At 40.2% G+C, this 144,179-nt stretch overlaps 1 protein-coding gene across 2 annotated transcripts; it reads left to right on the plus strand.

Annotated features, from left to right (window-relative positions):
* The first annotated feature begins 35,510 nt into the window (after window positions 1-35,510).
* Window positions 35,511-79,689, plus strand: LOC124269166. 2 transcript variants are annotated; one of them, XM_046704182.1, is made up of 4 exons: window positions 35,511-35,875; window positions 74,461-74,516; window positions 76,324-77,076; window positions 77,884-79,689. In XM_046704182.1, exons 2-4 carry the CDS (start codon window positions 74,494-74,496, stop codon window positions 78,302-78,304), a joined length of 1,197 nt encoding a protein of 398 aa, XP_046560138.1. In that variant the 5' UTR covers window positions 35,511-35,875; window positions 74,461-74,493; the 3' UTR covers window positions 78,305-79,689. The 2 variants fall into 2 exon arrangements, with proteins under 2 accessions (XP_046560138.1, XP_046560145.1); XM_046704189.1 differs by lacking the exons at window positions 74,461-74,516; window positions 76,324-77,076; window positions 77,884-79,689 and adding exons at window positions 46,938-47,552; window positions 47,999-48,529 and having other exon boundaries at window positions 35,606-35,875.
* The last annotated feature ends 64,490 nt before the right edge of the window (window positions 79,690-144,179 follow it).

Below are 144,179 nucleotides of genomic sequence, written 5' to 3' on the forward strand. Positions count from 1 at the left end.
TTGGTCCAAAGCTGTACAAACATTAGTCCAGAAAGCTACTAAAGCTGTGGTTTCCATTCATCAACTAAGTTATAAACTTCGTAATATTTCTCCAAAGGTTCTGTTTAATATGTTTGATTCACAAATCAAACCAATAATTCTGTATGGTTCAGAGATTTTGGGTGTCCACCAGTGGTTGTTTCTTGAACGCTTTCAAGCTAAATTTTGTAAATTTGTTTTGGGTGTTGGCTTCAAATCTACCAATGTTGCTGTATTGGGCGAATGCGGCCGTTATGTATTTACATAGATATATATGTCAGATGTATAAGACACTGGTTCAAACTTTTTAATATGTCTCAAAACAGGTACCCCAAACAGTGTTATAGTATGTTAGTAGGTTTAGATGCAGCTGGTAGGGAAACTTGGGTTTCTCATATTAAGCATCTATTGTATTCTCTAGGTTTTGGAATAGTTTGGCAATGCCAAGGTGTTGGTGATGTCGGTTGCTTCATAAATGAATTTACGCTTAGGGTTAAAGATTGTTATACACAAACATGGTATTCTGAGGTATCAAAATGTTCCAAACTAAATGTTTATGCAGAGTTCAAAGTGTCCCTCTTTCCCGAGCTATACCTAAGCACTTTACGTAAAGAATACGCACGCATGCTTACCTTGTTCAGAATTGGCGAACTCGATATAATGCAAAATACAGGTAGTTCAAATGCTATTGAAAATTAAATTCATTTTATTTTTGTTTGTCCAGTTTATCATGATATACGTCTTAAATATTTTCTTAATTTACACGTGGGCACTATCAGTCACAGAGAGACTCTTGTAAGAATGCTACAGCCCTCTGATGTCTTACTGTTAAAAAACCTGGCAAATTTTGTGAAAGACGCTGTCAGTCTACGATCGCCATATCTTTAAAATTTAGGAAATGCAGCACCAATTGTACATATTTGCATGTAATATGCTTTGAAAACCAAATTTCACGTTTTATAATGGTAACTGTAACATATGTTTCTACGATAAACACAAAACTGAAATTGAAACTTGATGACAATTTACTTGCAATCTGAGAGGAATACACTAAGACGTGAATATCAACAATGTCGGAAAGTATCATTTAATACGCCCCCAGTCAGATCGTCACATAAATCTCAAATATTAAAATATTGACTGTTGTGGTTGTATGGGCAACCACTGGCGACCACAACAGTATCTGCCACAAGCATAATATCTGCCATGCAGTCTCCGCCTCATCTTTTTCAGTATCGATTCCGTAGCTGCACCAACCGAATATGGTTGTCTTTGTTGGCGAGAGGTCACACGTGGACGACCGGGCCGATGCAAGTCGTGAACGCTGCCATGCTGAGGATCACGAAAAAGATCGCCAACAAGATGATCGTGCGTTTCGAATTTTAATTTGTCTGGCAAATAATCAGTTTTTGCTATTCCTGTTTACTGCATATATGTCCCGTAATCTTTGACTTTCAACCAACCACGACACTGCGGAAGCGTTACCTACGGCTAAGTAAAAGTGTTTTAAGAGCACCCGATACAGCTAAACTATCACTGTGCCTTGTTCACATCAAAACAACACGTGTTTGAGTATCACACTTCCACCACACACACACCAATACACGAATTGTCTGCCGTGCATGACTATGCACGTGTAAATTGTGAAACAATGCTTGAAGATGAAGAGATGTCTTCATGATTATGTATTGAAAGACGCCATGTTTATTTCAAACTAAATATATATTTTGTAGCTATTTCTTAAGCATTGGTTCTCTAGGGTGGGAGCTTATGATTTCAAATCTGTTTAAACCTTGTCAAAACAAATTGGGATTTTGCTGGTATATACTAGTATTCGCTTAAATATGAGCTCATAATTTCAACTCTTTTCATTTAAGATAGGAACTTGCATGTATTTCCCCCTTCACATCATCCCTCTAATGTGAGTCCATAGCTTTACTCTTCTTTTCCAACCGGTCACGGGCGAAACAATCTGGCCCATGTTCAAAACAGTTTTATTTTGTTTTCGGTAAGATTACAGAATACCAGATACCTTCCGCCATCTTTGAAAGCACGCGAGTTTACTTAGGGTTAGGGTAAGGTTTAGGGTTAGCGTTAGGTATAGGGTAAGGTTTAGGGTAAGGTTTAGGTATAGGGTAAGGTTTAGGGTAAGGTTTAGGTATAGGGAAAGGTTTAGGGTAAGGTTTAGGTATAGGGTAAGGTTTAGGTATAGGGTAAGGTTTAGGGATGGGCTGATGTAACACTCAACAACATGGCTGACAGGTATCCGGTATTCTGTAGGTGTACCTTGTTTTCAACAACATGGCTGACAGGTATCCGGTATTCTGTAGGTGTACCTTGTTTTCAACAATATGGCTGACAGGTATCCGGTATTCTGTAGGTGTACCTTGTTTTCTTACTCAGTTCAGTCACCCAAGCATTTTAATTTAATTCAGTTATTTCATTGTGGTATTAAAACATTCCGCCAAGAGACCACGAGCACAATTACAAATACTTCGTGTGTGTTTATCAAATGCGCCCTTTTGTTTACCATTTTCTCCACGAAACTCTAAACTTGAAAACCAAAATTTTAGGAGCTTCCTCAATTTGCATTTGCATTGTTAACTACTAGTAACCCAATACCCACTTCACAATGATCGTAAAGGTATTTTTGATCGGCAAGTGGTGCCCAATGCTAAGGAGTGAGTGAGTGATTTTAGTGAGTGGGGAGCAAGTCAATGGTTATTCTTAAAATAATATAAAAAGACCACATACATGTACAGCTGCTAACTATCTGTCTCAGGGAGTGAGTGAGTGATTTTAGTTTTACGCCGCACTCAGCAATATTCCACCTATATGGCAGTGGTCTGCAAATAATCGAGTCTGGACCAGACAATCCAGTGATCAACAGCATGAGCATCGATCTGCGCAATTGGGAACCGATGACATGTGTCAACCAAGTCAGTGAGCCTGACCACCGGATCCCGTTAGTCGCCTCTTACGACAAGCATAGTCGCCTTTTGTGGCAAGCATGGGTTGCTAAAGACCTATTCTACCCCGGATCGTCACGGGTCCCAATGCTAAGGATCGCGAAGGGATGTTTGATTGGAAAATGTATCGAAGTGTACAGGATAAATGTGGATGTAATCTAGCCTGACGCTGCTAACCATAATGATAAAAAGGGCACGCCATATCGATGAAGACAAAGAAGATGTTTTGTTAATGTGCCGCATAAATAAGTGCCTGAGTTGAAGCAAGGTCACTTGGTTGATACACGTCATCATATCCCAACCGTGTAAATGGATGCTCATGACATCAATCACTGGATTATTAACAAAGGATTGTCTGGTCCAGGCCCACCAGAAATGGGCTTCACACGTTATACCCATGTGGGGAATCGAATCTGGGCCTGAAGGCGTGACGAGCGAATGCTTTACCCACCGCCCCCTCGTTCTACGATAGTACAGGAAATAATAGGCCTAGTTCCAGCAATATCACTGTGGAGTACATCAATAATGGGCTTCACACAATGTATTGTACACATGTGTGGAATCGAATCCAGCTCTCCTGCAGGACGAGCTAACGGTTACTAGTAACTAAGTTAGTTAGTTTTACGTTTCTGTTCCAATGTATATCTGTAAGATTTTGTTCTTGTTCTCTTTGAATAATATATTTTACACGTCACCCACCTTAATGCTAAAATGCTGTCCAATAAGCAGTTCCATATTTAAACTTGTACCATATGCTTCCAGTTATTTTCAGGCGAACTATTACCTTGCCTTTGCGAGTGTTTATGCCGCCGCCACCAGTGGGCAGGATACGCTCTCCCAGCAGTGAGTGAGTGAGTTTAGTTTTACGCCGCATTCAGCAATATTCCAGCTATATGGCGTCCGTCTGTAAATAATCGAGTCTGGACCAGACAATCCAGGGATCAACAGCATGAACATGGATCTTCGCAATTGGGATACGATGACAGGTGTCAACCAAGTCAGCGAGCCTGACCTCCCGATCCCGTTAGTCGCCTTTTACGACAAGCATGGGTTACTGAAGATCAATTCTAACCCGGATCTTCACGGGTCCGCTCTCCCAGGAACACTCGGCATCTTGACTATTTCATAGTCCTCTCCTATAAACACTTTCTATCATACATTCGGGATCGTATAAATACTCTTTGGTACATCCCCGATAATCTCCAGGTTATGCGTTCCGATAAATCTCATCTAGTGGAGATTTTTCGGAATGTATACCTTGGAGATTATCGAGGATGTCTTTGGTATGGTTCTGGAAAGTACTTTGTCGCTTTCATTCATGCCCCTCCCTTAAAACACGTCAATATTCAGAGGTGAAACATGTACGTTAAAAGTACAAACAATTTAGATTCAAAGCATGTTCAGATTCTAAATGTGTTCAGAACATTTATTCACGGTGAATATGTTTGTCGTTTTGTCAAGATCTATAACCAGCATATCATGCTCTGCATTACTGCAAGTTAGTGAGTTTAGTTTTACACCGCTTTTAGCAATATTCCAGCAATATTAGGGCGGGGAACATCAGAAATGGGCTTCATACATTGTGCCCATGTGGGGAATCGAACCTAGGTCTTCGGCGTGTCGAGCGAACGCCTTAACCGCTAGGCTACCCCACTGCCCCGCTTTACTGCAAGTAAGTAAGTATTGTGCGAGTTTCGTTACCTTGTTCTACGACCGCACCCGCCAGAAGCCGCGGAAACCCTCTATACTATTCATCTGCAATGTTATAATATATAGAGAGAGCGTTTCTAAATATTTCTCACTGGTCAGCTGAAATAGTCCACGTGACAATGTGGAGGGGAGGGGGTGTCTTACACTGCCAGTTGCTGTTGTTCAGATATAGACAGCACACCCCTATATAATATTAGTTTAGGTTTTAGTCTGTGTCAGAGAATACACAGTCTTGCCAGCCATCAACATAAAGTACATGTAATAGTACATGTCGCAGATTGGTTTATTCACAACGCATAATTCTAATTATTCTCTTTCCTTTCCTAATTAATACAGTTGAGCAACATGCAACACTGACTAACATGTAATATAACAATGAAAATTTGCAATTTACATAATCATGGTTTTGCAATTATTTTATATTTTATATGAAATGATATTCATATAATTTGGTATTCATATTTTTATCCACAACCACAGACAGCTTATCAATATGTGCATCACAAAATTCATTTATTTTTCATATCAGCATAACAAATACAGACATAATTTACATTCGTACATTAACTACATAGGAAATAGAATCTACATATAGATATGACTTTATTACATGACGTGCTTAAATATGAAACTATGGGATCAAATATGAAGAAATGAGATCAGAATAATTCTCAGTTATTTTATCATCCAGATATCCGAAAATGCTTGTAGTTCCGGAATACTTGTAAATAAATGAAACTCTAACCAGGATATTTCCAAATACCCGATACCCACACAGTGGACAGCAGAGGGTTGTTTTGAGCAAGTTCCACTTGCACTTCAATGAGTGAGTGAGTTTAGTTTTACGCCGCTTTTAGCAATATTGCAGCAATATCACGGCGGGGAACACCAGCTTGCACTTGTGTGTTGGGCAGGACCAAAGACATATAGACATTAAGCAGTCAAGATATCAACCGTGTATCATCCATCTAAAACTCTTCCCGACTACCCCACACACATATAATACCTACCAGACCCGTGAAGATCCGGGTCAGAATTGGTCTTCTGTAACCCATGCTTGTCGTAAGAGGCGACTAACGGGATCGGGTGGTCAGGCTTGCTGAATTGGTTGACACATGTCATCGTATCCCCATTGCGTAGATAGATGCTCATGCTGTTGATCACTGGATTGTCTAGTCGAGATTCGATTATTTACAGACCGGCGCCATGTCCCTGGAATATTGCTGAGTGCGGCGTAAAACAAACAAACAACAGAGTTTTCAGACTCGTGTGAATATTTGTACCTTACAACCAATCAGATACTGGTATGTCGTTGCCGCGTCTGGTCTCAGGTTATCCAATTACCCTGTCTGGGCTCAAAGATGGTATTTCAGTGTCCAGGGTATACTGATGCCCTGTCTGGGCCCAGGATATCTCGTTGACCTTTCAGTGTCCAGGGTATACTGGTGCCCTGTTTGGGCACAAGGGTTGACCTTTCAGTGTCCAGGATATCTCTGTCTGTTTGGTATACAGGATAATCTCGTTGACCTTTCAGTGTCCAGGGTATACTGATGCTCTGTTTGGGCCCAGGATATCTCGTTGACCTTTCAGTGTCCAGGGTATACTGATGCCCTGTTTGGGTACAGAATATCTCGTTGACCTTTCAGTGTCCAGGGCATACTGGTGCTCTGTTTGGGCACAGGATATCTCGTTGACCTTTCGGTGTCCAGGGTATACTGATACCCTGTTTGGGCCAGGATATCTCGTTGAGGTCCATATCTCGTTGACCTGTCTGGTATATCTTGTTGACTGTTTGATGTCCTTTGTATCTTGATGCCCTGTCTGATAGGTGATCTTCAGTCACCCTTGCTTGCCGTAAGAGGCAACTAACAGGATCAGGTTGTCAGACTCGCTGATTTGGTTGACACATGTCAACCAAGCTCAACACTCTATCGAACTATAGTTGTCATTCAATGTCATGAAGTGTGACATGAACTGTTGTATTTAAATAATTCTAATTAAGTGTTACAGATTTACATAATTCACGGTACATCATACAGATAGAGACCCATATTTAACTCATATTACTGTATCCAAATATAGATCTTGTTTATCACGATTTAGGTTAAGTTCCCATAGTTTAGAAATTAAAAGAGGCCGTTACTATAACATTCCCCGGGAACAAAGAAACTGCAAATGTGTAACTTAAACGTAATTGAAAATGAATATCACTTCTTACTTATCTAGGGCGGTTGGATAGCCTAATGGTTAAAGCGTTGGCTCGTCATGCCGAAGACCTGGGTTCGAATCCCCACATGGGTACAATGTGTGAAGCCCATTTCTGGTGTCCCCCGCCGTGATGTTGCTGGAATATTGCAAACAGCGGCGTAAAACCAAACTCAGTCAGTCAGTCTTACTTATCTGTCCAGCCAAGAAATAAGACGTAAATATCTTTTGTTGCAATTCTATGTTTTCCCCAATATACTAAAATATAATTCGTTGTTATCATCAAAAAATGTAGACATTTCCTTGATTACTGCTAAATATTTGTTTAATGCATTCGAAAAGGGAAATCAATTTTGTCATATTAAGATTGTATATGTTGTACATGCTTTCATTGTTATCATTATGTTTCATGTCTGCACCGATGAGGTGTTTTTGTACTCATAGGCCCGTGGTCTCATAGTATTGGAAATAAAGATTTGAATTTGATAGAGGCTCTGTTTGGAGCTTGGAAAATGACCTTCACTAAGCATGACGCTTCCTCGGGAAGAAGAAAGAAGAAGAAGAAGAAGAAGAAGAAGAAGAAGAAGAAGAAGAAGAAGAAAGAAGAAGAAGAAGAAAGAAGAAGAAGAAGAAGAAGAAGAAGAAACAGAGTCTTTACCAGTGGCGCTATTCATCTAGAGCGGTTAAATACTGGAGGACTTGACCGATTCTGCTGCCACAATTAACTTTCGCATCAACCATACATAAAACTCCTAATGGTAATTGGAAATATTGTGTGGGAATATGTATTTCAAACACAGAATTGTAATAGTGCGTTGCATTTCACCATTACGTTATCTTCCAACAGATTTTATGACTGCTTCTCTCTCCCTCTCAGTCAGTCAGCTGCTGCCTGGGTGAAAATGATACCGATGAATCACAATCTAACTCCGAATCGGTTCATGATCAAAGTTGAAACATTCATTTCAACGCAGAATATAATGAAAATATCAGACCAACTCTGGGAAAAAGTTCCATAAGGTTTGTTTCCAAAATTAAAAAGTAACTTATCTAACTATCACCATTTTGTTTTGATTTTCCGTGTGAAGTTTTACGAGGGTAAAGCAACTGTAAATTGTTCCGGGAACAGCCTCACGTTAAACGTTATGCAACTTTTTCCCAGAGTTAGTCTGATGATGTTTTCATTATAGTCTGTTTGCAGTGAAAACGTACCGATGATTTTCACTGTAAACAAAAAAGTAAATCAAATTTAGTGAAATTAAGATTGCGAATTTTACCTTGCCAAATGAACATTTAAATCTCAGAATTTTATTCAACTTGGGATAAAAGTTATTTAACAAACGATCATAAATTCAAATCGCTATTATTGGTTTGTATTACAAAGGGGTATGCACTTTAAATGAAACACCGAGAACAAGTTGTGTTGGTTTAAGTTAACGCTCAGCACGTACCTGTATTTTGAGATTTAAATGTTCAATTGGCAAGGTAAAATTATGAGGATTCGCAATCTTAATTTCATTTATTCGATTTACCTTTTTGTTTAGAGTGAAATTCATCGGTATGTTTTCACTGCAAACAGACTATACATTCTGCGCTGAAATGAATGTTTGATCATGAACCGATTTGGAATTAGATTGTGATTCATCGGTATCATTTTGACCCAGACTATACCTTAAAATAAATCGGAAGTAAACAGGTAACACAGTAAATCTGAAATTTATATAGATAAGAAATATATTACCAGCTGTTGTGACTATCACCCAGGACACAGTGGACATTACACAGTCTACCAACCATCTCTCTCTCTCTCTCTCTCTCTCTCTCTCTCTCTCTCTCTCTCTCTCTCTCTCTCTCTCTCTCTCTCTCTCAAAAATGAATTATACTACCTTCTGTTGAACTTATTATTATCATTATCTTTTAATCATCAACCTATGTAAGTATAGATGTAAATTTGTAAACAGTAAATACATGTACACACCACAACTATTATTTACATGTAAATACATATATAAATATTCTTAAATAAACTATTCATACCGTATATTTCGATGCCATTTATTTCTTGACTTGATGACATATTTCACTGACTGTTACACTAGAGTGTATTGTTCATATACTACAATAGAACGTAATTTACATATATTACAATAGAACTATACAGTATATATTATTATCAATGACTTAGCATTCGAGACATTATCACCTTTTGGTAACATTAATCTGTTCAGCTTTCAAGTGGAAAAAATTCAATCCTACTCCAAAAATGTTAAAAAAACATTTTTGGAAAGATGTTGTTTCATGCTATGCATGTATCCATTCTAAAAATAGTGAAAGTGTTGAAACTTTTATGTGCTTGCCACTTCTTAATTTTGTACCTGTTATCTATATGGGATTGTTTGTTAGAATTTAATCACAACGAAACATATCTCCTTTATTTCAGATTTTGTAAATATACATGTATACCCAAACATTGGATCAAAGCCATCAAAGATACAAATAAAAAAATAGAAGCAATAAACACTCAGTGTAATATTCTCACACAAAGACCGCCTCCGTGATGTAGTGGTTAGAGCGTCCGCCCGGAGAGCAGAAGATCGCGGGTTCGATCCCCGACCGCGTCAAACCAAAAGACGTTAAAATATGGTACTTGTTGGTCCCTGCCTGGCGCTCGGCATTAATGGGTACAACAAGGACTGGTCGGCTCGGAGTCAGTATAATGTGTCTGAGTGGGATATTCATGCTTCACTGCGGCATGGTATCTCAGTGGGCTAGCACTATAAAACCAGCTTCATTCTTGGCTGGTACAAGCAGCTGCACATACACATACACATGCCTGCACGTCGTCATATGAACGAAATATTCTCAAGCACGACGTCAAACCCAATTTCACCTCATCTCACCTCTCACACAAATACTCAACTCAGGGCCCTTATTCTCGAAACGTTCGTAGCCCTGAGAATTCTTAACTTTGAACGTAGCCAATGTGTTCAGAATGGGCTTGAGAAGTTCGTAGGGCTACGAACGTTTCGAGAATAGCTAGCCAGGTGACTGTAAATTCAGGCACCTGTTCTGATTAACAATCTTTTTATCGTTATCAAGAAATATATTAACAAAACAAGATACGACTTTACTGAATCAAATATCAACCAATTTCTTATAAAATGGACTTCTCTGTTCCCTTGTGTGTAAAACCCTGTGGTGTGTCTATACCGCTATCTTTTTCTTTTCAAATTTCAAATTTTATGTGAATCAAACCTTTATATTAAATACTAAATATAATTTTCAATGATTTTGTTGAAACCTTTACTAATTTAGCCTCACGTGTACAAATACCCGTAGATTAAAGATGATTTTGGAGTTGCTTTATTCGATGCACTATTATAAGCTGGGGTAGCCCAGTGGATAACACGCTCGCTTGTCACACCAGACCCAGGTTAGATTACCCTCATGGGTGAAACCTGTGTCGGTAATATTGCCAAAGCGGCGTGAAACAATACTCGCTCATCAGGGGGCGGTGGGGTATCCAAGTGGATAAAGCGTTCGCTAGTCACGCCGAAGACCCGGGTTCGATTCCCCACAAGGGTACAATGTTTGAAGCCAATTTCTGGTGTCCCCCACCGTGATATTTCGGGAATATTGCTTCGGGGCGGTGGGGTAGCCTAATGGTTAAAGCGTTGGCTCGTCATGCCGAAGACCCGGGTTCGAATCCCCACATGGGTACAATGTGTGAAGCCCATTTCTGGTGTCCCCGCCGTGATGTTGCTGGAATATTGCTAAAAGCGGCGTAAAACCAAACTCAGTCAGTCAGTCGGGAATATTGCTTCAAGCGGCACAAAACTAAACCCACTCACGCAGATGATATCTAATGAAGCGTTCGTACAATCATCATTAACTGTGGCAAAAGAATGGATCACGCGCCGTCAGCAGAAAAGTTTATTTTTGATTTGTAACTGTCACTTGTGTTCACCGAGACTTTGAATCACAGATCTATGAGTGATGACAGTGTGTTGTTCAACTCATGCGCCACAGCTGCTTGATGAGGACTACATTAGACATTATTGAACTTTTTACAGCACTGTTATATTAAATGAAATACCTCTTAAAGTGGCATTTGGAAGCTGGTATGCTGAAGAGGAGCACTTGCAATGGATAGACAACTTCTTTATAGCATTGGATGCGACGTTTCGGGTAGATCCTAGCACCGTTATCAAGCAATGATGAATCGGCTTGATAACGGTGTTAGGATCTACACCGAAACGTTGCATCTTTTGCATTGGTTGTTTAACGCAATATTGAAATATTCCAACAGCATGATCTACGCAGCTGAGATATGATGACATCCGACCACCCGATCCCGTTAGTAATCTTTTAGGGCATCATTTTTTTTAGTGTTTCACGAAGCCACCAAATTCTGTACATGGTTCGGCCGGTCGGTATTTAAAAAAAATAAAATAAATGTAAAGACAAAATTATCTGAATAATGTCCTTGATTCTCATTTATTGTAATTCTTATTACAATTTCTCGCGTTGTTTTGACTTGTGGCAGCGACTGATTAAAAGATAAACATTCTAACCTACCGTCCAAAAGAAAGTATACCACTAGTTTCGAAATGCAATTCCAAAACAACAAAAATGATTTCAACAAAATATGTATATTTCATTAGGGTATTCTAATCTGCATTATTTGAACATAAACACAAGTCAGAAATAACAATGATAAAGAAATGAAAATGATACAAACACATGGGGGGTCCAAAAATGGATCATAACAAGAAAACTGAACAAACAGAAAGTTTGTCAAAATGCCAGGTACACAATTTAGAACCATGTACTGCCTCAGTAGCGAGTATGTCCTCCTTGGGCATTGACACAAGCAACAATACGTCGGCGCATGGATGACGTCAAGCGTCTAATGACGTTGCGTGGAATCTGTTTCCAGGTGTCATTTAGGCACTGTTCCAGCTGCCGCACGTTGACTGGGGTGAGGAGCTAAACGTTCTCTAATGCGCCTGTAAACACGTTGACGGCCATCAGCTGTGAATACGCAGAACCTGCTCTAATCCGAAAAGAGGACACGTGACCAGTCTCGGACTTGTCAACGTCGAACTAGTCTTGCCCACTGGAGCCTGTTACGCCGGTGTTGTTGTGTCAGTCTCGATGCATTCCATGCGAACTTTCCTGCAGCTGCAGCGTTGAATGAGGCGTCCTTTCATACAGCTGCAGGATGTGATCTCCCTGCAAGCTTTTGGGATAGGTGTCAGAGAGAGTAGCCGTGGCACTAACTGACCGTCTTGGTGAACCCACCCCATGTCAGCCACTGGAGGAAGATCTGGATATAGGCTGTGTGCTTGATTCCAGATACTTGCTTGGTAGTAGGAACGCATGATGTGGAACCTTGCTGCGTCAGAGGTCGGTGGCAGAGCCTCTTGTACACGGCCACGACAAAACAATTTAACTTGATTTGTTGCATGTATCGACCTCAGGCACGCCATATATTTTACAAATGAACTTCTCTGTTGATCTAGCAAGGTTTTCAGTGAAAGGACCCTTACCAAGTCCAGTGAGATCAGTATGGTGTTGCTGGAACACCTTCCATGCTGTTTTCTTACTGTGGCCACTGAACTGAGACACGCTATCACGTCCAGTGATGGCATGGACAGCAAGTAGTGTATCAACCTGATCCACAGACAGTAGTCTTCGAATTTCGTGTACTGGGAGATACTTTGGAGCTTTCGATGTCCCAGTTTTCATGAAGAGATGAGTGCATCTCATTTTGTCATAGTGTGCCAGAAGTAGCAGAAGCACGTCTGTGTCACGCACTGACATAACAATCGTCTTCATCTCAGTATGGATGCAATGCATATCAGTCGTGTGTCCGCTTTTTCATGATCAGCTCTCAGAGATGAGACTTCAAGCTCTGGATCAGACGACTTGACTGTAGTGGCCTCAGTGAATCCCCCTGCTACAACTACAGGTTTATCTGTTGGGCTGTGTTCAATGAGATGGTTTGACAGCAGTACAGCAAGATCTGCTCTATTTTCCTCCAGTGCAATGAATCTAGACCAGTCTGATGGGAGAGGAACTGAACCACACGCTATTTGACCACGTATCGGTCATAGGCGCTGCTTGCGTTTTGTCCTTGTCCCCGCTATATGGAATCAACATGTTACCTGGCACATGATTGTACCTGATGACGAATTGCAGCATACGTTTGAAAGCATACAAGCTGACATCCCAGAACCCATCACCTGGTGCTCTTGTGAAGCAAAGTAGTATGCTGACCATAGTCATGTAGTCCCACCAGAAGGCAGCATTAGGGTCATCAGCTGCAACACCTGCACTGACCCATAGGGTCATCAGCTGCAACAGTGACCCACCAGAAGGGCAGCATTGCAACACCTGCACTGACCATGGTCATGTAGTCATCAGCTGCAACACCTGCACTGACCATAGTCATGTAGTCCCACCAGAAGGCAGCATTAGGGTCATCAGCTGCAACACCTGCACTGACCATAGTCATGTAGTCCCACCAGAAGGCAGCATTAGGGTCATCAGCTGCAACACCTGCACTGACCATAGTCATGTAGTCCCACCAGAAGGCAGCATCAGCTGGGTCATCAGAAGGCAGCATTAGGGAGCTGCAACACCTGCACTGACCATAGTCATGTAGTCCCACCAGAAGGCAGCATTAGGGTCATCAGCTGCAACACCTGCACTGACCATAGTCATGTAGTCCCACCAGAAGGCAGCATTAGGGTCATCAGCTGCAACACCTGCACTGACCATAGTCATGTAGTCCCACCAGAAGGCAGCATTAGGGTCATCAGCTGCAACACCTGCACTGACCATAGTCATGTAGTCCCACCAGAAGGCCAGAAGGGTCAGCATTAGGGTCATCAGCTGCAACACACCTGCACTGAACACCTGCACTGAGAAGTAGTCCCACCAGAAGGCCATAGTCATCAGTACCTGTGACCATAGTCACCAGAAGGCAGCATTAGGGTCATCAGCTGCAACACCTGCACTGACCATAGTCATGTAGTCCCACCAGAAGGCAGCATTAGGGTCATCAGCTGCAACACCTGCACTGACCATAGTCATGTAGTCCCACCAGAAGGCAGCATTAGGGTCATCAGCTGCAACACCTGCACTGACCATAGTCATGTAGTCCCACCAGAAGGCAGCATTAGGGTCATCAGCTGCAACACCTGCACTGACCATAGTCATGTAGTCCCACCAGAAGGCAGCATTAGGGTCATCAGCTGCAACACCTGCACTGACCATAGTCATGTAGTCCCACCAGAAGGCAGCATTAGGGTCATCAGCTGCAACACCTGCACTGACCATAGTCATGTAGTCCCACCAGAAGGCAGCATTAGGGTCATCAGCTGCAAGACCTGCACTGACCATAGTCATGTAGTCCCACCAGAAGGCTGCAGGGTCTGACCATGACCATAGTCATGTAGTCCCACCAGAAGGCAGCATTAGGGTCATCAGCTGCAACACCTGCACTGACCATAGTCATGTAGTCCCACCAGAAGGCAGCATTAGGGTCATCAGCTGCAACACCTGCACTGACCATAGTCATGTAGTCCCACCAGAAGGCAGCATTAGGGTCATCAGCTGCAACACCTGCACTGACCATAGTCATGTAGTCCCACCAGAAGGCAGCATTAGGGTCATCAGCTGCAACACCTGCACTGACCATAGTCATGTAGTCCCACCAGAAGGCAGCATTAGGGTCATCAGCTGCAACACCTGCACTGACCTGCACTGACCAGAAGGCAGCATTAGGGTCATCAGCTGTCATCAGCACCTGCACTGACCATAGTCATGTAGTCCCACCAGAAGGCAGCATTAGGGTCATACTGGGTCATCAGGCAGCATTGCAACACCTGCACTGACCATAGTCATGTAGTCCCACCAGAAGGCAGCATTAGGGTCATCAGCTGCAACACCTGCACTGACCATAGTCATGTAGTCCCACCAGAAGGCAGCATTAGGGGTCACCTGCACTGCATGCAACACCATTAGGGTCATCAGCTGACCACTGACCGTCATGTAGTCCCACCAGAAGGCAGCATTAGGGTCATCAGCTGCAAGACCTGCACTGACCATAGTCATGTAGTCCTACCAGAAGGCAGCATTAGGGTCATCAGCTGCAACACCTGCACTGACCATAGTCATGCATTAGGGTCAGCTGCAGCACCCCACCAGAAGGCAGCATTAGGGTCATCAGCTGCAACACCTGCACTGACCATAGTCATGTAGTCCCACCAGAAGGCAGCATTAGGGTCATCACCTGCTGCAACACCTCCCACCAGAAGGCAGCATTAGGGTCATCAGCTGACCATAGTCATGTAGTCCCACAGCATTAGGGTCAAGGCAGCATAGTCAGGTAGTCAGGGTCAGCTGCAACACCTGCACTGACCATAGTCATGTAGTCCCACCAGAAGGCAGCATTAGGGTCATCAGCTGCAACACCTGCACTGACCATAGTCATGTAGTCCCACCAGAAGGCAGCATTAGGGTCATCAGCTGCAACACCTGCACTGACCATAGTCATGTAGTCCCACCAGAAGGCAGCATTAGGTCATCAGCTGCAGACCTGCACTGACCATAGTCTGCACTGACCACTGACCATAGTCATGTAGTCCCACCAGAAGGCAGCATTAGGGTCATCAGCTGCAACACCTGCACTGACCATAGTCATGTAGTCCCACCAGAAGGCAGCATTAGGGTCATCAGCTGCAACACCTGCACTGACCATAGTCATGTAGTCCCACCAGAAGGCAGCATTAGGGTCATCAGCTGCAACACCTGCACTGACCATAGTCATGTAGTCCCACCAGAAGGCAGCATTAGGGTCATCAGCTGCAGCACCTGCACTGACCATAGTCATGTAGTCCCACCAGAAGGCAGCATTAGGGTCATCAGCTGCAACACCTGCACTGACCATAGTCATGTAGTCCCACCAGAAGGCAGCATTAGGGTCATCAGCTGCAACACCTGCACTGACCATAGTCATGTAGTCCCACCAGAAGGCAGCATTAGGGTCATCAGCTGCAACACCTGCAGCTGCAACACCTGCATCATGTAGTCCCACCAGAAGGGCATTACCTGGTCATCAGCTGCAACACCTGTCCCACTGAATTCTTTCAATGGTCCCACCAGAAGGCAGCTAGGGTCAAGCTCTGACCATAGTCATGTAGTCAGTTTGTCAACCATGTCAGCAACCTGCATGACTGGTATCTCAGTGGTTTGTCAACCATGTCAGCAATATGACTGGTATCTATGGACGTAGACAGATCTGCGAGCTCAGTTGTCAGAGGTGCATCCACCTCGTCAATGTAGGCATGGTGTCGTGGGAGGAGTATTTTCCAAAGAGCTTGAAAAGTAAGTTTGTGCATTCGCATTGCACGTGCATATCCTTTTCCTCCCATGACATGCTGGGCAGCAGTGGTTCCCAATACATCACATTCTACCCATTGCTCGGCGAGACCGCACCCGCTCATATGTCGTCCTATTATGCTGAGAAAGTTCATGGCAATGTGAAGTCCTCCAAGGCAAGTATAACACGTTCTTATAGTCTTCTACAGACCACTTCAGTTCCAACAGCTTCAGATAAAGGGCCTCGTCCACAGTCAGAACAACATGCTGCTGTCCCATAGACTTGGCTACATGGATCACTCTTTTAACAACTGTGTTCAAGGTATCCAGTTCAGATGCAGGAGCCTGTATGATAGGTAGGTAGCCCACTGTAGTTTTCTCTTTGTTGACTCTGTTTGCCGTTTGATTGTAGAATGTCCAGGTAGGCATTGGTGTATGCAATGGCCTGGACATAATGAAGGCCATGGTGCCGTTCCACTCAGCCCTATGCCAATCGTAAACCCCTAAAATCCCAATCTTAGCGTGAACTTCAATAACCCATGCTTGTCGTAAGAGGCCACTAACGGGATCGGGTGGTCAGGCTCGCTGACTTGGTTGACACATGTCATCGGTTCTCAAATGCGCAGATCGATGCTCATGCTGTTGATCACTGTATTGTCTGGTTCAGACTCGATTATCTATAGCTAAGATACATAGCGTTCACTAACATGAACGCTCATGTTAGTGAACGCTATGCATCTTAGCTAGATTATTTACAGACCGCCGCCATATAGCTGGACTATTGCTGAGTGCGGCGTTGCTCATGACCAACTTAGGATAGCTAAAATCAATCGTAGAGAAACCAAAATAGTGGCTTTCCTATTCTATGTGAAAAATAAGAGCGAGCATTTCACCGTGAGCGTCCCCTAAAATCCCCCATGAAATGAATTTGTATATATCTGTATCAATGTAAACAAACACTGCGCTGAAGCCTTACAAATGTCAGGACAGTCTGACCACTGTCGTCATGGGAACACAACCGAGCGAGTCGGTGTAACACATTTGTACAACAATATTGCAACGTCATGGTTAAGAATAGGGACAGCCGTGAAGTGAACAATGTTCTGAAGCAAAAAGATACAAATATGTTTGATTTCACTGCGCATATTTGGTGGGGGATTCTAAAGGCAGGCCGCGTGTTATTCAAGACCACTGACAGATTCTACATACGCAGGGGCGGTTACAGCTTTTTGAGAAAGGGGGTTGCACACTATTGAGAAAAGGAGGGGTGCGCACTTCATTTTTACCCGAGTTTCAATGGTCATTTAACAAACTTTCAGCACAAAAGGGGGGTTGCGCACCCCTGCACCCTCTCTGGATCCGCCTATGATACGTTATAGCCTCCTCACGGCTTGTTTATTCTGATTGACAAGGTTCAGGCACATATTAAAAGCTCTGACACAATTGACATTTTTAAAGTTCAGACTTAAAACCTGTTCTCAGTATATTACTTATAATCTCGGCTGTAAATACTCTCGTGTAAATTATCTGTACATAGCGCTTTGAGCATGCCCCAGGATGTGGAATAGGCGTACTATAAATATGCATTTATTATTATTATATTATGCTTGATACCCAGCGTTCACACGCACTTGCACCTGAAACCAAGTTGCTCACTACCCTAATATTTTGCACTAGGTTTTTTCTCCACGTTTACACTTGGTTGGAAAAATACCCATGAAGGCCCGGGCTAGAATATTGAACTTCAATAACCCATGCTTGTCGTAAGAGGCCACTAACGGGATTGGGTGGTCAGGCTCGCTGTCTTGGTTGACACATGTCATCGGTTCCCAAATGCGCAGATCGATGCTCATGCTGTTGATCACTGTACTGTCTGGTCCAGACTCGATTATTTATAGCTAAGATACATAGCGTTCACTAACATGAACGCTCATGTTAGTGAACGCTATGCATCTTAGCTAGATTATTTACAGACCGCCGCCATATAGCTGGACTATTGCTGAGTGCGGCGTAAATCTAAACTCACTCACTCACTCACTCAGTTGGTTCGTAAACTACTTCCATCATTTGCTAGACTATGCAAAGGGAGATAACTCGTGCCTCGCATTCCTCTATCTCTCGCACGAAAGAGTCTCGATCTAAGCTTGGATCGGATCGTAAGATCGGGACCGGCTACGATCGGCCTAAGATCGGGTAGTGGAACGGGTGTAACTTTTAGCTAAGACGATTGTAAAATTGGCGTAACTTGCTAAGATTGATCTTACATAAGATCGGTTAGTGGAATGGCACCCATGTCAGTTGCGTGTGCCCTTTCTGCTGAGGGACAATCCTCAGGTGGCTGTATGAAGCGTTCCTTTTGGATAACACCACTACATGGACGCTCTGTGATCCCTCTGTTTGGTGCAGGTATGATGTCAGTCATCACCTCGGGTATATCGAAGGTTTCTGTCTTAGAAATGTCAAGGCCTCTGAGGAGATCATCTTCGGGTGGACCACGTTGCCAGGCAGCTACCTGAGTGGCATGGAATGTTCCTTTACCGCCCAGAGTGTACTCATTAATGTCGACGTTGTCTGTCGAGAAATGGACAAAGTGGTCCTTTGCTAGGTTTTGTGGCATAACAACCCCAGTGTCATCCATGGTCTCTAATGTCTTCTTGGCTAGTGCAGTGTCAAGTTTGATGACATCACGGTAACTCATGACATGACCTGCCTGGTAAAACATGTTCACTATCTCTCTCGGCGGTGTTGCTTGGTGAAAGGCACTGGCCAATCCTATGTGTTTTGGGGTCAAGAACGTGTCTCCATTAGCAGTCTACATAACATCTTGAGCAATACTGGTAATTCTAGCCTTTCGTCGGTCGTCATTTATGTCATCTTTCAGGTCGTGTTCCTCTAGTAGACGTTGACCACCAAGTAACAAGTTGAGAAACATGTACAAACTATCGGGTATGCCCTCTAATACTCTGTCTTCGCTGATGTCTATTCCTTTTTGGTTGGGATGAGATACCACGTCACCACGAATCCGCAGGTCCACATGGACCATGGTCAGAAATGTATCCTGATCCTCATGTATGAATGATGGAATGACTTTGTTAACATCCTTGGTATCAACTTTTGTCACCATTTCAGAAATAGGAATATGCTGGAATTTGAATGGCACCAACACAGTGTGAGGTTCGTTTCGAGCACGATCCTGCAATACAACAATATCATATATGCCCACAAGGTTAATTTGATATGTCCTGCAATGATGTACAAATTGTGTGCAGTTTGTTTGTCACTGCACATACATATATGCTCAATAGTGATAGTGGTATGTTGGCTAGTTTGTCTTTGAAAGTGTTCCTCAGCGTCATAAATGAAGATGGTATATCTATTTGGACATTGTTAGCTATTGTGTAGTATCTGTTCCATACATCTACGAGATCAAAGATATCATCATGTTTTGCTGATTGCTCAAGTTCTTGACAAAGCCAGAATAGGATCTTATCTGTGCTTTGTGGTGACACATCTCCCATCCGCTTGGTGTTACGTTCGAACAGGACAAGACAAGTCCGGTGATAAGCTCCGTCTGCAGCTGTAAGATCATTTATACAAGCCAGTGGAACTCTTAATGATTGTTCATACTCTGCTGCTTCCAGTATTCTGGTGCTGACTTTGGATTCTTTTAGGAGATGAAGTGATTCTTTTTTGTCTTTTTGAATTAAAGATACACTTCTTCCAATCAGTCGCAGATGTTTTGCTTCGAAGAACAACACTTGGTGAGGTTCCAGACGAACTTTGACTGCTTGCTTCTCTCAATGCAGCATTTTCTAGTCTTTCGACTTTTGATTTACTCATGTAACTAGATCGACAGTCCTTATGCCATAAGTTGGCTGAGGTGAGTCCATTTGGAATATTTCAGTGAGTCGATCAGTTACTTCTCGGAAATTGTCATTTTGTAATTTAGAACGAAGTTGTCTAATAGTATTGACTGACCGATGACCATCACAGCTGACTGTCATGAGCTTTTGCTTGTTCTCTTTCTGGCATACAATGCATAATTGTGTTTCCAGTGAAATTGGTCTTTTTCGAGTTTGGTTTGTGCTTTCGGTCATGTTTTCAGCCACTGGTAGATCAATTCAGACCTGCAATAAAAAAAGTGTTTTTCAAGATCGTTTGCAAAGTTATCACATACCAAGTTGTGAAAACCCAATATTCCAGGCCAGACTATCACTACTGAGCATATATGTATGTACAGTGACAAACAACCTGCACACAATTTGTACATCATTGCAGGACATATCAAATTAACCTTCTTATGGATGATATTATAAGTTGAACGACAAATTATTGGTTAGAAATGACAATGTTTTGCAAAAGATGTGCAAGTCAAGAATTTTCTACAATTTTAATCATGAAATTGAGTATTGCATTGCATTCACCAGATGTGAAAACATAACAAAGCATACTTTTTTTCAACTTTCTACCTTGATAAATAAAAGAGAAATATTAGTTTTGATGTTTCAATCTGGCGTTGGCGGCCCTCTTGGATTTCTGCATGTTGATGCATTATGGGGCATTTTGAGCTTGGCATACAGCATATTTAAATTCAGCACCCCTCAATACCCCTTAAAAGCTGGTATGCCAAAAAATTAACACGATTTGCCTTCAGGGTTAACAATTTGAGTAATTTGTCCTAGTCTAACTGTCTGCCCTGTCTGGCGGAGACACTGAAACAAACCTAGTGATGCATACCCGGGTGCAGCCAAGGTTCTCGCGATGAGGGCATGTGAGGCTCCTTGTTGGGCCATTCCTACGGCTCTCTCTCTCTCTGTACTGCGGTCAGGCGTGGCATTTTTCTTGTGTGCTTTTTCATTCCGTGACAATGCCTAGTGTCTTCAGCTGCTTTTATACAGTTTTTCTGCACGTGCATTTTGTGGAGCACGTGCATGTTACTCTTTCAGAAAATGAGCGTTTGAGCGAGACAGTTCGCGAGACGATACATTTGTCATTACACATAATTTGCTATTACCTTGTCACATATTTCTGTAACTTTTCCTGGATCTACGTTCAAAATTAAGATTTTAAACGTCAAATATATTTGGTATACTTTCTTTTGACAGTAGTATATATAACGAGGCGGTACGGTTTAGATTCGAGTCGGCGGCTTTATTTTTTTGGAGGGGTGGGGGGTGGGAGTCGTCCGGTCGGTCGGACAATGAGGACCACAGAAAATGCTGCCATCTTATCTTCGATAATGAATGTATGTGAAGTAAAGTTTCTAGTTTTTTAATTTTATTTGCAAATTTACAATCCATGTCTATTTTATGTAAATTTGTTGTATCCAATATCCAGCGACAACTACAATAAGTCCCCGCAATAATCAATGTTTAATGCCAGCCCCGAAGAATACACACGGTGTGCTCTAATGATCCGCCATTCACACACGCCTTTCTCAGACACGAACCTGGTAATTACACTCGTCGTTTGTATTCATCCCGGCCATGAACCTTCCATGATATGTCACAGTGAGCAGGTGACGTTCGATACTTGTGTCATTATCTATGCATTTCCGACTCCCACGCCGTTATATGGCCGGAATATTGATAAAAGCGGCGTAAAACCAAATTCACTCACTCATTATCTCTGTAACGGGCCAATGCACACTATTCAGGGGCGGATCCAGAGGCGGGCAGCGGGGTGCGCACCCCCCCTTCTCCCCGAAATATTTTTCCCTGAGCATTTCCCCCTAACCTTTGGGTTTCATGATCTGTGTGCACCCCTTTCTCCAAAATTCTGGATCTGCCCCTGACCCCATGAACAGGGCCTTACAAGTGTTGTTGTACACAAGTGATTTGGTGTAACTTGGGCGACCAATGGTAAGACTTCAGGTAATATAATTTGACTAGAAGCCATAAAATAAGGCTGGGGCCTTGCAAAATGAAATTTAAGGGAGGACAGTCCGGATCCTTCCCGACCAATTCTAACTAAGACCTTCACGGGTCCTTAACAAAGAAATGACGTATTTACGAAAACGGTTGAATTATCTGAGAGTACAAGGCTGACGAAAGAATACCGTGATATGAACAGCTTGAAGTCCCGTGAAGCCGAGTAAAGTGTCTCTGATTAAAATTATCCCTGTATTGTTGATGGCTGTTAAGGTGTCAAATGGTTAGTGACCTGCGCCCGCTGTTAGCCTACCTGTATGGTTGTTAGATTGTATACAGGGCGGTTCAGGATCTTTTCTGACATCCGTGGCCGTGGCCGCAATGTTTAACTTGAATGAATGAATGAATGAATGAATGTCTTTATTTGCTCCAGATAGGTCCGAAGATCCTCAAAACATCATGGTTATTTAATTATATAATTAAGTAACAGAATACTCAAGAAACACACACACACACACACACCACACCACACACAATATATATATATATATATATATATATATATATATATATATATATATATATATATATATATTGATATATGCAAATATATCCATGTTATCAACAGTCAGCTATTGTTTAGATTATTACCACAAGTGATTGAGAATATCTTTTAGTTTATACGAATACTTTGATAATTCTATAATAGTAAAAATGCCATGTTATTTCATCAATATCATTGTTACTGGCCCCACAAAAGAATTCCAGCATGTCATGCTCATCCAGTGGATATGCTAGAGTTTGTAAAGAAAGTAAAATCACGGCATTCTCACTATGGCCGCTAGACCTACACAAGTATAAAAGGTAATAATTAAAAGCTTAAAAGATAATTTCTAAAAAAAATAAAAAATAACAGACTGGCGTCCTTAGTTCCCTTATCTAGAGTTAAATCTTTAGAGGATAGAATTACTATACATCAATGAGCTTAGCATTCAGTATAGCCTTAGAGCAAGGCTAGATGACCGCCTGTCCACAAAGGAGAAACTGGTAGGCCGGAGCAGGTCAGGAGTAGCCTAGTGGTTACAGCGTTTGCTCGTCACGCCGATGACCCGGGTTCGATTCCCATTAGGTACAATGTGTGAAGCCCATTTCTGGTGTCCCCCCGTCGTGATATTGCTGGAAAATTGCATAATCTCCAGCCATCCGACAAATTTCCCGAGGCAGTTCGGGTCGAGCTACTCGGTGTTTTCGCAAGAGATTGACGACAATGGACGGGAAGTTTAACCTGACTTATAAACCTATAACGCAATGATCATTGTAAAACCTCGCAATACGAGGTACGAAGTTTTACAGTGGTCGTTGTTAACCCGTTGTTTTGAAATGACCATTATTTATGACTGATACAACTTTGTCTTGCTATGACTGATCGTGAAATATCTGATTATTGAAAACTGCCGGTTTTATCCACTACGCTACGAAGGATCGCTGTGAGGAATGAGATTGTTTGTCAGTATGTACCATGTGTTTCTCACAAGGCAGGTACTGCGGTCAGCGCACGTGCAGGACAAGGGTAGTGCGTGCAGAGCATGAATATTGCGCGTGCGGGGCAAGGTGTTGGCTGCCAGTCGCATCCCAGTTGACACCGGCTGTTCATCATTTGCGGAATGTTCCATCAATGTTGTTCTACTGTATGCGTTTAATTTTCAGAGCTTGTTTGAGTAATTTTTGTTGTCTTAGACGGTTTATAAGTTTGATAAAAGACTCCTCCTCGGTTTTGGTTGAGAATGTAAAACCTCAGGGGAAGGAAATCCCGAGGGCGCGTTAGCGCCCGAGAGATTTCCTGACAATGAGGTTTTACATTCTCAACCAAAACCGAGGAGGAGTCTTTTATCCTACACATAATGAATGCCCCAGGGGAACAAGATATTTGTTTAGCTGCATGAACACATCTGACATGGTAAACACTAACACTATAGTGACAGGTTTAAGCATGGTGTTTAACCGTGTGAGTAGTTCCATGTAATTATCCCGATGAAACTGTTGCCTATGCTTGAGGAAACACAGTAATGTGGTTGTGTAAATGTTTACATTCACAATTAAGTCGCTGTTCTGACAGCATTGTCGTTGACATTGTACACACGATTGTGAACTCTACTGTTTTGGCATCCTGTAATGCTATTTCAGATGTATGTAACTTTGAAGGAATATGCATGTAAAAACACGATATCTGATGTGTCGAACTACGGTTGTATCGAAGTGAAAGCTTACTCCTTTATTTATCGCTTTTGTGGAATCTCGGGTGACAAGACGTATTTACGCCCCTCAACCAGTGTTTGCAATATTATATCATATCATATCATATCGTATCGTATCGTATCGTATATCGAACCAGAAATTATTGAGAATTTTAGGAATATGTTTAATTGGATTTCTAGTATAAAGAACCTTGAGCAGCTATCAAGTGCTTGGTTTCATTCAAGAGAGACAACTCCGTTAATCCTTTTTCATTAGTTTGTGAAGAGTTATCCCCTTGTTTACTTGCTAGCAGACGACATTTTCAGTAATCTTCAGTATGGATGATTTAGAGAAGGGGAAGTTGATTTGAGAGTATTATAACAAGGACATCAGATCAGCTAAAGTGATTTCAAGTAGAAGTGGCATCCCTTTGTCTACTGTTTATCGTGTTTTGAAAAATATTGCAAATGGATATGGCATTGAGCACCAGGGAGGCGAAGGTAGGCCCAGAAAATTGACTGTCGGTGACAGGAGGCGGCTTGGTATTCTTGTTTCTAAAAACAAGCGAAGGAGTTTAGAAAACTTAAGGCTGGATATGATTGATAGAGGAACTGTGGCTGTCTGTAAGGAGACAATTAGAACTGAACTGCATGCAATGGGTTGGCAGAAAAGTCGAGGAATTCCATCACCGATCATGAAACCTGAACAAAAGGAGCGAAGGTTGAACTGGTGTTTACAGCATAGAAATTTTAACTGGGACAATGTGATTTTCTCAGATGAAAGTTCAGTGTGGCTGTTTCCTAATACACTGAAATTCTGGACCAAACAAACTGAAAAACCTTTGTATCAGCGCTCAATGTACAGTCCGAAATATAACGTGTGGGGTGGCATATCTGTGTTAGGAGCAACGCCCCTCTGTGTATTTGAAGGGAATATGAACAGTGAGCGGTACACAGATATTCTCGAGGGACATTTACTTCCATCTGCTCACGTGTTCTATGCACATTTTTGGATTTTCAAGCAGGACAACGACCCCAAACATCGTTCAAAGCATTCACAGGCCTGGTTTCGGACCCAAAATATGACATTATTAGATTGGCCAAGCTATAGCCCTGACCTAAATCCAATAGAAAATGTTTGGGGACTTATGAAGGAAAGTGTCAATAAGAAAAATCTGTCAAATATTGCTGAAATGAAAGAAGAGGTGGTCCGATATTGGGACAGCATGGACCACGACTTTCCAACTTCTTTGATCAGTAGTATGCCCCGCCGCATTTAAGCCTGCATTGCTGCCCATGGTGACTTGACAAAATACTAACTGTTCACCTGTCTTTGAATCTGGAGTTATGTTCTGCTAATATTCACATTTAATACGTGAGTAATGAGTGAATTTTTTAAAAGAAAATTACAATCTTAAATTCTCACTAATTTCTGGTTGTACTGTAATATAGCATTAAGTAGCATATGTAATAGCACATAATTCACAAATGTAAATCACCAAGCACATAATACAGTTGTGCAGTTGATACTTATACTACAGTTCATACCAGTCTAATATGGTGTCCAATACCAGTCAGAAACTCTGGCAATGAGCAGGAAATCAGGAATTTAATTAAATAATAATAGCGCTGACCATATTAATAGACCATCTTAATAAACGCCATGTTCATTGACATGCCACAATGAGTACCTGCCCAACAAAATCAAACATAAGAGGAAGTGACCAATTTAAGCCAGTTCTCTGAAACAACATTCAGCAGACTTCATTCCATTGTTCAAATAACAACGTCGTCACTGAGGAGCCTGTGACAACTATCAGCAGTGGGAGGAATTGCTTAGAAAACATCACGTTATCACCTGTCAACTCAAAATAAACACAGAGGGTGTTTTTTCCTATGGGTGGAAATTTGCAAGGGCTTTTTGTCCTGGGGGCATTTAGCCTAGGGTTTTTTGTCCGGGGGCTTTTTATCCCAGTGGGCTTATTGTCTGCCCACCCCTGAATGACATCTGTGACGTGACGCCCTTTTTTTTTCAGGTCACGAAATTTAATACCGGCAACTTAAGACAGCATAACGAATGTATTACGCCGAAACATTTGGTATCTGGTATCTTTATTTGAGATATGCTTCAAGACAATGTTGTTATTCTGCATTGAACGTTTGAACTGGTACCCCCGAAAATTCAAGATGGCTGTTGCTGACGAAGCCTTGTTCCAAGGCTGTACTGAATGCTGAGCCCATGGAGGTATAGTAATTCTATCCTTCGAAGAGGCAAGTCTAGATAGCAGACAGTACAAGGACGCCAGTCCGTTATTTATTATTATTTTAGAAATTATCATTTAAACTATGAATTTTTCCCTTAGAGACTTATGCAAGTTTATTGCTGGCAGTATACAGTCTTGTAAGGTCAACCATCTTGGATATTGTTGACGAAATGGGAGCTCATAGGTAGTTAGTGGTTCTGTTTTCTGATTGGCCAAGCTCACATTGAGGCATATTGTAGAGATTTTATGAAGGTTTTATAACACTGGTGACGTGGACGTAATTTCTGACACGGATTGTAGTTGAACCTGGCAATAAAGCAGATGTCAACATCACACGATCCCAAGGCAATAAAGTGGTTTTAAAGTTCGCTCAGTGTTTGCAATCACGCTGTTGTAAAGATACTTACCTAATCAACCTATAACCAAAAAACAGATGTTGCATAACAGCGATGTTTGAAGAAAGGGGTCAGGGGTGTGTGGCTTGTAATATTGGTGCTTGGAAGGTCGTTCGTTTTCGTTTTGCCCGATAGCTTAGGCAGGGTGCCATACGTCATTAACTCACTCCATGAAGAGATCGAATAAGAAAGGCTATATTTGTGAAAATTATCGTGATAAAATGAGATGTTTCTGATTATTTACTGTTCAAGTTATGCGAGCATCCGATCACCATCTTTGTTTTCAGTTTCATCTCAGTGATCATTAACATATCATCAGAGCAAGTGATGTATTGATGTATTGCTCAGCTATCTATCTGTCCAAGGCAATCGTGGTATGTTTTACATTTGTTAGATCCACTAGCATCTGGGCTACCACTTGTATTTACACATAATGCTTTTATTAATCAAAGAACTCATGTCTCTCAACAAACGCACATTATTTGTTTACATCATGGAATATACCGAACGGATGGATATAACGAACTGTTTTTGTAATGGCCACTTGCAGTATATTTAGTTGAAATGAGTATAGCGAGCTACGGCTGTAACGAACAGATATTAGTGGTCTCTTTGAGTTCGTTACAACCGTAGTTCACTTTGTGCAAGGTTTGATGGAATAATCAGATACGTCACTGGTATGATATAACGAACTGTATTTGTAATGGCCACTTGCAGTATATTTAGTTGAAATGAGTATAGCGAGCTACGGCTGTAACGAACAGATATTAGTGGTCTCAACCGAGTTCGTTACAACCGTAGTTCACTGTATTTGTAATGGCAAGGTTTGATGGAATAATCAGATACGTCACTGGTATGATACAACGAACTGTATTTGTAATGGCCACTTGCAGTATATTTAGTTGAAATGAGTATAGCGAGCTACGGCTACGGCTGTAACGAACAGATATTAGTGGTCTCTTTGAGTTCGTTACAACCGTAGTTCACTTTGTGCAAGGTTTGATGGAATAATCAAATACGTCACTGGTATGATATAACGAACTGTATTTGTAATGGCCACTTGCAGTATATTTAGTTGAAATGAGTATAGCGAGCTACGGCTGTAACGAACAGATATTAGTGGTCTCTTTGAGTTCGTTACAACCGTAGTTCACTTTGTGCAAGGTTTGATGGAATAATCAGATACGTCACTGGTATGATACAACGAACTGTTTTTGTAATGGCCACTTGGAGTATATTTAGTTGAAATGAGTATAGCGAGCTACGGCTGTAACGAACAGATATTAGTGGTCTCTTTGAGTTCGTTACAACCGTAGTTCACTTTGTGCAAGGTTTGATGGAATAATCAGATACGTCACTGGTATGATATAACGAACTGTATTTGTAATGGCCACTTGCAGTATATTTAGTTGAAATGAGTATAGCGAGCTACGGCTGTAACGAACAGATATTAGTGGTCTCTTTGAGTTCATTACAACCGTAGTTCACTTTGTGCAAGGTTTGATGGAATAATCAGATACGTCACTGGTATGATACAACGAACTGTTTTTGTAACGGCCACTTGCAGGATATTAAGTTGAAATAAGTATAACGAGCTACGGCTGTAACAAACTGTGGTCTCTTTGAGTTTGATATAACCGTACTTTACTGCATTAACCAAGTTTTAATGGGATAAACAGATACGCCAATGATATGATTCATGAAATACATCACCATCGGATAACCCTTTTTTGTTCACTGCATTATTAGACACTATCAAATATGGGTGTATACTTTCTTTTGTACTTCAGTATATTTGTATTTTTGATTTTCCATTACTCTTTCGTTTTCTATTTCCAATTTTACCAGACGAAACTTATATCCGAACGAGCTAATAAAAAAATAACACCACCAGCCATTAATGGGATCAGTACTAATTGGATCACAAGGAATGATGTAATGATCGAGTCATTATCGCCCGAGGCGCGATCGCAAACCATTAATGGCAAGTTGTATAACATAACTCATGTGAGCGGTATTAATTGAATTGCTGGAGGTGAATAGCTTTCTCAACCAATTGCAATTGCCCAGGGCGTAAAACATGTATGAACATGTCTACGATACCAGCACATGATCTCGATGCGACTCAGTGCGACTTCTAGATGAAATACAGTGAAACAAATAGAGTTAAATTTTTCAGCTGTTATTGCCATGAAGGTATATTTGCGGACTTGGATTCATCACTGTTTGATAAGGACATTCATTTGATACAGTTGGAATGGTAAAATGGTCTATTAAGAGACCATCTTTTATCATGGAAAGGATTTAGATATAAGTACATTTAGATATCATTCACAATGTATGATGGGATAGAGACAATATCCATTAAGTCAAAATAATTAAAGTAGGTAACCACTTTAGCAATCTGTTCAATTTTAGGATTCTAAGAATAAACTGCCGCTCGATGTCATGATCCGTGTCTAAACGTGACGTCATCTTGAAGCCCGATTCAAGCCCGGGATTGGGTGGTCAGGCTCCCTGACTTTGTGGACACACGTCATCGTATCCCAATTGCGTAGATGCTGCTCATGCTGTTGATCACTGGATTGTCTGGTCCAAACTCGATTATTGACAGACTGCCGTCATATAGCTGGGACATCGCTGAGTGCGGAATAGTAGGCCAAACCTAACTGCTGGCACACCATTAACTATGTAATCTTCCATAGAGACCAGGTAGCCTCCCTGAAGTCGACAGGCTACCCCCACGCTAATGACGTCACGAGGGGAATCCCCCTTCGCCTCCTTGCATGTGTGAAAATAGGTCACGATAGCGTCCTTTATAGCCTGGGTCGACGCCATGATGAAAAAGTCGTCCGGTTGGCATTCATATGCGTTGGTCCAATTACACAACCGGACGACTTTTTCATCATGGCGTCGACCCAGGCTATAAAGGACGCTATCGTGACCTATTTTCACACATGCAAGGAGGCGAAGGGGGATTCCCCTCGTGACGTCATTAGCGTGGGGGTAGCCTCTCGACTTCAGGGAGGCTACCTGGTCTCTATGGAAGATTACATAGTTAATGGTGTGCCAGCAGTTAGGTTTGGCCTACTACTGTGCGGCGTAAAACTAAACTCACTCACTCACTCCATCCAACCACTTACCCGACCATTCCATCCATCCATCCATCCATTCAACCCATCCCATCCATCCATCCACGTATTGGATAATATGGGAGATATTCATATGCTGCTTGGTTGATGTTAATCTTGAAGATCTGTAGATTGTCCAATTAAGGTCATAATATATATTTGCATTAGCATATACATTGTTACTCTGACTTATTATATATCCCTTTTATTTAGTGTATAGAATATTGTCACTGTTTCTATATGCAACGTTTGCGCAATAAAATATCTTGTATCTTGTGCAACGCACACTTTTTGGTTGATGAAATTGTTCTGCAATGACGATCGATGAAGATGTTTCCGATCTCTGTAAAAATGTAATTAAAAGCTTTATTCAAATAATGCATTCGTAAATATATTTAAAGTATTACTTAAGTTTGGCAGTTCCACGAATGGGATTATATTAAATCACCGATGTAGTTCTGACACAAATATGTGTTAGTTTAGATTCATTAGCGTTGTTTACATTGCGGAGCAAAACTGGTGTCATTCCAAGGTCAGATTCGGAGCACCTGCCACTTACTTGTCAATTTCACTCACGTTATGAATAACCACGTGACCTGTATTATCGCGACCAAAGGTAGCACTATAATGACTGGCGACAAAGCGACTTGCGCAAGTGGTTTCGCGTTTTGTCCGGCAATCGGATGTCAGACCGCCGTTGGCTTTATCATTCATTTCTCCGTGAAACAACAATTCGTGCCGTTATATGAGGTATCACGACTGTGGTGTCCTTATTAGATAGACGTGCCAACCGGTGAAGGTTCATGTTAGAATTAACCTTTAGTAACCCATGCTTGTCGTTTGAAGCGACTAACGGGATCTTGTGGTCAGGCTCGCTGGCTTGGTTGATGCATGTCATCGGTTCCCAACTGTGTAGATCAATGCTGTGTCAATCACATGACGCTGTCATATAGCTGGAAGAATGCCAAGTGCGGCGTGAAGCAGCAGGCAAACATCATCAATGAATGTACATTGGTACATATCGGTACTGTAGCCTTGCTTCAAGACTGTACTGAATGCTGAGCCCATGGATGTATAGCAACTCTCCCAATTGCGTAGATTGATGCTCATGCTGTTGATCACTGGATTGTCTGGTCCAGACTCGATTATTTTCAGACCGCATTCATATAGCTGGAATATTGCTGAGTGCGGCGTAAAACTAAACTCACTCACTATAGTAATTCTATCCTGTAAAGAGGCAAGTCTAGATAAGCGGTCAGTCTGTTATTCATACTTTTCTAGAAATTTTCATTTAAACTATTAATTATTAGCTCAGGGACTTGTCCAAGTCTAGTACCTGTGGTAAATCTGGTGTACAAGTACAGGCATGTGTTACAGGCACACTGAGACAGATGACCCGTGAAGATCCGGGTTAGAATTGATCTTCAGTAACCCATGCTTGTCGTAAGAGGCGACTAACGGGATCGGTGGTCAGGCTCTCTGACTTGGCTGACACGTGTCATCGGTTCCCAATTGCTCAGATCGATGCTCATGCTGTTGATCACTGTCTGGTCGAGACTCGATTATTTACAGACCGCCGCCATATAGCTGGAATATTGCTGCATGTGACGTTAAACAAACAAACAAACAGAATGTGATGCTCATCGAATAACCGTTCCTTGTTATTCAGTGTTATTGTATATGCAATAAATATTAGTTTCCAGATATTTCAATTCTGAAACTTTCGGCAACACCCAGTCGAGATATAATATTGAGTGAGTTAGTTTTACGCTGCTTTCAGCAGTATTCCAGCGAGACGGTGGACACCAGAAATGGGCTTCACGCATTGTACCCATGTGGGGAATCGAACTCGGGTCTTCGGCGTGACGAACGAACGCTTAAACCCTTCGCTACTCAATCGCCCCCTCAAAATACATTAACAACCACATTCGTTTGTTTCCTCAACCATAGGTAAGGTTCCTAGGCACTTAAACAGCCTGTTGTGTTTACCAGGTCAGATGTGTTCATGCAGCAAAATATATATCTTGGTATCCATCCCGTCCATTGTCGTCACGCTCGTGCGAACTTTTGCTTACTGCTCTCACGGATTACTCGACCCGAACTGCCTCGGATAAATATGTCGTAGGGCTGGATATCATCTGTTCCAGTGAGTGAGAGAGGTAAGTGTTACGCCGCTTTTAGCAATTTCCCAGCAAGATCACTTCGGGGGACACCAGAAATGGGCTCCACACATTGTATCCATGTGGGGAATCGAACCCGGGTCTTCGGCGTGACGAGCGAACGCTTTAACCATTAGGCTACCCCACCGCCCTTCAAAATTTAGTAACAAGCACACCACTGCTAAAGTGCGTGACTGAGGATTGTTTTACGCCGTTTTTGGCAATATTCCAGCAATATCACTTCGGGGGACACCAGAAATGGGCTTCACACATTGTACCCATGTGAGGAATCGAACCCTGGTCTTCGGCGTGACGAGCGAATGCTTTAACCACTAGGCTACCCCACCGTCCTGCAAAATATAGTAACCAGCATACCACTGCTAAGGCTTAACAGAACACGGTAATGCAAATACTGGTTTACAATAAATAACACTACCGCCTTACATACGGAATGTTTTTGCATGAAACTAAAATATTCTCCTTCCGGGCTATACTTTCTGAGAATGGATGTATTATAAACTGAATTGTGACTTTTCCTATTTTCAAATGTTTTTATTTCTAACTTTCCCATATAATGATGTGTCTATTGATTGTACTGGTAACTTAATCAACTAAAATATGTAAACATGAACTTACTGTTTGTCGTCACTGGTTTTCAGTGTATGCTACTGTGAGTATAAATTCATCAGTTTATTCAAATATAGGTTCCGTAAAATATTTTTGATTTATTTGTAATTTGTAGGGTTGCAGGATCTAAGAAGGAAAGTTCTGGATATTACCCAGCCACAATATGAAATAACTGTCCTTAAATTACATTTGTGACGTCATTCCATTGTCTGCTAGCTCCATTATGTTTCAGGAATGGAGCGATGTGTACTAGATTCAAATGTAAGACTTTGATAGTTCGTACTCTTTGCATACATTTGGCTTATACTTTGAATGTCAAAACAGCCATGGGATCAAGAGCGTTCTCTGCTGCAGCCCCTATCTCTGGAACATTCTACCACTCACTCTAAAAGAAATAGAATCTGATGATGCTTTCAAAACTGCCCTCAAAACTCATCTGATCAAACTCTCTTTTCCATAGACATTGTCTACAATCTTTTCTCTTCATAGCGCCATTGAGCAATATCTTTTTGGAAATAGGCGCTCTATAAATCAATTATTATTATTATTATTATTATGTATGACGACGTACCATCAGACAGTAATGATGGAGAGTCTGACTCCCCATTGCAGTTCTTCGGCATGATGTATCATACTGATGTCTTGCCAGACTAATTTACACCCGATCATCCTGGTCATTGGTGTTCCTCAGTCTGACAGGACTTGGACGACACTTTAATTCACCAAAGGCCACATGATTCCTCTTAAGTGAACTAACAGACATGTGGTTAATGTACAAGTTATCACCAATGTTGCGACATGAGAGACCTGCATTGTGCAAGCCAATAGCTTGCCATCTTGTACTTTCTGATCGTCTGCATCTTACCTTGTCAAAAAGTTACTTTTTACTACTGCCGTCTTTTAAATCATTTCAGGAAACTGTAGCGGGACCTCCGGGGCCATCGCATCATGTGAAAATGGGACACATAGGAAAAGAGCAGTTTGAGACCTTTAAAAAGGAAAGTTTGTGGACAGACAAAGCCGAGTAACAGCACGTGACAGGGGTAGAGAAGAAGAGCTAGAAACAATGAGATGAGGTGAAATTGGGTTTTACGTCGTGCTTGAGAATATTTCGCTCATATGACGACGTGCATGCGTGTGTGTGTATATGTGCGGTTGCTGGTACTAGCCCAGACTGAAGCTGGTTTTATAGTGCTAGCCCACTGAGATACCATGCCGCAGTGAAGCATGAATACCCCACTCAGACACATTATACTGACTCCGAGCCGACCAGTCCTTGTTGTACCCATTAATGCCGAGCGCCAGGCAGGGACCAACAAGTACCATATTTTAACGTCTATTGGTATGACGCGGTCGGGGATCGAACCAGCGACCTTCCGCTCTCCGGGCGGACGCTCTAACCACTACACCACGGAGGCGGTCTAGAAACAATGAAGAGTGGCGTAGAACTCTTATCAGAGTGTACATTAAGCGTCAGTCAAATTTAGATGATTCTGATCAGCATGAAAAGCAGACACCATCCCCTCCCCCAAAAACGTGACCTGTTGGCATATATATAGAAGCATGTATTATAGCAATATCAGAAGAGCCAAATGTTACCACTTTAATTATTGACGGAGCTGTCACTGTTACTAGAGATTTATCGGAACGTATACCCTGGAGATTATCGAGGATGACTATTTTATAGGTAAACGTTAATTCAAAGTGAACGAGAATACCAAGGAAAGCGGCTCTATAATCATCAGGTGACCAGGACGTTATTGGGTACAGCTTTAAACGCTCACAGAGACGAGTTTGCTCCAGTTAATGAATACCTCAAATCTATTAATCTTTCTGGTTTAAGAATATTGCGTCACATACCAAACTTTTCCATTCAGTTTTGTATAATAAGGAAATATTCCAGTTCTGATAAGGTCGAATGGCGTTTTAAGTTTATATTTATAAGCAGTTGATATCACTGTGGCAATATTATGATATATATTGATATTATGAACTTTTTTGTAACGTTAGTTTCATAGTAGGGTTTGTAGGGAAGAGTTACATTAGACTCTAAGGTAATAGTAACTGTTTAAATGATACTTTCTAAAACGTATAAATAGAATTAACACATTGTCCCTCTAACAGACTAGTGCTCTGTCCGCTTCTTTAAGGATATAATTACAATACATCCATGGGCTTAGCATTCAGTACAGCCTTGGATCAAGGCTAGGAAGAGTAGTACCCTCAATTTTTAGTACGATTCCAGTTTGTGTCCACATAGCCTTGTCCCTAAGGTAATCATTAATAGTTTGAATGATAATTTCTAAAACAATATCAACAACAGACTGGGGTCCGTCCGCTTTTCTAGATTTGCCTTTAAAGGGTAGAATTACTATACATGCATGGGCTTAACACTACAGCCTTAGAGCAAGGCTAGTGTCCATTGTCCCCGATTCGCTTTAGTTGTTAAATGTATGGGGTCAAAACCTTCAATGATGCTATCCGATTTCAGGTGAGTATTCTCCATTTCAATGCTATATTTTGCGCGGATGCAGATCGGCAGCACACACGCAGTCTAACAGACTGGTTAAAGAGGAGACGCCATACCTTTGTGTCTGGTCACGGTGAACATACCTCTCACCCTATTGGATGTTCGTGTGACGTCGCAGCCGGTGGCGACACGAAACGGGTAGTTGTTGTGTTTACCACTACGTTTCAGAACGAGTGAGTGTGGCCATTACATCGAGCCGTCCGGGACGAACCGGCAGTAGAATACACCTGTGTGTTTGAATCAATTCACGGAGTATCATTGTGTTGTGGGATTTACAAGCCAAGCTTTCACTGTCACGAACACCATTCGTTGGGATGAGGATCATATGAGCCACTGTTGAGGAACCGGCGTTAATACCCGTGGAAACATATAGGTAATGAGTTATTTATTCTTATATTGTTTTACATTCTACAGAATCTCACACTGTGATTGCCCCCTCGCGATATATACCATCTACTTTTCTTCTGGGAAGGAATACAGAGCGCGTTTTTTTATGGTAGCAATACGCGCCGGGTTGTGAAATTCACCTCTCACACAGACATCTGTAGACTGTAGAAGCATTAGGTTTCTGAAAGGGTAAGGGCCGGGTAGAAGGGTGCGGGGCGTGCCCCACGCTCTTCAGGGTCTTCTTCGTAAACACCCTCAGTCGAGAGTACAACATTTACTGACACCTAAGAGTCATAAATAACACGCGAGTAGGCCCACAAACAGGACTCCGGTGATAATGTTGTATTCAAATTACAGGTATGAATTCGATCGAGATGGTAGGCCCGTCTTGTTTAGAATCATTCGAGAAGGGTTGTAACAATTTAAGATACAGATTGCCCTGGAATTTGATTGTATGCTATTCATAAACACGAAAGTAATTTGTCTCTCTGTATTGGAAGACAGTGCTGAAGGAGACCGGTTAGATTCGAATAGGGGTTGACTCTAATGTGCCGCGTGCTGGGAGTCAGCTAGAGTTGTACAAGTCTCTAAGGTAATAATTAATAGTTTAAATGATAATTTCTTAGAAATATAAATATCCCTCTAACAGACTGGTGTCAAGGTAATAATCAATAGTGTAAAATAATTTCTTAAAAATATAAATATCCCTCTAACAGACTGGCGTCGAACGATTAATAGTTCAAATGATAATTTCTTAAAAATATAAATATCCCTCATATATATATATGTGTGTGTGTGTGTGTGTGTGTGTGTGTGTGTGTGTGTGTGTGCTAGGGATGCCAATCTGTTATATAGATACCGATTGACGTCCTTAGTCCTGTCCACTTATCTAAACTTGCCTCTTTAAAGGATAGAATTACTATACGTCCATGAGCTTAGCCTTCAGTGCAGCCTTGGAGCAAGGCTAGGAATCACTGTGAAGAGCCAGTGACCGCGATCCTGGGGAGGGTTGGGCTACCTAGACTGGCGGCAAGTCTCCATCACTGTATCCTTTATTCCCAGGCTGTGGCTGAAACAACTCCACTGGCCCTTATCTCACCAGTTATCTACAGGAATCTCACACCCACTTCTTGTTTGAAAAGAAATAATTTTGCAGTGTTCTTAACATAATTTAGTAATCATCGAGTGTTTGTCATAGACTTGTATACGTGTCTAAGGTATTAATTAATAGTTTTTTATTGATAAAATGTGTAAATAAAAGGATAACATTGTCCCTGTAAGATACTGGCGTCCTCAGAGACTTGTGAAATCCGGATTTACACTGGGACACATTTCTTGATATGGTTGTAACAATAGTGGCCATTGCTGGAACTTACTTCTTTCTACCTTTTGAATGTAGTAATCCATTTGCGCCTTTTCCCAAAATGCACCCTTGTCATGATAAGGCTGTTGCCTATATTATTATGTAGTAATGTACAGCAACCTACTTGTAAGATATACTATTTACACTTTGCTAAGGATCAAATCATGGATTCAACAGAAAACTATTGATGTGGGGTCAGATTTGGGTCAAATATCTAAGTGAGTTTAGCTTTACGCCGCACTCAGCAATATTCCCGCAATATGGAGGCGGTCTGTAAATAATCAAATCTGGACCAGGCAATACAGTGATCAACAGCATGAGCATCGATCTGCGCAATTGGGAACCGATAACATGTGTCAACCGAGTCAGCGAGCCTGACCACCCGACCCCGTTAGTCGCCTCTTACAACACGCAGATCATTTTGGAAAGTACGATTACACTTCTAACTGAGACTATTGTAGCGACCCTTTTCATTACAGTTCAGCCTCGTGAAATAATTTACCATAGATTTTATGCACTTAGGGTGTGCAGTCAGGCGGTCTGTGGAAATGAATGAAATCTTCGGTTTTTTCTTGGTTTTCAACTACTAAACACGTGTGAAAACGACTCATTGTTAAATACACTGACACCATGGCAAATAGTACCTTGGTACCCCAAAGAAACAATGCCGTGATAATGTAAAGATAGCAAAATAGATGAGGAAGAACACACTACTATTTCCAACCCGTATTTTAAAGTATTTTGATGCGAAAAATGCCAGTCTCCCAAATGTGCCACCCAAACTTCAAGCTATTTCTATAGTGACGCTTTGCATAGAGAAACCCCTACCTTGTGGGTACCCATTTACCTTTGAAGTGGGAGCAGGGAGTGACTCATTTTACTCTGTTAGATAACCAAATTGAAAAGGGAGAAGGTAATATTATTTCCAACCCGTACGTTACAGTATTTGAATGCGAAAAATGCCAGGCTTCCCAATGACCCACCCAACTTCATATGAACATTGTATAGTTATTTCTATAGAGAGGCTATTAATAGACCTTTGAACAGCGGGTAGGGGGCTACTTTGTATGCTGTATGAGATAGCCAAATGGATAACAAATGTCCTTCCCAGGCTTCATAAGGCTATTTCTATAGGGACACCACCCAAATAGGTTTTGTCAATACGGGTGATAGGGAGCGACTCTTGATATGTGAAGTCCGGAGATAAAGGTAATAAGGAAGGATTTGGAAAATGTATTTGAATTTTGATCTACATCTGTCATCACTCACTCGCGCTCACACACATACGTACACACACACCCGCTATTAGTTTGTCGTACAGACCCTGAAAAAATATACCCAATGTGGCCCATGCAAGTCTAGAATGTGTAGCAAGTCTAGCTTTGCACTGTTTCAGGAAAATGAAGAAAGTCTCTGGGCTCCTTTATTGTATTTTAGTTTTATTTTAAAGCTTTTGTTTCTGTGAAATATGTTCATTTCAGAGACTAGTTGTTAGTCTTATCCGTTATATGAGAATGTATTTGTTCCTTTCAGTAATCACTAGTTTAGGATATTTTTCCCCTAACTACTTCGTTAACTCGTTTATAACTTGATTATGAATTTACTTTGCCTCTCGCTGTCAATATACATTGCCTGGCAACAACTGGAGTGTATTAGGGATGTAGTTTCACGTTACAGCTGTACTCATTATGTTTTGGATGTGTTGACAGGACAATCAGAGGCACAGATAAGCTGCAGATCTGCATAAAGTACGCAAATATTTATTTGAAAACTCAATTCCTATTAAGTCTATTGCGTACAAGTACGCTTGAAGCTTTGTAAATGCTCAATAAATTTGTGATCTTACATGCGTACAAAAAAATAGATAAAATAACTGAGGTATATTGAGAGGTTCTATTTCAGCACATTAACTTGGTTTAGTCTTTCCTATCGTTTCTCGCATTACAGATCAAATACAGTGTATATACATAACAAACACGTAAACCAACATTTGAACTTTATTATTTTTTAACAGTAAATGGAAAATGGCAAAATACCCAATTGAGTTTGAGTGAGGTGGTTACAATTTACTTGGTTACTCAAAGGAAAATTAGGATACCCAATTGAGATGAACACAGGCGAGTACATAACTCAAAGACCCAAAAAGTTATATATAGCTCTGGCCGTTAGTCTAGGCGTCCGAATGGCCCACGCGGTTGGGGCTTAAAAGAAGAATATTTGGGGTGGGGGTGGGGGTGGGGTGGGTGTGAACGTGTTGGAGGAGTTGAGAGTACGTAGAGGCGAGCGTAGACTTGCACACGTCTCTAAGGTAATACTTAATAGATTAAATGATAAATTAAAACAAATATAAATAACAGACAGGGGCCCTGTCCGCTTGCCTTGCCTTGCATTTTTAAAAGATAGAATTACGGGAATTACTACGCATGCATGGGCTTAGCACTCATTGTATCCTTAGAGCAAGGCTAGGGGGAGCGTTAAGAGCTTAATTTCAGTTTTTTTGCGTAGATGATCTGTAATGCTTGTTTCATGCTTTTTAGGGCAGTTTAATTGTCGCTTAGTTTATTGTGGAAAACATACTGTTTAAACTATCTGTTTCAGAATAACCTACAATTGAGCAATAAAATATAAACGCATCAGAGAAATCAAAAGCAAACACGCATAAATATGCTGAAACTGCAAAGTTAAGCAACTGTACTTACATATAGGTGGATAGATGGTGTGTTAACATTCGAACCTAAATATAAGAATGGACAAAAAGGGACCAGCCAAGGAGAGAGTCAAAATTAGGAATCTTGATAGAAACAGTTCAACAGATTAGTTTTCAGAAGTCTCATTTTGACTGGAACTGATTCAGAAAGACTAGTATTGCGTTCCATTTTATGGCGGCTGTAGCACAGAAAGATCTGTGTCCATAACATTTTAAATTTCTTGCTAGGGATAATAGCCCTCAGTTGCCTGTTTAGCTGTAACCCCCGCCGTGATATAGCTGGAATATTGTTAAATGCGGCGTAAAACTGAACTCACTCACTCACTTTAGCTGTAAACTAATTCAGATAGGTTATGACTCTGGTTAGCTTCCTTGAAGAGCGAACAGAGCATGGGTAGAGTGAGTGAGTTTAGTTTTACGCCACACTCAGCAATATTCCATCTATATGGCGACGGTCTGTAAATAATCGAGTCTGGACCAGACAACCCAGTGATTAACAGCATGAGCATCGATCTGCGCAATTGGGAACCGGTGACATCTGTGAACCAAGTCAGCGAGCCTGACCACTCGATCCCGTTAGTCGCCTCTTACGGCAAGCATGGGTTACTGAAGATCAGTATTCCAGCAATGTCACGGCGGGGGACACCAGAAATGGGTTTCACACATTGTACCCATGTTGGGTCTTTGGCGAGGCTAGCAGACGATTTAACCACTAAACTACCCCACCGCCCCATTTTGAAGGAAGAGGTGTTATATTTATAATTAATTATATTCACAGACCCGTTTCATGTAATTATGTATTTCTCCATAATACTGTATTTAAATGGAAGGTATGTTTCTCCTTATTGATCACCAGGCAGGGTATCAATACGACTGCATATAATATATATTATGCATGTAACAGATGTATGTGATTGCATAGTCGAATGCATTTAGCATGAAGACTTATTATAAATGTAACCAGATCTTGTGGTTACTATTTCACCCTTCACAGAATATGATCAATAAGTACTGGGACTATGTATATGTGTATATATATATAATGCGTGGCGTGTATAGCTGACATCAGCAAATTTTAGTAGTCATACTACGTTCACGGCATCACAGTTCATTCATGTAAGTAACCTTACACGTGTATCTGTTTCATGTTTCAAGTCTCACTCAGCAATATTCCAGTCAATAATCCAGTGATGGACATCATGAGCATCAATGACGCAGCTGGGATACGATGACGTGTCAGCCAAGTCAGCGAGCCTGAGCACCCGATCCCCTTAGTCGCTCCTTACGACAAGCGGGGGATGGAGTAGCCTTGTGGTTAAAGCGTTGGCTCGTCACGCCGAAGACCCGGGTTCGAATCCCCACATGGGTACATTGTGTGAAGCCCATTTCTGGTGTCCCCCGCCGTGATGTTGCTGGAATATTGCTAAAAGCGGCGTAAAACCAAAAAACTCACTCGCTCACTCTGGTGTCCCTCGCCGTGATATTGCTTTAATACCGCTAAAAGCGGCATTTATACCTAAATCACTCACTTACTCTTACGACAAGCATGTGCTGCTAAGACCAATTCTAACCCGGATCTTCAGGGATGCCTTGAAACTGTACGTCCTTTGGGGACTGTACATCCGTTTCTATTTATATCCTCATTTATCATTTAAATTTCGCGTTTACTGTTTTCCTGTTTACATCCGGTTGATTTTAAGGTAGCAGTTGACTGACAAACGGGCGTGTTAACTATGGCAAAAACATATGACTAAAAATTCGACAATTTGGCTTTGAGACGCAAAGCGTCTTTCACGAAAGTGGACAGACGTCCAATGGAACCGCCCGATGATCATGAACGATTTTATACCATGGAATTCATGACACAACCTGCATTCGGTTGACCTAGTAGAGCGTACCTCATATGTATTTATTATTCAGAGTTGGTTGTCATGGTCACGTTCAGTGGAATGTTTGCACCCGAATATTCTGTCACGCAGGTAGAACCTCGTTATCCTTGCTCAACAGAGCTGTGTTAATATGTCAAACATCGATTTCTTGCAGATCGTCGCAGTCTTTACTGCCTTTGTGTTAAGATAATTAACATGGTGATACTATTTATATCTCCGCTAAAGCAATGGGAGGGAACTGATGAATGGTAAATGGATAGGCGCGGGTTATTCTAGTCTGTCTCACAGTCCCTGAACCACATTATTTTCCCTACTGCCAAGCCCTCTCTGTAGTGCTAAAGCCATACATAAAGCAAGTCTCTCTAGTCTCCTTGAGCCTCAATCTAAATGGGCTTGTTTGTTACTATCAAAATTATATATATTCAGAGACTAAGCATTAGTCTAATGGTAGAGATAAGGGGCTACATATGCAAACCAGTCTTACCCATTAACCCTTCAATATCGTTTAAATTTTCTGTCCAACTGCGTTCATTGATTTCCTCAGGTTCTGAATCTATGGTCTCCCTGGGGCTCCTTTTCAATTTAAATGGGATTGTTTGTTACTATCAAAATTATATATATTCAGAGACTAAGCATTAGTCTAGGGTTATTCCTGAATGAACACAAACTGGAATTCAAGTCAATTGAACCAGTCGACTAAAGTTCAGTCTGTGATAATATGTTATTTGATAGAAACAATAATCCCTTTTGAATAGAAAAGTAGCCCTAGTGAGATAGGACATTTAGAACCTGGGGAAATCTGGATTTGCTTCATTTAGGGCTTTAGAGACAGCATGGGGTTGGGTTAGACTAAGGCTTAGTCTCTGAATATATATAATTCTGATGGTAACAAACAAGCCCATTTATATTGAAAAGGAGCCCTAGGGAGACCAGAGATTCAGAACCTGAAGAAATCTAGACTTGCTTTATTTAGGGCTTTAGCACTGCAGAGAGGGCTTGGCAGTAGTGAAATTAATGTGGTTCAGGGACTGTGAGACAGACTAGGCTTGGGTGTGTTCAGCTTGTTCAGCTTGACCTGATCCAGTGAATACTAATGTATTGCATTACCGTGTCACAGCTGGTTGGGTCTATTATTGTGAAGGGGTGCACCTTTGTCAGTTGATTGTCAACATGTCAAACAGCCGAGACAAGGTCGCCGTTTTACATCTCAGGGTCGAGATATCGTCAGCAATATCCTAACTTTCTTTAAAAATGAAGTTACAAACATACTGCAGTTGAGTGACAGCGACAGTGAAACGGATTGAGAAAGTAACTGACGTCTGTACGTTGTAAAGTTAGTAAACCAAACTAAATAGCATATGACTGTATAAACAATCCAGGGTCTGTTAACATCTGCAAGAAAACTAACTCACTTTGGGGGTCGGGTTACAAAGTAAACATATCTAACTACCATGGCTGGCTGGACCAACATCCTCACCAGTTGTCTGGAATCTTGGCTCACATTTTCATCTGTCAACTCTTAATTAACAAGCACATTGGGTGACATGAAGCTATAGTGGAGGCCTTGTGCACAGTTTCTGGTCTTGAAGAGACAAATCAAGCAAAATCTTGGGGAAAGGTTCCTCCTGAATGTAATGTTGTGAAAAGTATTGTTTCATTGTCTGACTTGGGTCCACACATAGCAGCCCAATTGTTAATGCGGTTAAGGATTTAAATGTAATTACAACAAATGTTATTTTTCTTATTCCTGATATAGGATTATTGTGTGAAACTCGGGTTTGTTTTCAGTATCTCTTTTTATCTAATTGCTCAACAGTAAACATATGGCAGGGACCTAGCACTCATGAAGAATGAGTGAGTGAGTTTGGGTTTACATCGCATTCAGCAATATTCCATATGTGGCGGCGGTCTGTAAATAAGTCGAGTCTGGACCAGACAATCCAGTGGTCAACAGCATGAGCATCTACGCAATTGGGATGCGATGACATGTGTCAACCAAGTCAGCAAGCCCGACCACCCGACCCTGTTAGTCGCCTTCTCGTGAAGAACCAAATTCAAAAGGCACAGCATCTCGGAATTAAATCTGTTTACCTTCGTGATGTGATTGTGGCATGCAAGGTGAAATCTAGTGAGGATGATCTAGTATCTAGAAATACCCAGAACATCTTCAAGCGTAAGACAGACGCTGGCCTTTTCACTTCCATTGAACTGTTTGTTTAAAAAAGGTGGTTATCTATATCCTCTTCACATATTATACAAATAAGTTCAAATTCATAAATAATTTTGTTGGTGTTCCAGACAGATCTTGCACCTTGGTCATCTAGTGTCCAAGTGACATGTGGGCTGGAAGTTTCCCAACAGTAAAATGTTAGGCAGTAGGGGCACTTGACCGGCCCACATGAGGTGATGACAGCATGGAGATAGGACAGGGCTTAACAGAAGGGCCAATAAATATGCCTGTCACTTATACCATTATCTGATGGTTGTATGATGTGACTTCTAATTGGTAATGATCCCAGCAGGTGTAGCCCCAATGCAGATGTTCTTAGTCTCTGAATCTCTGGTCTCCCTAGGGTTCCTTTTCAATATAAATGGGCTTGTTTGTTACTATCAAAATTATATATTCAGAGACTAAGCCTTAGTCTAGGGTTGGGTGTGTTCAGCTTGTTCAGCTTGACCTGATGAATTGCATAACCGTGCCACAGATGGTTGGGTCTATTATTGTGAAGGGGTGCACCTTTGTCAGTTGATTGTCAACATGTCCAAACAGCCGAGACAAGGTCGCCGTTTTACATATCAGGGTCCAGATATCGTCAGCAATATCCTAACTTTCGTTAAAAACGAAGCTACAAACATATTGCAGTTGAACATGAAATAGAAAAAGTGACAATTGAACTGGTTTTTGAGAGTGACAGCGACAGTGAAACGGATTGAGAAAGTAACTGAAGTCTGTACGTTGTAAAGTTAGTAAACCAAACTAAATAGCATATGACCGTATAAACAATTCAGTTAAAACATGAAATGATTGTTTTTTCAGAAGTGTTGTATTCCGGGGCAAGTTCTGTAACGAATCCATGCATGCATGTTTTGCACGAACGCAACATCAATAACATTCTTTGCTCCCCTATTCAATGAAGTTAACTCGACCTGCCGTTTATGTCATTTGATCTCCCGGGGCATGCATACGTAGAGTAGCTCAGGTCAAGCTGAACGAGATGTATGTGGCTATTGCGGGTGGGGTGGGGTGGGGTGGTGTGTGTGTGTGTGTGTGTGTGTGTGTGTGTTTGTAGGTGAAGGTGGTAGCGACAGGTCACGATAAGGTTTTGGAGCGGAGATCTCGGCGGTGGCTGAATGAAGTACGGGTTTATCTACCCGACGAATGATTATGTGATATGGCTTGTTTGCCCAGGGTACAGATCACTCGTGGGGCTTCCTTGTCAACCAAAACTTCTCACGTGATTTAACTCGCCATGAAGGATTTTCGTTCATATATCAACGTGTTACCTTGGATACAATATTTGTAATATTGCTAATTTCCTTCCAATTTGACTCATAAGACCGTATCTCTTTCAAATCGCATTTGTCTCAAAATGGACAAACTGGTTACCTAGCAACACCTCTTACCTATATTATACATTGCTGGCAGACATATTGTCTTACAAAGTATCATGCATTCATTTATTATTAGCACATTCTGAAACCTGCCATATTTATGGCGCGTGTTCGGTGGGTCATGCCGTAAACCATCGAGAATTCAATTGAATGAGTGAGTGAGTTTAGTTTTACGCCGCACTCAGCAATATTCAATCTATATGGCGACTGTCTGTAAATAATCGAGTCTGGACCAGGCAATCCAGTTATCAACAGCATGAGCATCGATCTGCGCAATTGGGAACCGGTGACATGTGTGAACCAAGTTAGCGAGCCTGACCCCACGATCCCGTTCGTCGCCTCTTACGACAAGTATGGGTTACTGAAGATCAATTCAAACCCGGATCTTCACGGGTCTTCAATTGAATGGAATATTCATGATTTGTTTTAAACCGGAGTGTTTTTTCTTTAATTTGTGTGTAACTTATCAAAGTAGGACATGCAAAATTGAATATATCTAAGCCAAGCATGATAACTGTCAACACTCATATTTATTTACACTGGCAGTATTGTGGTCACTAGTCATTGGCACGATAAATAAAACTGTCAAAATGGTTACAGAATAAATATTGTTTCATTGAATATTATTCATAATATTTCCGCTGCTCACTTATTTTTGTGTCCATTACCTAATATTCGTATTCGCTACCCAATTCGCTGTCCAACAGCGAGAGACTCACATTATGAAGCTAAGATGCTGAAAGATCTGTTTTCCCGCGTCAGCGTGCATCTCATTTTGAACTACTTATGGGAAATTGATCTGTATCATAAGTTGTAACTATGTAATGTGAATGACGGATTGCTTGTTTTAGTATTTGGTGCTATGACATATTCTGTTTGTAAATGATACTGTAATGAATATATATTTTATCAGGAAACTCATTTGGACTTTGTACTTAAAATGTTTATGGAATGCAGACTTGGTCTCGTCGCTATATGGCTGGAATAATGCCGATGTGACGTAAAACCCAACTCAACTCAACCCAGTAGTCGTGATATGTATCATATTCACAATGATACTTCAGTTGTTTATTTATTTTTGTATTTATTACCTAGTATTCGTATTCGTCACGCAATAGTCTTGATATGTACCATATTCACCTCAGAGCGGATACGTCTGTACCATGTCCTCACAACATGCACGACCTCGTTTGCGACCTCGGTGTTATTTATATCCTAGCTGTAGTTACAGCTAGTGAGTTGGTTTATTGCGCAGGATATTTACCACCCCCAAACCCCCAAATCCTTCTTCTATGACCATTTCAAACTAAATGTCACTAAATGATAAAATATTTTAATCTTACATTTGTCCCCATGCGTACTGAATGACAAATCACTGAACTGAACGGTCTTCATTACTCCTCGATGTATCATTTCAACCTTATTGAGAACATAACCTCATTTGTGGTTTGACACGAAGCCATTCTTAATTTTCCAGGTGATATTATAGTCAGCAAAAACACCCATAACGACTTCAACCCTTCAATATGATACCAGTGGTAACGCTTGCGATCACTGTTGCCATGGTGATCATAAGTCTCGTGACGAACGCTGTTGCACTAGGACAGCTACGAGTGAAGACGTTTCCGATAAAAAACCAGTGCATTCTACCCGGCATCTGTCGGGTGAAAGGACATACACCAGAAGTCTTTGAATACACTCAGAAGGATACCTTCCTGAAACAGCTCAACGACACATCACCCATCAATACAAATATCACAAATATAGTCCATGTCACGTGGTTCAATGGACCTAAAGAGCTGATGTTTCATCATTTTGTGTCATTGTTGTCCATCCGTAAAGTTCTAAAGCCCAAACGCCTGCTGTTCTGGTACACCGTGAAGCCAGAGGGCTTATACTGGAACCAGACCGTGGAACGCCTTCCGGAGCTGACACCTGTCCACAGGACCCTCCCGACTACCATCCTGGGGTCTCCTCTCAATGTCTCTCAGCAGCAGGCTGACGCCGCCAAACTCGAGGCCGTCATGGAATACGGTGGCATCTACATTGACCTCAACGTCATCGTTGTCAAGCCGTTCACACCATTGTTCAAGTGAGTTGTGTTTGATATTTCAACTAAGTGCGTCAGGATATGATTCTCCTATTCACGAACTTCTGGTGTTCCCGATCAGATATTGATTGCTTTTGTCTGCAATTTCCGATAGAGGTGTGAACAGCATGTACAAATAGAGGACATGGCAATTGATCATGTTATTTAAAAAATACAGGACCATAATATCGACCTGAAGTGGATAATTTCTTTATCCTTTATTATCGCCTGTTCTACTGGTTGCATCTTTACCCTTTTGGGGGACACCCGGTGTCATGGCTGATTTTCATTGATCCTATTCATATAGTTTTCACCACTTTTTGCGTTTCGCGCACAGTGGACCTTGCATTGTCGGACATCGACTCTGCTTAGTTTCTGGTGTTAGCATCTTAAATTCCATGTTAAATAAAAGCGATTCTGTCAATGACTAACTGCTATACCACTTCCAGGTACAACGTAACTATGGGATACGAAGCACCTGGCAAGCTTAGCACAAGCATTATAGTCGCTAAACCCTGGGCTGAATTTCTCAAACTCTGGTACAGAGGAATTGCAACATCGAACGGTAACAGTAAACAGGACACGAAGGTGCCTCTCAACCAGCCCGAGACTCTTCTCCATATTGAATCCACCTCATTGACTCTGCCGAACACGGATGAATCCATGTATGGCCCGGGACCTTTTGACTGGGAGAAGTCCAACTTTGTCGTTCCTACTTGGATAGGAACATCAAAGAGGCAAAGTCTTGGGACAAAACTCAATGCCACGGAGATTCGGATGTGGAAATGCGTTGCTGGGGAGGTCTTCAGGTACATCTACTTTGGAGACAAGAACCTGATACAGCCTGTGTACTGATGCTGCTGAATCCTTGGTTCTTTTGATGAGGATGTAATCATGTGAACTTTTGCGGGCAATCTTTATACTCCAAAGTGTGTTTATACGCTGCCATCAGCGGACTTTCCAGTGTCTCCGTCCAATCTTAAAGTACTGTCGGAAATGCTAGAAAAATGCTTTTTAGCCTTAATATCTTTATAAAGGTGATAAATGTACTATGTTGTCAATATATCAACTCGCCAATTGTCTACCTAATTTTATATTTCAATCGATTTAACATTCCCATGCATTTCAAGGGCAGTTTACAGAAGAGAATTTGGTACCAAAACAGCAACTTAAGATTTATTCAGAGTTTAACAACAGAAATCTGAAATAGTCTTTACATTTATGCTAATAATACAGGTGGTGAAAAAATATGAATTAACGTTTTTCCTAAACAAATAAATGTTGAATGTTTGTGTTACTTTACTTAATTGTCGTTTTCTTTATTGAAGAAATATTGATATAAATGTTAAGTCTTGAATAATAAGTTTCCCGTCATGCATGCACATCTTTTTCACAGCGTCCACTATGGCCAACGATTTGCAGTCGATTGTTGCAAAGGTTTATAGGTTTTTTCTGCTTAAAAAAGACAGAGGTAAACCTTTCATTAGTGTAGAGAGGGTTTATTACAGAACTTGTAGAGCTGTTGGCATGTCTTACCAACAAGTTTACAATATTGTAAACAAATCAGACAAGACAGGGACCGTCTCATATGCAAAACCGGGACGTAAAACCATCCTTGACAACTTTGACAAGGGAGTGCTTAGACGGGCGGTCTACAAACTTTATGAAAAGAAAAATATATATAATATATCTTTGGCCAACTAGATTAAACTGACCGAACTACATACATATTTTTTCAATGAACTATACTGTTGACATGCAAAACATTTATTAAAACGTTGCACATTTCTACAATCAATCGATAAGATAACACAAGTGATAGGATTCTTTCCAATGTACAGTAATTCGTATGTTTATTTCAAAACAAATACACATACACAAATGATCCCTTACATAACCAATACGTATACTATACGTACACATATTCAACATTTTGCAGAAAACATCTATTGATATGACCCCTTGCCCGAGCGTGTGCTCAGGTGTCAATTTCACCTGTCGATACCGTGCATGCTGATGACGTAACACAGGCAGTTAATGTTTGTTTCAAATAACGTCCAACTACCCCTTATTTTTCTAAGTTTTTTGGTATTTTCATCAGTAAAAACACAGTTTAGAGCATGTCTCAAAATTTATTCCCTCGGTCTACATTAGGTAGATGTTTCTTGAAGTGTTATTTGTTATTTAAGTAACTGTAACACCTCTGAATTTTAAATATTAGTCAAAAAGCATTTTTCTAGCATTTCCGACAGTACTATATAAGTTCCACTAGCTACAAAGTAACCTCGTTGATCTGTTTCCTTGATTAGACGCCTAACTGTCTAAAGAACGACACGTTCAATATCTATCTCCTTTTTGAGTGGTCCCACAAGCTACAGAGTAACCCTCTAGATCTATGTTCGCGATTAGACGCCTCACTGTCTACAAAATAACACGTTCAATCTCTATCTCCTATTTTTGAGGTCCCTCTGTCTACAAAGTAACCCTGTAGATCTATGTCTGTGGCTAGGAGCCCCACTGTCTACAAAATAACACGTTCAATCTCTACGTCCTATCTTAGAGGTCCCTCTGCCTACAACGTAACTATGTAGATCTATGTCTGTGCTTAGGGGCCCTACTGTCTTCAAAATAACACGTTCAATCTCTACGTTCTATTTTAGAGGTCCCTCTGCCTGCAAAATAACCAACTGAAAATCAACCGAGCCTTACCGGTTACATGTTACATAAATGACAAATATTATGCCATAGAGTTCGTTAGAAACGTTATATTTCACGTTATATATAAGTAGGCATTGAGCAACACTACATTATATGCCAATATATTATTTTGGCGGTCAACTGGTGATCCAAACAATTCTGATAATTCATGCTCATTATTACATGACATATTTCAAAAGTGTGACAAAAATGATCGTGTGAAATTTCTATTTCGAACAATTTATGCTCATACAACACGTGTAATTATAGTTGATGTACCATTTTTAACCACTCACCAGATGAATTTTATTCATGACAGCACTTGTGTTTGTAATTTATCATTCTATTAATGTTTACATATATTGTTATTAATTCCATGGGTGTATAGCACTTTATGTGGCTGTCATGTGTTTCAGTGTTCTTTTATGACACATATGTCCTCTGCCTGCATATATTTTCACGGTAAGGGCATTCTAAGTAGGAGTGAGTGAGTGAGTGAGTTTAGTTTTACGCCGCTTTTAGCAATATTCCAGCAATATCACGGCGGGGGACACCAGAAAATGAACGCAACACATTGTGCCCATGTGGGGAATCGAACCCGGGTTTTCGGCGTGACGAGCGAACGCCTTAGCCACTAGGCTACTCCACCGCCCCTCTAAGTAGGAAATCAGTTGCCCAATCCATTTGACTTTTAAGGGTAATAAAATATATTATATAATAATCAAACAAAATGACAAAAACAACCAAGGAAATAAACAAAACATCCATCACATGTATTTTGGTCTTATAGCTGCAGTAACAATTGCCGTATTGGCTATCTCCAGCATTCTTTTCCCTAGAACAGGAAGCTGAAAAGGGATCAAAATATCAGAGGCATCTATTGTCTTGAGGATAATTCCGCTTCAGTGATTTGCCCACCGAGAACAATAGGTGGTGGGTACATGAGAAGACCCCGATTGTTTAAACATAATTCAAGTGGTTTATTCAGTACTCTGGCCTCATGGTCTATTGTACAACAACACGACAGAATACAACTGAGTCACGTGTGGGACCTGATATTAAATACATTTTTAAGATATAATGCAACAGATTTAATAACGTTCATATTTGTACTATTTAACAAATTTATCACACTATGAATAGCAATGACAGAATGGTTTGGCAAAAATCTAGTCCTTAGACATGAATATTTACTACAAACAAGTAATACATGAAGCTCATCTTCCCTACCACAATAACAATGTGGACAAATTGTATCTAAGTGACTTACACCATTCTCACACCTTTTCCTGTTTATAGCAAAATCGTGGAGTGATATTCTCATTTTACAGAAAGCTCTTTAAACATAATTTCCATTTCTGAAGCAGGATAAATCAATAAAGCAAACTTGCTTCAGTTAATACCTCTCCACGTAATACGTTCACAACGGACAGATTGTAGACATTCTATAGGTTCGTGCTGAACGTTGTGTACAATAGCACAGATGAAATGTAGGAAGGCTGAAGCCAATATTTTGAAGTCAGTGGTGCTTGTGGAAAAACAAAATATATTATGTTACATTTGGGATTACATTTTCTCCGTGGAAGCCGCGGTGGCTGAGTGGGTTAGTTGGCTGACTTTGTGTACTGTCAATAGGGTGCCTGATCACTTTCTAAATGGCATTGTGTCTCCACACAATAGTGCAGTGATACTTTTTTATATGAATAGCTCAAATCTCTTGCTTTTGACAATGAAGTGGACTGACTGCAGAATGTCCATGTTAGTAGATTTACTGACTGAACCATTGCCATCAAGTACACAATCTTTCTGATTATATTTGCATCTGTTTATTTTTGATGGGAAAATAAAATATATCATTCACTCGATATTTAGTACTTGGTGTTGAATCTTACGAAAATAACGTCAGATAATTATTAATTACGTTTCCATGTGAAAATTATGTTGTTTATAAGAAAAAGAGTAACGCTTACGAAAGATATTCCTTTTCAAACACGGTCAGCCACTTGACTTTACCTGATTCACTGTAAGAGAAGTTCTTCAGGTTTTGATCGTCCACCTGTTCTTCTCTGCTTGTTACGGTATTTAGGGTGAAATTCAATACATGCAGGGATACTCTACAACAGGGATATGTCACTCGCTTGCTTTCTTTACCATTTGTACAAACTAACGTGTGCGTCGTCATGCTCCAACGCACACAGTGACTTAATTGGTTCGTTCCCAGCGCAACTTCGGCTGCGTTTAACAGTACTTCAGCCAGTGTACTGTATCAGTCGGAATTTTACAATGAATGAATGAATGAATGAATGAATGAATTAAGAGCAAGAATTATATGTGAATGAATGAAAGAAATAAAGAAAAAGAACAAAAGAAAGAAATACATATGTGAATGAATGAAAGAATAAATGATACACCATGGCCATCACTCCCCAAACATGTTAAAGAACGCAAAACTATCGGTAGAACACATGTGTTAACATCAGCTGTCCTTTTTTTTAAAAATCTACTTTGAGACATTTTTTTACATTAGTAACTAATTCAGATGTCTTATTGCATGTGTGGAATGGCATGGGCATTGACAGAATGTTAACTGACACTGTCACAGACCCCTCAAAAACAGAAAGTTTAGAACTATCACATATAGTCTCCCTGATACATGTAACACCGATTTCGGCCGCTCGACACTTGTTTTACAGGGAACAAGATCATGCGTGGATGAATGCTCATGGGGCCGAAAGTAGTGATATCCTTACGCAGGATGCATTTACTGGTGTGTGTTCACAGCAACCTCACCAGCCTCTCCCTAATGCCTGAATGGATCAATTTTGTTTTTCCCTTCAGAATTTACATCCGAAGATTTACAACATCCCTGATGCAACCCATGTTATATTTGGGATTACACTTTCTCAGTGAAGTACCGATTCTAGACTTTTTGTTGGGTTGAGTCCCATACGGGATTCGAACCCACACCCTCAGAGTCAGGCACCTATTACTGGGAAAGTGTAATCCCAAATATAACAATTGTTATATTTGACCATGTTCTGAGTGACATTGTGTATTAAAATGCCAGATGTCACTCCGAGTAAATACTTGATGCTAGTATGTACATAAATATAAGTATGAGCCCTTGTAACACAAACTGTATGGATATATATTCTATATCACCTATGCACAAATGCCAGCTATTCCTGCACATCAGATGGGGTAGTTACATTTTTCAGGTGATAGAGATATTGACAGAATAATAACGATGCCCTTTCTCATGTAATTTTGCTTACAATTCCAGATAGTGTTTGAGCTGAATCAATAAATAGTGCAAGCATACCATTTTCGCGCAATTTGAACATAACTTTCAACGTCCAGTTTGTCAATGAGGGTGGATAAAAACGCGTTTCATTCATGTTTATGATACTCACACTGTAAAAGGACCCCGTGAAGATCGGGGTTAGAACTGATCTTCAGTAACCCATGCTTGTCGTAAGAGGCGACTAACGGCTGCGGGTGCTCAGGCTCGCTGGTCTGGATGACACAGGTCATCGTAGGCCGTTCGAAAAGGTATGAAACGTTGTTTGTCACCGGAACTAATAAGGTCTCGCGTGCTGTGACCTACTTACGGGCCTTATAAACCAAGTTACCACCAAGTTACCATCATCAATTTTGTACACATGTACCTGGTAGGGGAGTTTGACTTACTTTATACACAAACTTTAGGGGGTTCATTCACATTGTAATACTTTGCCATACAAATCATCAATCTCTCCACACCTCCCATCCCCACCCCCCGATGACATGAGTTTGTGCACAGTCTCCCGAGGAGTAGAGGGCTGTATCTGTTAGTACATCTATGTATCATGTTAGTAACCACATTACTAGACTGGCTCTGGTTGAATCAGTTGATGATTTATGGTCTAAGCCTTGAGTGACGCTGGCAAATTGCCGTTGAGCATTCTCTAACTGAATGATATCTTTAGCCCGGATGCCGTTAAGCAGTTCACACGCTTGGAAGCTTGAAGAGAGAATCATTCAATGCCACACTGTAACACCCACACAATGGAAGGTCCCTAGAATTCTTAGATTTGCTATGTTTTATTGTCCATCCTTTGAATGACTCTGGCAAAGACACACACAATGGAAGGTCCCTAGATATCCAAGATTTGATATGTTTTATTGTCCATGCTTTGAATGACTCTGGCAAAGACACACACAATGGGAAGGGAGCAGTTCAGCAGGTTCCAGGTTAAGCACATTGTACACAGTCTTCACACGATCAACATAAATCACTGGATCAGGCAACTATATATAATGACAACGTTCTGTATAACACGGGTCACGGTATCTACAGCCAGGGTGCCTGTTATTGGCGTCCACCCTTTTGGACTGAGATATATGGCCTGTTCATTGTTTGCGCCGTTAAAATATGACCACTTCTCTACACGCAATACATTGATATTGTCGTAGTCACGACTTCTGGTGTGTCGTGGGTCAGGAATGAACTGAACAAACATTTCTTTGTGTCTTGAGCAGATTTGTTCACAGTGACGCTATTTATACCCAGGGGCGGATACAGCTTTTGAGAAGGGGTGGGGGGGTGTGTGGTGTTGCACACTATTGAGAAAAGGAGGGGCGCACACTTCATTTTCACCCGAGTTTCAGTGGTCATTTAACAAACTTTCAGCACAAGAGGGGGGGGGGGGGGGCGCACCCTGCACCCCCCTCTGGATCCGCCTATGATACCTCGGTACACTTGAGGGGAGGGGAGGTAGCCAACTAAGTCAGCGAGCCTCACCACCCGACCCTGTTAGTCGCATTTTACGACAAGCATGGGTTACTGAAGAACAATATTCTAACCCGGACCTTCGCGGATATTTATACCACTGATGCTCTCAGAGTTCGTGATATATGACCGCACGTTCAACGGTCTCTTCTTAAAACAAATCTTACAAATGCTGCCAATCTACATTGTTGACTATCTGAACTTGAAATAACCTCGCAGCTTTGAAAGACTTGATCATGCAGAAATGACTAAACATTTATGAAACAGTTTTCTCAGAGTGCGTGTTATCATTGTGTATACTTCTCTCTCCGGACATATAGTCTTAACGATTAGTACATAAAGCTGATCAATATTTACAGATAAGATAAGATAAGATAATATTTTATTTAAGTGTCACATGGTATATATTGCTAAAAAAGTGTCACACAGATAAAACAGCTAAGAAGTATACCATCCGGCTATATGGCCTACGAGACACTATCACAGATAAAATCGTACATAACAGTAAAACACATGTATGCATATGCAGCTTTGAAGTATAGGGAATTTTCTAACTCTATGACACCGGCACCATGGCAACCCACCCCAAATCCAGCCCGCACGCCCCGTCCCACCCCATGCTTACAACTGAACATCCGAACAGCATATGTCAAATATGTAAAGATTACAAATTTAAAGCAGATTTTCTATGCATTAATGCAAAATAGATATTCATTGACAGGTTCTGTAATTCAATAGCATTTTCATTTGTTAATAATATAGTCATTTTTATTTAATTTGGATGGGAATAACAGTAGGATGTTTAATATTTCTTTTTAAGGTTTTCATAGGCAGCATTAGCGTTACAGAGGTTGCACATTTTATAATTACGAGGGATATTAATATAACGCCCAGTTTCAACAAACAAATCTTGCGATGAGCAGCGAAAACGGGATAAAGCTACACGGAATTTCTTTACAGTGATTTTTGATACATAATATTCTTGGCATATTTCAGATTTTCACAGACATTTAGAGGATAGATAGATTGATTCAAGCCATGTTTGTTGATAGATGTCTCTCATTCTTTGGGTCAGTGACAAATAGAATACACATGTACTTATATATGTAAATGTAAATGAAAAATAAATGTTACATGATAAATGTTCATGTTGTACCTGAATTCTAGGCAAATATATCAGAATTAGTAGAACTCTACCTAAATACAATCTGAACATGAATGTTTGTCAAAGTGATCTTGTGAAATTATTTAAAGTTTCAAAGTTATCCTATGACAACCTTACATATGAAAATAGTAAACGTGATGGTTGTTATAAATGGGAAATATTATTTGATGATTGTCTGACCATACATGTTTGTCAAAGCGATCTTGTGAACTTATTTGTGCTTTCAAACTCACCCCCCTCCCCAAAACATAACACACAGCAGCTTTTATCGCCACTCCCCTGTAGCCTTGCTCAAAGGCTGTACTGAATGCTGAGCCCACGGATGTATAGTAATTCTAGCCTTCGAAGAGGCAAGTGTAGATAAGCGGATATTACCCAGTCTGTTATTTATTTTCCTTTTTAAAAAATTATCATTTAAACTATTATTTTCTACTTTAGAGACTTGTGGAGGTCCACCTCCGCTACTACTATGAAATATGTGAGTCATGCTGTCAGGTGAGTTTACTGATAGCCAGGTACAGCACGATCTAGGGCAGTGGGTGCAGGTCATATTCCCTAAGTGTTTTGTCATATTCAGGTGTAATCATGGAGAACTGTGGACACTTCGAGCTCACATGTATCAACACGCCCAACCACACTGGGAGGATTCATGTCTGCCCTGCTTGTACTCGTCTATTTTGTCTAGAGTAGAGTGTTAATGATGCAATTCCTCATTTCCGCTGTCAGATTTACGGGTCAGTGACACCGTCTTCACGTTTGAACTGTTAACTTGTTTTGGTCCTTTTGTATGGCGTGTTGGGTGCAATTCCTTACCACTACGCAATACCCCGACACGGTAAACTCGTTTGACTGGAAATATGCAACCACACGATGCATAGGTAAATAAATGCGTGGGCCTCGTGCAGAATAGAATTACTTGTGATATTCTATCCCCTTCCCACCCCACCCAACTCCAGAATACCATCAGTGAGCTACATATTCTTGGGAGTAAAAACACGTCTAATCGAATGCTTAGTCTCTGAATATATATAATTTTGATAGTAACAAACAAGCCCATTTAAATTGAGGCTCAAGGAGACTAGAGAGACTTGCTTTATTTAGGGCTTTAGCACTACAGAGAGGGCTTGGCAGTAGGGAAAATAATGTGGTTCAGGGACTGTGAGACAGACTACTCTACCATGTCCCAGATTAGTACAAGGAGTGTTTTATGGGGCAGGGGATGGGGATTGGGGTTACATGGGTGAGCTGGGTAGGAGGTTGGGTGGTGGGGTGGTGGGTGGGTGGTGGGGTAAGTGGTATGGAAAAGGTGCCTGTCATTGCCTGTCATGCTATTCTACGTATGTGGGTTCGGTTCATCGTGATGGGCTTTGATTTATGTACAGTGACCTCTGGCGGGACCGCCCTGCATGACAAAGCGTCTGCGAAACGCCTTAACAAAGGATTTCGGCTGTGTTGTACCCTCAGTATTTTTCTGACCCTTTCATGTACAATGTGGAGAAGGGTTCACTCGAACTTGGCTTTGTCACCGGACACCATGAACGATCCAGCGCCAAATATGTGAGAACTGGTCTTCAGCAACCCATGCTTGCCGTAATAGGCGACTAACGGGATCGGGTAGTCAGGCTCGCTGACTTGGTTGACACATGCCATCGTATCACAGTTGCGTAGATCGATGCTCATGCTGTTGATCACTGGGTTGTCTAGTCGAGATTCGATTATTTACAGACCGGCGCCATGTCCCTGGAATATTGCTGAGTGCGGCGTAAAACAACAAATCAACCAACCAATCCCATCGCATGGTACCTTACTCGTTCTCCTGTTGCCTGATGAACTGTTGGCAGAAATTTGACTCTGATTTCGGTGAGAGAGGATTAATCGATCCTGTTCTCTTTGACCGTGGGTATCCTAACTTTATTAAGCACCCCCTGCATTTTTGCAATGATGGGTTTTCAACATGTACATAAAACGTCTCGTGAAAATTGCTAAAGGTGGTGTTACACAAGAAAGATACAAATCAATCGCTCGACTGTCTTGTCCAGACTTGACTATTTGCAGGCCGCCGCCATGTAGCTTAACAATTGCTGAGTGTGTCGGTAAACAACAAAGAAACAAATACTTTGATCTTGTCATTGATAATTTAAAAGGACATCAAGTTTATTGATTATCTGAACGCATCGTAACAAGAGTAAACCTGCCGATGAGGGCCTCCGTTCACAAAGCACCAAGGTGGTCGTAAGTCACTAAGGTAAACAATGTTAAAGAATTGGAGTTAAGGTTAACCGTAGTAAAGATTGCTTCGAGAAAGGAGCCACGGGTATTTATATAGCCCTCTGTAGTGACCACCTACAGACCCGGGGCTCCTTTCACGAAGCAGCCTTTACTGAGGTTAACCTTAACTCCCATTCTTTAACATCGCACTAAGGTTACCTTAGTGACTTACGATCGCCTTAGTGCTTTGTGAAAGGAGGCAAAGAATACAACTGCAGTTATCTAACGTGACCAGAATGAGACGCGGCAAGTTTTGTCGTTACTATATGCAATACTCCTTCTCTCATTAATGGCTTGTTATCACGTCATAACTTGAGCACACATGTAGCTATTTCCATTGATTAGTCACCTGGTCTAGAAGCCAGACCCCCAAAATGGTGAAAATGTGGTGCAGTTCTGGCGACCAAACGGGATGTGATTTTTCATAATCAAGATGATTTAGCTTTGATTTAAAGCCGGTTGTCATCAGCTACCGCGCGTGACTACCGTACAGAGGCCCTTTTAAGGTGCAACATGTCATGTCAGTTATGGCAATATTTTAACCTATTACTGGGTGGTTTAATTTAATAACTTTGGTTTGGTTTGACCGATTTTCATAAAAATAGTAGTTTTGGAAAGCTCAGATCATGATTTAAAATTGTGGACAATAATATAACATATATGTTCATCGCAAAAATATTTTGGTAAGATCAAAGGTCAGTTTTAATAGAAATATGCATAACAGCGCTCACAGAGGCTATGGCACCTGTATAATATCATGTGCCGTCCAACCTCGTCAACAGTTCCGGACACACCATTGTGTGTTGAACTTTACAAATCAAAGGTAATTGTTTTCAAAATTATGTTTTTCTAATTCAGCTATATCATTTGAAGATCATATATACCTTTGGTTTGCAGTGTATGCATGAAAAAACATTACAAGGAAACAAAAGTTGGTACTTTGTATTGAGATCAGCAAAATATTATATAATGTCTGTTCAACAGTAACAGCTCCATGCTTTACATAGTCAACGATACCAAATATGTCGAAGATACTGTTGGACTATCTCTAAAATCACACAACATAACAGAAAGCTCTTAAATGTAAAATTCTATTATTCCAGATGTCTTTCTTTGCTCATCAAAGAATGATGAGTCAGCCATGTCATCATAACACAAGCAACATTTCCTTCATATCAATTCGTGTCTATTGTTCCTAATAGTCATAGTGTTTTCCTAGTTGACATGTTAGCCAATGCCAACAATGTCAAGATCACGGGAACATAATTCAAGTCCACATCCACATGCCGAAGTACACAACAGGTTCAACCTCTTTGACACCTTCCTGTACATTGACTTTTACATGCACAGTTATGAAGTTGAAGAAGGTCCACGGAAACCATTTAGTCTTAACTTATTTGCAACTTTATCAATTTTACAAATTTAAGTTAATTTTTCCAAAATTATGTTTTTATAATTCAGCTATATCATTTGAAGATCATACATATCTTTGGTTGGCACTGTATGCATGAAACACAACAATTCAACTGATGTCAGAAGTGTCAATATTGTTTATATATGTGTCACTTCACGCTCCAGCTGCAATGACATGCTGTGAAACCCTTAAAGTTGATGAATAATAATATGACATCCTAATGAAAGGTTTACAAGTGACATTATGGTGTTCCATTTTTTCTGTTTACAATGTGAAATATTACGACTTTGGTTTTCTTTATTTATTTTACACCGGCAAAAGATATGACACACTGATCAGAAAGGCGTTATGGTATCTTACCACCAAATATACACACCCGTCATATACCTCTGAAATACACAGTATTCCCAATACATTCCTTTTGATTGTAATATAGGTGATGTAATTTCCGACTCTTTTCTAAGTTTACTTTGGTTCGAAATATGAATATTTCCTTAGGTGGGAAAACATTTGTAAATTTGCAAGTTTTCAAATGTTTTCATGGCTTAAAACCTTGTGCATCATTCCGGATATCAAGGGTATGTATTTGAACACTTTTTATATGCTCATGTTACCAGTACTAAAACAAAATGGTCACAGAAAATCTGGGTTCATATTGTGTTATTCACATTGAGGTTTGATAGTTGTTTAGGCTATGCAATATGTTATTACTCTCTCCTGGTTTATTGGGAGTTCACTGACAACAACATTACAGTTTGCAACATGTTTCTCATCCATGCATTATACAGCGCAGTTCTTGATTCATTCAATCAAAAACAAAACATCTGTAAAAATACTTGTGATCGGAACCTGCTTAAAACTGCATTGCTCACAGGTACTTTCCAGTGTTGTTTTACCTTTCAAAGTTCTTTTAGGTAAGCTTGTTTTCAAATGTATTGATTTAGTATTTCAAGGATCGCTGCAGGTTATCTGGATGTCTGGACGTATCAACGCATTAACGCCTTGAACATATACCTCCCATCTTTCCTCTATTTCCACTACCCCATGGATAATTGAAGAAAATAATGATCCCGATTAAGAGATCGCACAAGCAATCGTACATACAATGTACTTGGATTAACCTTTCCATATTCCATAAAATATCAAGCAAATATTCATTAACATAAATACACAACGTTTCTCGGCTACTAAGAAGCAGCCTAGAAACGTTGTGTTGTAAATAATAAAGAAGTTGTAAATCCATGCCATACGTTGTTATGTTATCTTCCAACTTCTAAATGCCCATCAAGCATCTACATGTTGATCAGTTTACAGTGCAAACATTATGAAAATTTACCCATGAATAAATATAGTGATTACGATGTAGTTGTGTGGCATTTCACCAATCAGGACACACACAAACACACACGCACGCACGCACACACACACACACACACACACATTACAGGATCCTGGCACGTTATACCAAGCGGAAGCCTCTGAAAATAGGAAATTTTGATAGCAATATATAACTCCGTATATACTGAATTAGCCCCAGTGAGTTCGGAGATTCAGAACTAGACTGGCTTCAATTTGGACTATCGCATTACAGAAGGGGTTGGGCCGAAAATTTGGAGTATGAGACAGACTACTGGCATGTGTAAGGTCCCAGCGATACAGAGCGAATGTGGTTCTTACAAGGAGGGAAACGCATTTAAAAACCTTAATCCTAGTAATATTAGCATACGTATTTCGGAAACTAAATATATAGATCTGGGCAAGCAGGAGATGTCCTTCATTTGAAACACACTCTGCTGATCACAGCTGGTGGCTTCGTTATATCTGTTGGAACAATGCAGTTGACTACAGCTGACTTGGTAATGTTCATCTAGGTGAGGTCTGTCAATATGTTAGAACTGACGTTGTACTGTCGACCTTCATTAGCTGATGAAGATAGTGATTCACGTGAGCCAATTCCATGATGCGATAACTATTGTCAGTTCATTCACTCTCTGCTTGAAGGACAACGTAGTCATGCGACATACTGAAATCGGGAATGGAACGACAGTTGGTCTTTTAGTATCCATCTAGACGAGGTCACTCAATACTGTCAATATGTATACACAATTCAAGGTTTTCCGCGAAAAATATAATTCTAAAGCGTCTGTCAACGTATATACCAACTTCTGTGCGTGTACCGAATAGCTGATATTAATTAAATGCAGCTTGACAATTGGCTCTCTGAGGTACGACTTATCTAGAGACCAGAAAAGATATTGGCGACATACATTCTGTTGTCAGTAATAGCATTTGGAATGATCTACAATAGATATCATGATACTGACTACGCATTTATTCATTAACCATTCTGACAGGTTCACAAATATGTTAATTGGGTCAAAATTGATTTTCAGCAACCCATGTTGTAAGAGCGAACTAATGTGATCGGGTGGTCGTTCTCACCTACTTGTTTGATGCATGCCATCGGATCCCACTTGTGAAGATCGATGCTTATAGTGTCATGACCATGCTATGTGTAACTCTTTTGTGTATATCATTACATATTACTAAAACCGAGGTATGCATATTTTTATGAACTTTACAGTAGAAGCAAGATGTTTATATGAATATTGTGTAGGAATTTCTTTTTGAGTTGTCCACAAAACTAGGCACTTACTATTTTGTATTAAAAGCAGTACGGTTCTTTCGTAATAGATCTTCATCAAATATTCCTCTGTTCCTCTGTGATAAGGTTGCAAATAAGTTAAGACTAAATGGTTTCAGTGGACCTTCTTCAACTTCATAACTGTGCATGTAAACGCCAATGTACAGGAAGGTGTAACTGCAAGAGGTTGAACCTGTTGTGTGCTTCGGCATGTGGATGTGGACATGAAACATGTTCCCGTGATCTTGACAATGTTGACATTGACTAACATGTCAACTGGGAATACTCTATGACTATTAAGAACAATAAATACGAATTGATATGAAGGTAATGTTGCTTGTGTTATGATGACATGACTGTGTGTATATTTGGTGGTAAGATACCATAACGCCTTTCTGATGAGTGTGTTATATCTTTTACAATGTATCAATGATTGCCGGTGTAAAATAAATAAATAAAATCAAAGTCGTAATATTTCACATTGTTAACAGAAAAAATGGAACACCATGATGTCAATTGTAAACCTTCCATTAGGATGTCGTATTATTATCCATCAGCTTTAAGGGTTTCACAGCATGTCAGTGCAATACTGACACTTATCAAAACATATTTCCTTCTGACATCAGCTGAATTGTTGTTTCTGTTAGAATGTCAATAAACGCAAATTTGTATGATAGTTCAACAATATCTTCGACATATTTAGTATTGTTGATACTTTGTAAAGCATGGAACTGAAATTATCTTATGTTTTGCTGATCTAAATACAAAGTACCAACCTTTATTCCCTTGTAATGATTTTCATGAATACAATGCAAACCAAAGGTATATATGATCTTCAAATGATATAGCTGAATCAGAAACACATAATTTTGGAAAAATTACCTTTAATTTGTAAAGTTCAACTCACATTTTCTCATCAAATGCCCTTTCTATTAAAACTGACCTTTGACCTTACCAAAATATTTTTGCGATGAGCATATATGTCATATTATTGTCCACAATTTTAAATCATGGTCTGAGCATTCCAAAACTATTTTTGTTATGAAAATCGGTCAAACCAAACCAGAGTTATTAAACTAAACCATCCAGTTATCGGTTAAAATATTGCCATAACTGACATGACATGTTGCACCCTAAAAGGGCCCCTACACGGTAGTCACGCACGGTAGCTGATGACAACCGGCTTTAAATCAAAGCCAAATCATTCCTGATTGTGAAAAATCACATTCCATTCGGTCGCCAGAACTGCACCACATTTTCACCATTTTGGGGGTCTGGCTTCTAGACCAACCGGGATGTTTCCTGGATCGACTTCAAGTAGCAAGGACTGTAGTAGTCTACTGTCCGCGTATCTAGGCTTGCCTCTTCGAAGGATACAATTAATATACATCCATGGGCTCAGCGTTCAGTACAGCCTTGTAGCAAGGCCAGGGCCTCCTTTCACAAAGCACTAAGGTGATCGTAAGTCATTAAGGTAACCTGGGTTACTAAAGACCAATTAAAAAATAATAGTTTAAATGATAATTTCTAAACAATATGAATAACAGACTGGCGTCCTTTGACTTGCACAAGTCTCTAAGGTAGAAGTTAATAGTTTAAATGAACACTTCTAAATAAATATGAATAACAGACTGGGTTCCTGTCCGCTTGTCTGAACTTGCCTGTTTGAAAGATAGAATTATTATACATTCGTGGACTCAGTAATATTCCAGCTATATGGCGGTTGTCTGTAAATAATCGAGTCTGAACCAGACAATCTAGTAATCAACAGCATGAGCATCAATCTACGCAGTTGGGATACGATGACATGTGTCAACTAAGTCAGCGAGCCTGACCACCCGATCCCGTTCGTCGCCTCTTACGACAAGCATGGGTTGCTGAAGATCAATTCTAACCCGGATCTTCCCGGGTAGGTACAACTTACTCTCAACTAACTGACTGACCATTTAGGAAACAGTTTCACTGACTGTATAAGTCACTTGGATATAATGAGATACAATTACAGCGAATACGAGTTCTAACGTTTTGTACAAATTCATGACTTATAGTGAAAAAACAGATTTAAATTCCAATGTGATAGATAGGGTTGTATTTTGACAAATGGATTGTATTGCAATGTATTTGGATAGAGGTAGCCGTATTGCAATATGTACATATTGGGAGCTAAGGTACACACAGATTCTACTTAATACACAGTAAGGCGCTGAAAAAATGTTTCTATTCTGAAAAAGCAGTCTTGGTCCGATAGTTCGGAATTCAATTTTCTTTTTCAAACAGTTTATAGCATGTAAAGTAAACCAACGATTTGCAAAGGAAATGTCAGTGGTGAATGAAAATCTGTGTAGATTTTAATTATAACTTAAAGGTCACATGCAACGTAAAACACAACTTTGCAGATTCTGATACCTTTCGGTATGGACTTACCGAAACAAATCATCAGAAATGCAAATTCAACTTATAAAGTTGATAAATAGCGCGATGAAAAATCCCGCGCGAAATCGTAGTTCAAACGATTCATAACTTTCCCCCAGCGCTTGGAGGGGAATTGAAGTGGTTTCAACTGCTGGGCTGCGCTCATAGCACATGCGCAGTGAAATAGGTTCGCGGAGCTTGGAAGCGGGTTGTCCGGTGAATATTCGGTGAAGGCTTTGGTGTGAGCTATTTTTCTACTGTTTTGTTGATATTTCACAGGCGCGAGGTTTTTATATGTTATTACAATAGATTACCGATTTAACTGTTTATATAATTTCATTTGTCTATTTTTACCACACGTTCTTCTTACCGAGTCACTTTCTCAGTTCGATACTTAAAAGCAATGTCATTATTTAGCGTTGACAGAATTTCTAACTGTGATATAGATATGTCGTTGTCACAGACAAAAGTCAATGTCTGTTTTATTGGCACCGATGTGTCTGCCTGCCTGTCTGCTAATGACAATATTCAATCACTGACCACATGCAATTTGAACTTAACACCTATCAGGCTATGCACCATAAACAAAACGCATTGATTTATGGCCCGAGTTCGGTCTCCGTCACATTATTTAATTACACAGACAGGCAGGTGTGATACTTTTACACATGACATGTTATGATGTCTGTTGATTGCAAAATGTTATACACAAAAAAATGAGCATTTACATGTATTTACAAAACCCAACATTCTATATATACACACACAATGAGCCGTGAGGGCATCTGCAAATGAACCAGCCGTTACACTTGAGTGCACACCCACCCGCTCTGACTGGGTTCGGAATCCCGGCTGCTTCGTTTCTTTGGAAGTAAACCCAAGTACAAAATATTGCACTTTTGATTTGCGATTGTATGCTTATAAGTTTGTTTTTATGTTTTTTCATAACCAGCAATGTATATTATATGTCATGAATAAGTGATAATTGTGTTTTAATTATGTTTGATTTTTGGTTGCATGTGACCGTTAACACCTATCAGGCTATACACCATAAACAAAACGCATTGATTTATGGCCCGAGTTCGGTCTCTGTCACATTATTTAATTACACAGACAGGCAGGTGTGATACTTTTACACATGACATGTTATGATGTTTGTTGATTGTAAAATGTTATACACAAAAAATGAGCATGTATTTACAAAACCCAACATCTCTATATATACACACACAATTAGCCGTGAGGGCATCTGCAAATGAACCAGCCGTTACACTTGAGTGCGCACCCACCCGCTCTGACTGGGTTCGTTATCCCCGCTGCTTCGTTTCTTGGGAAGTAAACCCAAGTACAAAATATTGCACTTTTGATTTGTGATTGTACGCTTATAATTTTGTTTATATGTTTTTTCATAACCAGCAATGTATATTATATGTCATGAATAAGTGATAATTGTGTTTTAATTATGTTTGATTTTTTGGTCGCATGTGACCTTTAAACCGTAGGGATAGTTACAAAACTTCCCTGTACTTCACGTACAGTTTGAAATGCGTATTGCAGTATAATACCCTGCAGTCCAAATATTAGATATAGACTCTTTACGAATACCTGTTGATGAGCGCATGTCTGTGTACATGGAGCTGGAATTTGTCATCGCCTGTCACCTCCACTTGAACTGGTAGAAGAACCTGGTTGTATATTTAAACTCCACATATATATGTAAACTCCACACATCCCTGTAACATGTCCAAACAATCGTCTCTTCGTGAGACCTCTTTGCCTGACATTTTAATCATTATCGATTCGACTAATTTACACGGAATCACTTGTGTACAACTCCACAAGCTGGTGACGGATGTCATCCAGTCGGTTGTTGGTTCTTGGCCCATCTGAGTTGTGGTGGTTCCATTGCGTTCCACTGCGATATATGTTCACCTAGTTCACCTTATCAAAACATCGAGAGTAGATTATCCGTAACCCTAGTTACGCTTAATCAGAAACTAACCATCAAAGGAAACCGCAGGTCGGCGTCCTGAGACTAGTGGAAAATCGAAAGGTCGGCGTTCTGAGACGACACCCAACTCCAATTGTATGGTCCTGTTCATGGTGTGCATTGGCCCGTTACAGAGATAACCTTTACACAAGCATTGGATGTCACCTGCTCACTGAGACATATCATGGAGGGTTCAAGGCCGGGATGAATACAAACGACGAGTATATTTACCAGGTTCGTGTCTGAGAAAGGCGTTTGTGAATGGCGGATAATGATCGTGTGTATTCTTCGGGGCTGGCTGATTATTGCGGTATAGTGGGGACTTATTGTAGTTGTCGCTGGATATTGGATACAACGAATTTAAAGAAAATGTACATGGATTGTAAATGTACAAATAGCCCCATACACTAGAAACCTTGTTTCATATGCTGTCTACCGCGAAGAACTGGGTTATAATCGGCCATGTCACGTCAGACTGGTGATCTAAGTAAATGTAACTTGGTTTACAAGACAGCCCTTCAGTGAATGGTACTGTACCGTCTCATATAATAGGTAGTAAATTAGTAATTTACAATCAATAAATATAACGCGTAGGGTTAATAGTTCATAACAGACTTCGGGTCGCCCGTAAGGCAGAATTGTGACCCTCGAATAATGATATAAAGGCAATAAAGACTAAAAGTGAGATAAAACCGCAAGGTTTTATTTCAAAATGAAAAGCAAACAAAACAAGCATTGTCACCAAGGTGACATAATCCCCCGCCGCAAATTATCAAATCAAACTTATAAAGTAATGAAAGTTTAAGATGAAGTTAAATGTCAACAAAAACATGACTAATCAACCATTCTTGATATCTGGCTCTTTAGTTGTTCAAACACACACATATTTTCAAGACTGACTTTGACCTTGACATGAATGTCATAGTGTATGAAATATGCAAAACTAGAACTAAAGAAATTGCTTATTGAAAAACATTCCAGAGAAGTCTTAAAAGTCTATGAAGAAAATCCAGTGAACCCTTTCCTAAAATATCTTGCTGACAATTCAGGTTAACATGCTGAAATCTTCAAAGTGTCGTCGTGACCCTAAAGATTATGTGAAGGTCACCAAAATTGACTGGGCCCTGGGCCTTCCCTAGATGAAGCTTGGTGTCAAATATGAAGACAATCCAGTGAATATTGTTTGCGATATCTTGCTGACTATCTTAACATGCAATTTAACATGCTGAAATCTTCAAAGTGTCTCTGTGACCTTGAAAATAAAGTGAAGGTCACCAAAATCGACTGGGCCCCGCGCCTTCCCTAGAAAGCTTGTTATTGAATATGAAGAAACTCCAGTGAATGGTCCTTGAAGTATCTCGCTGACAAGCATAACATATAGGTTAAATGCTGAAATCTTCAAAGTGTCTCTGTGACCTTGAAAATTAAGTGAAGGTCACCAAAATCGACTGGGCCCTGCGCCTTCCCTAGAAAGCTTGTTATTGAATATGAAGAAAATCCAGTGAACGGTTCTTGATATAGCTTAACATGCAGGTAAAATGTTAAAGTCCCCTTGTGACCTTGAAATGAAGGTCAAGGTCACCAAACCTGAGTTGGACCTTTCTTATACTGTGATGAAACTAGGTACCAAATATGAAAAGAATCTAGTGAACGGTTCTTAAGATATTCCAATTCGTACGTACGTACGGACAGATGGACGGAGCCTAATACTATATCCCCCGCTTCGCGCTAAACGCGCAGCGGGGGGTAACAATATATTCATACATGTCAAGACACAAAAGCACTATATCATAAAACCAAGATAAAAACAACAAAGTGAACAAAATTGATCGCAACAAATTGAGTGAGTGAGTGAGTTTAGTTGTACGCCGCACTCAGCAATATTCCGGCTATATGGCGGCGGTCTGCAAATAATCGTGTCTGGGCCAGTCAATCCAATGATTAACATCATGAGCATCGATCTACGCAAATAAGATACGATGACATGTGTCAACCAATTCAACGAGCCTGACCACCCGATCCCCTTAGTCGCCTCTTACGACATGCATGGGTTACTGAAAATCAATTCTAACCCGGATCTTCACGGGTCACATCAACCCCGTCCTCCTTTTGTCCTGAAAGGTTATTAAATGACCATTGCGAAAACGGGTGAAACGATTTTCTTGGGTATTTCACCGTATACACAAACGGCGTGCACCAAAACATGCTGAATTGATGACACCTGTCAGCGTGGTAATCGCCATTCTTTCGGAGACACTCACCACATAAAATGACTGTATTACCCAAATGTACTAACGTTAGGAAATATACGTTTCATCCTGCGGCCATATGAACAACGTTTGAAATCTACGTATCATCTGGCTGTCAGATTTACACACATTTAAAGGGGTGGTAAAATAAAATTATGTATTTCACAAATGTGTAAATTTGGCCATTGTTTTCATGTGATTTCTAGCATGTGTAACATATGTAAATGCTGTGATTGTAGGACATGCATTTCAATACCCTTGAAATCTCGTATGACCAGGGTTAGGTTTGTCATATATTAAGTACACGCGTAAATGGTTGGTAATGGGTAAATAAAGTGCTACAAGATTGACACTACTTTAACATGTATTTCAATGGTTCTGTAATATAACTGTCACATCGGGTTCGTTAGCGCGTACGACCATGATGCACTGAGATCATTAGAAACACATGGCGGTGTGATACCTATGACTGAGCACCACTATTAACGTGAGTGCCTTTCTTGCCATACACATGATATCTGTTTAAAAGGTTCCAATATCGGGTCTGGGGTGTTCTAAATTGTATTACTTGTACCCAATCCTTTTCTCATGAATAAAATATGGTTAAAACAAAGCCTGACGGAATAAACAGTAACTGTACACCTATTTTGATTCCATCTCTTGGGTAGATTATAGCTCACGCACGCACGCACGCACTCACTCACTCACTCACAGTTTGTGTGTCCGGAGGTGACTGGTCAATCCGATCCGGGCACGGAAGTACCGTCCACAGGTTGGACATCTGTAGTCCCCGTCTTGGGTTTTGAAAATACTTCTTGCTTTGAAAATGTCCATCGACGCTTTCTCGAATATTTAGTATCACTCAGGAAAAGTACACCTAACTTTATGTTATATGGCGAGTTTGGTAGATTCCCACTTGTAAATGTTACCAAAAGCAGAACGGTATGTTTTGGGGCTAAACTTTTAACCGGAAAATCATCAAAATTATGCCTCTTAATATATAAATTAATATTCAACGATTATATATTTGGCAAGTGTGAACATAAATGGATAATCTGTCTTGAGAGAATTTTCGACAATCTTGGACTGAGTTTTATCTGGAAATCCCAAAATTTTAAGAGTATATTTTGGCTTAAAACTGTTATCAAAAGTAAATTAAAAGATATTTATCAGCAAACATGGATGTCAACAATTGAAACCTCCTCCAAAGCAACCACTTATGGCATTATCAAAAATCCATCTCTCAACTTTGAACCATACCTAAATTTTCTGCATTACAATAACTTGTTAAAAATTCGAACTTCAAATCATTTTCTTCCAATCGAGACAGGTAGATGGCGACGAATCCAAGTAAATGATAGAAAGTGTATTATGTGTAACCTAAATGATATTGGTGACGAATTTCATTATTTATTTATATGTCCCAAATTAGAATTAGAAAGAGAAAAATGTATCCAGAAGTATTATTATATGAGACCAAATATGTATAAAATGAATATCCTATTTAACACCAAGAAACTAGGAACTTTAAGAAAACTCTCAATATTTTGTAAAATAATTATGGCTTTATTTAAGAAATAATTTCAATAACTTAATATGTAACTAGCTCGATGTACATTGCACCTATCACACCGTTTGTATATACTTTTCATGTTGTATATAGATGTAAATATCATTTATGTACCTCTTATGCTGCAGTTTGCAGCCTGAGTGAATAACAGTTCAGGGTGCCGTTGTATAAAGCGATCTTAGCGCTAAGGTGACCGTAACTCCCATACTTTAACATAGGACAGTTCAGTTCAGTTACTGTAGCTGAAGTGCTTGCAGTCCTAGCTTTTCGTGCAGCACGCTTTTCTTGTGCAGATTGGGTACGTGACTCTTCTGAGATGGTACATCCAGTCTTGAGTGTTCTACGCCAGAGCGGTCGGTCTAGGGCAATTATTTCCCAGTTCCACCAGTCTGTGTTCAAGGACTTTAGCAATGCCTTCAAGCTGTCTTGAAACCGTCTTCTCTGACCTCCAACTGTTCTCTTGCCAGATGCTAATTCCCCATAGATGAGTTGCTTCGTAATTCTGGTGTCAGACATCCGATACACATGGCCAGCCAGAGTGTGGATAGAGGGGAGAATGGCTCTCTCTAGTACTTCCGTATCGGGGATCTTCTCTTGCGATATTGAGATATTGAGAATATTTCTGAGGCGTTTGGTGCGAAACGTAGAGCAGAGTGGCGAGGACCACCGCTTTGTACACTTTGAGTGATTTAAACAATATTTATTCATTATTAAATGAACGGATTGGTAAACAGGCTATAAGCCTATAAAAATACCTCTCCGAATACAATGCGATGGGAAACATTTTATATACATTCCTCATTACAGACAAGAGAATACACCATTTGAGGAGTAAAAGACTTAATGAAAAAGACAGTAGTATAATTAATCAATTAGGTAAAAAATCGTTTTGTTAAGGTAAAATTGTCATGTACAGATTTTACAATATTTTCATTGATTTCGTCAGAATATGAGTAACTTCCACATAGTACAGATTGAATATTAACACCATTTATGTAATAGAAACACATCGATCGAATTGTATTAAAATTTGGACAGATAAATAGAAAATGAATGGCATCTTCATAATGATGGCCACAAGTGCAAGTAGACGTATTTTGAAGAAAACGGTCAAATTTATGTGTACACTTTGAGTTTAGTTGTGGCCGAGATACCTCTTCTATCCCATACAGTAGGACGCAGCCTCCCAAATGCAGCGCTGGCCTTTGCTATGGGTTTGTTGACGTCATCGTCAATATCCACACAACGTGATAGGGAACTGCCAAGATATGTGAAGCTGTCGACTGCAGGTAGTATTGTGCCCTTGACCTCGATATTTGCTTCAGTATATGGAACACCTGGAGGAGGCTGGTCATTGACTTCGGTCTTCTTGGTACTTATTGTGAGGCCGAAGTTGTCGCAAGCAGTTGAAAAAACCCAAAACGATTGTGCGTTAAAATGCTCACACTGATGAACAGATGCAACCAAGCATGGACAAATCTTCAACTACTCACTCACTCACTCATCGAAGACTGCATACATAAACTGGGCTGACATCACCAGTCTTGCCAACAATTAAACGGACTCAAACGCAAACTCACCGAAGCCATTCACATCAAACGCCAAAATACCACCATAAATGGCATTTCACTCCCCCCGCTTATGGTGCACCCCTCCACCAAGCGGAATCAACTGAATAAACATCTCAATTCTAAAATACCCCTTTCATTTGTACATCAGGCATCTAAGCCTTTCCCTTTGTCAACTCGCTGGCTTTATCAGCTTACTGCCAAGCCATTGTTGTTAATTATGTTGTTTTCTTTGTTACACTCAGTATATATACTTCACCTCCACTTCACGTTACCTTGCTGCTCGATGACGTTACAAGAATCTGCATCGACACGTCGTACTCACCAAATATAGACGTTGTCACCCATAAAGTCTGTCTACATTGTACTTAATGAGACCGAGCGCCTGCAGAGATTAAGGAAATATAATGACAAGCAACCCACTGATTTGGCTAGTGTTTCTATAATCATTTCAATAGGTGCCACTTTATCTCATGTGCCACACGTGAAACCGTACATTTCCGTGATGATTTCTGCATCTCGAAATTTATTGGAAGTGTTTTATGTCTCACGAGTGAAATACGGACTAAAACAGTACATGCATTGCTTCTGTTGAAATAACAATAATTATTTTCATTGACTGCGAATGTTTCACTGTAGGAACTGGGAGCATTCATTGTAATACACTAGTAGTTTTACTGTTCTCCGTCAACAGGCTTTCTTTTTCTAAGTTTATTGATCAATGATATAATTATTAATTGTTCTCGTCCCGATATGGCTGAAATATTGCCGATGTGAAGGTAAATATTAACTCACTCACTCACAACATGTGGTGTCAGAATAATGAGCTGCTTATTAACCGTTTCAGATGTGTCAATATTCTGTCCTACTTTGTGACAATACTGCCTTTCCTTTGTTCAATCTTGGCAGGCGGTAGTTTAATGTTATTTTTAGCATGTCCTTACCACATATTGAGTTGCGCAGTTCTTGACAAAAAGCCGGCTGTCACACGCAACAACTGATCATTCTCGACACAAATGCAATATAAACATTTTTGGTCACATATGTTGGCTTTTCTATGTGGCATTGCAATTACAAAATTTACAAATTCGTTTAATAAGCGGTGTTTTGGGGCGGTTAAATCTCCCGCAGTTCTCTTTCTAATGGCAATGAGCCGAAACGAAACTTACTTAATATACTGCGCTGACCTCTGTTTATCAATAAACTGACATAGGGTTCTACTGATAAAGAATCTTTAAACAGTCTGTATGTACGTACATTATTACCATTTACCTGACCCGTATCGTTCCAGAGCCCGTACAACCAATCAGAATGGTCTAAGGATAACAGACATATTTTAGACAAGTTAAACGTGTTGGGACATATCATATTTACAGCCTATCAGATTCGCTGGCTCTTTTCAGTGCGGCTTCACACATTGCCCCCATGTTGGGAATCGAACGAACCCGGGTTTTCGGTGTGACGATCGGGTGCCAGGTTATTTTCTTTTAAATACAATTTATACAAAGTAAAATAATCGGTATCGAAGAACATTCGTAGGAAAGCGAATAAACCACGCTTACCATGATTTAGAATCACGATTCACAAATGTAATGTTTGCGTACCTATGTCACTCACAGTTATGAGGGTATATTTAGACTATCTAACATATCATTCCCCATCTATACTACAACAAACAACGTCATTGAACCCCAACCCCACCCACCCACCCCAACCCAAAACAAACAACCCCCAAACCCCAAACAAACAAACAAAACCAACAACAAACAAACAAAAACAAACAAAAACAAAAACAACCGAAAACCAAAACCTCAAACAAACCAAAAACCAAAAAAATTTAAAAAAACCAAAAAATAACTAAATTAAAAATAACTGGATAAAAATAGATTGGAAATAAAATAAAATAAACACAAATATATTAAAAAAAATATATTAAAAAATCTAATCAAAAATAAAAAAGTAACAGAGAATATGAATTAAAAAAGAAAACAAAACACACACACACAAAACAAAAACAAAACAAAAAATAACAATAAAGAAATAACAACTAAAGTAACAACGTGAAAACAACAACAACAACAAAAACACCGCAGGTCGATTCCAATCGTGTTGGGAGACAGAAGCCAATTCACCAATTGATTAATCGATTTTGTTTCTTTGCAGTGCAGGCTCACGCCCTTGATCCAAATCATCAGAATGGCAACAGAGGCTCCTCATAGGTGAGTAATGGCAACTGTTTGTCTGAGACTGAATGTTTAACCTGTCAGAGCTCCAGAACATGCCACTAATATCTTAGTACATTTCCAGTGTAGAGATTAGTTTTTGTATAAAAATCGTGGGCAGCCGTTTTAGGGGAGAATTTATATAAGTTAAGAATGGTCAAGAATAAACACACCCATATTTCAACAGCCATACAACATTCTCTAAATTCTTGAAACAAATTGAGATTTCCGAATTTTATTCGGAATTTTAAAATATAAATACCCCCTCTTGAAGATTTTCCTGTGTTTCATCCAAATATGTTGTATTACATACGTGTGAAGATGTGTTCAGTGAGTGGAATACCCGTGAAGGGCCGGGTTAGAATATTGGCCTTCAGTAACCCATGCTTGTCGTAAGAGGCGACTAACGGGATCGGGTGGTCAGGCTTGCTGACTTGGTTGACACATGTCATCGTATCTCAATTGCGTAGATCGATGCTCATACTGTTGATCACTGGATTGTCTAGTCCAGCCACGATTATTTACAGACCGCCGCCATATAGCTGGCATATTGCTGATTGCGGCGTAAAACTAAACTCACTCACTCACTTCATACCGATCCCGAAGTTACAGTGTGACTGGGGCAGTGGGGTGACCTAGTGATTATATTGTCCGCTCGTCACCCCGAAGACCCGGGTTCGATTCCCCAAATGGGTACAATGTGTGAAGCCCATTTCTGGTGTCCCCCCGCCGTCATATTGCTGGAATATTGCTAGAAGAGGCGTAAAACTCACTCACACACTACAATGTGATTTTATTATTCTCGTGTCATGATTTTTTGTCGTGTATTGTATTTTAATGTATCTTGTGTATTATATTAAATGTTTATCAACGATATAACCACACTTTCCTATTAAAAATATATGGTATTAACTTACGTTATTCTTTTCTACACGTCATATACCCACTGACTAAAAATGTGGGTTAGAACAAGCCTTCAATAGCCAATACTTGTTGTAAGAAGTGACACTGATGCTCGTGATATCAATCACTGGATTGTCTGGACCAAACTCGATTCCTTAAAGACCTTTGTCTGTTGCTATTGGCGGCGTTAAGGAACAAACGCAGACTATTTTTTTTTTATAAGTTAAGTGTTGTTAGGTAGCAAAGTAGTTTACGAGCTCGCTCTCCTCGCGAAGCTAACTGTAATTGTGTTCTAATGCCACACTCCGTAATATTTCAGCCTTAAAAAATGTAGTAATCGAGAAAGGATCGAGGCGCCTGGGCTCAATTCTACCCAGTAATCCCCATAGGGTTCAGAGGGTTCACACAAGCACTGGCTGCTTAGGAACAACTCAATCCACTAATACTCACAGGGTTCCGCTATTCACAAGCTCCTTGGGATCAACTCTATGACTTTCATAGCTATTTTGCCCTCTAGGCCAAACAGGAGGATAGTCAAAACTGGGTATTCTTTGGCGTTTATTTACCTGGCATCGATTGTTCATGGGCTGCCATTATATTTTTTCTTGCTGTTTAACCCCGCACTAAGCAATATTCCTCCTATATGGCGGCGGTCTGTAAATAATAGTCTGGACCAGACAATCCAGTGATCAACATCGTGAGTTTCTATGCTTGTATACGATGACATGTGTCAACCAAGTCAGCGAGCCTGACCACCCAATCCCGTTAGTCGCCTCTTACGACAAGCATGGGTTACTGAAGACCAATTCTAACCCGGATCTTCACGGATGCGCCATGATATTGCCGCAAAACCAAACACTCAAAACATTCAATCACCACCTGATTTGTTTCTCGTCTTCAGGATATTCTTCCAGTGCGTGTACAACTGTGCTTGCAAACAAAAATTCCTGTTTGTGCTGATGATGTTTACAGTCGTTATCATCGTGATCAACCTGACATCATTGAAATATACACCTCTAATGGTGTACCAACGGGTATTTAGTTCCAAAACGATGAACAGCAGCGCTGATGGATCCCCTGTGGAACAAGATAACCCCCCTGCTGAACAAGATAACCCCCCTGTGGAACAAGATAACCCCCGTGGTGAACAACCAACATTTTATAGCCCTAAATGTATATATCCGGGTATATGTCGCGTGCCAACTAAAAATAAAACTGTGTATTTCAATTATACTCGGAGTCCGACATTTTACGAAAAACTCAACGAAACTGTAGACTTTAATAGGTCAACAACTCATAAGGAATCCGTGGTCCCTAATATTGTTCATGTAACGTGGTACGGTGGCCCCAAGAGAAACACCTTTCTTTTTCACCATTTAATATCCTTGTTGTCAGTCCGTACTGTCCTCAAACCAACACGCATCCTGTTTTGGTGTGACCTCATTCCGGAAGGAACATATTACGAGCAGACAATGGAACGAGTCCCTGAGATTGTTCACGTGGTACGGAATCCTCCAACCGAAATCATGGGACGCACCATCAAAGTTCCTGAACACCAGTCAGATATTGTCAGACTGGAAGCCATCTTGGAGTACGGAGGAATATACGTTGATCTCGATGTGATTGCCGTTAAGTCATTCAAGCCCCTGTTTCAGTAAGTATTTGAATATTGTAATCCGACAAGAGTGAGTGAGTGAGTTTAGTTTTATGCCGCACTCAGCAATATTCCAGCTATATGGCGGCGGTCTGTAAAGAATCGAATCTGGACCAGACAGTCCAGTGATGAACAGCATGAGCATCGATCTGCGCAATTGGGAACCGATGACATGTGTCAACCCAGTCAGCGAGCCTGACCACCCGATCCCGTTAGTCGCCTCTTACGACAAGGGTTACTGAAGGTTCATTCTAACCTGGACCTTCGCGGGTCTAATCCGACAAGAAATGGGTGTGGATAATCTTCGCTGTGTCCCTTATCACTTTACTGTATCATTGCCATACTATATAATAAGATCATACCCATTCTCTTTGCACGGAGCGGTGGGTAGTCTAGTGGTTAAAGTGTTCTCTGGTCACGCCAGTGTCCCGGGTTCGATTCCCTACATGTGCAGCGTGTGAATATCATTTCTGGTGTTCCCCGTCGCCATATTGCTTGGCTACTCCCCGCCCAGGTTTGTTCATAAACGAGTAACAGTTCAACGTCCAGGATTTGGGCCTGGCGGTTTATTACTGACATTTTCGTCCATTGCTTCAAAATAAGCATTTTGGTTTTGTTTGAGCAATTCCACTATTGCTTTTTTAAAACAGTTTTTTTCCGTTGGCAACTAAATATCCCAAATGATGCTTTTGACAGAAAACATGATTCTTTCAAATTTTAAAATTTAAAATAAAAATTAATAACAAAAATTGTTAAATTAAAAAAATTCAAATCTCTTTCACTTTGAAGTTGTTCTTTTCCTGACAGCTTCGACGTGACAATGGGGTACGAGACTCCCGACGGCCTCTGTAACGGCATCATGGTGGCGAGGCCGTGGGCTGACTTCATGAAGATTTGGTATAAGGAGTACAAGACATTTGATGACAAGGTCTGGGGTTACCATTCCGTCCAACTCCCGGCCAAGCTCGCACACAAGTACCCCAACCTAATCCACACAGAGGCCACCTCCATGAACCACCCAAATCCGGGAGAGAGCTTTGCGCTTCAGTATGGGGCAAAACCTTTTGACTGGCAGAATAAAAACTATGCAGTACATACCTGGATCCGAACGCAGTTGATTGCCCATAAATTGAACGCATTGTCAATAAGGACGTGGGATTGTGCAGCAGGAGAAATGTTTCGATATTTCTACTTTGGAGACAAGGCCCTTATACCACCCATTGATTAGTGCGAGTCTCAAGACAACAGTAGAGTCAAACATTATGTTTTACAGGTTTTAGTGAGTGAATTTAGTTTTAAGCCGCACTCAGCAATATTCCAGCTATATGGCAGCGGTCCGTAAATAATCGAGTCTGGACTAGACAATCCAGTGATCAACATCAGGAACATCAGCCAAGTCAGCAAGCCTGACCACCCGATCCCGTCAGTCGCCTCTTACCCAAGCATGGGTTACTGAAGATCAGTTGTAACTCGGATCTTCACGGGTTTTTTTCAAGATTTTAATAGATGAATGAAGCAAAGGGGGTTCGGGTGATCCTGGTGGGTTGGTTTTTCGTTATTCGTTTGACGTTATTCACTCTATACCCATCAGATCTATCAAATATAAGGTAACATAATATGTGTCTGTATCCAAACAACTGTTTAGTTATTTAGCTCTTATGGTATGTTATATTTGTTATCCTATATTTGATCGAATTGATGGACATAAACGGAATAACGAACCAGGTACAGGTAAACGTTTCGTTTTATGCCTGTAAAAGGAACATAGGTTTCAGTGTGCATGACCACAACACTGTAGATGTTTCGTGTGCAGCCTTTGCATAACGAACCTGCTGCTGGCATGCTATTCGACATTTGAAAAAACCGAATAACGGACACGAACCCGCTGCTAACTTCACTCAGGCATGTTAGGATTATCAGCTCCGGTACCATTCACCCCAGACAGCGAATGGGAGGTATCCAAAGAATCACTGTCATGTCAAACCCACATAGAACCTTTTGAAGAATATGTAGACTTTCAGTCCTGCAGCTGTTTGTCTTACCCAGAATCTCCCGGTGGGGTGCCAGGGCATGTTCCTGATCTGCCCAAGATATCAGAGGGTAGCAAACTAAGGGCACCGAGAACAGTGGACCCTTAAAAGCATATTTGTCATGGCGCCCTGTGCGTGTTCGGGCTCGCACTATAGGTGGACCTCGTGATAGTTATAATGTTATATACTCTGCAAGAACGTCAAACGCAAAAGTGGTTTTCCAATGTATACCTAATGTATTATACAAATATTCAACAGATTTACAATACGTTGTTCATTTGTGGCACAAGCTATTGTCATTCACCGAGGTTTATCATGACACACATGAAACAATCGAATGTCAAGCGGAAGGTCATGTTCTCGATGTCTTGCCTGGCTCCCATGGGAGTCCAGAAGTGTCTGGCATCGTCACCCCATGGGACAATCACATTACAAATTGTGGCCTGGGGAATGTTCACCGTCTCTTCCTGCAGGGCGTGTGCCAACTGTTGGAGGCTCTATTACTGTTGGTCTCACGTGACCACGGTCAGAAATGTTCCGGAGACCTGGGGGGCCATGGCAGAACTTGGATGTTGTGGCTCCTGAAAAGGCCGTAGTCAGTCTTGCCGTGTGAGGTCGGGCGTTGTCGTGTTGAAAAATGGCGCTTGTTTGTCATACGTATAATGGTAAAAAGGCGTGGCCGAAGAGTTGCATCTGTGTAACGTGCCAATCAATTGCCCTGGACGTGTACAAAGTCTACCGGTATGGGTGGTGGAGCCCATATCATTACACTACCGCCACCAAACCTGTCCACTTCCTGTTTGCAGTTTCAAAGCGTAACGTTCACCACGACGTCTGTAAACATGGCGTCTTCCGTCTGAGGGGAAGAGCGCACTGAGCCAAACATGTCTCCATCGCTGTTGTTGCCATCTTCTGTGTCCTTGACACCACGGACGTCGCAGTTGACCAGTCAGATTGACGCCTCCAGCTAGTCGTCTCGGGATATTCCCTGCGGCGCGCTGACGGTTCCCTACTATGTTGGCGCTATTCTACTGACACATTGAATCCCGGTACATGCAGATATGAGAAATTTATATTTGGAATTTGTGCCAGCAAAATTCTGTCAGATTTTTTACATTTCATAGTTTGCGTTTCTTATTTTGCAGAGTATATTATTTCGTATACTTGTGTGTTCATAAACGTATAACTCTGGATGTGAACAGGTAAATATATATATGTGTGTGTGTGTGTGCGCGCGCATGTATACATGTATCCTTGCTTTGCATGTATGTGCAGGCATGCATGTGTGGTGTATGAAGGTGATTTTGACTGTATATATGTACACATTGAGGGTATTTTAAATATATTTATTTATTATTTTCAGTTAATATATCGTAGATTTAGTGTTTTGTGTTTGCTTTCACATGGTTAATTCCCCAAGGGTACAAAACGATGCCTTCGTTCGCCATTATTGTTCTCTATTTACATTAACGACCTGGCGGTCAGTATTAAAATATGTAATAGTATATACTTGTGGGTGATGTCAATGATATAAATATTGGCATTATGTTGTATGCGGGTGATATTGTATTATATACTCCCCATCAAACGTTTAGACTCACTAGTGTAAATGTTGCCACCTACTTAAGTCAACTCTTCTAAACTAGATTTTGCAAAATTTTCCATACTGTTTAAAGGTACTGTTTACACATGAACTGATGTATTGTAAAACGTTCGCAACGTTGAAAAGATTATTGTCATGGGTTATAAAAAATGATGAAACTGAGTGAAAATTGACGAATTTGTAACAATAGTTTCCACCACAACACAGCTGTTCACATGCACGATATTTGCACATGCTGTTTAGCATGATCCTCGTGCAATTCATCTGCATAAAGTTTACAGTTGGTTCCCCAAAGTTAGTGTAGAAATTCATCTTCGATGTAACCACACCTATATGCATAACATATAGTGAGTGCTTTGAGTGTGTCTAAACTTTTGATGGGTAGTATATTATACATGTGTATATCATATTTGTATAGCGCCAATATCCAGCTCAGCTCAGCTGCTCAAAGGCGCTTCGTTTTCCCCTCTATCATTGGGTGTCAATCTCATTGTATTTTTCAATCTCAACTCCCTGGGGATCATCCAACATTATTGGCTCCCTCGGAGTATAAACTGCAAATTAAGTTGAACGTTTTTAATGAATGGTATGTATAATGCAAATGATGTAGATAGGAGAGAACTTGCCCTTTTGTTTGAAATCATTCGAGATTGATATCCACTTTTTAACTGACTGTGTCGGCGGTGGAGTAGCCTAGTGGTTAAAGCGTTCGCTCGTCACACCGAAGACCCGGGTTCGATTCCCCACATGGGTACAATGTATGAAACCCATTTCTGGTGTCCCCCGCCGTGATATTGCTGGAATGTTGCTAAAGGCGGCTTAAATTCACACCCACGCACTCATTAACCCGTGAGTTTCGTGTCGACGTATGTGTGTATATTTGCATGTGTGTGCATGATTGTGTAAGTAATTGGGTGTGTGTATTTGTGTGTGTCTGTGTGAAGGTCTCTCTCTGTGCAGGTGCACGAGCGTGTGTTAACGAATTGCGTGACTCAACGCCAGGCACTGAGCATCTCCAAATGTATTTCATTCTTAAGTTTCATTAAATGTTTATTCTACATAAATGGTTTTATGTTTTGTGTCTATACATATCCTAGAAATATATATAAAGAGTCGACAACGCAATTTACACAGACAATGACTCTCTCTCTCTCCCTCTCTGTCTGTCTCTTTCGCTCTGTCTTTCTCTCTCCTCTCCACACTCACTCTCCCCCTCTCCCTCCCCTCTCTCTCTGTCTCTCTGTCTCTCTCGCTCTGTCTGTCTCTCTCCTCTCCTCTCCTCTCTCTCTCCCCCTCTCTCTCTCTCTCTCTCTGTCTCTCTGTCTCTCTCGCTCTGTCTGTCTCTCTCCTCCTCTCCACACTCACTCTCCCCCTCTCTCTCCCCCTCTCTCTCCCCTCTCTGTCTGTCTCTCTGTCTGTCTCTCTCTCTCTGTCTTTCTCTCTCCTCCTCTCCCACACTCACTCTCTCCCCCTCTCTCTTTCTCTCTGTCTCTCTCGCTCTGTCTTTCTCTCTCTTCCTCTCGCACACTCTCTCTCCCTCTCTTAGATTCGTAATAGAGATTTATCCACCTTAAAGGTCACATGCAACCAAAAAATCAAACATAATTAATACACAATTATCACTTATTCATGACATATAATATACATTGCTGGTTATGAAAAAACATATAAACAAAATTATAAGCGTACAATCACAAATCAAAAAGTGCAATATTTTGTACTTGGGTTTACTTCCCAAAAAACGAAGCAGCGGGGATACCGAACCCAGTCAGAGCGGGTGGGTGTGCAATCAAGTGTAACGGCTGGTTCATTTGCAGATGCCCTCATGGCTCATTGTGTGTGTATATAGAGAGATGTTGGGTTTTGTAAATACATGCTCATTTTTTTGTGTATAACATTTTGCAATCAACAGACATCATAACATGTCATGTGTACAAGTATCACACCTGCCTGTCTGTGTAATTACATAATGTGACAGAAACCGAACTCGGGCCATAAATCAATGCAGTTGTGTATTGAATATTGTCATTAGCAGACAGGCAGGCAGACACACAGGTGTCAATAAAACAAGACATTGAGTTTTGTCTGTGACAACGACATATCTATATCACAGTTAGAAATTGTGTCAACGCTAAATAATGACATTGCTTTTAAGTATCGAACTGAGAAAGTGACTCGATAAGAAGAACGTGTGGTGAAATAGACAAATAAAATTATATAAACAGTTAATTTACTGTCATGACATATAAAAAGCTCGCGCCTGTGAGATATCAACAAAACATTAGAAAAATAGCTCACACCAAAGCCTTCACCGGGTACTCACCGGACAACCCGCTTCCAAGTTGCGCGAACCTATTTCACTGCTCACGTGCTTTGAGCGCAGCCCAGTTTTTGGAACCACTTGAATTCCCCCCCAAACATTGGGGGAAAATGAGTGAATCGTTTGAACTACGATTTCGCGCGTTTTTTTTCATCGCGCTGTTTTTCACTTTTATAAGTTGAATTTGAATTTTTGATGATTTGTTTCGGTAAGTCCATACCGAAAGTTTAGGTTTACGCTGCGCTCAGCAATATTCGAGCTATATGGCGGCGGTCTGTATACAATCGAGTCTGGACAAGACAATCCAGTGATCAACAGCATGAGCATCGATCTGCGCAATTGGGAACCGATGACATGTGTCAACCCACTCAGCGAGCCTGACCACCCGATCCCGTTAGTTGCCTCTTACGACAAGCATGGGTTACTGAAGATCAATATTCTAACCCTGATCTTCTCTGGTTAGAGAAATAAAGACAAATACACAGAGGGATGTACAGAGACAGGGATAGTCTGTCCCTGAGCCTCATTAGTTTCCCTACTGCTTAGCTCTTGGTGCAATACTAAAGCCCTACCCGTGAAGGTCCGGGTTAGAATATTGAAAAAAAAACACACTAAAAAAACACACAAAACAACAACAACAAAACAAAAACGGTTTGTGTGGTCTCTGGGAATGTTCCAGCTGTATCCGCTTGTTATTGTTATATATGTGTTGTGCTGATGTGTCGAAAGGTCTGTAGTACACAATCTGGGGTGTGTTACACGTTCATGACATTGTTACAGTTATTATTGGAATACACATAGAGATAAATTTCTAATAATATCGTTACAATCATCTATCATTAATATAGACGTTTGTTACCCAAGTCAAAACATTGGTTACACAACAGTCTCTTTTCCTGTTGACTGGGTTCCGTCCTATTGCCTAACTTAGTACAATAACCAGTCCAGAATTTTTAGACCAATTCGTATAACTGGATACATAAATATTAATCAGTATTATTTGATTCATCTAAGCACTTGTATATTGCAACACTAAGTTCCTTATAATCCTTGCAAACATGTCGTGCAGCGTGCTCTGTCGTACAACGAGCACTGGAACAGAAACCTGGAAATCGTGGAAATCTCAAAACGAGGCTCTGCCGCTGGAAAGGTTTGGAGGTCTAGTACGGACTTGATAATATATCAATCACATTGTGCATTACAGAACTACATTAAATAAGCTAAAAAAATACAAAACAAGTGTAACCAGTGAGCCAGGTATATTGTGAATTATTTTATGCCCTCATCAAACTGGGGCAGTCTGTGACGTCTTAGTTAAGGCCATGCTGCCTACACCTCGCCATAAAATATAGAAATACGATGTTATTAAAGTGTAAATTATAATTCATTTGTAAAGACCATTTTCTTATGAAACAAGAAATTGGAATTCAGTGTAACCATAGTTGTTTGTGATGTCTATTTTCACTTTCATACGAAACATACAAGTTGGAAGTGATACTAACGTCATATTACAATATCCATGTTCCGTTATTGTGCACGGATATCTGCCCGTTTCTATTGAAGTCATAAATCCAACCAAAGAGAACGATTTAGACGTCTCCTGTACAGGTTGCAGGGCATCTCTATACCATTATTTCCCAAGCGTCCTTGACAAATATCGGTACTTACATAGCTATAGTATGAGACCGAACAATAAAACCGTATTCCCATAGTGAGATCTCGCAAACGCGCAAAAGCAGCATTCAGTGCGTGGAGTTGCTCCAATCGGTATAGAGACAGGGAGGTACAGTAATCTACCAGTAAGCGAAAGAGTATGTTTTTATTGTAAAACTAGAGTCGAGAATGAGTGCCACGTTATTCTACATTGTCCACTGTATGAGAGTATGCGTCGGGGTTTATTTGAAAAGTGCAATTCTTTATGGCAAGACTTTAATAATGCAGACTGTGATAAGTTAGGTTTTATCCTTTCAAACATGATTGTGCTGTTTTTAGTGCTAAAGTATGCAAACTTATTTTAGATAAACGTAAAAGTATTTTACATGAAAATTGCTCTTAATTGTATTTATGTATATTTTAATTATCACTTTGTTTTATATAAGTCTCTCATAACTCCAAAGGAGTGGCTCAAGGTATTTTTGTATATACAGTATATATAGCTTTTAATTAGAAGTGAATTAGGCGTGAAGGGGCCTTTTTTCTGGCAATCGCTTGGAATCGCCCCGTTGAAGGACAGGTTGTGTAATGAACAAAATAAGACATTTTCAACAAAATAAATGCTTTATTTCAGGAGCCAGTATGCTTGTCTTTGTAGCAAGTAGCATACATACATAAGTCAAAAAAAGTACAGTTTATACTGTGAGCAAGTACAATTATTTGATTTTTCTCAAGCGAATTATTGATCTCCCCTAATGTATGACAATCGACTCGCTCCAATTCAAGCCGTGAACTCGCTAAGTTTAGTCGCCTCTAACTTTATTTACGGAAATAATTGTTGATAACCACCCTACTATTCCCAATTTGGAAAAGACCTGACATGCCACGTTTTTTCGTGGGATACATGGACAGAGGAAGTGGAAGGACTGGGCGTTACGGCCGGGACGGCAGCGGTCACGTCAGGTTAGCGCGTGTGGGCCGACGTGTGTTGTCGACGTCATGTCCGCTAGATCTGGAGCCAGTTTGAATATACTGCCGCTTATGCGCTGCTGACGGTTTTCCAGCTTCGTAGTTTCTTCACTGGGATTAGGGTCAAGAAATTCTTCTTCAAACCATTCGCTTTTTACTTCAAAAACACCAAAGATGCTGCCGAGGAAGAAATTGCCGATGTCCGACATGTTTGTTTACATGTTTGTTTGTCCCTTTATATATTATGAACAGATTAGGAATAAATGTAATTTTATGTATAACTACCAATCACATGATCTCACGATCCGTGCCACCAAAATAAAGAAGTTGACATCCATAAATTCTTGCCTTTAGATGTAAATTATCGACCCAGCACCAGACAATCCAATGATCACGAGCATCATCTACGCAAGAAATTACTATACATCCATGGTCTCAACATTCAGTACAGCCTTGTAGCAAGACCAGGTCCTAGATTTTCGAAGCTCTCTTAGCGCTAAAATAGTCGTAAGTTAACGTTAATGTATGGCACTTACGACTATCTTAGCTCTAAGAGAGCTTCGAAAATCTAGGCCAAGAACTGTAGGTACAACCTGCCTTATTGTCCTTGTGTGTTGTTTTACGCTGCAATCAGCAATATTCCAGTTATATGGCGACAGTCTGTAAATAATCGGGTCTGAACCAGACAATCTAGTGATCAACAGCATGAGCATCGATCTACGCAGTGGGGATACGATGACATGTGTCAACCAAGTCAGCAAGCCTGACCAGCCGATCCCGTTACTCGCCTCTTACGACAAGCATGGGTTACTGAAGACCAGTTCTAACCCGGATCTTCACGGGTATCAGACAAGGGCGTAGCTACCGTTATAAAAACAAGCCTGAGCTTACACATGATTGTTGCTAAAAAGGTTGGACAAGCCCTCAATATTATCTAAATATAGCTTTGCAACCTATCGGACTTACAAGAAAAAATTGGCATGCTACGTGCCTGGATCAACTAACCGAATTTTATTTAGGTGCATCAAAGAAGCCACTAAAGATGCACACAATTAACTGAAAAATGACTAATGTGAAAGATACAGGTAGAGGGCGAGTGTTGCTAGATACCTCAGATTGTGCCCTTTTGTAAGGTGTTTTAGAAGAGTTATATTTTAAGTTAGTCGTTTATGATATTTTAAGACACATCTATGTTTCTAACACTGGTTTAAGCAACACTTGTTTAATCTAGGGCTGGGCGGAACGGAAAATAGTATGGTTGGGGTATTGTGAGACAGACTAGCCCGGTTTTGGTGGGTGACCGAGATAAGAATACTGTGGTGTTGGTCATGAGGGTTAATGTTTGCTTTACACTGCTGTTATCTTTCTCGGTACTTTACCCCCGAAAGATAACAGCACTCCGAAGGTCGACCTGGTAACATTGATAAGGGACAGACTTAGTCAAGGGGCTGAGTTTCGGACATAAGGTGCCTTTGAACAAGAATAAAGAGGTGATTGAAAGCGTGATACAACAAGGGCGGTTACAACTTTTTGAGAGGGGAAAGGGGGTGGGTGGGGAGGAGGGGGCTGTGTGTGTGTAGAGGAGTGGGTGTTTGTGTGGGTGCACACTTCATTTTCACGATGATATAAAGGGTCGACAACTCAATTTACACAGACAGTGACCACCATGGATGTCACGATACAGGTGTCTCACGATACAGGTTTCTCACGAAACAGGTGTCTCACGATACAGGTGTCTCACGATACAGGTGTCTCACGATACAGGTGTCACACGATACAGGTGTCTCACGATACAGGTGTCTCACGATACAGGTGTTTCACGATACAGGTGTCACACGATACAAGTGTCTCACGATACAGGTGTCTCACGATACAATACGTATCTCCATACTGAAGCCATGATACGAAACGTATCTCGATACTGAGGCCATGATACCTAGTTATTAGTCTAAAACGTAATCTCGATAAAACATACTCTTATATTACATATTGCAATAAATAGCAGTATGATGGCTGGTGCAACGAAACGTATCTCGATACTGAAGCCATGTTAACATCTCTTAAATCGAGCCCTGTTCAGAGGCCATGATACGAAACGTATCTCGATACTGAAGCCATGATACGAAACGTATCTCCATACTGAAGCCATGATACGATACGTATCTCGATACTGAAGCCATGATACGAAACGTATCTCGATACTGAAGCCATGATACGAAACGTATCTCGATACTGAAGCCATGATACGAAACGTATCTCGATACTGAAGCCATGATACGAAACGTATCTCGATACTGAAGCCATGATACGAAACGTATCTCGATACTGAAGCCATGATACGAAACGTATCTCGATACTGAAGCCAAGATACGAAACGTATCTCGATACTGAAGCCAAGATACGAAACGTATCTCGATACTGAAGCCAAGATACGAAACGTATCTCGATACTGAAGCCAAGATACGAAACGTATCTCGATACTGAAGCCATGATACGATACGTATCTCGATACTGAGGCCATGATACGATACGTATCTCGATACTGAGGCCATGATACGAAACGTATCTCGATACTGAAGCCAAGATACGAAACGTATCTCAATACTACATTTTGATATTTTGCGCGTAACAAGGTGGCAACCTTATACCATAGCTAACCAGTCACCAAATATTTTGGAAGAGATTTCAAGAGAAGGGAAAACTGAACATCAGCCAAGTATCCATCAACCACTCACCAAGTCTAGTCACATTTGATGTTCCTAATAACAAAATAACAAGAGACAAATGTGTTAAGTTCACTTTAATAATGTCCTGTTTATATTTAACAATTTTTTATTATGAAATATTGATCCAACAGCAAAGTAATAATCGATATTTGTCAAAATCTAAATCGGTACCAAAAGAAATGAATCGTGTATCGTATCGTGCTAAATATGCCGGCGATGGACCTGTACTAATGACCACCACTTCTACACATAAGCTGATTCTTTTCTGTGGTACATCGATAGCTTGCGTTCGACACGACGTCATCAGACAATGCCAACGACATTACAGTTGTTCGTTCATATCAATAGCTGTCGCAATACCTGAGAGGAAAAGAGTGAGTGAGTAAATGAGTGAGGTTTTACGCCGATTTTAGCAATATCCCATGTATATCACCAGACATGGACTTCACACATTGTACCCATATGGGGAATCGAACGGTCTTCTGCGTGACGAGGGAACGCTTTAATCACATGGCTATACCACCGCCCAGTGCCACCGTGGCATTATCACACCAAAAGTACCGAACGCATGACATAGCTAAACCTGTATATCACATTCGTACTTCTCTCTCGTACGTCTCTCACTTAGACGTTGTTGTTGGACCTCTCTGCAGCCTTTCGACACAATCGATCACTATAGACTCTTGTCCAGGCTCACACAACAGTACGGACTTGAAGTCATGCCCTTCAATGGGTGACGTCTTATCTGTCTGACCGACAGCAATCTGTTGTCGTTGGCACTGAGAGATCAAATGGCACTGTAATCACATTTTGGGTGCAACAGGGATCAGTCCTTGGTCCAGTCCTGTTTGGTGTTGTATACTGGATATGTCGGAAGGATTACTACAGACCACACAGTTTCTCACCATGCCTACGCTGATGACACCCAGCTCCTGAAAGCATTTCATCTGTCAGATCTCTCCACGTCTCTTCAGTGCATCGCTGACTGTACGCAGGACATCAAGTGCTGGATGACAGGAAACATGCTTAAACTTAATGACACAAACACAGAAGCAATCCTCATTGGTACAAAGCAACAACTTAGCAAGGTCAAAACCGACTTCCTTACAGTCGCAGACGCTGACGTCAGATTCTCTGATGTTGTTAAGGATTTGGGTGTCCACATCCACTCTGCCTTGACTCTGGATGCTCATGTTAACCGTCTGAGCAGGACCTGCTACTTTCGCCTAAGATCCATTGGTAACATTCGGCAATACCTGACAACTGCTGCAACTCAAGCCCTTGTTCGAGCTCTTGTTACATCTAGGCTTGACTACTGTAACAGTCTCCTTTCAGGCCTTAGTTCTAAACTCCTTGATAAGCTTCAGAAGATCCAAAACACTTCCGCCCGCATCATCAGCAAGACTTCTAAACGTTCCCATATAACACCGGTGTTGAAAGAACTGCATTGGCTACCAGTTAGGGCCAGAATTGACTTTAAGATCCTCTGTCTGACATACAAGTGCCTCCATGGTTTGGCTCCCTCCTACTTGTCTGAACTCCTACATCCGTATGTCCCCGCACGCAACTTGCGCTCAAACACACAAAATCGACTGGTCATCCCATCCTACAAACTGAAATCCTTTGGACACCGATCATGCTCTTACTCTGCACCTGTACTTTGGAACTCTCTCACATGTGCCCTTAAAAGCTCTGACACAATTGACATTTTTAAGTCCAGACTTCAAACCCACCTTTTCTCAGTGTATTATGTATAACTTCATCTGTAAATACTCCAGTGTAAATATTCTGTAGCGCTTTGAGCATGCCTTAGGGTGTGGAAGGGGCGCATTATAAATATGCATTTATTATTTTTATTATTATAATTATTGTTGTCATACACTAATACAAAACAGAATAAAAACCCAGATCCAGTAGAAATTACGACTTTGCCACCGATGGTAAAGTCCACATCCAGTAGAAACTACGACTTTGCCATCGATGTTAAATCCACATCCAGTAGTAACTGCGACTTTGCCATCGATGGTAAAATCCACATCCAGTAGTAACTACGACTTGGCAATCGATGGTAAAATCCACATCCAGTAGTAACTACGACTTTGCCGCCGATGGTAAAATCCACATCAAGAATAACTACGACTTTGCCGCTGAGGGTAAAACCAGTTCTTTTGGAAAAACGGAACCGTCTCTGATAATGAATAATGGATAATGGGAAGCAAATACAAACACTGAAACACGCAAATACATTTCACATTCCCAATGCTATAACATGCACGGCTTCTGTTTTTCACGACTAAGGCACTCTATTTGTATGAGGTTTTATGTTACCGATATGGTCCTATCATATGCTGTCGGACATCGTACGTGTTTCGATAGTCGTAACAGTCACCGCTATAACGAGGTGCATCACACAAGCACTGTGGCTTGTTGTGGCTTGTTATAATAAATGCACATTTATAAAAATAATAAAAATAAATGCATATTTATAATGCGCCTATTCCACACCCTAAGGCATGCTGAAAGAATTTTTACCCTGGAGTATTTACGGTTGAAATTATCCATTGCGGCGTAAAGCTATACTCACTCACTACCAAACTGAAATTATATGGTATTCGCGGTAAACTTTTAAAGTGGTTTGAAAGTTATCTAGAAAATACATTTTAAATTTACAGTAGAAATTATAAGTAATATGCAGAGAAAAGATGGGTTTTAAGTCTGGATTTAAATGTCATTTTCTTTAAATATATTTTTTGTAGTGTTCCCAATGTGATGAGTACAAAAACATGACGAATACAAGCATGTAGAGGAATATGTGCACATAGCAGCTATTGGGCTCAATAGCGATATAGTACACTAAGTACATTTAATATCAATATCAGTGATATGTTTTTGTTTAATAGACATTCAGGGTTAAATTCAGGGATGAGAGGAAACCATTTGGCTAAAAAGATTTCAACATTATTATTTCTTCTGGAGATGAATGATTCAGTGGTAAATATGTCTTTCAATATCCTTAAGTAATTATAAACTTTTGGAATTGTTTGTTTCAAAGAGCAAGTGTAAATATATCTCTTAGCAGATAAGATTATGTGGTTCAGTAATGGGTTCTTACCTAAAAAGCCAAACCAGATCAAAGATTTTGTCACATTAAGTGTTTGGATACGTTTCGTAATCCACTGATCAAGTTTCTTCCAGAAAGTTTTCGTTTCATCACATTCCCAATATACATGGCATAAAGTTTCAACAGAATCATTACACAAAGAACATAATGTATTGTCCACAAGATTCATTCTAAAACGTTCTTTTTTGGTATAAACAATTCCGTGCAGAAATTTATATTGAAAATCTAACAGTTTCACATCTCTTAAATTCTTTCTACAAATAGTAAAAATCAAATGCCAATCAAAATCAATACAGTCAAATAATGTTTCCCATTTTTGGCACATATTCAGATAACAGTTTATCATAGAATAATCACGAACCTTTTCTTGGGCATATGAAATCCTTTTGGAGTGAATTTATTGTAAGGTCATTAGTGTTTATGTATCTATATTCCTTTAAAGTCTTTTTCCAAGGTTCAGGTAAAATATATATAACATATCCAAGATCTAAGTGAGTACCTTTTATATTAAATTAAAGCTTCAATTGAGCATAGGATATAAAATGATGTTCACCGCAAAGATCTTTGATCGTCAAGATTCCACTTTTAGCCCAGTGACTAATGATGTGATTTGAGTTTTTGCAATTGTTATTCAGACATAAAGGTTGGGATAAGATTTCATTAATGTTCTCTGGATCTATAGTATTTTTGATAAATATAATTTCCATGCCTTTAATACGTCTTTCCAATAAGGATTATCACCTACAACTATATTCTGAAAATTTGCTCCGTATTTTAGCATATCCTTAAAAAAAGGAAAATTGCATGGGTTACCAGGATTTGTTTTATAAGCAGTTTGAGTGTAGATAATTTCATGGCGTTAACAAGGTTTTAATATCAATCATCCGTGCCCCCCCTCCCCCCATTTTGTAATCTTTTTTTAAAGTGCTCCATTTGATTTTGTCATTTTTGTCATTACAGATGAATTTTTTTTAAAAATCCTCTCTCAAGCGCGGTGATAAAATCCTCTGGAGGGTTAGGTAAAGTGTTAAAAATATGAACTAATTTTGAAAGAGCCAAGGTCTTAATAACAGTAATTTTCCCATTCAGCGCCAAATGTCTTTTTCTCCAAGTTGCCAGTAATCTATTAATTTCTTCCAGTCTTTCCTTTGCGTTAAAAACCCATAAATAATTCAAATCCGGAGTAAATTTAATTCCTAATACTTCAAATTGTTTTCTTTGCAATTGTATATTCAAATCCTGACATAGTATATCCCTGCTACCCGCTTTTGAGTCAATCCAGATAGCTTTAGTCTTATCTATGTTTATCTTTAGTCCTGACATATTGTAAAATGTAATAAGAGTGTCTATAGCAGAATACAAGTTTTCATCTGAGCCATCAAAAATAATTAAGTGTCTTCTGCATATTGACCTAATTTGTATTCTTCATCATCAATTACAATACCCTTTATAGTTTCATGTTGCCTTATCATACATCCTAGGATTTCAGCAACAAAAGAAATAGATATGGAGATATGGGATCCCCTTGCCTACAACCCCGTTGATTTGGGAAGAAATCAGAGAGATGCCCATTCTGAATAACACATGAAGTTGTGTCATATGTTAAGACATTAATCCAACGTATAATCTTTGGACCAAAACCAAATTTTATTAGGACAGAATTGATAAACTTGGAAACTGTGTCAAATGCTTTTTCGAAATCGATCAAAATTAATAAACCTGACATGTCTCTTTTCTTAGTTTCAAACATAATGTCATATAATAGTCTTGTGTTTTCACTTAATGTTCTGCCAGGTATAAATCCACTCTGGTTGTTATTAATCAGGGAACCAAGGGTACTTTTTAACCGATTTGAAATAAACTGATGTGCAAAAGAAAGTACACAGGTTGTGTTTCTTCCAATAAGATAAAAATAACAAAACCTTTTGATGAAATGGAAAATGTATGTTGAAGCACACTGCAATACACGTGTTTTATCAGCAAAATGACATTATAACAATAAACAGCGATGTAGTGATGACCACTGCAGACGGTTCCTACGATGCTGGAAGGTCAAGGCCATTCCACGCAGCGGTCGGTAGGCCCATACATGCCAGCAGGACGAAGTCGTCTTGTCACTGTGAATCGGCTTACGCGATGACCCAATGATGTGGCTGCTGATGACGTCACCGTCAACATCCAGTTGCGTAGTTGAATAACCCGCAGATAGCGATCCTCTTGGGGTGTTGTGACTCTGGAACGTCCACTTCTGGGTCGATCACATGTCTGGCCTGTCGTACTGAAACGGTTAAACAGCCGAATTATGGTTTGTCTTGTGAAACCCAATGTCCTTGCAATATCACTGTTGAAAGCACCCATTTGTGTCATTCGTTTGGCCCGTTCTCGTTGCGCCGACGTCAATCTTGGCATTTCCTCGTGAGATTTCTGTCAAGTGATTGTTCAGTCTTCACGACAAACAGGTTTTATACTCTCTGTCAGAAAAGTGCTGGTGCATGGGACAATAATCACAATTTTGCAAAAATTCGTGCAAAACACGTACAAATGTTTTTGGTTGTATTTTGGCAAATGAAACATGATGGTTGCGTTCTATACAATCAATGTTTTTCAATAACTTTATTAGTTAGAACGCATATTTGGGATTGCAACAACAATTACACCTGTGTACTTTCTTTTGCACGTCAGTTTATATGCACTTAATAATTTATACAGAGCATTTAATAATGAAATTGGTCTCCAGTTCGTCAATTAGGTCCAATTTTTATTAGCTTTAGGTATACAAGTGATAACTCCTCTCTTCATGGTAAGAGACATCTTATTTTTTTTTGATACATCTTTGATAAATCTGCAAATCCAGACCTTTAGTTCTTTCCAGAAGAATTTAAAGAAATCAATTGGAAATCCATCTATACCGGGGCTCTTGTTATTTTTCATACTTTTTATTGCCAATGATATTTCATTTATGTCTAATTCTTTTTCCAATTTGTCTCTCTGTTGGTGACTCAAGGTTGGAGTTATCACATTTTTTAAACAGGCATCAGTCCCATAGTTCTCAGCTGAAGAATACAGTTTTTTTAATAGAACTCTTTAAGTTCATTTCAGATTGCATCGCTGTCAGTAATTTCGTCATTCTTATCTGTAATAATTTTAATAATTGATTTGCTGACATAATTCCTATTTTCTAAGTGACAGAAATATTTGGTTGTTTTTCCCCCTTCTTCATACCATATAATTCTGTTTCTGAGTTGAAGTCCTCGTATCTCTTCTTCCTCAATTTGTTGTAGTTCTGATTTTAATCTAGAAAGTTCACATAGTAAGGCGTCATCTACGTTTTGAAAATCTTTTCTAATAGTATCTTCACAGTCTGTTATTTTAGTTTCTAAATCATTTGATTGTCCTTTGTTTGTTTTTTAAGATAAGATGAAAAATATATTGATTTACCTCGAACATTCATCAGAAATATTTCTAAGAATAAGCTGTCATCTATCTTGAGTTTGATATCTGAGTCATTCACATTCTCAACATAAGAGTCAATATCTGAGTATTCTTGGTCGTCTCCTTTAAGGTTGATCTGACCAAATCAGCATAATCGGGATTTAAGAGTACAGAAGTATTGAATTTCCAGTAACCCCTCCCTCTTTTTTGATTAATAGTGTTTGAGAAAGTAAAACTAATAGCTGAATGGTCTGTTTTATAGCCAGGCATGATGTCAGAATCAAGTGAAAGATTAAACATGTCCTGCGAAATTAAAAAAGAGTCCAATCTTGCTTGCTGTCTAGGGTTATTTTCCACCATGTATATTTCGTTAAATCAGGATTTAGTTCCCGCCAGATATCAATAAGATCTAAGGATTCAATTTTGTCTAAAACTATATCTCTGGCCTTGGGGTTGTTAATATTTTTGTAATTTTCCAAATCATTGGAAGGATCCAGAACGAGATTCCAGTCACCAACAATAGCTACGGATTCATTATCAAAATTACAGATGTTTTCAAATAATTTTAAATAAAAATTGGGATCATCAATATTAGGTCCATATAAATTGGTGAGGGTAAATCGTTTATCATCTACGGTTACATCTGCAATAATATAATTACCGTTTTCATCCTCTAGTGTTCTATTTATAGTGAGATGGATGTCATTATTGAAGAGTATAGCTACTCCTCTAGAGTTAGATCTAAATGTAAAAATGTCAATTGTGCCAGAGCTTTTAATGACACAAGGGAAAGAGTTGTAAAGATAAAACTGTCCTTTATCAGTTAGTGACATATTTTACAGCTCCCCGTGTGATCAGAGATAAAATAATGTTTCAAATTGCAGGCGCACCCAGACGCTCCCTTGAAGGTGCTGCCAGGCGATTGACCTCAAACTACTGGTTGTGATAAACTGATCTTGGGCTGATTATGGTGATAAATCTTGCTTTCGTGGCCTGTCGTGGATGTTGAATATGAAGTTGTACCAGTCAGTTTCATTGCATCCATTGCGGCGTAAAACTATACTCACTCACTACAAACTGAAATTATATCGTATTCGGGGTAAGCTTTTAAGGTGGTTTGAAAGTTATCTAGAAAATACAATATAAAGCGCCGTTATTAAATATTTTAGCTCTCACATAAAACCAGTCGTGTATGGTGCACCACAAGGAATTGTTTTAAGCCCGCTTTTGTTTAATGTTTATAACAACGATAGAGTTGAAGGGTTAGATAGTAACCTTAGCTTAAGTGCTGATGACATATGTAGTCATATCAATATATGTAGACCACCTCACTGCAGCTGGACCTCTTCATAGTGGTCGGGGCGGTGGGTTGTTAGCCTGGTGGTTAAAGCGTTCGCTCGTCATGCTGAAGATGTCTTTTGTACCATTATCAATTTCTTTGTTGAAAACCCATTAATTTTCCCCATTCTCATGCTTGTGTACATTTGTATGTAATTATGATCATGTTGTTTATGCATTTATTTGATATACGTGTATTTACGTTCACTTAGATGTAAGACGAATTCCTTCACGGGCAATAAAGAATTATCTTATCTTATACACACACTAGGAAGGGAAATATATGTACATGTATTATTAAATCTAAACTATTTAGAACGAGGGGAACAAAGAATTAAAACTACTTGCAGCAAATTGTAATAAAATTGACGTAATTTGTAATAAGAACGTACATTGTAATAAAAATTGACGTAAATTGTAGTACGCAAATTGTAATAAAAATTGACGAAAATTGTTATCAGTTAGTTGCGGTAAAATGTAATAAATATTTACGTAAATTGTAATGACAGTTTTAATCAATCCTAAATACGCGTGTGTTAGCTTTTCGTTGCATTTCTTATATCAAATACGCTTGTTAGGGCGATAACTCAAGAAAGAAATAATGGATTTTGTTCAAATTTGGTACCAAGGTGTCGTGGCGAGATTCACCGACACCATTTAAATCTGAGGGTTTTGCCAATATAAAAATTGTTAGCGCGATAACGCGAGAAAGAATTGACAAACTTTGCTCAAAAGTGGTGACAAGGTGCGTTGAAAGGATGTGCGGACACCAGATGAATTGGGCCACCTTCAGATTGATTAAATACTTATGGAAAATATAATAACCATAGTAGTATCAAGGGTGCTCTTAGCTAAATGACGAAAAATTATATTCGTCCTGGTATGTAATTGATTTAAAATCTCCAACTGTTCCTGTATCATGTTTTTGGTTTTGTTGTTTTTTGTTTTGTTGTTGTTGTTGTTTTGTTTGTTTGTTTTTTTTTGGGGGGGGGGGGCAAATATCTGTTGTGGATTTGATATGTAAACATATAGAGAGGGGGGTTCTAACGGGCATATCTTTCACACTTACATGCATGTATGTAGAGTTGGGGGTGGGAGGTGTTCTATGGGCATATCTAACACACTTACATGCATGTAGAGTTTGGGGTAGGAGGTGTTCTAACGGGCATATCTAACACACTTACATGCATGTAGAGCTGGGGTTGGGAGGTGTTCTAACGGGCATATCTACGTTTGGCGTTCAAAAAGTAGTCAGCCTCACCTAGAATATGAAACAAATGCAGCTGTTTTTATGTTTCAATTTTCTCCATATTATCTGTCAACCTGAGGAAAATCTGTTTTCCTATGTTCCAGCTTCACGATCCCCATTTGCTTTGACCATTTATCTTGGTACTCCAAAAAACCCATCGCAAAATCTGCAATAAATGCATCACAGACTTAAGGAAACAAAGTGTGCAATTAAGTGAGTGAATTAAAATTTTGCATCACATAGGCAATATTTCAGCAATATATATCTTAGATATGTACTAAGAATAAATATATATACTTTTTATAACCTGTCAGCGAAGGAGAGTATAACGACTAGATTATCACACATGAATACAAACTATTTTGAGTTCAGTGTAAAATGCTAAATCATTTCAAAACAACACAATATAAAATCAGGCTATAGAAGGCAACTGAATATAGATCACCATGCTTGGGACCATGGGTACTTACGTTAGTTTTGCTACCTGATGGTCGACATACCTATCAGGATTTATATCTTCCCCTCAGCTGTTGGCGAATTTTGAACAATTTAGCCATAAATTAAAACTACTGATGACTGAACCACACTTATTGTTATATCAGCTACATATTTAAAAAAGGGTTCATTTAAAGGAAATATATATCTGCTCTCTTTGACCGTAATATAGTAATATTTAAGTTACACCATGTATATCAAAAGTATATAACTGGCCAAGGTTCATGTTCAAGCTCGTGCTTTGAACTCTGCCCCTTTGTTTGCTTATGAACAGTAAATGTACTGTTAATCTCAATCTGGATACTTGTCACCCACGTCCTCATATCTTAGACGTGGACTGTGTGAGACAAGCAGTGGAGGTAAACCTTGTTTGTTGTCAATAGCCTTGACATTTTGTGGCTAGTTCCAAGGCGACAAGATTTTCTGGAGGGTGGAAGGTGTCATACTGATTTTGTGTCTGACACTGCTGCTGAGAGATTCTACACCGTAGCAGCGTTCGAAATACCCGCCTGCCCGACCGTCCGGTACAGGTTATGTTCAACACGGACTGCCATTTTCTCAAATCCACCTGCCCGACGGTCGGGTTAAAATTTAGACATGTATATGAAGATAATCATCACACATCAGGATAATAAATCATTAATTCACTCGTAAAAATAGAGTAAATAAGACAATTATTATTTTTTGTGGGCAGGTAGGTTTTGATCAAGTCTGGCAAGTTTTACATCTAACCTGCTCTGTGGTCTGGCTGCAATTTTTGAGAGTTTCAAACCCTGACGATAGGCCCTGTTATCACTTAGGGTCAAGGACGAAGTTTGTTGCTGGGACTGGGTGAGCTCGACCTTGTTAACAGATGCATATTAGATATAAATTGACTGCATTTCTAAGCAGAACTATTGTGGCGAACCTTTACGTTCATGAGTTCACAAAAAATGCGACACAAACATTACACAAATTGTATGTCTGATGTTTTCGACTTACATAATCTAGCTCACATGATAAATAACACGATGTGTTGAGAGGTAATATGGTAATTGTGTAGGTACAAATGTATGTTTACGATATTAAACATGTTTTTAATGACATACTGCAAAGATAATTTGATACGGCGATGTTTTAAGGATTTCTCATCAGCCTCGACATATAGACTGTTTATTGGAGAAGGACGAAAATATCCAAGACAAATTCTCAGAGCTTGATGGTGGATCGCATCTAAAACGTTAGGTTGCTTTTGCAGGCTCCACCATAGATAATGGAGCCATAATCCAGTTTAGAGCGTATAAATGCTCGGTAGAGTTTGAGGAGGAGTTTCTGATGACCTTACTTTGTATCAGCGATAACTTTTAGCAAATCAAGGGCCTTCAGGCATTTATTTTTTACACATTTGATATGAGGTTGAAAGGTCAAGTTCTCATAAAAAATTAAACCCAAGATTTTCGCTTCTTTTATAATAATAATAATAATAAATGTGAACTTATAATGCGCCTTTTCCATGCACAAGGCCCATGCTCAAAGCGCTAACAAAGTGAGTGGATAATAATACATATATACAATAAGGGACTAGTTGCTAGTCATAATGCAGTGAAAACAGATGAGTCTTGAGAAGTCGTTTGAAGGAATAAAAGTCAACTGCTGATTTAATGGTGATAGGGAGAGAGTTCAGAGTAGAGGGGCAGAGCAGACAAAGGATTTCCTTCCAAAAGTTTGCAGTTTGAACTGAGGCACAGAGAGTAGGTTCAGATTCTGAGAACGGAGCTGTCTTTCTGGAGTGTATGCGGGGGTAAGGAGTTCCTTCAGGTATTCTGGGCCTATGCCATTGAGGCATTTGTAGACAAAACACAATATTTTAAAGTCAATTCTTGATTTAACAGGCAGCCAGTGGAGGTTTTCATGACAGGTGTTATGTGTGAGCGCTTTGAAGTTCTGCTTATGATTCGGGAGGCTGTATTTTGGACATTTTGCAATTTTGATAGCAGCTTCTGAGAAATACCAAAAGGAGGCTATTGCAGTAATCAATTCTTGATATAACAAGTCCCTGGACCAGACCGTGTGCTGCATCACGACTGATGAGATGGCGTATTCTGCCAATGGCTCGTAGATGAAAGAAGCATATTCTGCAGAGTTGATTTACATGAGTGTCCATCGCCAGGTGTGAGTCAAGTGTAACTCCAAGGTCTTTAACAGAGTCGACAGCTTGTATCTCTGCATCTGCTACCAGAACAGTTTTGGTGGTAATTTGTTTTGCATTTGCCTGGATCAATAACCATCACCTCAGTTTTGTCATCATTTAACTTTAGCAAGTTGTTTGTCATCCATGACTTAACATCTTTAGTACAGTCTGTTATTTTATGAAGACCAGTGTGAAAGTCCTTGGGAGTTAAGTTTTCTGAAGTTGAGTGTCATCTGCAAACGAATGATGGGAAATGCCATGTTTGTCAATTACGTCTGCAACATCGGTCGTGTATGCTATGAAAGAAGCGGACCGAGTACCGATCCCTGGGGTACACCACAGTGGACCAAGGAGGTTTGTGATTTGATATTGTCTAACAGGACAGTCTGACTTCTGCTTTCGAGATAAGATTGTAACCAGATGAGGGGTACCCCATGGATTCAAATTGGCCCTTGAGTCTTTCCAGAAGGAGTTGGTGGTCGATTGTATCGAAGGCAGCAGAGAGGTCAAGCAAGATAAGAGTAGCTAGTTTGCCTTCATCAACAGCTGTAAGTAAGTCGTTGGAGACTCTGAGGAGGGCTGACTCGGTGCTATGATTTGATCTGTAAGCGGACTGGAATTTATCCAAAAGTGAAAAGGCAGAGAAATGATCCCTGAGTCGAATATTGACTGCTCTCTCAAGTATCTTTGATATAAACTTCAGGTTAGAGACTGGTCGAAAGTTTTTAAGCAAGTTTGGATCTAGGTTTTACCACTTTAATAGGTGTGTTATCAAAATATAAGTCTGGGTCTCTGTGAGGTTTATATGTGATTTATATTTGAGGTGTTTGATTTTGAAAATTTAAATCCATTTTCCAAACACCATTTATTAATCTTGTTTAAACAAAGCTGCAGTTGTACATGTATTTCAATAGGGTGCATATTTTGTCCACGACAAGAAATGTTAAAATCATCCACAAATAACGATCCATCAATTGAATCATATAAAACCTTTGCTAAACTGTTAATGTTTATATTAAACAATGTGACAGACAAAATACTGCCTTGTGGGACACCCTGATCCTGACTATAATGAACAGACAGGGTAGAACCAACTCGTACTTGAAATTGCCTCTCATTTAAAGATTTGAATATAAATTGAGGCAAACGGCCTCTCAATCCAAAGTCATGTAAATCTTTTAAAATACCGTATTTCCATATTGTGTCGTATGCTTTTCTAAATCGAAAAAGATTGACACTGCATGTTGTTTATTAATTACAGCGTTTTTGACAAATGATTACAAACGCACTAAGTGATCAATGGTACTTCTGTTTTTACGAAAACCACATTGAATGTCAGTTATTAGGTTCAAAATGTGCCAGATACATTTTGTATATTTGAGATTGGTAGAAGTCCGCTGGAATCAAACTTAGATATTAAAGTGCACAAAAAAGCAATTTGAAACTGCAATCGCTTGTTCAAGTGACACCCCCTTTGTGTTTACTGAAAGAGCTTGTTTTGGAGACACAACCTACCCACGTTTCAGATGACTTAATCACAAGGATATAACTTCATACATGATGCCAAAGGTTCAAACTAAATACTGAATTGTCATCTGGACACGAAGGTTTTGAAAGATTAAACTGGTGGGAGGGGGTGGGGTGGTGGGGGGTGTTGTGTGTGTGTTGTCCTTTAAAGATCAGTTTCCGTCTTAATATGAATCAAGCAATCCAAATCTTTGAATGTTGATTATGACGGGAAGTCATCCAATACTATACTGAACATATTTCATATGATATTATCCGAAGGCATACCATTATCCAGGGGGTACCAACTGACAGATGGTTTTGCATGTTCTGCAAAGTTTTAAGAAATATTATAAACCAATGTGTTGTGATGACTAATATCTCATTAATCACATTACCCACATACGTGAAATTTTGGATATGACTTTGCATTTCAACGCCCCTTGTAACATACTCAGAGAAAAAAGGCATTGCGATCTCTGAATACTTCTGACCAATTGAGACACAAATAGGAAAGGAATAAAGTAAATAATGCGAAAAGAACAGCCAAGGAAAACTTTTATTCTAATTTTGATAACTATTTATCACCTCAGTCTACTCAATCAGGTGGTTATTGGAAGATCTTTTCTCCCTTGATTCAGGCAAAAGGTAGGGGCGTGCCGAAGAAGGTTTTCCATCAAATGTCATTAGAGCCACCTCCACTCAAAGCTTCGAGATCCTATCATATTTTGATTATTGTTTTGGATGTTGTTAACGTTATATATTGGTAGGGCCTCATAAAAGGAATAGGGCCTGTAAGTCTCGCGAGGCACTACTTCCGGTACTAAGCTGCCTCCCGGCTCCCTTTGCGCGCGCCAACTTGCGATATGTGAGACGGGGCCCAGCTTACTTCCGGTACCAGATTTCCGGTGACAAGCGTATATTCAAGAACCAGTTTTGGTTCCAAACATGACTTTACTGGACCGGACCAAGTGTGCAAGCATGCTTGACTGTCACAGCTGTTGACAGTCGTAACAGGTGGCTAATTTAAGGATGGTTAGATCGGAAATGTGTTATTCCTGCAAGGATGATCGGTTCCTTACTGTCAAATGACAACCATGAAACCATCTGAAAAGTTATGAAACGTTGTTCGTCACCGGAAGTACTAAGGTCTTGCGAAGTGCCATGACCTACTTACGGGCCCTATTCTAAAACACAACGGGCTGATGGTTTGGTGCCACTTTGGTGGAGTGCGTATGAGGCTCTCCTGACCTCAGCGCCCTTCTGTATAAACCCTATCGTCTTATATGGCGCTGAACACACACCACATGGGCATGCTCTAAATGCATACAACATAATGGGAATTATTACCTTGGATAACTACCTGTGAGTTACCCATTTTCTGTTGGGTGAACAGAGGCATTTGTTCAACAAACTCACTTGCCTAAGGTGAGAAAACATGTGTCACCTGTGCGGTAAATCTTCTTGCCGTCCCCCAACTTTAAACAATGTATATATGAAATAGTACCAAGCTAGTGTTTGTGTGTGCATGTAATAATCCAGTATATTAAACATATATGTATCCTTGCTCCGCTATCTCAAGCGTAGAGCAATCTGTACTGGAAAAGAACACATATTTGTGTGAGTGAGTGAGTGAGTGAGTGAGTGAGTGAGTGAGTGAGTGAGTGAGTGAGTGAGTGAGTGAGTGAGTGAGTGAGTGAGTGAGTGAGTGAGTGAGTGAGTGAGTGAGCGTGCGTGTGTGTAATATAGTATACATATTATGATTTGACTAGAAGCCATAAAATAACGATTAGGGTTAGGGTTTATGATTAGGTTAGGGCCTTGCCAAATGAAATTTAAGGGGGAGATATGTGCGTAAGCCTTTCCGAAACACTCTCTTTACTGGGACAGACATAATGATCTTTGAAGAACACACTCACAGGCACACATGAACGCATTGAGTACGTAAATAAGCACCCGTGAAGATCCGGTTTAAAATCGGTCATCTGCAACCCATGCTTGTCGTAAGAAGCGACCAACGGGATCGGGTGGTCAGGCTCGCTGACTTGGTTGACACATGTCATCGTGTCCCCGTTCGTGAGATCGATGCTCATGCTGTTGATCACTGGATGGTTTGGTCTTGTCTGGATTATTTACAGACCGTATAGCTGGAATATTGCTGAGGGTGACGTTAAACGACAGACAAAACTTTTATAAACGTTGGCTGATAATATGATGATGAATAATATGAATAATATGATGAGAATTCAAATTCCCAAAGTAGTTATACACATGAGTAATAAGTCATTTGGAATGAACCCAGGCCTGGAGGTGAAGCGAAGCGAAGTGAAATGGGAATTAACGTCGTACTTAAGAATATTTGGCTCATATGACGACGTGCATGCGTGTGTATAGAGACTACTTGTACTAGCTCTGACTTAAGCTGGTTGTATAGTGCTAGATCACTGAGATACCATGCCGCAGTTAAGCATGGAAATAAAAGCGACATAATGCGAATAAAAGCGACATACAGACGATCATATTTTTTATATTTTCTGGGCAACACCTGCACTCTTTCTCTATGATTTTAAAAATCATATGGTATTCGGGGTATGCTTTTAAAGTGGTTTGAAGGTTATGAAAAAGATTTCAAAGGGTGGTTATTCAGGTTTATAGCTAGAAAATACAATATAAAGTGCGGTTATTAAATATTTTAGCTCTCACATAAAACCAGTCGTGTCTGGTGTACCACAAGGAAGTGTTTTAGGCCCGCTGTTGTTTAATGTTTATAACGACGATACAGTTGAAGGCATACATAGTAACTTTAGTTTAAGTGCTGATGACACATGTAGTCATATCCAATTATGTGGTTATTAAAGATCATCTCACTGCAGCTGGATCTCTTCATAATGATCGGAATGATGATAGGGTAGTCTTGTGGTTAAAGCGTTCCGAAGACCCTGGTTCGATTCCCCACATGGGTACAATGTGTGAAGCCCATTTATAGTGTCACCCTCCGTGATATTGCTGAAATATTGCGAAAAGCTATGAAGCGTTTGAATGAATTGAAGGTGTTTTCGGTTGAAGTGTAAGTGCCTCTGATTTGTCGACTTTAAAATCACGTTATTGCGCATTGTAAAGTCGAACAAATCTATGTTATCAACAAGGTCATTTATGTATTATACAAAAACAATAATGGTGCCACCTATCCTGGCATCGATCTACTCAATTGGGATACTATGACATGTGTCAACCAACTCAGCGAACCTGACCACCCGATCCCATTCGCCTGGGTGTCCTCCCGGTTTGCCGGTAACCCCCCATTACCCCTACATACCACTACCCCTACAGCTTATAACAACATAGTTTACGGTCTGTTGCACTGTTAATCCCCTGCCTGTTACCTATTCCATACAATGGACTAATCCACTTAAGAGACATAACAACACATAGCTAAAAGATTGAGAAAATGATTTTAATGAAGGTTGTCATCATTTAGATTTTAATAAGGATTAACAATAATTTGTCATCATAATTTGAAGAGTCTGGAGTAGGTCGTGGTCTGGCGGTCGGGAAGTAAGGCGAAGATGTGGGGATATGTTGTGGTTCCACGTCTCGCATGTATGTTGTAGACTTGATTCCACAGTGCAGGGCAGGCAGTAAATGTTCCATCCATGTAGATGTCCTCGGCAAACTGCAAGACATGAAGACTCTCCTGGGTGCCAAATGCCAGGATTTTGTCATCATCGTCGTCAGCAAACAGGTGGAATGGTCGACCATCTGCTGTCTGCGTCCAGAGATCTTGAAGGTCGACTTCTGATCTCGTCTGTGGTAAAACAGGAATCGTCTTCTGGCGGTGGCGGTGGCGGTACAGGGCGCTGCTTATGGATGGAAAGGATGGCATCGTGCGTGTCTCATCATCGGTCAGGTTGGTGAGCTCGTCGTTGTAGATGGTGCGCATCGGTGTTGAAACGGACCTTCTGACTATCCTCTGGTGGGTGATTATGTTCTGTCGTATTCCTTACAACATTGCCAACAGTTGTGACTCTTCCTTTGCATGTTGACTGAACACACTTCCAGTGTACACAAGACTGTCGAGAGACATTCTTGTGAAGATAACCATCAAGTAGGACTTGGGTGCTACCTCTCCGTGACATAACAAACTCAACATTACGCAGACCAGCCATGTTGATGCCATGTTAGCTATATTATAGTTTGTTGTCAACAGCTATATACTATACTATACTATACTATATCAATTTACTTTCTCATCTCACCTTCTCATTTCCCTCCACTTCTCAATATTACTGTGTATATTTCATCATGACACTAAAACAACTTAATTTCAACATTTAACAACTTACACATTATCCAATTTGTAAAATTATTCTACTCACTAAAGGTTTATCTTTCATCATTAAACTAAAACAACTTTTAGCTAACCCTAATTTCCTTGACACAAAACACTAAACAACAGATTAATCCCTCCCTTGATCCCATCTGTATACTCTGTGCACTAATCTCTCCCTTGATCCCATCTGTATACTCTATGCAATAATCCCTCCCTTGATTTCATCTGTATACTCTATGCACTAATCCCTCCCTTGATCTCATCTGTATACTCTATGCAATAATCCCTCCCTTGATCTCATCTGTATACTCTATGCACTAATCCCTCCCTTGATCTCATCTGTATACTCTATGCACTAATCCCTCCCTTGATCTCATCTGCATACTCTATGCACTAATCCCTACCTTGATCTCATCTGTATACTCTATGCACTAATCCCTCCCTTGATCTCATCTGTATACTCTATGCACTAATCCCTCCCTTGATCTCATCTGTATACTCTATGCACTAATCCCCTTGATCTCATCTGTATACTCTATGCACTAATCCCTCCCTTGATCTCATCTGTATACTCTATGCACTTATCTCTTTTTGGGTCAGTCCATTATGCCAGACAGGTAAATGCCAGTTTGCCAGTTTCTAATTCCTTGCAAGTTACCGAATATCGGATTACAATTAACGACCCTAATTGGCTTAATCAAGCTGGCCATGCATGAAATCGTTGCCTCTTACGACAAGCATGGGTTACTGAAGACAAATTCTAAGATCTTCACGTGTAGAGTGAGTGAGTGAGTAAGTGATCGAGAGGGCGAGTGAGTTGGGTTTTATTCCTCCGTAAAAATTACTGTAGTGAGATCAACTTTTGATAACGAAATACAGATTTAGCTGACAATGCCTGTCGCCTTGATCACAATTTTCTACTTCTAGCAGATAACTGTTGATTGACTCAAGAGCTGGATCAACAGTTGCTGACTGACAATTGTTGACAACTGCATTATGAGGTCAGGTTCTGAGAGTTAACAGACAACTGTCAACAACAAAATACGCTTGACTCAAGAGCTTATTAAACAGTTCCACGTTGAAATCCGCTATCACCTATACATGTCTGACTACAGATTCATTTAATCTGATAAAACTGTAATATATATGCGTCGTCTCGATTACTAAGCACGAAACTTTATGATTCGGGAAGAAGAGTGAGTTTTAGTTTTACGCCGCTTTTAGCAATATTCCATCAATATCCAGAAAATGGGCTTCACACATTGTAACCGTGTTGGAAATCGAACCTGGGTCTTAGGCGTGACGAACGAAAGCTTTAACCACTGGGCTAGCCCATCGCCCCTCGGGAAGAAGAACCGAGGCACTCAATTCAGGAAGTAGGCAATCAGGATATACAGAAAACAACGTTTATGACGAACACGCTACATGTCGAACTGACGGATATAACGAAGTGTTTTGTTCCGGACACATGTTGCATGGTTTAGTGGAAAAGTACTTAACGAACTGCGTTATAACAAACTGAAATTAGTGGACCCTTTGAGTTGGTTATAACCGCAGCTGACTGTATAGCAAACTCTCGTTTTATTGGTCACAGCGTGCAACACAATCTTCTACAATAGCAATTATACTACTAGTTCGGGAGAAATAGACTACTTTTCGGGGAACAGTGTGATAGTGTAGTTATTTTACAGTCCTTTGATGATTGGCTATGTAGCAACTTTATTTTTATGCACAACATTCCTCGTCACTATATGACTGAAATATTGCCTAGGTGACGGTTATTTTCACTCACTCACTCTGGGAACAGTAGCTTTTCAGATTAACGGATCAATAATCGTTTGTTGTGGACTACAATTACTAGAGTTACCTTTGTATCTCATGTCTCAATTTTTCAAGGGTTTTCCCTCTGACAAACATTCCAAACATAACAAACACTGTTTCACGTCGTGGGAAATCCTGCTCCTAACCTTGATATCACGTACTCTCGCGATATCTCACAGAATGTCTCGTGACCTTGCATTATTCATATAAGTCAGCATGGCATTTAGCTAGATGGTTGTAAATAATGGATACAACACTATTATCATGATAACGATCAAGTTATGAAACGCAGAACTGAAAACTATGCAAAATCATTTGTCCCGACTGCAACAAGCTTATGGAACAACTCACCATCAGACCTGACGAATGCGGGTTCCATAGGATTTTTTAAACGACGAGTAACAACGATGATTGTACACAGCGTTTTGATTGGACTAGGGGGCGGTGGGGTAATCCAGTGGTTAAAGCGTTCGCTCTTGACGCCGAAGACCTGGGTTTGATTCCCAACATGGGTTCAATGTGTGAAGCCCAATTTTGGTGTCCTTCGCCGTGATATTGCTGTATTATTGCTAAAAGCGTCGTAAAACCATACTCACTCACTCCCTCACTCTGGATAAAGGTTCCAGAATATGTCACTTTTTTCACTATCGACTCAGACAAGGATGTAACAACTTTTAGTGCGATAGACCCTTCTTGTTCCAACGTTTTGGTGACAATGGTATCTCATATATGCCAAAGGTGCATATCTATCTATCTACCATAACATTTGAAATCATACAATTTCGTAATAATTTCTGCATTTTGAATTTTAATGCTAAGGTTTCATTTCTAACGTTTGAAATAAGGATAGAAATAGTAAACTGCCCAAATTATTCCAAATGATATGTGCACATATGGTACTGTAATTGATTTGGTTTTATGTAAATGCATGCATTTCTATAACATTTCCAATACATTTCTTTTAATTGCAATAGATGCAGAAATAGGTGGACTCTCCACGAGTACCATCATGGCAGATCGTCCGATCAGACGTCGATTCCACGCAGGTACACATGCAGGAACCTCTAGCGTGGTGCAGGCTCCGAGAAAGCCACAATTTGAGGAGGACATGGTTCGCTGGAAGTGAACGACACTATCTTCTACACCTCCCCGACATACGTTGTCGGGTATGGAGACGTCGTAACCAGCAGATGATCTATACAGTTGAACCCTTTGGTGTTGGCATTGACGCTGGCACTCCATTAGGATTCATTTCTTGAGAGGCAGTGGCAGGAATTGCAGAGAATCAAGATGATAGATTTCAACCGTTGATTGCCAGTATGAGGAGAAGACTGGTAGACGTCATCCTTGCGAGGGGTGACTACACAAGGTACTGACTGGTCGCCAGTGGTGACTCATACAATCACAACAATCATTTTTTAAGAAACTGTGTGACAATCAGATTGGACTATACTTTTGTTGATATTCACGTTTTCGTGTATTCCTCTCAGATTGCAAGACTTACCATATTACCTTGTTGATATTCACGTTTTCGTGTATTCCTCTCAGATTGCAAGACTTACCATATTACCTTGTTGATATTCACGTTTCGTGTATTCCTCTCAGATTGCAAGACTTACCATATTACCTTGTTGATATTCACGTTTTGTGTATTCCTCTCAGATTGCAAGACTTACCATGTTACCAATTTCAGTTTTCTTTTTGTTTTAATCAGAGTAAAATGTGTTACAGTTACCATTTTAATAAAGGGAATATGATTTTCAAAGCATACACAATAGCATTCGTACTTATCATATCCAAATACTGTGTGGGGCATGACTAATGCTCATCTGTAGACGTGTTACAGCTGCTGGTTAAGTCCCCAAGTATTCATCACATGGCTGTGTAGGGGTGAGGTATTCAGATAAAAAAAGTCATACAAGCCCTGAAAAATACATAATAGTCTTTGAATTGGTTGCATATTACATAAAGTTCTACACATGCATCACAATTAGTTTGTTACAAAAAGAGATTGGTTCTGTGGTCCAGCAGTTACACGTGTAAATTATACAACGTTCTAAATTGTCACTGCACCAAGGGAGATAATGACCACATGAAAATATATGCACAACTTTGGTTGGTAACTTTACTTGTAAACAATAAAAAAACCGTAACACAATTTTATATCTAATAATTATAAAATAGTTCTGTACAAATAAACCAAACCCAAAAGTCACTGCTACATATGTTCTCATGACATGAATAGATACTGGGTGAAAGCTCTCTTGGCTCTAAGATAGTCGTAAGTTCCATACATTTACATTAACCTACAACTATCTTAGCGCTAAGGGGCCGTGGGGTAGCCTAGTAGTTAAAGCGTTCGCTCGTCACGCCGAAGACCCGGGTTCGATTCCCCACATGGGTACAATGTGTGAAGCCCATTTCTGGTGTCCCCCGCCGTGATATTGCTGGAATTTTGCTAAAAAGCGGCGTAAAACCATACTCACTCACTCACTCTTAGCGCTAAGAGACCTACGAAAATCTTAGCCCAGGGTCCCGTTCCTCAAAGCGATAGTAACCCTAAGACGTTTGTAACTTCCATACTTAACATAGACTTACGACAGTCGTAGCACTACGATCGCTTTGAGGAAAGAGGCCCAGTTGTAATAATTTCTTATCCGTCTATTTTTACCTGGAAACAAACACAGACATATAAAAAATAGAACAACTTCTTGTACATAACTGGGGGCACGTTGGGCGAGGTGTCTAAGGCGCCAGGCTAGTAATGCAGCGAGCTTGAGGTGCCGGGATCGAGCCCACCTGTGACTGGGTGTAAAAACCTTGGAGTCAACTTTGTGTGCGGACTCTTTCAGTGTTGTCACAACCCCTAGTGTATAGTACACAACCCTGTGCACTTAAAAGAACCCATGAATCCGTATGACCAGAAGGTGGCCACATGAATACGTTGTTATCCATAAAGTTTGTTCTATATTGTACTTCCCAACTTCTAAAATGCCACTCAAAGAAGAAATACGTGCAAACACCCAGTTGCGGGTACAGCAACGTGCAGTAAACTTGCACAAAGTACTGTGACTATGTGTCCCAGTCCACCCAGGTGTGAATGGGTACCTCGTAAGGATGGGAAAGCCACATTAACTCGGTGCGCATAGTGGCTGCAAGAGTTGTATGCTCCACAGGGAGTTGAGATTGATAATGCAAAGTGCCGTTGAGACTGACATCCTATGATCGAGGGAAGAACAAAGCGCATGTGAGCAGCCGAGCTGGAACCCGGCTATATAAATAGATAATAATATGATATATAATATAAATCCCTAATGTATGCATCGTCACCAGGAACTGCTTCAGATGTCAATTCTCTCTGTTGATGCACCGTACATTTACATACATTTGACACATGGGATACTGACAAGGCCTGCAGACATGACACGCCAAAGGTTTCTGTATAATGTTATCCTTTCCTATCCTGTTTGCGAACGCCTGAAATAATCACTGATCTAATAAAAGAGTCCTTATAGCTGTCTTGCTTTTCACGCGAAATCGAAATTTGTTCTTCTCTTCCATTGTTCTTTTATATTTCCAGAACAATTGTTTGCCACATCGATATTGGTTGAGAATAATATCTAGCCTTGCAGTACCAGGACATATGCTTGTATTCTCCCAGGGACCGTTCATAATTTATGGCTTGGGGGTGGGAGTGGGAGTGGGGGATGCTGATTTTAAGGGAGAGGGAGGGTCACCCATTTTGTTCTAGGGAGGTAGGGGGTGTACACAAATTTCAGGGGGTAATTCACATTGTATATGCTTCTCCATAGAAATCATCATCACCCCCAACCCCATCCCCAGCCATAAGTTATGAACGGTCCCTGGCTTGTTTGATGTGGATATTTAACATTGATCAAGCCAGAGATTCAGTAGAAGGTGGGCTGGTGTAGTTTACAATTTATCACATACACAAAACGACACCATTTGTTAAACATGTACTACTCGTAGTTTGCAAAATATCAGGTTTTCATGATATCACAAAATCATCCAACTGATACAGAATGACAAATCCCGGTACAGAATGACAGGGTAGCCCTTGTTTGGATCTCAGTGTCACGATGAACAGACGGAGGCATGTTCACGATGTACACGAGAAGAAAGCCTGCGTATGAATTTATTGTGGCAGAATCGTTGTAAAACATCAAGTATATACCATGTTATTATAATTATATGTCTATTGCACTGTACTTGTGGTACTATAAGTTGTATGCTTCTCTCGAGGGTAATACGGTCTGATGTACGCCTCTTTGTAGCAGTGTCACCCGAGCCGGTACCATGTATAATGTACAAAATATCATTTTATTTTATTTTAAAGATCGCTACCGACTATATGACATGTAAACAAAATGGCGTCTGCCCTTCGACTGGATTTTTTAAATCAGTGAAACATATTCTGACAAGGTTAACATTGCTAAGCTATAAAAATGGTTAATTATGTTTAAGTTGAGTGTGCAAACGATTCAATGTATAAAATAGCTTAAATAAAGCAGTGAAAGTCGGGAAAATAAATCTGTACATAGTGAACTCAAAAACAGCTAATCGAACGGTTTTAGAACTCCGGACACTGCATGCGTCATATTATGACGTCATACGATTGTTAGCGATACAGCTTCTCGGCGGAGAGTTTGGCGGTTACCGTGGCGGCGTGTTATATTTATTCCAGTTGTCACCCTCCTGGGAGGGGGTGACACGGAAACTTGTTAAAGCGTCATTGACCAATGAAATTAAAGTATTTCACATGAAGGTAAGATAAAACATGTTATTTACAAAGCAGCTTGCAATAAATCTTTTCCGTTATCATGTGTGCCCATTGTACGAGTCCAGTTATATCATTAATGTCCGTGATGAATTACTAAAAAAAGCTGAGGTTAATTCAATACAGTGAATTAAGTCTGGGTTAAAATTTAATACTGTTATAACTGTCTGTAAAGTGGATTAGAGTGAAAAGGCTGGTTCATTTTGTGCATAGCCGGGTTTTTTACAGTAATAGTTGTTAATATAATGCTTTCCGTTCTAAGGCCAAGGTAGGGCAAATAAACAGAAAGTGAAAGTCATCTCCAATATCGTTATAATTACAAAGACAAATTTTGCATTTGTGAGTGTTTTAATCCATCGTCCTGTTTCAGCTGGAAGGCAATGGTTTGAGGTTCTGAAATTGAGTAAGGCCCTCCGATTATTATTATTATGTAATAAATTGAGATTTCGGAATTTTATTCGGAATTTTAAAATATAAATACCCTTCTTCAAGATTTTCCTGAGTTTCATCACAATATGTTGTGTTAAAAACGTGTGAAGACGTGTTCAGTGAGTGGAATACCCGTGAAGGTCCTGGTTAGAATATTGGCCTTCAGTAACCCATGCTTGTCGTAAGAGGCGACTAACGGGATCGGGTGGTCAGGTTGACACATGTCATCGGTTCCCAATTGCGCAGATCGATGCTCATGTTGTTGATCACTGGATTGTTTGGTCCAGATTCGATTATTTACAGACCGCCGCTATATAGCTGGAATATTGCTGAGTGCGGCGTAAAACTAAACTCACTCACCCCCTCACTCATTGCTGGTCACGACATTCAGTGGATGTGAACCGCTGGTGTTGACCACTGACGATCCCTGCATAGTCAGCACTGGTTTTGTCAACCGGAGAGACACCCGTCGATCTTCACGCTTTGCAGTCGGAAAGAAAGAAAGGATGTCAGCATGTTGTCCCGATAGCACTGTCCAGTGACACCTCTTCCATTGACATCGTGTGTTTGCCCTATGACAACCTTTAACGGGCGACTCAACAACTGGCGTCAACCATGGAGATGAGCTGCAGACAATTTCTAATCGTCTAGCAACAACTAGTACATTAGCAACCTGATGAATGAGTGAGTTTAGGTTTACGACGCTTTTACAAATAATCCAGCAATATCACGCTGGGGGACAGCAGAAATGGGCTTCACACAATGTACCCATGTGGGGAATCGAACCCGGGTCTATGGTGTGACGAGCGAACGCTTTAACCACAGGGCTACCCCACCACACATGTAACCTTATGAAAATATGCAAGAAATTGAAATCGATTTCGTAGATCCTGGTTTCAAATCCTTGTCGCTTGAGCCCCTGAACAGGATCGATTTGTGTGTACAGGTTCCCGCACGCCAAGGTGTCAGCCTGCAGATAGTCCGCATACGCTCCGAGCGTACTATACACAAACAGTGAATCAAATATAGCAAATCAATTCTCTAAGGCAGGCTGTCTCGTGTTCGTTTGTCACTGAACGATTACATACACGTCAACCCACGCCCTGTCCATGACATGCAATACTGTCCGTCCCTTTTCAATAAATATGATAGGTTATCAATAAAGCCAGATGCTAGGAAGGACTTAAATAAATACGAAACCTAAAGGCCGGAAAATAATCAGGAATGAGTTTTTCTATCGTAACAGCTTTCACAGGGTGAGAAAAGACAAAGCACCTGGATTCTGGCTCGTTTCCTTGGCTACGCACTTTTAAGAAATCACAGGCGTGATTAACGTTCCTTAAACCATTGTCTTAGTGGTGTACATAAGTTCTTGTCATAGGTTTCCTTAACTTGTAGACAGTCAACGTCCAGCGTTCCTGGCTTCATTGGAAAGAGGGGCGGTGGGGTAGTCTAGTGGTTAAAGCGTTGGCTCGTCACGCCGAAGACCCGGGTTCGAATCCCCACATGGGTACAATGAGTGAAATCCATTTCTGGTGTCGTGATATTGCTGGAATATTGCTAAAAGCGGCGTAAAACCAAACTCAGTCAGTCATTTGAAAGAGTCTTTCACAATAATAAGCAAGGTGATGAGTCTTTGGTTCAAAATTAAGGAACACGGGGCACAGTTGTGGAATAGCGATGTTAAATTTAGCAGCCTTTCCATATCCTTGCGGGGAGCTGGGGAAGCCTAGAGGTTAAAACGTTCTCTCGTCACGCCGAAACCCGGGCTCGATTCCTTACGTGGGTACTATGTGTTGGGCCCATTTTGATGTAGCCCGTCGTGATATTGGTGGAATATCGCTAAAGTATGGTGGCTGATTAGGGCCATCGCTTTCTCGCCATAAAATTAGGAGGTGAGAAAGCGAGAAAGCGATATCAAGAGACGATAAAGCGATAACACGGGACGAGAAAAATCAGCCACCATACTAAAGCGGCTTAAAACCATACTCACTTACCCACTCCATGCGTTGTTCTGTGGTTTCCGTTCGACTATTAATATTGCTATTGGCGTTAAGCATACATAACAACACAATGAGTGTTACACAAGGTATTCCTAATTTTACAAGGGCAAAAAAACCCACAACATGTTATGTTTCGCATCTTGATGGTGCAGGTGTGTACCACGTCAGTGAACCCAACATAGTTTTGTCTTGTTTGGTGTTTTGTTGTCACCTCCTACAAGTATAGTCACCACTTACGGCAGCCATGGTTTGCTGTAGGGCAATTCGTACCCGGATCGTCATCGTTCATACCCAACATGCCCAGGCACTGTGTTGACAACCTAATCTTAATCAATTCGGTTGTGGTATTCGAGCATTCTATCATCAAATCCTTGCAGTCAAGGGACCAACTCTAGTCATCGAGGGGCGGTGGGGTAGCCTAGTGGTTAAAGCGTTCGCTCGTCACGTTGAAGACCCGGGTTCAATTCCCCACATGGGTACAATGTGTGAAGCCCATTTCTGGTGTCCCCCGCCATGATATTGCTGGAATATTGCTAAAAGCTGCGAAAACCCAGCTCACTCACTAACACCATTTCCCACATAATGTTTGTTCTGTTTTATTACATAAAGCACTAAATGCTACTACCAAAGAACCGTTCAGGTGGAAATATATTCACGCACATAGGCGATTAAGTCCTATCCACCAATCATGTTGCTGATGTTTTGCGTCGTCACTGCGTTGTTTTCACTCTTGTCTAACTATTCCGAACACCCCTGTCTGACTATTCCGAACACCCTTGTTTGTCTATTCCGAACATCCTTGTCTGTCTATTCCGAACACCCTTGTCTGACTATTCCGAACACCCTTGTCTGTCTATTCAGAACACCCCTGTCTGACTATTCCGAAGACCCCTGTCTGACTATTCCGAACACCCTTGTCTAACTATTCCGAACACCCCTGTCTGACTATTCCGAACACCAGTGTCTAACTATTCCGAACACCCTTGTCTGACTATTCCGAAGACCCTTGTCTGACTATTCCGAACACCAGTGTCTAACTATTCCGAACACCCTTGTCTGACTATTCCGAACACCCCTGTCTGACTATTCCGAACACCCTTGTCTGACTATTCTGAACACCCTTGTCTTACTATTCCGAAGACCCTTGTCTGACTATTCCGAACACCCTTGTCTAACTATTCCGAACACCCTTGTCCGACTATTCCGAACACCCTTGTCTGACTATTCCGAACAAATGTTGTGCCATAAAATATAATTGTGGCCGAAGTGTCATTGCTTCGAGAGCTTCTCGTTTGTTTTCAAACATATACAGGAGGTTAACAAACTCTTTTCTCGTTCCTGTTACTGAATTTTTCAAATAATGTTCAGTAACAGGAACGAGGAAAAGACTCCTGGATCGTGTCTCTATCGATTTATGTTAATAAATTTTCATTTAAAAACATACTCGCTTGGGAATATCTGTGTTTCGGTTGTGGATAGAGGTGCTGACAATGCATCGTTTTCAGCAAATACATTTCGACAGCTGTCGGTACCCTAACAAAACGCAAAATACCATATTAAAATGCAAATATATATGCATTAATAAAACGCAGAATAACATATTAAAATGCGAACATATGCCGTCAAAAGCCATTGAGCGTAACGAAGGTTCAGTTGACAGGATGCAAGGATAAATAAAAATATTTTCATAATTTACGATATCAAATTATGGACGATCGTTCGATCGACTTCTCGTCATTTATTTTCAGACACTCATTAACATGCAGATACAAAACCTGCAAATGACAACCATATGCATGTATATGTATACAGCAGAATAACAGACAATATCTGTAAGTAATATGACATGTTTTATTCCATAAAATTTCATTGAGTTAAGTAGTACATCTATACATTTAATTTTTCCCTCTGGCATCCATACAAGCTTTTGTTTTTATTTGAAAAATACTTATATTTGGGGGCTAATGTTAATTAATTAGGCAAACATAATTGATGTACAATATTAATAGGTGCTATACACCTTGCAGTGAGGTTATAATTCGATATAAACAACTAGTTATTAAAAGTAAACAGATGGCTGCAGTCTATTTATAGTAACATCATGCAAAAAGATCTAGAAGTTTTTGATGTGGCTCTAATGTGTGTAAAATCTAACCCAGAATTAACTTGTCAGTTTATGGCTATCATTTGTATTGCTGGTAACCTTTTACCTGTAAGTTAAAATCCTATTTGGAGAATAATAACATTGATAGTTTGACACTGTCATCATGCCTCTGCTTACTGATTGCAAAGTCACCTTCTATTTTTATTTAATAAATGTCCACGCTTAACATGTGGATATTGCATCTGATGGGTATTTATATGGTAAATGTCTGTGTTCAATTTTATTCATACATACCCAGATTTTGTCCACTTTGACAGGAGCTAGACAGTTGACAGCTGCTTGTTTACATAGCAACGATGCTATCTTCTTACAATTGCTTTTGTGTAGTTTGCTGAAAACAAAGCTTTGGGACCTTTTTGGGACACCCTCAAAAACATATTTCCCCACTCTTGATTTTTCTTGGGTTTTGTGTACATGATAAATAGACAACAATGAACAGTATTCTGCAATAATTGACCTGTTATCACAAATGTCTAGGTTACTTTATTTTGACGTCGATTTCTTAATAGTGTTTACTTATCCGGTCTGTTTAGTTAAGCGGTATTTACTTAGGCGGTTTCCACTGTATATGCATACCGGCATACGCCAGTTGGCATAACGAACGGTCAGTTGACCAGGGGCCCGTCTCCCAAAGCGTAGTGCTACGACTGTCGCCAGTCTATGTTACGAGTTACGATCACCATAGCGCCACGATCACTTTGTGAAAGGGGGCCAGATGCAATAATTCTGCGAATGAAATAGACACAGGTCAACATTCTGCTCTAGTATGTTATGCTCAGTTACGTAGATCAGCTGTAATTTCAAGAATTGTACTCTGCAGCAAGGTTTCAAATCTCCCAATGTCCGAACCATGTATCACAATCAAGACAACCAATGTTTCAGGTGCTTAGAACATAGAATAAAGAACCAGTTCTGTATTTCGTGTACATTTATATAGCAGCCATACTCCCATGCTGGGATTCGAACCACGGACCTTGTTATCCGAAGTCAGACACCTTGTCCACATGACCAAAGAGCTGACAAATGTGACCTTAAAGCTGTGAAAACCCAGCTCTCTCACTAACACCATATCCCACATAATGTTTGTTTATTACATAAAGCACTAAATGCTACTACCAAAGAACCGTTCAGGTGGAATTATATTCACACACAAAGGCGATTAAGTCCTATCCACCACGCCTCGAGCCGGATACTGAGACTTATTTTGCTCAAATGTAATATGAACATACTCAGCCTTATGTTGGGAGCCAATGCAGCGGCCATACAATTTATCATCTACATGAGGTCTCCAGATAATACAAACATAGTCTTTGTGCAACCACTATGTCCCATGTTGAATATTCCGTGTATCATCCAATGCAGCTGTTGTTGCATATTCCAGTATTACAATTTACTGCTATTGTCAGATGTCTCGTAGGGCTGTCAATGATGCTAAAGTACACGTACAAGAAAGGTCACATACAATACCATCTCACGCGAGACATTGCTTGTCACCATGACGACTGGAGTAGTCCGATAATCAATGAAAAAACTCATTTTACCTCCTGCATTGTTTAGCAGTCATACTCGGCCTGAACCGGGGAATCAAAAAAGCTGGGACTCAGAACTATGTGGGTCGAACTTGTGTGACTCACTGAATGATAGGTCCCAGTAGGATTCTGATAGAACGATTGTCAACCAGCTGGAGGTAAAGATGACATGAATGTACTTTATCACTTGCACCATCAGCAACTCACATCTATCACTGAGGGAATTGAAGTGTCAGCGAACAATAGAGCTCTTGAGGTGTAAAATGAGTGAAAATTGTCACTGTTTTCATGTCAGAAAGTATTAACCACGAGTCAAACGTTCCTTGGACCGCAAAGCTTGCAATTAAGCTACTGCCTTGGTTGGTTGGTTGTTGTTTAACGCCGCACTCAGCAATATTCCAGCTATATGGCGGCGGTCTGTATATAATCGAGTCTGGACCAGGCAAGCCAGTGATCAACGGCATGACCATCCATCTACGCAATTGGGATACGATGACATGTGTGAACCAAGTCAGCGTGCCTGACCACCCGATCCCGTTAGTCGCCTCTTGTGACAAGCATGGGTTACTGAGATCAATTCTAACCCGGAACTTCACGGGATCTACTGCCTTAGTAATGCAAGACTAATGAGAGAGGCCATGCGTTTGGAATAGGTTATGATTGTGCAAGAATTGTGGAACTATGATCCATTTGTTTTGTCAAGAATAAAATATGTCTTAAAATATTTTAATTAGGGGATAACTGTACTGAGTTTGACGAATTGGGGACGTATACCGGTGGTTACATGGCTGCAAATTTAGTTATATCGGCGACGCGTAAGTTGCGACTGTATATAGAGAATCTCATCCGAGTGTCTTCTGATATCAAATATATCACCACGAGTTGAAAAAGTTACAAATATCCGAGGCTTGCCGAGGATATTTTTACTTTTATCAACGAGTGTTGATATATTACATATCAGAAGACACTCGGATGAGATTCTATTTATCATCAAAAATCATTCTTCTTTAGTTTTCGATGAAAAATGTACATCTCTGAAGGCTGTACTACCATTAGACTTACAGTGCAGCAGTGTCATAGCATTGTGACGTCATCAAGTTCAAGACGTCAAAGCATTCTACAAAATTTACTGTGAAAACGATATCTCATAAGAGATATCGTATGATCTCACACAAGCAATATCTCCTGTGGAACACAGTTTGGGATGATAAATACTGATTATACGGTCGGAAAGCTTTTTAGGATTGACCAAAAAGAACTCGTGTAACATGCTAAGTTAAATTAGAATTAACAATTTTACTTTTACCATATGATATATGTATATGGGATTCCACGTCCTCAGAAAGTTACAGATTCTAGTACTTTGCTGGGTTGAGTCCCTTCCGATATTCGAACCCACATTCTCAGTCAGAGTCATGCTCACTCAAAACGAGCTATCTAACCGACTCAGCCATCGCGGCTTCCACAACCATCGTGTGCTCGCTATTAGGTGCCTGACACACTAACCTACGAAAGGTACTAGAATCCGTACTTTACTGAGAAAGTGTAACTACCAAATATCACATGTGTTTCGTTTGACCACTCTCTAAATGGCATTGTGTATTGACAGCTTTGACTGATTCTAAACTAAGTGTTTAAGGTAAGATGAAATAGCGTTAAATTATTTCACCTACATAGCGTGTGTGCATTGCTGCTCCTTCTCGTCTCGTTAATAGGGCGGTAGGGTAGCCTAGTGGTTAAAGCTGATTTAAGCATTCACTCGTCAATCCGGTTCTATTCCCCACATGGTTTCAGAATAAGGGTGAGAATAGGCTCAAACCAAACCAGGCAACAGTGACATGTATTCATTTCAATCAAGATTATTAATAGGGAACGCATACTGTATAAACGAACATGATCATGAAATATTTATATCAATAAGCGCTGGAACAAAGATACGTTATAATCATTCACGGTACAAATCCTGTCCATAAACGTCCATGTCTGTGAAACCGCACTGCTAAACACATTGTTTCTCTTGCACCTGTCGCCACAGTAACGCTTTCCACGTGACAGGTCGATTAATCTCTGGGCGATCAATATGTCTGAAAGCGTTATTGACGTTACTTTTCATACAGTTGTTGATATCAGCTGTAATTATTTTTCCATGACACAGCATGACACAGCTGGTGGAGCAAGTACTGAGGTACCCCAAACTGACAGGAGTGGCTAGGTTTTGTCGTGCCTGGCGACGTCGACATGAACGTCGGGCCAGTGTTAACCTAGTGCCAGATATGACGTCGGTTATGGTGAAGGGTAATGACCGAGTAAACCCCACTCCATTCTGTGTAAGAAGGGTCACAGGATAGTAAGAGTCAGTAAGTTTAGTTTTACGCCGCACTCAGCAATACAAACCGAAACAAATCGAGTCTCAAACCGAGTCTCATTAACCTATTCAGACAATGACCTACTTTTCAGACGATCCGAATTTTCTTGTGTGAAAGTGAAAATAGACATCACAAACAACTATGGTTACACTGAATTCCAATTCCTTCTTTGATAAGAAAATGGGATTTACAAATGAATCTTAATTTTAAACTTTAATAACATCGTATGCGAGGTGTTGGCAGCATCACCGTAACTAAGACGTCACAGGCTGGCCCAGTTTGATGAGGGCATAAAATGATTCAGAATGCATATGGCTCACTGGTTACACCTGTTATGTGTATTTTGCGCTTATTCAGTGTAGTTCTGTAACGCACAATGTACCAGACCGCCAAACATTTTTAGCGGCAGAGCATCGTTTCCAGATTTCCACGATTTCCAGGTTTCTGTTTGTCAGTGCTCGCTGTACGACAGAGCACCTGCACGACATGTTTGCAAGGATTATTAGGAGCTTAGTGTTGCAATATACAAGTGCTTAGGTGTATCAAATAATACCTATTAATATGTATCCAGTTAAATGAATTGGTCTCAAAATTCTGGACTGGTTATTGTACTGAGTTGCGCAATAGGACGGAACCCAGTCAACAGGAAACGAGACTGTTGTGTAATCAATGTTTTGCCTTGTCCAGCTATATGTCGGCGGTCTGTAAATAATCGAGTCTGGACCAGACAATTCATTTATCAATATCATGAGCATCAATCTACACAATTGGGAACCGGTGACACGTGTCAACCAAGTCAGCGAGTCTGACCACCAAATCCTGTTAGTCGCCTCTTACGACAAGCATAGTCGCCTTTTGTGGCAAGCATGGGTTGCTGAAGACCTATTCTACCCCGGATCTTCACGGGTTGAGACAAGCATGGGTTGCTGAAGACCTATTCTACCCCGGATCTTCACGGGTTGAGACAAGCATGGGTTGCTGAAGACCTCTTCTACCCCGGATCCTCACGGGTTGAGACAAGCATGGGTTGCTGAAGACCTATTCTACCCCGGATCTTCACGGGTTGAGACAAGCATGGGTTGCTGAAGACCTACTCTACCCCGGATCTTCACGGGTTGAGACAAGCATGGGTTGCTGAAGACCTATTCTACCCCGGATCTTCACGGTTAACCTTATTAAGAAAGAGCAAAGTGCTATTTATGGAAGTGTTACACCCAAGATTTGGTATTTCTGCTTAACACAGCATATGACAATAGGAGAATACGGGACATAATCGGCGTGGAAATGAAACTGTTAAAAACACGGTCATGGTCATTGATATGTTTTTTCAATTCCATGTGTGCGTGCGTGCGAGAGTGCGTTCGCGCGTGCATGTCACTGTTAACATTAAAATTTCCTTGTCACGACTAGCGCGTCCGGAAACAGATACCATTGTTTACTTCAGCTAAAAGTGACGCTTGATGTTATGCTCGTGACGTAAACAAAGCAACTGTATCAAGGGGAGGGTCAAGAAAAATTAGGGCCACCGGTTCTGACGTTTTTCGGGGCGTAGGGGTAGCCTAATGGTTAAAGCGTTGGCTCGTCACGCCGAAGACCCGGGTTCGAATCCCCACATGGGCACAGTGTGTGAAGCCCATTTCTGGTGTCCCCCGCCGTGATGTTGCTGGAATATTGCTAAAAGCGGCGTAAAACCAACTCAGTCAGTCAGTCAGTCTGACGTTTTTCTGACGATTTTTGTACCACGTACGTATCCTCCATTTTGTTTGTCTCGTGAAGACTCGTTCAGCCAAGGAACCAGATGCGTTGCGTCTCATGAAGAGCTCGAGGACATAGCACCTTCTCTGCCCTACCGGTATGCACGCAATGTCGAATTCATCACAGAAGGCAGTAGACCCTTTTTTAGACCACAACTGGAACGTATTTGCTGGTATATCTGTCATTAAATATTTTTCTGTTGATTTATTATTCCATTTTTGTTTTGTTTATTTTCTTAAACAATGTTGTGGTTGCATTGCATTGTTCCTGTTAAGTTTCAGTATAAGTATTGTATTTAAGAATGGTTAGTTTTCAGGAATGTATTACGCTTGATGTAATATGACCATTTCCATATTTGGGCGCTTTTAGAACAGCGTAGACTAATTTGGCATAATGAAGAATTTCCTGGATGGTCTAGAAACCAGAGTCCCAATATGGTGAAAATGTGGTTCAGTTCTGGCAACCGAATTGGAGGTGATTTTTTTTCACAATCAGGAATGATTTAGCTTTGATTTAAAGCCGGTTGTCATCGTGCGTGACTACCGTTCAAGGGGCCCTTTTAAGGTGAGCATGTCATGTCAGTTGTGGCAATATTTTAACCGATAACTGGATGGTTTAATTTAATAACGCTGGTTTGGATTAACCGATTTTTATGAAAAAAGTAGTTTTGCAATGCTCAGATCTTGATTTAAAATTGTGGACAATAATATTACATATATGCTCATCGCAAACAAAATTTGGGTAAGGTCAAAGGTCAAATTTAATAGAAAGGGCATTTGTTGAGAAAATATGAGTTGAACTTTACAAATTAAAGGTAATTTTTCCAAAATGAGATTTGTCTGATTCAGCTATATCATTTGAAGATCATATATACTTTTGGTTGGCGTTGAAAAACCATTACAAGGAAACAAAGGTTGGTACTTTGTATTTAGATCAGCAAAATATTATATAATGTCTGTTCAACAGTAACAGCTCCATGGTGTAGTGGTTAGAGCGTCCTGCCAAAAGGCGTTAAAATATGGTACTTGTTGGTGTCTGCCTGGCGCTCGGCATTAATGGGTACAATAAGGACTGGTCGGCTCGGAGTCAGTATAATGTGTCTGAGTGGGGTATTCATGCTAAACTGCGGCATGGTATCTCAGTGGGCTAGGACTATAAAACAAGCTTAAGTCTGGGCTAGTACAAGTAGCCATGCATACACATGCATGCACGTCGTCATATGAAATGAAATATTCTTAAGTGCGACGTTAAACCCCATTTCACTTCACTTTAAGTATTGACAGATGTTCACTACAAAGTCGGCTGTAGTCAACTGCATTATTACAACAAAAGATATTATGAAGCCACCAGCTGTAATCAGCAGAGGGTGTTATAAATGAAGGACATCTTCTGCTTGCCCAGATCTATATATTTATTTTCTGAAATACGAATGCTAATATTACTAGAAGATTGGGTTTTTAAATGCGTTTCCCTCCTTGTAAGAACCACATTCGCTCTGTATCGCAGGGAGTAGTCTGTCTCATACTCCAAACTTTCGGCCCAACTCTTTCTGTAATGAGTAAGTGAGTATGGTTTTACGCCGTTTTTAGCAATACTCCAGCAATATCAAGGTGGGGGACACCGGAATTGGGCTTCACACATTGCACCCATGTGGGGAATCGAACTCGGGTCATCGGCGTGACGAGCAAACGCTTTACCCACTGGGCTACCCAACCGCCCCTTCTGTAATGCAATAGTCCAAAATGAAGCCAGTCTAGACCCCCACTGGTTCTGAATCTCCGAGCTCACTGGGGCTGATTCAGTATATACGGGGTTATTTCTATCAAAATTCAACAATAAAATTTAAATGATCAATGGATGACTTTATTTGGCATAAAAACGAAATAAGTTAATTTAACAAGATAATTTAAATGGTCAATCAAATCATCCAAGATTTAAGATCATTCACTATACAGGCAAGAATGTCAACCAAGAATCTCTCTCTCTCTCTCTCTCTCTCTCTCTCTCTCTCTCTCTCTCTCTCTCTCTCTCTCTCTCTCTCTCTCTGTGTCTCTGTCTCTCTCTGTCTGTCTCTCTCTCTCTCTCTCTCTCTGTGTCTCTGTCTCTCTCTCTGTCTGTCTCTCTCTCTCTCTCTCTCTCTCTCTCTCTGTCTCTGTCTCTCTTATATATATACCTTTTGTCATGGACATTACATTAAGTTTTAGATATGTATACTGCTTATGACATACAAAGCAGACACTGAACGTTACAATCAACGCGCACGAGACTAAAAGACGCCATTTAGTTACTCAGGAAATGCTTTATCATCGAGTGTGTCCACACACTGCTTGTTGTAAGGGGAAAGGTTGAGCAGTCAGACAGGTAGGTTTCTTTTCAGAGAGACTGCTAGGCTTGTTATGACATTCATATTTGTGTGTGCATAACAACTGCTTAAACTTAAATACAGATGGATTTATATGATAATATCCAGGAAGAAACTGCATCCTACTTTTGTATGGTCGCTCGTGTGTGTGTGTGTGTGTGTGTGTGTGTGTGTGTGTGTGTGTGTGTGTGTGTGTGTGTGTGTGTGTGTGTGTGTGAGTGAGAGAGATAGAGTGAGTGAGTGATGTGAAGTGAATGGGCCAGAAGTAGCCTAGCCTAGTAACGTCGTGTATTTATGAAATTGAATATCTGCTTGATTTTATGGATTATGGAAAGGCTATTCCAAGTACATTGTATGTACGATTGTTTGTTCGATCTCTTAATTAGCATGATTGTTTTCTCCAATTATCCACGTGGTAGTGGAAATAGAGGAAAGATGGGAGATATCTGTTCAAGACGTTGATACGTTGATACGACCTCCGGATAACCTGCAGCGTTGCTTATACTAATACTATACATTTGAAAACACGCTTACCTCAAAGAACTTTCAAAAGTAAAACAACACTGTGCGAAAGTACCTGTGAGTAATGTAGCTTTGAGAAGGTTCCGATTACAAGTATTTTTACAGATGTTTTGTTATTGATTGAATGCATGAATCAAGAACTGCATTATATAATGCATGGATACGAAACATGTCGCAAATTATAATGTTGTCGTCAGTTAACACCCAATAAACCAGGAGACAGTAATAACATATTGCATAGCCTAAACAACTATCAAACCTCAATGTGAATGACAAAATTTAAGCCTGTAACAGCTGTAGCCTTTACTCCCACTCACATTGTCTAAAGAACTGACAATGGGTTGAAATCGATGCGAAGTGATTAAGCTGGTGACCTAATGGAAACCTGTCCGCTTGCATAACAGTGAGGAATGAGGACTGTTTTTATGGATATACAACTTCTTTATTCTGTATAGGTGACGTTTCGACATAGATTCTAATGTCGTTGTCAAGCAAGTGGTACATGGGAAGTATTTTGGGTGATATATATACATGAGATGTTTGTACAATAGATGAGGGATGAGGCGAAACTGACACCACACAAAATGACTGTATTACCCAAATTTACTAACGTCAGGAAATACTCGTTTCATCCGGCGGCCATATGAACAACGTTTGAAATCTACGTATCATCTGGCCGTCACATTTACACACGTTTTAAGGGGTTTTAAAATAAACCAACATTCAACTCTGCATTTACATGTATTTCACAGGTGTGTAAATCTGGCCATTGTTTTCATGTGTGTCCTAACATGTGTAACATATGTAAATGCTGTGATTGTAGGACATGCATTTCAATACCCTTGAAAGCTCGTATGACCAGGGTTAGATTTGTCATATATTTAGTACATGCGTAAATGGTTGGAAATGGGTAAATATAGTGTTACATGATTAGCAATACTTTAACATGTATTTCAATTGTTCTGTAACGTAACTGTCACATAGGGTTCGTTAGCGCGTCCGACCACGCCATAATGTACTGAGATAATTAGAAACACATGGCGAAGTGATACCCATGACTGAGCACCACTAATAACGTGCGTGTCTTTATTGACATACACATGGTGTATGTTTAAAAGGTTCAAATATCGGGTCTATGGGCCAGAGCGATATGTATGTTAGGGAGTGTGTGTGTGTGTGTGCAGGGAGAGGGTGTGGCATGGGGTAGGCCTAGGGTGGGGTGGTGGCGGTGGGTTGTTGGGGTACTGATAAGTCTTTCAGACCAGTAGGTAATATCATTTATACTTTTTGTAATGGAAATTACATAACAGTTTATATAACTGACCTTAGGTCCACTTCTTATATATGCTATACAAGGAGACACTGCTAATTACAATAAAACACAGACAGATGTGTTCACACAGACATGAACCGGTAGGTCCCTAATTTTAGTGCTCACTTGTATGAGTTATCCGACTGATCATAACTGAACAAATTTCCTTATCTATACTCTCATAAAAGATGATTACAATGTATTAATGATTCCCGGTGTAAATTACTGTTGTAAATGTGTGAACATGCACATACTTGGTATGACCTCTTTTTGATTCGGAATACACGTATTATCCCATACGGACGTTTTCTCAAATTTAAGTTACCAGACGGAATATACTGTAGACATATTTTGTTTCCATCTCTTGGGTAGACTATAGAAAATTGCAGTGATTGCAATTAGCTCATAATTTTCATAATAGACCTATTTTGTTTCCATCTCTTGGGTAGACTATAGAAATTGTAGTGATTGCAATTAGCTCATAACTAAGCAATTTCGATAATTATTGAAATCTTGCAACTTGCCAGCATTTATTTTGCTCATGCGTTTTCTTTTTTGCTTTTGCTTTTTGCTGTCTAATTTGTTATACATTATGTAATTATGTTAACCATTTTGGTATCTCAATATCATGGAATATAATGTGTACTTATTATTCTATCAAAGTACCGAAACGTATTATCTGTATGCTTTACTGTTAGTCGGTGAAACTGTTTAAAGTACCTTCATACAGAATTTCCAGGAAATAGAAACTGAAAATTACTAGATAAATGGAAAACTAAATTGGATAAAGATCGCAAACAATCATTATTTATATTCCTCTTTTTAAATTATCAGTGTGCAGATCATGTCACTAACATAAAAACTGAAGGATATATGGTGACAAAACTGGGTTCAATCTTGAATGTATAATATATGTACCATTGTATATTCTTTAACAGTATCAAGGAATGATGGGGTACGCTCGTTGTTAAAGCGTTCGCCTGTCAGGTCAAAAACCGGTGGTTGATTCCCGACATAGGCACATTAAGACTAAAAATATAATAATAAATAGTATGCCAAGTTATCGTTACCATGACAACTCTGTGAGAGTAATGCATATGATACTGTCGGCCGTAAATTTTTATAAGTTGCTTCATAGCTGTCAATAAACACTGGGTATCTATACAATTATATGTGTGATCAAAGGCCATATGATGGATTATATGGTCTCTGATGTGATGGAGGAGAACTTGCGTCGCTAGTTTTCTCAATAATCTGAACACATGTATGTAGCGTGAAACCGGCAGATACCTTTAGAAGAAAGTGTTTGCCCTACCTGTAACAACGATGTCCCGTGTCTATAAAAGGGATATAATGTGGGGATGAATGACATGTACTTTTATCTTGGCCCGTTTATGATGATACATACTGCGATCTTTCACAATAATCCCTCAGGCTATCAGATTGAGGGTACATTTTAAACATAACCGGTATTTCTATTATTGTATTTATAAAGCTCTTCAAACGTTCTCCATATACGTCCGTCAGTTACATCGCGCACTTCCCTTTTCTCTTTTGATCTTTTCCAACGACTGTTACAAGTTCAAAGAATCGTGGTCAAAGTAGAAAATTCTTAAGACTATTCCCTACAATTCTGTAACTTAGACATTGTACCCTACATGGGTAGAGCTTCCGTTCGGGGGAATATCGGAGTGAGTGAGTTTGGTTTTACGCCGCTTTTAGCAATATTCCAGCAATATCACGACGGGGGACACCAGAAATGAGCTTCACACAATGTACCCATGTTGGGATTCGAACCCGGGTCTTCGGCGTGACGTGCGAACGCTTTAACCACTAGGCTACCCCACCGCCCCGGGAATATCAGAAGGACAACGATACAGTTATTTCCAATGTTGTAGAAAGCACTCCACTTACTTAGGAAAACACTGAGATATTGTGTTCATGTCGGAATGATATTTTCAGCCCCAGTCAGATCTGAAATTGCACATGCGAGGTCTGCGTCTGTGTCAGACTAAAGGCCTACAAGATGTTTAGCAAGACTGGGGCGTAATAGCCATAGATCTTCTCCAAACAAGGGCATATATATCTTGTGAGAATGACTTCTCCGACAGGGAAATTTACACCAATGCGACATCACAATTACTTACGTGATATTTACTCGCAATCTGAGTTATAGATCGTCAATTTAAACAGGACATTATAGACGAATTTCACAAAAGGCACGGAGATCCAACATGCCTATGATATACTCAGAGAACGCACCCGCCTGTGCTATCCGGTCATAATCGCTACACGATAAAAACAATTTTTCATTTCATGTCTCACAGAATATATAATTTGATATGGCATTGTTTGTTATCGTATACTTTTGCGTTAGTGAAACAAATGTGGACAACTTTAAAGGTCACATGCAACCAAAAAATCAAACATAATTAAAACACAATTATCACTTATTCATGACATATAATATACATTGCTGGTTATGAAAAAACATATAAACAAAATTAGAAGCGTACAATCGCAAATCAAAAGTGCAATATTGTGTACTTGGGTTTACTTCCAAAGAAACGAAGCAGCCGGGATACCGAACCCAGTCAGAGCGGGTGGGTGTGCACTCAAGTGTAACGGCTGGTTCATTTGCAGATTCCCTCATGGCTCATTGTGTGTGTATATATAGAGATGTTGGGTTTTGTAAATACATGCTCATTTTTTGTGTATAACATTTTACAATCAACAGACATCATAACACGTCATGTGTTCAAGTATCACACCTGCCTGTCTGTGTAATTACATAATGTGACAGAGACCGAACTCGGGCCATAAATCAATGCATTATGTTTATGGTGTATAGCCTGATTGGTGTTAAGTTCAAATTGCATGTGGTCAGTGATCGCAGTTGTGTATTGAATATTGTCATTAGCAGACAGGCAGGCAGACACACAGGTGTCAATAAAACAAGACATTGAGTTTTGTCTGTGACAACGACATATCTATATCACAGTTAGAAATTGTGTCAACGCTAAATAATGACATTGCTTTTAAGTATCGAACTGAGAAAGTGACACGGTAAGAAGAACGTGTGGTGAAATAGACAAATGAAATTATATAAACAGTTTATTTACTGTCATAACATATAAAAAGATCGCGCCTGTGAGATATCAACAAAACATTAGAAAAATAGCTCACACCAAAGCCTTCACCGAGTATTCACCAGACAACCCGCTTCCAAGTTGCGCGAACCTATTTCACTGAGCACGTGCTATGAGCGCAGCCCAGCTGTTGAAACCAGTTTTCCCCAGAAAAGTCGGGGGAAAATTAGTGAATCGTTTGAACTCCGATTTCGCGCGTTATTTTTCATCGCGTTATTTTTCAACTTTATAAGTTGAATTTGCATTTTTGATGATTTGTTTCGGTAAGTCCATACTGAAAGGTATCAGAATCTGCGAAGTTGTGTTTTACGTTGCATGTGACCTTTAAGTTTATGTATGGCGCTATTTCAGCAAAGGCTGAGCGAATGGAGAAATAACATTGTTCAGGCACTGTGAGACTATTAAGGAAGGTCACATGCAGTGCAATAATATTCAAATTATGTACCGCCACAAAATATTTTACAGTAGTGATGCGCGAGCTGAACAGACTTAAGAAATAACGAGTTGGTTCGTGTAGCATATTTCGCTGTGCTCCAAGAGAGACAAAGTGCTATTCTATTGGGACAGCTAGGGACACTTGCGAGGACAAAGGGGCAACGCATCGCCCTTTGTTCACCACTGAAACTTTTAATCCTTCGAAACATGCACCTCACAAGATTTGCCAACACCACAGACAAGGCGTAACTGATACTGGTAGCAAGAGCGAGTGCAGCTTGATAAGGCGTGTGAACTTGCGTAATACTGCTTTCTTTGTCAGGCTCTTTTGGTGCTAAGAATATTGAGGTCATGTGAACGTTGATTTCAAACGTACTAAAATGTGTGAAAATGAAATTACATGAACCAAGTAATTCACATGATGAAAACATATGATCATCTTGCTTGAGTACAGGTAAGATGAAGGTGTATAAACCGTTCATATACATACCCCTGAAATCCGGTATGATACATAAATATCTAAGGTGTGTAAATATTTGCAAATTTACATGTGTTTCCCCACCTAAGTAAATTCACATGTTTCCAACCCGAGGAAACTTAGAACGAAATCGAAAATTTCAGCACCCATTGAAATTCAAAGGAATGGAAATTCAAAGGAATGGAAATACTGTATGATCATGTATTTACTGGGGTATCTGTTTTGCAATTCATGTTTGGAAATCCCTGACAATCCAGTCAGGGCATACATGAACGAGGTGCTTGTGCATACGAAAATGTACGATGAGCATATGTTTCAAAGATATAGATTCATATGAAATATATGCCCGAAGTTAGGAAATATCTGAAAACATAAGTAAATCCGGTCATGGCATGTATTTCCTACTGTATTTACGTTTATTTCAATGGTTTACTATCCGGCTTTTGGTCCTTTGTGAGTTGTTTATACAATAGAAGAGGTTGATAACACAGGATTATGTAGGTATATAGGAAGCCAGTAAAGGAGATGTACATGGTTGTATACATATGAGATTAAGGATGTTGATGGGCATCCAGTAGGGAATGATGTACATAGGTTGTTTACATAAGTGATAAAGGGACTGTTGGGAAGCCAGTAGTGAAGTGATGTTTACACAATGGATAATGTACAGTGTTAGACAATGGATAATGTACAATGGCTGAGTAGGGTTACATGAAATTAATTGAGCAAGTGATGATAAGCCTTGGAGATGAAATATCCTTCATCTCTGTTGATGGTTGGGTAAATCTTGCATAACAATGTTTTGCTTAGTCAGGTCCTCGGTATGAGCCTTGATTTCAAAGGCTTCAGCGTATGTGAATAACACAATGTGAACCCAATTTGTCTGTGACCATTTTGTTTCAGTACTGGTAACAAGAGCATATAAATAGTGTTCAAATACATACCCTTGATATGGTTTAAACATATTTTATTCAATTCAAGAAGAAAGAAAAGGATTGGCAAACAAGCCTAATTGGCTTATATTAATGCCGCTCCATAATACATGTGAAGGTTCACAATTTTGCATAATGTTGTACATATTTATAATGGTTATAACAATAAGTTTACTCTGATTGGAAACATGTAAATTTACTTAGGTGGGGAAACACATGTAAATTTTCAAAATTGCAAATGTTTACACACCTCAGATATTTATGCATCATACCGAATTTCAGGGGTATGTATATGAACGGTTCATACATCGTCATGTTACCTGTGCTCAAGCAAGATGATCATATGTTTCTATCATCTGAATTACTTGGTTCATGCGATTTCATTTTCACACATTTTAGTACGTTTGAAATCAACGTTCACGTGACCTCATTATTCTTATCACCAAAAATACCTGACAAAGAAAGCAGTATTACGCAAGCTAACACGCTTTATTAAGCTGCACTCGCTCTTGCTATCAGTATCAGTTACGCCTTGTCTGCGGTGTTGGCAAATCTTGTGATGTGCTTGTTTCGAGAGATTGCGATGAGCTGCCCCTTTGTCCTCGCAAGTGTCCCTAGCTGTCCCAATAGAATAGCACTTTATCTCTCTTGGAGCACAGCCAAATACGCTACACGAACCAACTCGTAGTTTATTAAGTCTGTTCAGCTCGCGCATCACTACTGTAAAATATTTTGTGGCAGTACATACTTGGAATATTATTGCACTGCATGTGACCTTTCTTAATAGTCTCACATTCCCTGAACCATGTCATTTCTCCTTCCGCTCAGCCTTTGCTGTAATAACGCCATACAAGAACTTTAAAGTTAGTGTAAACATATTTTATTCAAAATATATTGAACAAGGATTGGTAAACAAGCCGTAATGGCTTATTTGAATACCTCTCCATTTCATTGATACATGAATAAAACAAATATTAAATAATATGCAGCATGATAGGAAAGCAAGCAACCTGCGTATTAAACATTATTAATCATTTATCAAACCTATGCGATTTTATTATAAAAGAATGGACAGATTGTAGTATGAAAGAATTTACAAGTACATTTTTGTTTGGATTACCATTTAGGACAGAATTTAAATTATATCCATGTTCGTAAAAATACATGCGATGTCTGATGTTAGAATAATTAGGACAAGTAAAGAAGTAATGTAAAGTATCCTCATAGGGGTGACCACAGGAACTGAAATGTGCCGTTCAAACATGTGCGCTTTCAAATTACTGCACCCAAGTCTGAGGCGTGAGTGGATAATTTGGCAGAAACGTGTACCAAAGTTTTTATCGAATATATTTAAATTGTGTGGTTTAGATGATTGGAATGCATTTTTAAATTGGCCTATGGTTTCAATATCGTACATATTCACAGGCAAATCATTCCATTGTCGTATTGTATCAGGTAAAAACGAGTTGTTATACAAGTCACTACGACACCTTATAGTTTGAATGTTATTTCTGTTTCTTAATCTATGGTCACTTAACTGTGATACCTTTTCGGGCAGTAGATCAGTTAAATAAACTGGTGTCATATGATGAACCATTTTGTAAAATAATAATAACTTGCTAATTTGTCTACGGTCAACTAGGGGCATAGAGTTAGTTTCCTTATATATTAAGTCATGATTTGTTCCTCTAACTGCCCCGCAAATCGTCCGCAGTGCGTCTAAATGTAGATTTTCGACAAGTTTTTCTTGTTCTTTAGTACAGTTATCCCAAAGGTGCGAACAGTAATCGAACGTTGGTAATATATATGACTTGTACATTTGCTCTAATGATTTTCTAGATAATCTATATTTAAAACTACGAAGACAATTTACCAATGGACGAACCTTTTAACTAATTCACCAATGTGGGAATTCCATTTACAGTCTGATTGCAAGGTTACTCCTAGGTGTTTATGGTAGCCGGCTTCAGTAATGTCTACTCCATGCATTTTAAGCTTAGGAATTGGAAGTTGGTTACCGGTATTTCTGCGAGTGAATAAAACAGCTTCAGTCTTACCAGGATTAAAGCTAACCTGCCATAGTTCAGCCCAGTGAGAGATCCTGTTTAGGTCATTATTTAAGGAAGCGGCAGTAACAACATGATTATCAACAATAACATATACCGAAGTATCATCGGCAAAAAGACGAATGTTACTACTGATACCCTCAATGATATCATTTATGTAGACTAAAAACAGTAATGGCCCAAGGACAGATCCAAACTTTAAAGTTGTCCACATTTGTTTCACTAACACAAAAGTATACGATAACAAACAGTGCCATATCAAATTATATATTCTGTGAGACTTGAAATCAAAAATAGTTTTTATCGTGTAGCGATTATGACCGGATAGCACAGGCGGGTGCGTTCTCTGAGTATATCATAGGCATGTTGGACCTCCGTACCTTTTGCGAAATTCGGCTTGATTGTCCTGTTTAAATTGACGATTCATAAACTCAGATTGCGAAAGCAAATGTCACACAAGTAAATGTGATGTTGCATTGCTTTAATTTTCCCCGCCGGAGAAGTCCTTCTCACAAGATATATATTCCGTTGTTTGGAGCAGGCTTATGACTAGTCTGTTATGCACCAGTGTTGCTAAACATCTTGTAGACCTTTAGCCTGACACAGACGCAGACCTCGCATGTTCAAGTTCAGATCTGACAGGTGCCGAAAATATTGATTCCGATGTGAATGCAATATCTCAGCGGCTTCTTGTTTTTCCTAAGTAAGTGGAGTGCTTTCTACAACATTGGAGATAATTGTATCGTTGTCCTTCTGATATTCCCTCAAACGGAAGCCCTACTTTGAGCAGGATTCTTCGAACTTGCAACAGTCGTTGGAGAAAATCAAATAAGAAAGGGCAGTGCGCGATGTATCTGGTGGACGTATATGAGTGAGTGAGTGTCTTTAGCTCCTCCAAACTTGGAGATTTACAATTGAGTAGAGAAGAGTTAGTTAAGTGTTACGACAAGTGAGTCCACTGGAGAGGAAGAATAGTCCCACAGGGGGGGGTAGCAGTTTAAGATCCTCAATATCGAAGGAGTGTCCCCCCAAGCAGAGTTCTTGTTTGTTCATCCAGTTCCATGGAGTCCAACATGACATACACGTCTACGCCAAACGTGTCCAAGATGGAGAGCCACAGAGTCTCTCGGTTGTCGCAAACACGCTGGTCAGGGCATTCATGCAACAGGTGATGAGGCAGGCACTTATAGTCTGCCGAGCATAGCTGGCAGTTACCTGGTTTAACTGGTGTAGCAATCATATACACAACACCTTTAAGTGCACGCTGTAGATGAGGGATCTGTCGTCCCAGAGTCCAGAGCTTGGAAGGTTTGTAAGATTGATGCAGATAATGGAACAGGGAGAGTTCTACATCGCTTGAGGTCCTCTGCTCAAGCAGTGTTGTTTCAAGCTCAGTAACTTTGCTTTTCACAATTGTTTTCCAATTCTGGTTGACAGGAAATGTAGTTAAGCTGACGTTGTTGATATAGTCAATGCAATCATAAAACACCAGAAGCTTGAAGACTTCAGGAATGTAACCAAGGAAAGGTTTATGGCTATAGAGGAAGAATCTGTGTAGTCTGAAGAGGAGGACGGATCTTGCTGTGCAGTTTACTGTACAGTTGATTATTCCTCCTAGCAAACTCATCTTTCTGATGGTGATCAAGGAGGAGATGGGTAGGATTCCAGTCATGGACAAAACAACATCAGTCCTTGAACGCACTGGCAAGCCTTGAATCAGCTTCAGACAAAATCTGTGTGCTCGTTCCAGCTGGAGGGTGTGTTGCCGGGAGAGATTGTAGAGAGTCTCAGATCCGTAGAGGGCCCGCTGGAGAACAACAGATTTATACACAATAGCAGAGGTTAAAGGATGCATTTCACCATCAAAGGCTCCAATGTTTGTTGTGCTAAAATACGTTGCTTTAAGTTTTCTGCAGATAGCGTTGATTTGCTGTGAGGTGTCGGATGTCTTGTTCACCTTGATTCCCAAATGCGTGTAGCTGCTGTCTTCCTTGACATCCTGAGCACCAAGAGACCATGTGCGCTCTGAGCGTTCGTATGACGTCATGTTCTCGTTGAAAACGACGACAGTACTCTTCTTGACGCTAAACTTGAATCTCCACTTGCAGCTGTATGCGTAGCAGATATCCATGAGAGCCTGTAAACCATTCCTGGTTACTGATAGTAGTGTAATGTCGTCAGCCTGTGTTGGAGCACAGCAGGGTATACCATGTAGTGATAGGCCATGTCCCGAATCTTTGAGCTGGGTGAGCAGATCGTTGATGTAGACTGTGTAGAGCCATGGAGATAGTACGCCTCCTTGTCGCGTGCCTTGTCTGATGGAGAACCAATTGCTGAGGTAGCCTTGATATGAAACACAGCTCTCCATTCCACTATACATTGATGAGATCGTCTGTAGATAAGAGTCATTGATGCCGAGTTTGTGTAATTTGTAGAATAGACCTGAATGCCAGACACAATCAAAGGCTTTCTCTGCATCAAGGAAGCAAGCAAACAGTTTACTGTTCTCTTCCTTGCTGTAACAGATACACTCTTTGAGAAGGACAGCCGTCATGGTTGAGTCTACACCTTTCTGGAAGCCATGTTGTAGGGTGTGAGGGAGTGAATGTCTCACGGAGTCTACCAAGTATTACTCGTTCAAAGAGTTTGTAGATCGATGAGAGAAGAGTAATTGCTCTGTAGCTGTTTGGGTCAGACCGTTTCTTATTACCTCCCTTGAACAGAGTTATAACTAACCCTCGTTTGAGAAGTCTGGGTACATGTTTCAGTTCGATGAAAGCGTTGAAGAGTCTGACTAAACAGGAAACTAATGTATCGCCACCATAGAGGATGTGTTCATTGCAGACATGGTCAATGCCAGGGGCCTTTCCTGTTTGAGAGTTGTCATTGCCGTTGATATTTCTCTGTGCGAAATACTTGGGATGTGCGTTGGTGTACCGTGGCTTGTAACCAACGTAGACTCAACATGATTATAGTTGTTGGTGTCAAACCTATTATCGGAGAGTGGAGAATAGAGATTTGCAAAGTAATTGCCCCATCCTAGAGCTATGTCCTTTGCATTCTCAGGTTTTTGCCCATCACCAAAGTCCAATTCTGACATTGTTCCAACCGAACATGATTTTTCTTTGAATTAATCAGACGCCAGAAGGAGGTTTGATCAGTTTCTGCGGCAGTGTCAATCTCCTGTGACATTTTCCTGTGATGTTCCTCAATAAGTTGTCTCTGGGAACGTCTGAACAGTCGCTTGAGGTCCTTGTAGTGAACATAGCTACTGTGTTCCTCTCCTCGGGGTTTGCCATCAGTTACCCACAGCGCACGAGCACGTCTCATCTGGTCGTGTAGTAGCTTCAGTTCTTTGCTCCAGTATGGCTTCAGATGTTTTTTGAAGGAATGCGTTGGAATGTGGAGTTTAGAGGTTGTAACCAGACACGTGTTAAGATCATTACAGAATGCCTCCGCATCAGAGGTTGATAGAAGAGGTCTTGTAAGGAAGTCTCTTAGGTCACGTGATAGCTGTCTTGTGTAACGTTCTCTAATGGCCACCGCATCCAGTTTTTTCCAGTTTAGTCCGTATATGGAGAAAGTTGAAGAATGTTACTTTATAAATACAGTAATAGAAATACCGGTTATGTTTAAAAAGTACCCTCAGTCTGATAGCCAGAGAGATTATTGTGAAAGATCGCAATACGTATCATCATAAACGGGCCAAGATAAAAAACATGTCATTCGTCCCCACATTATATCCCTTTTATAGACACGGGACATTTTTCTTACAGGTAGGGCAAACATTTTCTTCTGTAGGCATCCGTCGGTTTCACGCTACATACATGCTTTCTGATAATTGAGAAAAGTAGCGGGGCACGTTCTCCTCCATCACACATATAATTGTATAGATACACAGTGTGATAGCGCTGCAGCAACTTATCAAAATGTACGAGATACACTATCATCTGCAGTAGGGCTGCGCAATATAACCGGTTTGCCGGTATTTACCGGTTCAGACATGAAAACGATACGTATTGCGATACGCTGATCGAAAACCGGTATCTTGACATGCATTTGGAAAACTTCGTAACACTCGGAAATCTTCGGATATTTCCGTTTTTTGAATTGTTCTTTTCCCTGTTTCATTAGTGCCAAAAGTTACTTACATTTTTATTTTGTCATGATTAAAAGTTTTTATAAAAGGTTAATCAATCATAGTGATTTTGTTGTGTTTTGCTTTATAATCAAGCATTAACTCGATTATAAGTAGTTTTTGTTAAAAAATAATCCTTGCACTATATTGCAATACATATCGCAATATATGCTTCCGCATCGCAATATATCGCAGTATGAAGATTCTCTGCAATACCCACCCCTGCAATACCCAGTAGTACTGCCATACCTAGCATCGTATGTATTACTCTCTTACATAAGGTGAAATGTGGTTTAAACATATTTATTTCCAAAAGAGGAACCGGATTGGTAAACAAGCAACCTGTCACAGGAAATGTCACAGGGTTGTCATGGTAACGATGATTTGGCATACTCTTTATTGTCTTATTTTTCAATCTGCGATTAGAATTTAAATCAGTTTTGACGTGAGCATGTTTAGAGAATAGAAGCTGTAAAACGAAAAGTATTGTGATCGAACCTATAGGCCTTTGTAAAAGCGAGTTTCAAGCCACCTACATAAAAACCTGTTTTCATGATAAATGTCTCTCAATCCGTGTCACGATTCCGACCATATCATGAACATGTGTTTGTGAATCATAATCCAATAGTGATGTTACAAGGCGTCCATGGCGCGTCAACACATGCAAACGCACGAGAATTGCAATACGTGCCCCTAAACCACCGATTCCCCGTGACCTGGAGACACATGTGATTGAGCGTATGTAGGGACGGGTAGAAGACAAAAGACAAAATGGATACTCGTGCTGTTTTACTTCTGAATTAAAAGTAAACTTTCAATCTTGTCCCGGGATGAATGTATAATTTCCAATTTTAACCAAATGTACATTCGAAGGATATCGAAATCTAGGTAAGGCTATTTGAATTATATTTACAATTAAAAGACCCAAACAATGGTCTGTTGTCTAATTTTTGTTTTCCATATCTTGTCCCAGTCTGTATCATAGTCACAGAACGATATTATTTCCCCTTCCGCTCAGCCCTTTAGTTTAATCAGAGACCATATAATATATTATATGGTCTCTGGTTTAATGCTTACGCCCTAAATGAAGCATGTCTAGATATTCCCAGGTTCATCGTCTGTTATAATCTGTAGGAATTATCACTGCAGGGTTAGGGTTACAGAGTAAACATAGCAAACACCCATGGCTGGCGCGACCAACATCTTCAGTAACATTTACATCTGCCAACGCTTAATTCGCAAGTGGTGAGGCAATAAGCTAATGAGGCTAAGGGTCCTGTACCATGTTTATGAACAATCTATTATGCCTTATATGAAGTCTATAATCTAAACAAGTCCAGCTATGTATGGCTTTAAGTCACTGCTTGAAAAGAGGCTCCTTTAGAATTTTATTTGGTAAATGTTAGTATTTCACTGACTCAATCATATAGGAAACAATTGGCAACCTTTACCTCATTGTGAATATGATTGAGGCATCATTGTAAAACACAAGGGTATTTCCTTTGAGTTACCTGACAGGCTTTCTGTGTCAAATATTTGGAACTCCGGCCAAAGATGATGTTATGCTGTCTGGAAATATGGCCTTTTGTAATGCTTTGATTGCACTTAATGATAAGTGATTGTTAGATGTTTTTGAAGGATATTCTCAGCTGGCTCAGAGACCTTGCACGTGTTTCACCCCACCCACCCACCCACCCTCTTTCCACACCCATCCTTTCAGTTTTTATGTTAGTGACATGATCTGCACACTGATAATTTAAAACAGGTATATAAATAATGATTGTTTGCAATTTTTACCCAAGTTAGTTTTCCATGTATTTAGCAATTTTCAGTTTCTATTTACTGGGAATTCTGTACGAAGATACATTTAACAGTTTCACCCAATAACAATAAAGCATACAGACAATACGTTTCGGTGCTTTGATACATTAATAAGTACACATTATATGCCATGATATTGGGATGCCAAAATGATTAACAATGATTGCAAAATCGCTTAAGGGCACTAGACGACGAATGTATTTATGACACAAAGCATTTAGAAAAACAGCTGGCAGGCTAATTTGAATGTCAACGAGAATGTCAATTTTCTCAAACAAATTGTGATTGTCAAAGACACACGAAGTGAAACCGATTATATGACGCCTTATGTGTGTGTGTATATACAAGAGGGAAAACCTAGATTCCAATTCAATTACGCCTCTATGAAGTTATACAGAAAAGCCAACATCTGGCACTGTGACCAAAACTTGCATTTGTGTCGAGAATAATCAGTTGTTGCGTGCGACAGCCAGCATTTTGTCAAGAACTGCACAACTCAATATGTGGTAAGGACATGCTAAAAATATCATTAAACTACCACCTGCCAAGACTGAACAAAGGAAAGGCAGTATTGTCACAAAGTAGGACAACTTATCGGCGACAGAATATTGACACATCTGAAACGGCTAATAAGCAGCTCATTATTCTGACACCACATGTTGTGAGTGAGTGAGTGAGTTAATGTTTCCCGTCACATCGGCAATATTTCAGCCATATCGGGACGAGAACAATTAATAATTATATTACTGATCAATAAAATTAGAAATTGAAAGCCTGTTGACGAAGAACAGTAAAACTACTAGTGTATCACAATGAATGCTCCCAGTGCCTACAGTGAAACATTCGCAGTCAATGAAAATAATTATTGTTATTTCAACAGAAGCTATGCATGTACTGTTTTAGTCCGTATTTCACTCGTGAGACATAAAACACTTCCAATAAATTTCTAGATGCAGAAATCATCAGGGCAATGTACGGTTTCACGTGTGGTACATATGAGATAAAGTGGCACCTATACGTTTGGAATGATTAGAGAAACACTAGCCAAATCAGTGGACTGCTTGTCATTATATTTCCTTAATCTCTGCAGGCGCTCGGTCTCATTAAGTACAATATAGACAAACTTTATGGATAACAACTTCTATATTTCGTGAGTACAACGTGTCAATACAGATTCTTGTAACGTTATCGAGCAGCAATGTAACATGAGGTGAGGTGAAATAGGGTTTAACGTCGTGCTTGAGAATATTTCGCTCATATGACGACGTGCATGCGTGTGTATGTGCGGCTGCTTGTACTAGCCCAGACTTAAGCTGGTTTTATAGTGCCAGCTCACTGAGATACCATGCCGCAGTGAATCATGAATACCCCACCCAGACACATTATTCTGACTCCGAGCCGAGCGCCAGGCAGGGACCAACAAGTACCATATTTTAAACGTCTTTTGGTATGACGCGGCCGGGGATCGAACCCGCGACCTTCCGCTCTCCAGGCGGACGCTCTAACCACTACACCACGGAGGCAGCAAGGTGAAGTGGAGGTGAAGTATATATACTGAGTGTAACAAAGAAAACAACATAATTAACAACAATGGCTTGGCAGTAAGCTGATAAAGCCAGCGAGTTGACAAAGGGAAAGGCTTAGATGCCTGATGTACAAATGAAAGGGGTATTTTAGAATTGAGATGTTTATTCAGTTGATTCCGCTTGGTGGAGGGGTGCACCATAAGCGGGGGGAGTGAAATGCCATTGATGGTGGGCTTTTGGCGTTTGATGTGAATGGCTTCGGTGGGTTTGTGTTTGTGTCAGTTTGATTGTTGGCAAGACTGGTGATGTCAGCCCAGTTTATGTATGCAGTCTTCGATGAGTGAGTGAGTAGTTGAAAATTTGTCAACTGCTTGAGACAACTTCGGCCTCACAATAAGTACCAAGAAGACCGAAGTCAATGACCAGCCTCCTCCAGGTGTTCCATATACTGAAGCAAATATCGAGGTCAAGGGCACAGTACTACCTGCAGTCGACAGCTTCACATATCTTGGCAGTTCCCTATCACGTTGTGTGGATATTGACGATGACGTCAACAAACCCATAGCAAAGGCCAGCGCTGCATTTGGGAGGCTGCGTCCTACTGTATGGGATAGAAGAGGTATCTCGGCCACAACTAAACTCAAAGCGTACAAAGCGGTGGTCCTCGCCACTCTGCTCTACGGTAGTGAAACCTGGACTGTCTACAGTAGACATGCAAGGAAGTTGAACCATTTTCACACCAAACGCCTCAGAAAGATTCTCAATATCCGATGGCAAGGGAAGATCCCTGATACAGAAGTACTAGAGAGAGCCATTCTCCCCTCTATCCACACTCTGGCTGGCCATTCGTATCAGATGTCTGACACCAGAATTACAAAGCCGCTCCTCTATGGGGAATTAACATCTGGCAAGAGAACAGTTGGAGGTCAGAGAAAACGGTTTCAAGACGGCTTGAAGGCATCGCTAAAGTGCCTCAACACAGACTGGTAGAACTGGGAAATAATAGAACACTCAAGACTGGATGTACCATCTCAGAAGACGCACGTACCCATTCTGCACAAGAAAAGCAAGCACTTCAACTACAGTGACGGACTACAGATGTCCAACCTGTGGACGCTACTTCCGTGCCCGGATCGGACTGACCAGTCACCTCCGGACACACAAACTCCAATCAACTGCGTGAAGCCGTGGTCCTTGTAGACGACAGACGAACTGTGAGCGAGTGAGTGAGTGAGTGAGTAGGTGAGTGCGTGGGTGCGTGCGTACACTCAGCAATATTCCAAGAAATCAGACAGCAAAAATCAAAAGCAAAAATGAAAACGCATGAAACATAAATGCTATCAGGTATTAAAGGTCACACGCAACCAAAAAATCAAACATAATTAAAACACAATTATCACTTATTCATGACATATAATATACATTGCTGGTTATGAAAAAACATATAAACAAAATTATAAGCGTATAATCGCAAATCAAAAGTGCAATATTGTGTACTTGGGTTTACTTCCAAAGAAACGAAGCAGCCGGGATACCGAACCTAGTCAGAGCGGGTGGGTGTGCACTCAAGTGTAACGCCTGGTTCATTTGCAGATGACCTCATGGCTCATTGTGTGTGTATATATAGAGATGTTGGATTTTGTAAATACATGCTCATTTTTTTGTGTATAACATTTTACAATCAACAGACATCATAACATGTCATGTGTTCAAGTATCACACCTGCCTGTCTGTGTAATTACATAATGTGACAGAGACCGAACTCGGGCCATAAATCAATGCATTTTGTTTATGGTGTATAGCCTGATTGGTGTTAAGTTCAAATTGCATGTGGTCAGTGATAGCAGCTGTGTACTGAATATTGTCATCAGCAGACAGGCAGGCAGACACACAGGTGTCAATAAAACAAGACATTGAGTTTTGTCTGTGACAACGACATATCTATATCACAGTTAGAAATTGTGTCAACGCTAAATAATGACATTGCTTTTAAGTATCGAACTGAGAAAGTGACTCGGTAAGAAGAACGTGTGGTGAAATAGACAAATGAAATTATATAAACAGTTTATTTACTGTCATAACATATAAAAAGCTCGCGCCTGTGAGATATTAACAAAACATTAGAAAAATAGCTCACACCAAAGCCTTCACCGAGTATTCACCGGACAACCCGCTTCCAAGCTGTGCGAACCTATTTCACTGCGCACGTGCTATGAGCGCAGCCCAGCTGTTGAAACCCGTTTTCCCCAGAAAAGTCGGGGGAAAATTAGTGAATCGTTTGAACTCCGATTTCGCGCGTTTTTTTCATCGCGTTATTTTTCAACTTTATAAGTTGAATTTGCATTTTTGACGATTTGTTTCGGCAAGTCCATACCGAAAGGTATCAGAATCTGCAAAGTTGTGTTTTACGTTGCATGTGACCTTTAAGCTTTCAATAATAATCGAAACTGCTTATTTATCTAAGTTTATGAACTAATTGCAATCACTAGAATTTTCTGTAATCTACCCAAGAGATGGAATCAAAATAGGTGTACAGTTACTGTATACTCCGTAGG

This window comes from Haliotis rubra, unplaced genomic scaffold (genome assembly GCF_003918875.1).
Source record: "Haliotis rubra isolate DU_JTF1 unplaced genomic scaffold, ASM391887v1 Scf1010, whole genome shotgun sequence".
NCBI lineage: Eukaryota > Metazoa > Mollusca > Gastropoda > Lepetellida > Haliotidae > Haliotis > Haliotis rubra.

What these genes read in the sequence shown, in the direction of transcription:
- LOC124269166 (XM_046704182.1), top strand. Translation starts at nt 74,494, where the DNA reads ATGGCAACAGAGGCTCCTCATAG. An exon ending in GCAACAGAGGCTCCTCATAG is followed by an intron (nt 74,517 to 76,323) that starts GTGAGTAATGGC and finishes TCTCGTCTTCAG; the next exon opens with GATATTCTTCCAGTGCGTGT. An exon ending in TCATTCAAGCCCCTGTTTCA is followed by an intron (nt 77,077 to 77,883) that starts GTAAGTATTTGA and finishes TTTTCCTGACAG; the next exon opens with CTTCGACGTGACAATGGGGT.